We start from the raw sequence: 142,257 nt of genomic DNA on the forward strand, positions 1-142,257 counted from the left end.
AGTTGTTTTGAGTTATAATTTTTTTTCTTTTTGGACCAAAATACCCATGATAAAATATAATAATTACAGAAATAATCATATTAATATATAATGATAATAATTATAATATTTTATATCTTTATTATTATATTATACTATAAAGATAATATTATATTACATTATATCATAATATATTGATATATTATGTTATATAGTATTAAAATATGTTATATTATTATGCTATAGTATATAATATTATATTACTATATTATAATAATATTATATTACATTACCATAATATTATACCATATATTTATGTATTAATACATATTGGTGCGGACACCAGTGCCAGATCAGCCATCATCGAGTCTACGGTCACCACAGGGTCCAGCCAGTTTGATTTTATTTTGGATTGATTTATTTTAGTTGGGTTTATATTATGTTGATTGGGTTTATTTGCATAGGATTGTTTTATTTGTAAGGGTCTATTTGTTATTTTGTGACCCTATATTAGGGTCCATGCACTTGTTTAGAATTTGATGAATAGTTTAATGAAATTGATCTTCCTTTCTTCTGATGCCCTGGCGTGAAGCCACGGCCAGAGCCAGATGAGAAGCCTGGTTCTTCTTCCTCCCCTCCTGTTCTTCTCTTCTCTTCTTTCTCTCCTCTCCTTCTTCTCTCTTTCTCCCTCTTTTCTCCTCTACCTTGCATCACATATTATATTTTATTATATTCTATTGTATAATATAATACAATATTTTTTATGATCATTTTGTCATACTAAAAGTATTTTTTCAGTTTGTTTACCAAACAAATATTAAAGTCTCACGGCACTTTAGAAATATAGTTACCAAACAGTAAATAACTTTTAATAAAAATTGTACTTCAAAAAATTCTACTTTCAAAAGTTCTGCACCCCCCCCCCCCCCCCCCCCCCCCCCCCGCGCGACAAAATCATCATTGAAACCCCTTTTTTTCCTCTATCTTCTTCTCTCTTTTTCTTCTTCTTCTTCTTCTTCTTCTTCTTCTTCTTTTTTTTTTTTTTTTTTTTTTTGCGTGCAGCAGCTCACCTAATAAGGCGTTATAGGTACATGTTCAATGACGAGGATCGACAAGAACAGTTGGATGCCTCTATCAGCTGCTACATGATCATTTAAGGTTTGTACTAGAAGTGCATTATTTCTTCTTGCAAGAATGTTGATTGTTTCAGCAATCATAGTCATTCAAACTTGTGGTCCAACATAGCCATTTTGTGACTAATAGCCTGTTTTTCATTGCACCTGCGCAATCCAATCATCTAACCTTGGCCATTAATGGTTGCAGTCCGAAAATCACATCATGCTAAATCATCGGTTCAAGTTCGGGTAGGAAAGGTCATCTCAGTTTATGCTGGCGACAGAAGTCGATGACTTGCATGAACAGCAGTGAAATTTAAGGTTAATCGATCAAAGCTTTCGCGTGTTTTTTTTTCTTTTCAAAGTGTTTTATTGATTATGTTTAGTTATTGTTATTGTACACACCACTTATGGGATTTCATGAATAAGATGCAGAGAATTCCATTCATAGTGATGGACCTATTTCAAATGTTGAACTGCATCTCATTCTAAGCTGTCAGCACCGATTTGCTTCGAAGATTAATTCCAGTACAAGAAAATTTAGAAGCAATGAAATTTTTTTGTGGTTGTGTCAGAGAAAAGGTCGAGTTGGTGTCATCATGCGTTGAGGAATTTTCCTGAAGGCGCCCAAATTACGTCGTGTGCTGCTCTGTCCAGGAAACACCGCGTTCGGCGCCTGGCTACGTCCCGGTGCCTCGGGGCTCTGTTACGCCGGAAGCAAATGGAGCACTTGCACTGGAATTCCTAGGGACAGCTTGTTTGAATGCTCCAGCAAGCTATCTCTACGCGAGGGCCCTATCTGCTCTCTGTGCGGCCTTAATCATGGGTTATAGCAAATTATTTTTGCTCCTTTGTTCCCTCCCATTGGTTCCACTTTTCCGTTTACTGGAGGTAGAATGCTTTCTTTTCCCTTTTTTCGAGCAGAGTTTACTGAAGGTAGATTCCAGTTTGTTATGGGGAGATAAGATGAATAAATACACCTAAACCGTTGTTTTCCCAGTAAAAGCATAACGGTGAAACTAGCGGTGCAGGAAATGAAGAGAATCGATCAGCTCTCGATCTTCTTCAGCGGAGCGATGCAGAGCAGAGACCGCTTGGCTCCGGGAGCGCTCACTTTCAGCTGAGACCCGATGGAATGGAACATATCCAATTAGAGTGAGAGGCTAATTATAAGGCAGAAAGGTCTGCCCTGCCGATCAGCTTGACGTACGATCGATACATTTGTATGCATTCGGAGCAGGAGGGAGGCAAAATATATAAAGCCTAGAATTCTGCAACTCTTTATTTCCTTTTTTTTTTTTTTTTAAGTGGGGGCGTACGGGGACATACACCACAAGCTTTCACGGGTTGAGGGTGGGGGGACTGTTCGGTGAGCTTGATTGCGAAAACACGCAAATAAAAACTATATAATATCGGCAGGCATCCAGATGTATGCAGGATATATATATAGGCTTCCATATACAAAAACCACACCAACCAACCAACCAAGCTACCTACCTACCAAGAAAGGCTTACCAAATCCGTCCGCTGTGATGGGGATTACATGGAAAAGCTGCCTTCTTCATGTGAAGGGGACCCTGGGCAGTTGTTCCTGTTGAGGAGCTCCTCTATCATCTGCAATGCGATCCTGTCCTCCTCATCCATCCCCTGCGTCGACGTCCCCTCCATCGCTGGCGACGGTGGCTGTGGCCCCGCCTCCCCCTCAACGTTCCTCCTCGACTCCTGCTGCTCATCCGCCTTCCCGAGCTGGACGGTCATGACCCAGTTGGAGTCCGCACGGGCGCCGGCCCGCTTCTGCCACACCCCGATGTGGGAGTTTTCTGTGTCCAGCCGGAGGCAGGTGAGGGACGGGGACGGAGTCTTGCAGCACCGGCGGAGCTTTGCACTGAGGACCTCCGACAAGCCTGTGGAGGTGGCGCGATCATTCTCATTATTCGGCGGGGCATTCCCGGCCGGGATTTTGGAAACCGGGAAGTTGGTCTTGGCGTTACGGCCGCTCATCAGCACTGCAGCCTCGTCGTAGGCCCGCGCAGCCTCCTCAGCCGTCTCGAACGTGCCAAGCCACACCCTTCTCTTCCTATATGTGTATATACATATGCATATATGACATGGAACAGACAGAGAGAAGGAAAAAGGTTGGTGTTTTCGCACCAGTAGTGGCTCATAGCTAGTGGTTCGGCTACCTGCAATGGTTGCCAATTGGAAGGCTTAGAAATATAGCAAAGTGTGGTAGAGAGTGCTTACAGGAGAGGGTGGCGTATCTCCGAGACCCAGGAGCCCCAGTTGCGCTGCCTGACTCCTCTGAACTTCTTCGACTGCACCATGTTGCAGCATATATGGGACCTCCGGTACCCGGACAGAGGGCAGAGAGTCAGAAAGAAGAGAAGGAAAGATGGCTCCTTGGTTCTAGTGAATATAAAGTACGCATCAGGAGAGGGAAGGCAGAAGTGGTTGAGAGAGAGAGAGAGAGAATTAAAGGAGAGAATGTGCAGGGGTGCTCGCATAAGTTTGCCTGGTGAGATGTCGATCGGTGAGGCGTGGCCGTACGTAACCACCAAAATACAGTGTTAATAAACCCGGCCACCTACGCTCTTGGAGGAACAATAATGGGGGCCTTGATGCCTATGAGAATGGGCTGCTGACATGGTAAATGGTGAACCTAAGCAGGTCGGTCGGCATTTCACCTTTCGCGCGAAAGAAGGATTCACCTGCCTCGGCGTGAATCACGGTTAGATCATCCACACCCCAACCCAACAACCTAAACGGGGGTAGAAGAAAAGAAAGCCTTCTAAAGCTTTCTTTTTCTTTCCCCCCTTGAGAGAGAGAAGCTGCGAGTTTTCCTGGCGACCCATGCCGAAGTAATGGCTTGCATGTGTTCTCTTAATGGTACAAATCATTGGAGTAAAGTTCGAGCCTTTTGCGGTGTAACTTGTACGTACGTACGTACCAGTATATGTAGGAAGAGTATTGAGGGAAAGTACATGGTCGATCGTGGAGAGAGGGAGAGTAGCCGATGTCCTAAATTCACATGAATCTGCATGTATCCCTCTATCCGTGGCCTTGACCGTGCAACAACAGAGCCAACGAGGGCATGCAGGCATGCAATTAGCTAGGGTCTGGTGAAGGAGCGTGGGCGCGTCCTGTGCCTCCCGTCGATCCTTTCTACATATTGCTCCGCATGGTGATCCAGTGGCATGCATTGAGGAGCCATGCAGGACTCCTATTTTTTAAAGAAGTGTATCAAATTCGTCCCTTGGCCTCTGCAGGGGAACAGATAGAAAACCACGGATCCAAACCACATCATGACCCAGACTAAAATTCTTCCACCATTCACCGTCCTTGAGCCGTTGCTGGTTCAAAATATTGCCATCTATCCATCTCTAGTGCTTCTGTATCTAACAAAAATAATATTGATGCTTATATTCACGCCTGCTTCCTCCTCTGCATGCAACATATATATATATATATATGCCCAACAGAAGCATATGTTGCTAGATGTAAGGCCCTGATAGGAAGATAGATTTTTGTTCTGCTATTTTGGTATCTTTCTTCAAGCTGACCCATCGGGCTTGCGCTCAGTCCCATTCGAAATTAAATCTAAATTGAATTTAAAATAACGATAAACAAATCATGCTTATGCAACTTTCAAACTTTAAATTAATTTCAAGACAAGCCGGATGAGATCCCGGCTCAATCAAGCTTGGCTTGATTACAAAGACAGATATCTATCTACCAGGATACTTTATCAGGGGATGCTTGCCCTAGTTTAATGGTAGATGCATGGGATCCAGCGAACCGCCCTCGTGGCCGTTCCCCTTCCGAGCGTAATTTACGCATGGGCACGCGGCAGCCGTGCATGTACTTTTTTCCATTGGGTGGGTCGGACCGGACCCGGCCAGACCTCAAACAGGACAGGGCTTACCATTCTCGCGAACGAAGCCACCTCATTGGCTGCACGAAAAAGCGAGAACCGTTGCGGGGTTTGGTTGGCCTTGAATATGCGATCCGGTCACCGGCCTCGGTGTCGCAGCCGTAACTCCGCCCCGCCGAACCTCCCGCTGGCCCATGGCCTGCGAAACCTGAGTCCTGGTAATAAACAGCGACCGGCCTCCCTGCCGTCTCTCAACCGTGGTGCCATTCTCCATCTTCTGCCGCGTTATTTTAATTCAAACCGCACCCTTTCATTATCTCTAGTATTTTAATTATGAGCTTTTTCTTTCTTCTCCTTTTTTTTTTTAACTCTAATCTCCCTGGCCCCAAATATTTTAGTTAAAAAAAGGGGAAAAAGTGTTGAGAATCATTGAGCAAAAGTGGTATCGGCTGCAAAAGTGTTGAGAAATGGAAGTAGTTGCAACCACATCAATTTCCTTAAATTCTTCTTGGTTGTCGCTACCAATTTATTCATGATCTGTGACAAAAATAAATCATTGAGCAAGCATCATTTATCAAATGTTTCAGACGGTTTCGTGTGTATAAGATTCATGCGCGGAGCTTTCGCTATCAACCATTGCTCATTGCACCAAAAACCTGGACAAAGAATGCAGCATCAATCAAATCCCTTTGTTTTTTACTTTTTTTTTTGTTTTCCCCTTTTTTTTCTTATTTTCTCTTTTTATTTTTTGAACCCTGCAGCGGTTCCTTCCTAGTCGGGTCTGTATTCTGTAATGATTTGAGGAGAATCATAGAGATTAACTCCATCCGTGCTGTCTAATGTGGATCTCAAGTTGGTGGTCGCTCTTCTTTTTTCATCTCGGTAGCTGCTGACCATTAATTCATGATCTAACGTGTGCACGTCAACAGTAATTATTAAAGAGAATTAATGCAACAAGAAAGGATTTGGCTAAAAAAAATTTTACATGGAGTGCAAATCCTCCACAATCCTAGCCATGGTAGGTGGCATAATTTTATCATAAATCGAAGCAGAATAAAAATATATTTCTAGCCGATCTGCTTCATGGTCCGATAATATGGATATTAAAAGACGACATTCTGCGTTACAAAATGCTAAACTATTAGACTCGTCCTGAATGAAAAGGTTAGTAGAAATAGCTATGAAGCCATGGAATATGATTTGTGAATTAATCGTAACAATACAAGACGATGAAAGAGGTTGAACTCTGCTGGTGGATCATCAAACATGCCCAGTTATTGGCAAGAGATTTTGTCTCAGCTAACACTGAGTCAAAATGGCTCAGGACATAATGTCATTTGTGATATAAAGCAAAAAAAAATATCGAACCCTCTCAATTAAGTTTAAATTTAAAATTGTCATGCATGATTTATTTATGCCCCTTCGGTAAGTTTAGCTCCTAATATCTGGAGGTGTTCATTCATGCCCCTTATGATTCATGTGTGCCCCTCCGATTCTCACGTTGCGGGGAGTTGCGTGGTAGGGAAGGGGTGAATAATAGCCTTGTTAGATTTGTTAGGGACGGACAGAGATCAAGATCAATGTCCCTCCCACTTAGAAAATCGCGATCGCTAATAGTTGTTTCCAAGTAATATTACAATTAGTCCTAGTTTGCTTTCCTTGCACACAATGGGAGATAAAAGCATGTGTCTCGCTCGAGAACAAAAACCATATAGTATAGGCACCAGAGAAAGAAATATGGGACAAACATTCTATTTTACCATATTTCCTCTAATATTTATATTAAACAAAAACACCTAAAAGTCAAACACTCTTTTGGCTAACTAGTTTTATAATATATATTCGGCCAACATTATATTTTGAAAATTGTGTATCAATTTATCTAGAGATTTGTATTAATATGATAGATAATTAATTTGCTTGGTATGTATCAACTAGATATATAATATGTACAAATAAAAAAATGCTCTAAAAATAAGAAAAAAAAAAGAGGATGCTGCGATTTTTTTGTGATCATAAAACTGACGGCTATGTTAATAAAAAAAGTTTTTTAGATGGGCACTAGGAAAAAAAATGATAAAATAGGAAGGCCGTTCTGTGTACCTTTCTCTGGGCCGCTCTATAACATTTTATGCCTCGATGGCCCTGCTAAGCCGGCAGGAGTGAAGCAGTCTCCTGGGCCATTCCCCTACCGTATCTCCGTGCCGTCTCCTGGCGACGGCCCTGTGATTGGCCCAGCGGATTCTTAAGCAACAGCCAACAGGTACAGCGCCCTTAGGATCTCGCTTCACCGTCACTCGGAAGTCTACCTCTACCTTTCAAACCTGCCGTTCTCTCTCTCTCTCCCTCCCTCGTTTCCCATCTGCGTCATCTCCGACTCCGACTTTTTTCTTTCCTTTTAACTTCATGGGGATCAAAACCAAAACCCTCTCCTCTCATCCTCGCCGACGCCCACCATGCTTCTTCGAAGAGGCAAGCCCCATCTCAAGCTCCCCGAGAAGGAGGAGGAGGAGGAGCTCGAGATGTTTCAAGTCGCCGGTAGAGGGCCGGCTGTCCAACGCCACGAGGAGTCGTCGGGACCAATGACCCGCTTCAGAAGAATCGGTAGGGGCATGGGCAGGCTAAGGGAAGTCTCGGACGACGACACGACGACGACGGAGTTGGAATTCGAGGTGCCGAATAAGAAAAGAATTTCTTTGATGATTGTATATCCTTGCTGTTGCAGATGTTTTTTTTTTCTTTTTTTTGGAAAAGGTTTCCTTTTTTTTTTTCTTCCAATTTCTCTATCTTCTTCTTTTCCTTTTCCTTCCTTTCGTTGCGTTTTGATACATTTTTTCTTTTCTTTTATTCTATCTTTTGCAAAGAACATTTGGAATCTCATTGCTTTTCTCGTGTTGTTTGGTTTCTGAGGACCATTGCGATCGTTTAGGATCTCACGAAGACTTTTTCTTTTGGGTGGCTTCTCTCGAATATGTACTTTTCTTTTGGAAAAAAAAAAAAGAAAGTTTGAAAGATGCAGTTATTGTTGCGTTTCTTGGAACCACTGGAACAGTTTCAAGATTTTCTCTTACAAGAGAAATTAAAAGATTCTTTCTTGTTTGGTTTCTTGGATCCATCGGAATCGTTTTAATGAATCTCTTAAAAGGAAACAAAAATGAAGGGATGTTTTTCTTGTTTGGATTCTATATTATCTACCTTCTCTTTTTTTCCGCTGATATCTATACCATTAGAACTTAAATATTATTTTCTAGTTTAAATTTTCTTTACAGCTTTCTTGCAAGGTTATAAATTTGGAGGCATTGCAACAAATCGCTTGCTGTGGTCATCTTGATGGAGAGTCGCGTGCCACTGTGTGGAAGGTTGGCTTCTTTCATTTTCTGTTGTAGATAGATCATGCGAAATGTCTTTCTTGTTCTTAATAAATAATTCCGTACATGTTAAAAATAACAGCTTCTGAAACATTGGAATAGCATTTGATTGCTCTCATTGTTTTGATAACTTTCTGACGCACGTTCAATGGATTGCCAGATTTTCAAATTCAATGTTCTAATTCAGACTGTACTAGAAACATGAAAATTCATATATTTTGTTAAAAAGAATCTCATTAGTACTACAGGATGGGAGGATCACCTAAATTAGCATTCAAGCAATACACTTTGCCTGCCTCTCTTTTTATCCAGAAGCACATAAGTTGAGTTAGAAAAATTTACTTCTCTGAGAACTTTTACATCTCCAATTCACACATAGGAAATGACTGGAAGTCACAGAGCAAAATTTACCAAATCTTTTCCTTGCTGCAAGTACTTATATCACAAATTGCCACTCGGGTGTCCTCGGTAGCCACTCATTTGTAAAGCACATTGGCTAGAAAACAAAGATTTTTTGGCTGTCTAAACAAGCAATTTCGTGTACTCCCACTAAACCAGAGTCACTTATCATGTTTAATGCCTAGTTAAGGTCAAAATTAATTGTGCCATGCCTGCTTGCTTAGAGATGCTACTTGTGGCTATAGAAAGTTGATGAAGTCTAGCATTTTGTTGACTGAATTTCCTTTTGATTTTTGCGAGGAATCAGCTCTTACTGGGTTATCTACCTGCTGAGAGAGATGCATGGGAGGGAGAGTTGGCTAACAACAGATTAAGATATGCTGAACTGAAAGAAGAGCTGCTCGTTAATCCTGTATGTACCTAAAATCCACCAATTCTTGCAGTTTGTTGCTTTTCTTTTTAAAGTCCATTCCTGTTGGAGCTTAACTACATTATCTCTAATATTCTGAGGGCAATCAGATCCTTGGCTATCATCTGATTAATTTAAAATTAAATTTAGGCAGTCAGAATTCTTGAGAAAGGAGGATGAAACGTTTTCAGTGAGCAAGCAGGGTAGGATAATGGGTGTTGATGGGCTACTAAGTCGGCAAAAGGTTTTTAATGGTGACCATCCTTTAAGTCTTGGTAATGATAGCATTTGGTATCGATATTTCAAGGTGAAATTGAAAACTATAGATTCCTATGGTGGACTCATGATTTAGACATCTGGACTGCTAATAGAATCAAACATTTCTCTTTCCTAGGATGCAGAGATTGTGGGGCAGATTGATCGCGATCTTGAGCGCACACATCCAGATATTGAATTTTTCTCTGGGGATATCTCACAGAGCAAAAGAAACCGGGTAGGTTATGGTAAACTGCTTCTTGTTCCATTTGCAGGCTTGTTGGTCTATTAGATATTGATTAAGTTATACAGAGTTACATTATAATGACAGGGAGCAATGAGGAATATTCTTCTTCTGTTTACAAAACTGAACCCAGCAATTGGTTATGTACAAGGAATGAATGAGGTGTTAGCTCCATTGTACTATGTATTGAACACAGATCCCAATGAGCAAAATGCTGTAAGATAACTTTGCACTTGCTTTCTTTGAGCATTATGTTTTTTGTTAAAAAAAAAAAGTTGAGATCATTGTGTGCTCACATGAATCCTTTTGTATAAATTCATTGAAGTTCTTGTTTTTTGTTCTCGTCTAAAATATTTGAAGGTTGCAAATCTGTTGGTAACTCCAACAGCTTAAGGGCAGGAAATTGGTGTATGTGGTCACAGATAAGTGAAGATAAGATACTACCTCTTGGTAGATGAATTGCGTGTAAGTAGATGGAAGACATCCTATCTCCTTGCCAGCTAAGGTGATGGGGATTTGGTATCATGTCATGATGCTTCATAGAGGAGAGCTACCGGACTTAGAGATTTCCCCTAGATGAGTTTTAGTCGTGAATTCTGTATTTTACTTTTATTTTAATTTGCCTATAGCTGTTAACAGGTCATTTATAATCAGGGGCTGAGATTAAAAAAATCTTGTATTTTAATTTGATAGCTTGATGAGCAAGTTGTTGTAGCATTGTTACCACATGTAGTGAGAGGTATTTTAGGGAGTCTAAAAGATCTTCGGGTTTTCTATTTCTGTAAATACGGGAGTCAAGCTATGTAATGGGACTTTATACAGAATATGGATGGATGATTGAATTTTGTTTTGGTTCTTTTTTGTTAATTCCATAATGGAGGTGTGAGGCCTTCAAATCCTAGGCATGATTCCCAGGTCTTGGGTTGAGTCCATCAAATCTGAATTTACGCTTATCGGTCCTTAACTGTTTGTTCCATTAAACCATAATTTCAATTGCATAGATATGCTATAAAACACTTGCCCAAATTTCTAATTGTATAATCCATGACAGTTGATCTCTAAACCCTAAATACTAAAACTTCATGATTGATTCTTTTTAATCGATTTCTCTTTCTTGTAGAAATCTTAGCTTGGTAGTTCAATTGATATGAAAAATTCAGGTCTGATTTCTGAATGGGCAGCAAGCTATTAGATCTATTCCTAAGCACCTCCTAACTATCTTGCTTCTTATTTGACCCTTAGTTTCAAATTCTTTATATTTGTTACTGTATCCTTTATCAATTTTGCATTAAAATTTCTGCTTTTGCAGTTCCATTTTGATCAAAACTCAAAATGTAAGTCCAAAGTTCCAACAATATATAGGTTTTAGCCTTTCTTCCTTACACCTTATAGACCACTGATATAGACTGTCAGGTCTGAGCTGAAATTCCAGCAAGTCCTTGTAATCATGGTTTGCCGTACTGGTTCGTACCGGTACTGAATAGATACGTGGTTCAATGGCATATCAAGTATCCGTATGTTGAACCAACCTCCCGTGCCGGGGTACCAATGTTGTACCAAGATGGTACCAGTACGGAATCCAGTATCGAGATTGTGAACCTTGCCTGTAATAGCTATTTCATCCTAGACCCTAAAAGGTCCATCACCTTGACTGTCCTGCATCATAAGGTGGATGTTCAGTGAACAAGATTGGATATACCTTTTCTTGTCTTTATCTTGCCCTGCCTAAGATGATGCTTTGGAGGCTGTATGTGCCTTTGGTGGAATGGAGATGGAGAGACCATAGGCTACTAAGTAGTGATGTTAGGTACATATGGAAGGTGAGGGGATAGGATAGGACAATCCAATAATGCATGTGATAGCAGGCTGGCTAGTAACATTGCAATCAAATCATGCATGCTAGGTATATATGGTGCTGACAAACTGATGGAAGACTAGGAATGATGTGAATTTTGAACTTTTCTTAATACAATTCATATTGATGACACCAGTTAAAATTGCTTAGGTCCAGGCAAAGCATGCAATTCATGGATCCACCTTTCTGCTGAAATTTAGATGTCAAGTGGAAAAATTGTTTGCAGCTGGCATACTCATTAATTGTTCTGCTAAAGTTACTAGTTAGCAAGAGCTATTAATAATTGACTCCTTTTGGAAATTCCAATGATATCTGTGCTTGCAAACTGGTTATGCCAATTGACAATTTCCCAAGAAACCTAGAAAGTCGCTGTAGAACTTTTCTTTAACCTTATATTGCATTTAAGGCCCGTAAGTGGATTTTACTGTTTGCTATTTTTCTCTATTTTCCAGTCAAATGCAGAAGCAGATAGCTTTTTCTGTTTTGTTAGAGTGATGAGTGATTCTGTGGACCATTTCTGTCAACAATTAGATAATAGCTCTGTGGGAATTCACTCTACGCTTTCACGTTTATCTGAACTCTTAAAAGGTAATGATGAAGAGCTATGGCGACATCTTGAGAACTTGAAGGTTAGTTGATGGAACTACATTCATGAATTTTCATATGCTGACACATTTAACAGCTGTGTGCGCGTGTGCGTGTGTGCATGTGTCTATATATACAATCATCTCTTGTCCTTTTGATTCTTTAGCTCATTGTTTATTTTCCTTTTTTTCTTTATTAATTGACATTTTTCCTTGTACTTTTCTGCTTGCATGGGGGCCTGTTACACACACACACACACACAGAGGATTCGCCTGAATATGTATTTTGTCAAAGTCCATGGATTCATATTTCTGTTATATCATGTCAAGACAACTGCAGAGATTGTAGAGAATAAAGTTAGGATCTTCTGAAGATGCATTGAAACCAAAATAGGTATTTGACTTGTTTCTATGTGGTCAACTTCATCTTTTTTATGTTTAGCATTTCCAATGTCTGTTAAAGATACCCTGCTTTTCATTAAGGATCCAGTTTCATGCTTGTTAATGGACTCTTCTTTAATTCTCTTTTTTCCCGGGTGGTAACTGCATGAATTAATAAGTTGTGGGCATATTGCTACAAGCCTATTGTTTGCTTTTACTGAGACCTCGTGTTTGTTTATTTCCATCTGTTCTCTCATGCTTCTCCCTTGGTAGGGAAACTGGAGAAACATGGTCACATTTATCTGCAATTAGAGTATACAGAATTAATGTTAAAATCTATCAATCAGTCAAACTGAAGTACAAATCACAAATATTTCTAACTCTCTTGTTGGCCACATACGTTTTTAACTCCCTTTTATGCTACTCTCTTGTTAAGAATTTTGGGAAAATCATGGTTGCTTTCAGTTGCCATCATAGTACACACCATAGAGGATAAATGTCGATGTTGGTCACTCTTTATTGACGTCAATTGGTTTTACTTATACAATACTCACCCTCAGTAGTAAAAATGATGCTTCTTTATTTGTGGTTGTTTACAAGAATTATTTTATCACGATGCTAGCCATATGGTGTTTTATATTTTGTTGGTTTTGTTATGTTTTAAGTGTAGATGACAAAAGTAATTCCCTGCTATTATTTAATACTTGGATGGTTCATTTATTATTACTTTATGTATTTTTTTTTATTTTACATTTTGTAATATAACACTTCTTTATCCTTGATTTTAATTGAAGACAGTGTAATATTTTTTGTTTTCCTAAATAATATATGGATATTTGTTGTCTGATACCCCCCCCCCCCCTCCTCCTCCTCCCTACCCGTGCTCCACAAAAAAGAAAGAGTCATTTCTGATGTTCATACCTTGACTAATGGAGAATATGAACATGTTCTTATAGATGCTACTGGTGGATGTTTTTTGCATCAACATACCCGCAGAGATGGTTCCTTGACTGCTCCATTGTCCTCAAGGGGAATGGTTCTTTGATTGCTACATATATAGGCATCTCAGTATCCGCTCACATACACTATTAGCTACTAATAGTCCCTCTGTCCTTGTTAATCTAGTAAATAGTTTTTGATTATAGGGCATTGGACCATGCTGGCGTGGCTTAATAAAGCCGACTGACTGTAGGTTTGCTTTATTTCTTATTAATTTTTCTGAAGTACCTGCAAATTTATAATATCATCATTTCCCAATAAATCATTTGATTCTGAAGTACACGGCAGAAGCACCAAAAAATAAATTGACGTGTCCTTCAGAATCAAATGATTTAATATTTGTTCCAAATCTATGCATGGTATAGCATAGGACAATCAATAAACTTCATGGTAGCATGCAGGACTAGTATCGTAAACTGATGGACTAAAAGCAAACTGATGTTTCCATTTGTCCTCCCATAGATATCTTACAATCTCTTACAGAGCCAGGTGTAATTCACTCCATTATACAGGTGAACCCACAGTTCTATGCATTCAGGTGGATCACCTTGCTATTAACTCAGGAATTTGAGTTTCATTGTATCATGAGGATATGGGATTGCCTCCTCAGCAATCCCTTGGGTGTGCAGGTAGCTTTATCTGGCCTTTCACCTGATGTGTTTTCTATGACATTGTTGGTGCTCTTAAAAATATTTACCCTGCACTGCTGTATAATGCATAATGCAGATCTATGAAGCAATATTTTGATAGGTGCAATTTTGAGTGGTGCAGGAGATGCTGCTGAGAGTCTGCTGTGCCATGCTGGTCTGTGCGAGGCATGAGCTTTTGAAAGGCGACTTCACATCAAATTTGAAACTTCTCCAACATTACCCTGAAATCGACCTAGATTATCTACTAGATACAGCTCATCATCTGACTCCCATTTCATAATCTCATTCACTTGACTGCTTTTTGATGACAGATGGACCATAAAATGGTCAAAAGATTTGCGTAAATAGTTGGACCACTCAAGAACTATATTGTGGGATGTGGGTACTGTGCATGCATGAGTACTTTGTACTTATGCTGGTTGGTTTGGATGTTCCAATAATTATAATGCCTTTAGCAGATTCTGTGAATGATGATTAGCTAAAAAAAAAAAGGTTAAGAACTAGTATAAATAGAGATTCTATAGCTCAGTTTTATGATTCATTCATGAAAAAATGGATCTAGTTCTTACTTTCATCAATTTCTTTATTTTTCTATTTTTTTTCTATTTTTTTTCTAAGAATCAAGTTGAAGGAGTTGAAGGAAAAAGTAGCACCAATTATTAGATGAATCAAGGCTATATAATTAATGAACGGAATTCTATTTCTATTTTCTTTTCTTTTCTGTTTTGCTTTTATTTTTTACTATTTCGTCGTCGTCGTCATCATTATCGTTTTTGCAACTGTGGTGGATCAACCGGAGCAGCCCAAAGGCTCGGAGTTGCAACAAATTTCAGCACCAAGTACCTTTGAGAGGAGCTAAACAAGATAGAGTGGGAAGCCTTGGCCAGCTATTCTTCTTTTTCTAAGCAAGGCTTTTGTGTTCGACGCACGCTGCTTAAAACTCAAGACCAAGCAAGCATGCGCATCAATAACTCCCGTATGTTTGAACTATGGTCCCAACCATGTACCAAGAAAAGTTTGACGGCGTGTGGCATGAAGGCATTGGTCCAATTCAGGGTTTTGGCATGTGGAGTACTGATTCCTGCATGGTACGTGGCAGTGGAGATTGCCCCCTTCTGGTACCGGGTTCGGCAGGCCTCCATAGCTAAATTTTTTTCTTAAACTATTGAAGAATTCAGGGACACTTCAGCCCACGCTATGACACTAATGTTAAAGGAAGAATTTTTGATAGGTTAACACAAGCTGGCGAAAAGAATTAAAGAATTCCTTGATAACTGGCGATGACTACTGGGATCTACTAATGGCAAATGGACCATCCTTCCTTACATCCATGCATTAATGCATACTTTATGCCATCTAAAATAGACCTCCAACCTAATCTTGAGCATTTAATGGCCTCAATCTTCCGAGCTACCAATTCCAAGTAGAATGTCCTCAGATGGGTACATAATTCTTTTCTCTAATCTTTCAAAGTTGAATCTGGCATCAAGATCCTTTATATATAATGGAATTATTGATGTAGATACGTTGGATAACTGATTCGATTAATTAGCGATATATTTCACTATCTACAAATATATCAACGTCTAGAAAGTAGTTTTTGTCCGTTTTAAACTTTCTACCCATATTTTTATTGATAAAATTTATATATATAAAATATTTATATTTTTTATTTGATAATTAGCAATTCTATCTAATCGGTTACCAGAAAGATTGGTGAATCAAATAATAATATCTGTGTGCAGAAGCAAGATAGGTTTTGAGGACCAACCAAGTATAATGAAAGGGACACACGCTCACGCTACCTGTCCTATCCTATGTGCCCCCACATCACGATCGAGAGAAGGGATAAGAGAGGGAGAAGAGAAATGAAAATCCATATTCGGGAGAAAGGGGTACGTCGTTGTGAAGAAATCCAAATCGGCGTTTTTGCTCAGGCGTCTCCTGACGCTAATACGAATACATAAAAAATTATTAGCTTACTCCTCAAGGTACATCAAGCGAATCGGGTTTCCCGGCAGGGCATTGGCCTACTTGCTCCTAAGATGATCGTAAAGACCGTCACGTCCGATTGCCCTGACAGTATTTATTATTTTCTTATTAATTCGTTATATATAGCGCGTGCGAGAGAGCGTGTGGGGGTGTGCTCCGATAGAAACGAGCGCGGACCGGGGCCTGCCAGGGTCGCGCTTCCCGCAGTCTAGAAGCAAACAAACATTGAATAATATGTACAGATTTTTATTTATGAGATTGATTTGATTTGATCAGCATTCAGAAAAGTAAAGGAAGAAAGGAAGCATGGAATGACTTTTGGTTTGGCGGTGCCGATTGTCCGATTGCTATATATATTTATATATATATTTAGATTTCATTCTAATCATACGTATTTCACTTCACCCTGCCCCTTCCCATCATTTCATATACATGTTCCCTTCCCCGCTCTCTCCGGGCTTTTGAGCTCCTCTTTCGGATCTCTCCTCCGGTCTCCCTTTCTCTGTGCGACGGTGGGTGGGTGCGTGCAGAGACCTCTCCCTTCTCTCTCAAACCACCAGAGAGCGCGCGAGTGATTCCGTCGGTACATCAATCCTCCGAATCTCCCGATCCATCAGTAAGTCTCTGGCCAGATGATCGCCTGCTTCTGTTTTCGTTTCTCAGTTCGCTGGTAGATCAAGATTCGCTCGCACATTCGATTTTTCTCGCTAGTCCAAGATACATAGGCAAAATGTTAAATCTATGGCTCGTTTTCCGAGTTTGGATCTATTACTTCTTTTTTTTTTAAATAAAAAAATATTCTTAAAGTCGGCCGTTTCTTTGTCCGAGTCCGGATCTCGAGTTCCGCGTTGCAACTCCTACAAATTAAAAACAGGCTTTGGGACTTGCTTTGCTATGTGATCTAGCTTTTTTCGGCTCTTCTTCCAGATCGAGTGCCAGCTTGTGAATTTTTGTGTTTTTTTTTTAAAAAAAAAGGTTATACGCTCTTCTTTGCATCAAGCTGTTCTGCTTGGTAAGTTAATCCCATCAACTTCGATTTGGCTTAGATCCATGTCGGTCTCATCAGAATTTCTTTTCTTCTTCTCTTATTTCCTATTTAGCAGCATACAGGTGAGGAATGGCCCAGATTTTACTCCACGGAACGTTGCATGCTACCATCTTTGAGGCAGACTCGCTCTCCAATCCAAACAGATCTTCTGGCGGTGCTCCCAAATTTTTCCGCCAGGTAGATTGTCCTTCTCACCGTTAATTGTCCTTCAATCTGTTTTGCATCATCCATGTTTGCTTTTGCGACATATCTCTAATATTTCCTTCTCATCTGTTGAGTGTGGACATCTACTTCAATGAATGTTGTGCTGTGGGGATTGCATTTCTTTTACAGAATCAGAGCGGTTATATGAGTAGATTTTACGACCTTGTTTTAATAGGCAAGTCTAAAGCAAACCAGCCTCAGAAGGTTGAATTTTTATAGAAAATCCTATCAATGTTGTAGAAATTTCTTCTAACAGCTTACTGTGAGACAAGCGTTTAGGGTATGATTGAGCTTCCTCTTGCTGAAGATTTTCGAGTGGCCATCGTATTTTGCAGTTTGGGTGTTCATTAATCATCTTCAAAAGTCTGTCATGGGTGTTATATGATGAGAAAAAGTGGATATTCACAGGAGCAAATGAAGAAACTAGCCAACTAACCAAACAGAACCATCCATATCACAGATCAAAGGCTTTGTAATCTTATCAAGATCAGGGAAAGTAACATAGCTCATTTTTTTTTTCATTCTTTTTGTGATCCCAAATGTTGGTGTGCTTGCTTTATCCTGTCCATGATGCTATAGAGGTAAGGACCTCTCTTTTCCATTTTAACTTTATAATTGCATAATAAAAGGAGATGAGAGATTGATGGTTTGTCTCTGCATTATGTTGTGGATGAATATATGAGAGTTGAAGTTTCTTATGCCTTTTGTATAACTTGCAGTTGATTTATGTTTTCAGTATTGGAAGACGTTGAAGTTGAAAGGAAAAAACTGTTGCAAACACCTTTTGTTACTCATTGAAATGGTTGAATTTCTATATGCTTTTCCTTAACAGGGAGGGGAAAAAATTATTTTCTCATCTTGGAGGCTGAATCTCTTGTATTTATGTATATGCACCAAAATATAAAGAAAATTCTTATAATTGCTTTCTTTTTTGATTGAAGCCGCTGGTTTATTTGCCGATGCTTTTTTCATACCAAAGTACTTTCATGAAACTTCATCTCATTTTGGAAGATAGTCATCGAATGCTCTAAGTATCACTTTTCATGCTTGGAAATCATCATCTGCAAGTTTCTTGTTTCATTACCAATACACGTCAGCCCCTACTATCCTACAATCTTCAGCTGATGGTTTAGTTTCATTTATCTGTTTATTATGTTTTCTTCCACTATGCTTTTGACTTGTGTTTACATTACTGGGTCCTTGTTTGTAGCTTGTTGAAGGAATTGAAGACACCATTGGTCTTGGCAAGGGGTCTTCCAAACTCTATGCAACTATTGATTTAGGGAAGGCTCGAGTTGGGCGAACCAGATTGATAACCAAGGAACCTGTCAATCCACGTTGGTATGAGTCTTTTCACATCTACTGCGCCCACATGGCTGCCAATGTCATCTTCACTGTCAAGTTTGACAACCCCATTGGGGCATCACTGATAGGAAGGGCTTACTTGCCTGTCACTGAGATCCTATATGGTCAGGAAGTGGATAAATGGATTGAAATTTGTGATGAAGACCGGAATCCTCTTGATGGAGGAGCCAAGATCCATGTGAAAGTTCAATATTTTGATATTTCAAAAGATCGCAACTGGGCAAGGGGTATCCGGAGTGCAAAATACCCTGGTGTTCCGTATACCTTTTTCTCTCAAAGACAGGGTTGCAAAGTAACGCTTTACCAAGATGCACATGTCCCTGACAACTTCATTCCCAAAATTCCTCTTGCTGATGGGAAATACTATGAACCGCACAGATGCTGGGAGGACATCTTTGATGCAATCAGCAATGCCCAACATCTGATTTACATCACTGGATGGTCGGTATACACTGAAATCACCTTGGTGAGGGACTCCAAGAGGCAAAAGCCAGGTGGAGATGTTACCCTTGGAGAGCTACTCAAGAGGAAGGCCAGTGAAGGTGTTCGAGTCCTTATGCTTGTTTGGGATGATAGGACCTCAGTGGGGTTGCTAAAGAAAGATGGTCTGATGGCCACCCATGATGAGGAAACTGCTAACTATTTTCAGGACACGGATGTGCAGTGCGTTTTGTGCCCCCGGAATCCTGATGATGGAGGGAGCTTTGTTCAGGACCTGCAGATTTCTACCATGTTCACTCATCATCAGAAGATTGTTGTTGTAGACCATGAGATGCCTAATAAGAGTTCTCAACAGCGGAGGATTGTGAGCTTTGTTGGAGGCATTGACCTTTGTGACGGAAGATATGATACACAGTTTCATTCTCTTTTCAGGATCTTGGACACAGCTCATCATGATGATTTCCATCAGCCAAATTTTGCAGATGCGTCGATCAAGAAAGGTGGACCTAGAGAACCTTGGCATGACATTCATGCACGGCTAGAAGGACCTATTGCTTGGGATGTGTTGTACAATTTTGAGCAGAGATGGAGAAAGCAAGGGGGTAAAGATCTTCTGGTGCAGCTTAGGGATCTGGCTGACATTATCATTCCACCTTCTCCTGTCATGTTCCCGGAGGATAGAGAGACATGGAATGTTCAGCTGTTCAGATCCATCGATGGTGGTGCTGCCTTTGGCTTTCCTGAGACTCCAGAGGATGCTGCTAGAGCTGGGCTTGTCAGCGGAAAGGATAACATCATTGACAGAAGCATTCAGGATGCTTACGTAAATGCCATCCGCAGGGCAAAGAACTTCATCTATATTGAAAACCAGTACTTTCTTGGCAGCTGTTTTGGGTGGAGAGCAGATGATATCAAGCCTGAGGATATTGGGGCATTACACCTGATTCCCAAGGAGCTGTCACTGAAGATTGTGAGCAAGATTGAAGCTGGGGAGCGGTTTACTGTTTATGTTGTTGTGCCTATGTGGCCTGAGGGTGTTCCAGAAAGTGGATCAGTCCAGGCAATCTTGGATTGGCAACGAAGGACAATGGAAATGATGTATACTGACATCATTCAAGCCCTCCAGGCGAAAGGTATTGAAGCAAACCCTAAGGACTATCTCACCTTCTTTTGCTTAGGTAATCGGGAGGTAAAGAAGAGTGGAGAATACGAACCTGAGGAGCAACCTGAACCAGACACTGACTATAGCAGGGCTCAGCAGGCCAGGCGGTTCATGATCTATGTTCATACGAAGATGATGATTGGTACTTATTTGTCCGCAAATGCTCAAAATTTGTTTTAAATTTTTATTCTGCTTTTGAATTAATTTTTTAATTTTACTGTTATTCTGACTTGCTATTTAAAACTCTTACGACTTCAATGGAATGGCCATTTATTTTCGAACGAGATGAGGCATGCATAGCTTGGGCCGTGCACCAGCTGGAAGTCTGAACTTGAAATCCGTTAATGCTAGGAACTGCAGTATCTAGTTTTTGTAGGGACAATGCAAACCAAACTAAGGAGTTAGTTGGAAGTATTGTAGGGCTGCGTCTGGAGATATTTAACTTACAAGATAAGGATTTGTCTTTCCCATAGCTCCGAACAAATTAAAAGCTATTTTTTTTTTTAAAGTTATCTTTTTAAGGAAGAGATTTTTGTTGTTAAATAGGTGAAAAATTAAGAAGGCAGGATATAAACTGGGAGGAAGGGTGTGAACTGTGAACCCATGAATATTTGCAATTCCATGTCTCGAGGGGTTTACCATAACTTGGAGAATATAAAAGACATGCTAAATCGTAAATTATCTTCTGCACTGTCCAAAATGTATTCTAATCTGAGTTCAAGTTGTGATAATGTAATAACTGGGAATTTCCAGTTATGAGCTGTCTATTAGTCCTTACATGATAATTTGAGCTTTTTTTTCTTTCTCTATGCTCATTAAAACTTAAGCTTTTCCTGTGATTTTTATTTAAAGTCTATGCTGATATATTAGCATGGGGAGTAACTATAGAATAGCCTGAAAGACATGTTCTTTGAGTAATTCATATAGAACTAGCAAGTTCATTTGCTGACATCAAGTTACAGAAAATCAGAGAAGAAGAATGTTTCTTAACGCAGATTCATCTCTTCCAGCAAGCAGTAGAAACTGTGTTGCATAATTTTAGTCATATCTACAAGTTACTACGGTGCTAACTCTTTTCAGAAGGTTTATTGCATGGCATACAGGTATTTTTGATTCAGAATCATTTCATCTTTTAGTACGAGTGCAATTTTCTTTTTGTCATGTCACGCACCTCGCCACCTTGCCTAATATCGCTGGGGGCATTGCTGAATTCATGTTCGAGCATTTCTTCTTCAAGCCCTGGGGCTTCCATTTTTAATCTGATCTGGTTCTTTGTGGATACTGATGGAATATGAGTTCATCACCATTTACTCATTCTTGAGTTGCTGATTATTTTAAACTCGTTGTTTCAGTTGATGATGAGTATATTATCATCGGGTCGGCCAACATCAATCAGAGGTCCATGGATGGAGCCCGGGACTCTGAGATTGCCATGGGCGCTTACCAGCCTTGCTATCTGTCCACCAGGGAACCAGCGAGGGGACGGATCCACGGTTTCCGGCTGGCTCTTTGGTACGAGCACCTTGGGATGCTTGATGACGTCTTCCGCCACCCGGAGAGCGTGGAGTGCGTGCAGAAGGTGAACAGGACTGCTGATAAGTACTGGGACCTCTACTCAAGTGATAATCTTGACCGTGACCTCCCGGGACATCTGCTCAGCTACCCAATCGGAGTCAGCAGCGATGGCGCCATCACAGAGCTGCCAGGAATGGAGTATTTCCCCGATACTCGGGCCCGTGTCCTCGGCACCAAGACGGACTACCTTCCTCCCATCCTCACCACATAAAAATAGCGGTCCAGTGCCCTTTAGCCCGTCTTCTTGCTTGCCTACCTTCTTTCTTTTTTGTTACAATAACAGCAGTCATGGTCTCGGTGAAGGACTAATGTGATGTACTTGAATTGGTGACTGGTTTTCAGTTGATGCTTTTGCGAGATCGCGTATGCGGTGTTTGTTGATTATCCGTTCCGGATGCTTGTTACCGCTCTTGTGTGTTTATTTACAAGCTTTCCATCTTGCCGCAGGTACGTGCATCACGAGTATTGTTCCGCTTAAATTGCTTTCTTGCATCATTACAAAAACCCAGCGACTGTGGCCTCTTCACCCTTGCTTTTGGCAGGTGGATGATCTTTAGGAAGATGGGTATTATTGTCGGTTAAGCAGCTTCTTTTTTTTTTTTTTCTTTTGTCTGAAATAGAAAAGCAAAAAATATCAGTCGCCGATTTTTATCCATGAATATTAAATAATGTGCTGTAATTAGCCGCATGGCAGGCTCGGGAGGACTGCCAATTGTTCCTAGGAGCTCCAGATTGCATCGGCCTGGCCTTAGAAATGGTGTTGGTTGATCCCTGGGGCTGATCAATATTATTTATTTACTTTAAGCCCAAATAAATGGATTGTTATTATTGGAAGAAAGATTGCACGGGGACTGGCTGTTTGCACCTAAATTAATAGAACCTGCCCATACTATTGTACTCCTAACTTAATTAGTGTCTGCCACATGCTTTCGTGTATTGCTGCCAGTATATGAGCATCGTCTAGGATTGAATTTTGTCATCTTTCTACTGGCTTCATTGGTATACGAAGATCGTGCACGGATCTATCGAGAGCTTCAGCCCAAGGAAGAGGGATTCCTGATCTCACATGTGAGAAATGTGTCTCCCCGTACTGATCTGAGCTTCAGCCAAAGGAAGGGGGATTCCTGATCTCACACGTGAGAAATGTTTCTCCCCGAACTCATCTGTGCTTCAGCCCAAGGAAGAGGGATTCCTGATCTCACATGTGAGAAATGTGTCTCCCCGAACTGATCTGAATTCAACAGGAGATGAAAGCCTTCAGGATTTCTGTTGTGAGAGAACTAGAGAGGTGGGAAGTTGATGCTTGTGGAAGATCCCGTAGGACCAAATTTGTGTAAAGAAGACATTTTATATCGGGAATTAGAGCTACATGTTAGATGTCGATCATAGAGAGAACAAGTAAAAAAAAGGTGAATTAGTATAATTAGAAAACACATATTTGAAAAGACTAAGCAAGAGATTTCCAAGTCTTTGGTTGAAACGTGTGTTCAATGCTTCGCGGTCTACCATTTGAACCTTTGAAATTGTTCAAAGTTATAGAGATGATGGTAAGCGGACGCTTGATTCTTGTTGACAAAAGGATCTAATTGCAAAAGCAAAAAGTGGGAAAGGCGGGTTTTTAATTATGTATTTATGTTTTAATTAGAGAGAGAGAGAGTAACGACAGATGCCTCATCAGAAACAATTCATTGACAAATAAAGTGCTTCCATTCGATGAATTACAGCATCATGGCATTAAGATGGTTCTTAGCTCACGCTTGCTGGTTGCCTCCAACCACTTCAAATAACCTTAATGCACCAGTAACATTCCCGTGTCTTCAAGAGACCCACAAATTCTGAACAAACACAGCTCAGTTTGGATGTAAATTAAATTCAGTAAAATCAGTTCAAGAGCTTTTATTTATTTTATTTAATTTTATTCTGTTTTTCCAGAAGAACGTGGTGGCGACCAGCTTTTTTTCTCCAAAAACTCACGCTACATCAGATATCTCGGAGGAATATGCCGTTGCCCGACCCTTTTGTTTAATTTTTTTCGTGTCAAGGCCCTCATCGTCTCATCCCCCTCTTTTCACGGTTCTCCCTCACCACGGCCGTCCTGCACCCCCATCACTACCCCCACCCTCAAACCAAAAAATCTCCTCTATATGTATATTTTCTTGGAGTGGGGGAAAAGGATATGAGCCCAGGAATGCGCTCCTTCGACGACGACCGGGGTCTCCCCCTCCTTTGACCTCCGGCCGATTCCGCCGTCGGATCTCCGCATCCAGCCCTTCCGCTTTCTGTCCTGTCTCGCTTTCTCCCCAGATTCCTCCGAAATTCCTCTGCTTGAAGCTTCTTGGTTAGGTCTAAGGAAGAAGGACGACAAGAAGGAGAACCCCCTCCTCCTCATCGTCCTCGCGAGGAATAGAATTCCGATTCATCGCTACCCCCCTAAATTGGTGGTTGTTTGCTTTGTCTCGATCTCCAGGTCTCGTCCCCCCTAAATCTGGTGAATCGGGGGATGGTGGTGTTCGCCATCCGTTTCGGATCGGCCTGAGGAGAAGGATGTCGGGCGCGGGCCAGGCGGCGGTGGAGCAGCACGTCGGCTTCCCCGCGAAGATGGCCGCCGAGGGCGAGCAGCAGCAGCGGCGGTCGGTCGGCGGGTGCAACCCGGTGCGGAAGCCGGGCCCCGTCTCCATGGACCACGTCCTCCTCGCCCTGCACGAGACCAAGGAAGAGCGGGAGGTCCGGATCCGGAGCCTCTTCAACTTCTTCGACGCGGCGGGCCTCGGCCACCTCGACTACGCCCAAATCGAGGCCGGCCTGTTGGCGCTCCGCATCCCCGCCGAGTACAAGTACGCCAGGGATCTCCTCAAGGTCTGCGACGCCAATCGGGACGGCCGGGTCGACTACCAGGAGTTCCGCCGCTACATGGACGACAAGGAGCTCGAGCTCTATCGCATCTTCCAGGCCATCGATGTCGAGCACAACGGATGCATCTTGCCCGAGGAGCTCTGGGACGCGCTCGTCCAGGCAGGTAAGACATCTCTTCTCTTTCTGCGATTAAGCCAGAAACACACACAAAAGCTAAATAAAATAAATAAATAAATAAATAAAAGGGAATGATTGTCGATGTTGAATCTTGAGGACCAACCATGGATGCCTGGACACCTGAAATTTCATGGCAGTCGACTGATTAATACCTTTCACAAAAAGAGGAGCGGTTCGCATTCACTAATTTTCAGGGATCTTTTGAAACCACGAGCTAAGGTAATGTTAGGGAGTAACAAATGTAAATGCTGGAGACTAAAACTCATGAAGCTCTTCGGCCTTCAACTCAACTGCGAAGATTTTAAGCCATGTTGCTCTTCCTTGTGCTCCTCCTAAATTGCAGAGAACACTTATTTTCTTCCCCTTAATGTAGTCTTATGCAATTGGAAGCACCTGTTGAATCCACTGAGTCAAATTAGAATGCAGTAATATAAAAGCATGAAATGTTGATATGGAAAATGCTGTAAAATGATATACAAATCATCGGGCACTTTTACGTTAAATACTTTGTAATATGACTTTTTTCTATACTCTAAATTGTTATTCATTGTTTCCATAAAGTAATGTTATGAACATGTTGCAATGCAAGCATGAGGAGCCAAACACAAATTATAACTTTCATAGCAGATTGTGAAGAGTTATTGTTACACCTCAAACCCATCACCTGGGTCGGCCCTGTGACACGACCATATGAACCTTAGAGGAGCGATGCCTTAGAGATTATGCAAGACCTAAGATAAGCAATTTCCAAATAATTTTAGAAATTTAAATCAACAACGAATAGCCGAATAATCTAACTAAATAAATTCGCTACAATCAAATAATCAACTTTTCAATTACAAACTTACAAACATTCATCAGTATCAGAAAATAAACTAAGTAACTCATAACTCTAATGCTCGAACTCCACACCCAACCCATCCGAAGCTATACATCCTGAAACTCTGGAAGAAAAAGAAAAGAGGTGGTGTGAGCTTTACAGCTCAGTAAGAACCTCCCATACTCACACCAATATAGACGAAATAAATATAAAATAAAGATTAACTATAAACCACATAAAAATACGGTAAAATTTATAAAATATCATACCTATTATTCAATATAGCTTGATAAAACCCAAATAAATATGCATCCATAAATATATGTTATCAAACATATAACTCATTCTAGAAAACATGTAAGATATTATCATATTGTGGTTTTATAATTTTAATCTTTCATTTTTATCTAAATTTTCAATCAACCATTATCTTTTTGACTTGGACTATTCATGGTCACGCTTCGGCCTGTGACTAGCAAACCATAATTCCACGTTTCAGTCCGTGGTGGAAAATCAAAATATTCGTATTTCGGCCCGCGATGGTAAACTAAGATAACTGCGCTTCGACTCACGGTGTTAAACTAGAATATCCGCACTTCAACTTGCGATGGCAAACCAAAAATATCTGTGCTTTGGCCCACGGCGGCAAACCAATGTGTGACGATTCGACCCATGACTAACAATCCATGATATGTTTAGTCCAAAACCTTTTGTTCAGCAAACAAATCATTCAATTTCATTCATACCAGAGAAAATATAATTTTTTATTATGTTTCATACCCAAATTTCAAAATTATCAGCATCATATTCCAAACAATTAAAACCATAATTACCGATATTTGATATGTCTATAATATATATATATACACACACACACACTAATGTTAGAAATCAACAAGCAATCACACAGCAATGATGCAAATCCCAAAGGCATCGATATATGTTACTAAATACATATTATCCATATAAATGATTATGTATCAAACTTTTTATCTCTACCGATGACAGACTCAAACACTGGGTACACCGATCCTTTTCTCGATCTATGAACTCGAGGACAAAATAGTCTGCCCAACACCTTCTTACCCAGATGATTGTCCCACTACAAGATTGGGCCTAATTATCAGAGTGACCATAACAACCATGATCAATGGTATGATATTATAGAAAGAATGGTATTAAATTTTAACTTTGCTTGCCTAAAGCTTTGGTCGTGCAATGCCAGCTTGAGCCCCCTTCTAGGGTCTATCTGGTTAACCTGGGTTTACCTAGATATCTGAACCCTTCATTGGTCTATAAAATATCTAGAGAGAGTGATAAAGAGAAAGAAACAGAGGAGAGAGAGAGGGCAAGAGAGAGAAAGAGGGAGAAGGCAAGAGAGAAGAGAGAGAGGGAGAGAGAGAAGATCCATGGTCGTCCACCCCCCTATGGCGGCGACCTCAACAACAGTGGCAGCGACAACAGCAACGGCCACGACTCTTGGCGGTGGTGGTCGATCGGAAAGGAAGAAGGAGAAGAAAAGAATAGGGGAGGTGAACACGAATCCGGCGACTGCCGAAGACAGCCAGGCTGTCGGCGATGGTTGAGGGACTCGGAAATCTTCATAGTAGTTTCATTACTTAATTGCATGAAACAGGAGAGGCAACGAAGTAGGAACATTCTTTTCATTCAAGTGTTTTAGCACTGAAGAAATGTTAATTCATCATATTCAAATTCACTTGTGCACTTATGCATATGAAACTTGGTAGTTGGGTCAGTCATGGTGGTTTATAAGTGAATTTAATAATTGGATTCGTAGAAGGATCCATGGTGAATGATATCATGACTTATTTCAACTTAGATGGTGTAAGTTTAGATTATGTTGTCAGAATGCATTTGTGGAGAAAGATTATGTGATCATGTATCTTAAATCCTGTGCTGGATTCAGATATCAAGTGTCATCAGAAATGTGTTATTCGTGATTAATGTTCTGAGACAGCTTTCTCAACATATCTTGCCTGAACGAAGAGAAACTTCTAAAAGAACTCGTTCAGGTAAATAGGATTTTTATTTTTTTATCATTCAAACCTTACTGAAGGATAATCCTCCAGTGATATGACGTTGGCTGGATTTATATGTTTGAATTTTGCTAGAGTGGTCAATGAAGCTAGAGAATTAGCAATCTTTTAGCTGCTATCTTATTGTTCCTAGCTGCAAATTATCGAGATGATTACCAGTAAATATAGGGCTTCAGGAACCATGGATGTTTTCTTTATTGTCCTCCCTTTACTTTTGGTATAGTTGATTGTTTATTTCTTTTAGCCATAACTAGTATTAATGGAATAACCACGTTTGCAGAGCTAAATTTATAGGAAAGTGAAGTGTGAAAGTGCAAGAGATGAGGTGATTGAAGACCATGCTAAATATTATACATGTTTAATTGTTTAGTACCAGGCATGGGTGATGCACGTGGTTGGTTCAGGAGCAAGGATCATATTATGGATCTATGTTATCCCCTCAGTCATGATTATTTAGAATTCTGATTTGCTAAATATACCTTATCTAGATTATCTACTTCTTTTGCTTTCTTGGTTATTTTATCAGAGAGCAAAAATGGATGAGTTTTTATACTCAAAGAAGAGTTATTTTTAGATGGGAAGCCAGCAGTCACACATGCAAATTATTTAGCTACACTAGGCTTTTGCATTTTATGCAGTAAAGATCTCTTTTACAGTTTCTGTAAACAAGTTCATCCTTTGTTTCACTTTTACACATATGGAGAGAAAAAAGAAAGGATCCCTATTTTGACGTTTCTTCTTGTTTGTGGATTTCATCTCATAAGCCAAACCAGTTTTCCTTTTGCAGGAATTGAAATTGATGATGAGGAGCTTGCTCGTTTCGTAGAGCATGTTGATAAGGATAACAATGGGATTATAACTTTTGAAGAATGGAGAGATTTCCTTTTACTTTATCCCCATGAAGCAACCATCGAGAACATTTATCAGTACTGGGAGAGAGTATGCCTTGTTGATATAGGTGAACAGGCTGTTATTCCTGAAGGTATAAGTAAGCATGTGAATGCAAGCAAGTACTTGATTGCAGGAGGAGTAGCTGGAGCAGCTTCTCGTACAGCTACTGCTCCTCTTGATCGTCTTAAAGTGGTTATGCAAGTGCAGACAAACCGTGCACACATTAGTTCAGCAATAAAGGACATATGGAGAGAGGGCCATTTCTTGGGATTTTTTAGGGGGAATGCCTTAAATGTGATGAAGGTTGCACCTGAAAGTGCAATAAAATTTTACACATATGAGATGCTAAAAGATTTGATTGTCAAAGCCAAAGGAGAAGATGAGAGTGGCATTGGTGCTTCTGGGCGTCTTATTGCTGGTGGTTTAGCAGGTGCGGTGGCACAAACGGCAATTTATCCCATGGATCTTGTGAAAACACGACTGCAGACTTATGCATGTGAAGGTGGAAAAGTTCCTAATCTTGGTACACTGTCAAAAGATATATGGGTGCATGAAGGGCCCCGAGCTTTCTATAGGGGCATCATCCCATCTCTTCTTGGAATTATCCCATATGCTGGCATAGATCTTGCAGCATATGAGACCTTGAAAGATATGTCTAAAACATATATTCTTAAAGATAGTGGTAAGTTTGTCCATATATTACTATTCATAATGCTTTTATTACTCATCATTTCTCTTTCATAATGCCTTTCCTCTATTAGATGATATGTCATATTCTGAAAGTTTTGCATTTCATGTAGAACCTGGCCCACTAGTGCAACTGGGTTGTGGTACTATTTCAGGAGCTCTTGGAGCAACGTGCGTTTATCCCTTGCAGGTTATAAGAACAAGGTAAGTCATGTTAAAGTTATGCATTTTGATTGCAGATTTGGCATCTTGTGTTTATAGTTAATACTATGGCATTCCTCTCTGAACTTTTGTAATGGTTTACTGTATTGTCAATGTGCAGAATGCAAGCCCAGCGTTCTAACTCAACCACTGCATATCAAGGAATGTCTGATGTGTTTTGGAGAACCCTTCAGCATGAAGGTTTTTCAGGATTCTATAAAGGAATTTTTCCAAATCTGCTCAAAGTGGTTCCATCTGCAAGTATTACTTATCTTGTTTATGAGACCATGAAAAAAAACCTCTTTCTTGATTAAAGGAATCTATAATTTTGGCTAGTAGCCACCATTATTGACATGGCTGACTATAGAGTTTATGATGACGATTACGAGGATAAGGTTACTGATTAAGTAGGTGATATGATTGTTTCAGTTATGTGATGGTATTTTTCCTTCAGAGTATGATGTAAAGGTCATTTTAGCAACCCTCTTGGCAAAGCTATTTGGAAATAACATTAGGGTTATCTTCAAGGCCTGACATTGGACTTTGAGGTAATGTCCCCCTTCTTTTAGGTTGCACTCCCACATATTAATAACTATAAATTTTTCTTAAATTTTTCTCTGCATATAAGCTCTAAGTGTATCTATATCTTTGACCAGATACATGAAGTTTTATTTATTTCTAGAATCATTGTTCTTCAGGTCATGCTTTGTTAGTAATGTGCGTCGCAATTAGAACTTCTGCAGAAGGAAAAGAGGGAGGAGACAAAAAATATTACAGCTTTAGAAGCAATTCATATATAGCCTTGCTTTGTAGATCAAAAATATATGTTCAGGGCATAGCTATTCCTTAATATTGGTGTGTGCTTTAGATTTTCCCCCTTTCCTGCACATTAATTAGCTTTTCAGCATCACAATAATCTGATTTCATGCATGGAAACATGTTACTATAGGCCATATGCCATGTCATTGTGGACAGAGGTCTTCATTAGCTTTTCTTGCAAACAAACGTATTTGAAGGTTTTGGGTGCAACTTGAGTCTCCCATTTAGGGTATTCTTAATATAAATATGGGTGTTGATGTTCGAAAATAGTGCAAGGTGTGATTCTCTACTTCCAAATTATGTGCATGCATGTATTTATATGTGTATGCGGAACTTTATTTTCTATTAATTTCTAAAAGCCAAAATGGAAAATACTTGGGCTAAACAAAGAAGGATTCAAAAGGAGAAAGGAAAATCTCTATTCAAAAATCAAAACACTCGAATGCATATGATCTGGAGGATGAAGACATGTATGTTATATAACCATGTCTCTGGAGTTCCTGAAGCATTTCTCAGTGTTTCTTTGTAAGCTTTATTAATATACTGTTAGAGATTGGAACTAAGTAGAATTCTTGAAAGTTCTGCATTCTAAAATTCTAACTTTCTTCTATATAAATCCAAGACGTTTTGTTTAGAAAGATCTAGAATATTATAAAGTATAAATTTCGATGCATGTGCCAATGCGTTGCCAACACCATGTAGCCAGGTAGAATCCGGGCAGTATGTTCATCACGTCCATATAATATTCATGATTAGGCTTATGATGTGAAAAAACTTGATGCTTGATTTAATGGTTGGAAGATTGGAAGGCAAAACTTAGTATTATTCTTAGGAGAAAGGTATCTCTACAAAAATTTCATGCATATCTTTCATGATTCTAGTTCTTCTTTTGTTTGGCTCCAATTGGATGGAGAATGAGAGATTTGTGCTTTGCTCTCCAAAGAATCTTCATTGTTGATAGATTTGGGAAAACCATATCTATAAGCTCTGTAGTGATTGTTAATGTGATCCTTTTCGTAGAGCACAAGAGGCACTAGAAGTGAAGTTCCAAGGGCAACTTCAATGCTCTCTGTTGCAAAGAAGTCACTTTGATGGTAGGGATTGAGTGAATCAGCATACTTGACCTCTATTATACTCCATGGGAAAGTGCATACGGAGGGAGGGCAAGCTCTTAGAGTGTGTTGGTTTGCATTTGGTCCGGAATTTATGATTCCGCAAAATGTATTAGTGTGAGGACTGGGTTCCCTAACTGTTTACAGGAACTTTTCAGATTAAGAAATTAAGGAACTTGGATTCTTGATCTCTTTGACTATTATATGTTCTCTTTTATGGGACTGAAGATTTGAATGATGAAAATGCAAGGATAGGTTCTTGGAGAAATCTATCCATATCATATTTGCTTGATGGTGGGCATGAATTTGAATTATACAATTTATCTGAAGATTTTGTCTATAAAAGAATCAAGCTTTAGTTTTATTTAAATTGGATTAGACACTTACATGGGACAATCTTCCAAAGAGGGGTTGAGATATTTATTGGAGACAACAAAATATGTTGGGAGACGAAAATGAAAGTAAACCTTGTTTGGTTCAAATTTTCTGAAGACATTTGGGTTGGCATTTTTTGTTTTTAGAAATTCTTAGTCTGATTTTGATTCCATACCCATGCTGATGGCGAAGTGGAATTGTATCCAGTTTGTTGGCCATCCAAAAATGTTGGCCTTCTTTTTGTTTGTTGTGCTACATCATAGCACATGTATGCATGCATGTGCAGACACACCCGCACCCATACCCACATACACACAGATAGAGAGAGTGCTTAAATAATTTGTCACAGTTCTTATTTTGTCAGATATCAGAGAGATTAGTGGAGCCAAAAGAATAGCATTCATATTTCATTCCTTGGTTGTATTCTTGCAAGCATATGCTTATGCTGATTTTTATTTCTGCAATTGCTGCATGTTAAATTTATTGAGTTTTCAAACTCCAATTCATTCTCCGGAGTCTTCAGGAGCTGACATTCCTTGATCCAATTTTTGGAATTTAATAAAAAAAGTGATGCTAGGCAAATCTTGATTAAGAATTCGAGATGCTAACATAAATGATATGCATGAATTCATTCCTTTACTGCTTGTAGCATCTAAATATTGCTCCTTGTAGACATGAAATAATTAAAAGCACTTTGTATGGAACAAGAATGTTATTTTAATATTAAAAATCTGTTACAGATTTGTCATTTCAGTCATGGACCACTTTAGTTTTTATCTTTGAGATTATAACTGCAATTCTCCAATTGCCTGCCTTGGAGATTTTTGAAAGGATGCGCGCACTGTCAGTAGCTGGTGACAGCAAGAAATGTTGGCTGGTTAGCCTTGTCAGGAGTCTCTATAAGATTGTTATGGATATTTTCATGGATTCATCTTCAGCTACAATCGTCTTCCTGTTCCAATTAGCTTTCTTTGTTTATCATAGTTTTTTGAGAGCTTTATTATTGGCTTTTAAACACTAGTTCTTGATGTCTGAATAATAAGCTTGACTTGCAATATTTATTTTGATAGGCATATGATGGTATTGATAAAATTTTCTTGCTTCCATTATGAGGAAAATGGTTCATGGCTTTAAACACTAGTTCTTGACGTCTGAAGAATAAGCTTGACATGTAATACTGAAATTTTTCTTGCTTCCATCATGTGGAAAATGGTTTCGGAGTGAACTGATAGGGTTGATACCAAACCATGTCTCCCTTATTTGTTAATTGATGATCAGTTCTGTATGGTAATGTTTACCGTCCATGCAAGACAACTGCAGGTTGCTATAGGTTACCAAGTCACAATCCCCTCCCCCACGGCTACGTGATGCGGCTCTTTTAGCTTGAACTGATGGCACTTGGAACAATTTTGAACAAGGAGGGTCAACCTTGCCCATTGGTGCCACTACGAGTAATACAGCAGCAGCTGACTATACTTGTGTATTATTTTGAATTCAAAAAAAAAAAAAAAGTTCCTGCTGTATAATTTGAATATGGAGAGCTTATCATGTTTCAGAGAATACTTCCCACTGGATTCTATTTGTTTGAATTTAACTATTTCTGATTCACAAGTTTAAACATTGAAGCTTCCATCTTTGATTTTCGTTCTTACGGTGAATGGCCTTGCTAGAATTGTTGAGTTCAATCAGATCATCCACGACGATTTGGCTTCCAAGAGCATATTTAATAATACTACCGTAGGATGCGTGCATAGAGGCTATTTTGACTTACATTTCAAGTTGCAATATTCTACGTCCGCAACTTAGTTAGGGGCCAGCCGGCTCCATGCATAACATGCATGTTTTTCTCGGGAACAAATGCTTATGGGCTGGTATTTGGATGTCCGAGGGGTTAATTCGGATTATTGTTTTTCCCTTTGTAGTTTGTACATAACAATAAAGCCATCGTTTTTAAGAAGTTTTGCCCAAGACAATTTAGCTGAATCTGATTACATTAATTAATATCAGCTGAATCTAATTTCATTATTTAATATCAATTGGTTTTTTTTTTTTTTTTTGCTTAAGATATCAATTGGTTCTATTATGAAAATATACAAGACTAACTCAAAACTGCTAGGTTTTGGCAATTTTGATGGATAGGAAGGAGTAAGTTGGATATGTGAGTAAAACTTTTGCCAACTAACGACAGCTATGATTACCGTTCACTGAAAAGCTTGTCAAGTCTCCCCTTAACATGTTCCAGGTTTATCTTTGGAGACTGACCTGTGAGTTCGAAGGATGCTTACAAACAGTGAGCGATGACGATTTTCTTTATTGTTTATTTGTTTAGTTACTATGTGGGTGGGGCTGCGTTTCTTCTTTCTTGTAACTTTTTTTTACGCAGATAAAGACACTGCGAAAGCACAATTAAGGAAATGGCAGAAAAGAATTATCGATCTTTGTTAAGAGCGTCTCTCTCTCTCTCTTACCGAGTTACCGTCTCTCCACCATTTTCATGGATCCGGTTGGTCACCTTCCTTCGACGCGAATCCACCGTTGGATTATCCCTTGTCGCTTTGAGAGCTGTGCAATTGGATGATAGAGTTTGAAGAGCAGCACGTGGGGGGTGCACCGATGGTGGATCGGTGTGAAAGTGCATCCTTCCTTTTTCTTTTTCTTTGGTACATCAACGGCTCACATCCATTGGTGTGGATACAACCAACAAAATCAGAGAAAAAAATACTGTGCAAAGGTATTGGCACAGTCCTGTAATTTGTCCAGAAGCAATCTACAAAGTGATGAGCCGCGAAGAAAGCAACTTAGTCTACAGCATCGTTTGCCTCTTGATATACGTGTGTAGTCTGGTAGGAATCAGCCTCTTCCAGTGCTCTGTGAATGTCGTGGAGCAGCGGCCGATCCTCGACTGAGCATCCCTGTCCCCAGATCCACTCAATCACTGTGATCGAATTTCCCTCGAGAAGAAGGCGACCAATGCCTAGTATCTGCCTTGCGTAGAAAACACCCTCCCAGGCCGCCCTAAACTCCACACACACTACTGACGAGTCGAAGATCTGCCGTCCTCCCGCTGCCATTAGTCTGGCGTCATAGTCCTTGATGATGAATCCCACACTTCCGCATCTCCCGTCCTCTGCTACGCTCCCATCAAAGTTCACCTTGAGGAAGCCAGGGGTAGGATCACCCAGAACCTGTCTGGGCCTAAAATGTTCTATCGGGCCTGAATGTGCTTCATGGTTGGACCAAGCCTAGCCCAAGCTCGGCCCATGGCCCATTAGTCCCTTGAAAATCAAACTCATTACTCGCCGATCCCTTCCCTTCTTCGAGTCATGGAACCACCAGACGACGACATGGCGATGGTGGTGGGTGGTGGGGGCTGGCTTCCTAAGAAAAATATAGGGCTAGGGTCAGGATTCTTAGTGAGTTGAGATGGGTTGGGCTAGGGTTAGGTTTCTTCGTCATGATGCTTTCCTCTATGACTTTTGCCTTACAGGGCTCGTTTGGTTCGCAGGAAAAGAAGAGGGAAAAGTGTGGTCAACGGGAAAGTAATGAGATGCCTCTTGTTTGGTTGGAGTTTTCAAAGGAGAGAGAAGGGAAAGTTATATTCCCATGGGAATGTGATTCCCACATTTCATGGAAAAGTCTTTCCCATGAGAAACATGGGAAAGTTACTTTCCCATGAGGCGGGAATCACTCCATTTTTACTTTTTCCCAAAAAGTCCTTTCAGCATTAAAGAAGCATTAAAGAGGCATTAAAAACCTAATTTTTATTAAGGGCATAATAGAAATTATATATAACTTTCCTAGGAAAGTGGATGGCCAACCAAACATAAGCACCTTGGAAATTTGTCACTTTTCCATGGTCAACCAAACATGCCAAAAGTACTTTCCTAGGCATCCTCTTTCTAGGAATTTGTTTCTCAGGAATCATATTCCTAGAAAGGAAAATGCTTTCCGCGAACCAAACGAGCCTACAGTGACGGAAAGATCATGTACACCTTTTGCTCAGTCCGTGATTGGAGGCTGCGCCTAGCCGTTATAATGATTCTGAACGGGCCTGGTCCTGGGCTGTGCCGCTTCATTGTTTGGCCGGGCCTGAGTTTGTGGTGGGGTGGCCCAAGCCTGTTTCATTAACAACTCCAGTTCGATGCCCGCATATTTTTCCCTCCTCCTCTCTCATATTGTTTCATACATCATCCGAGCGAGCGTTTCTATTCTCAACAAGTTTCCAGAAAGGAATTAGAAAGCCCAGTCCTATCGTCAATGACAATGCCAGAAAGATAGCATATGTAGATTGCGTGCAAATAACAAGAAATGGCCCCGATGACGAGAGTGCTTGTTCTTTATAATCCTATATTCCTACAATCGACGCGTGTGATATATTTCTATTTACAATGATATTTGGGACTGCATCCAACTTACTGGAGTCGTTGACGAAATGCAACTAAAGGTTTTGTAGGGTCTCTCCGAGCCTAGCTGATAGGAGTCCGTATGACCACATTTAGTTCCATTATAAATGCGTCACTCGTGCGAAAATAGGGATCGGAAAGGATCCATTGCACGGGGGCGATATTTTGCAAGGAAACCAGCGATTCCCTGGGCAGCTTCTGGATTGCCAACTCTAGCGACACTAAGGTTTACCACTTGGACGTTGCCAATGGACGACAAGTGTCCAAAGAGCGACGCCTATTTCCCATTATTGAAAGACCTCGGCGCCAACCCCTCCGCAACAAGTCCAACATCTTTGCCTTTATTAAAAGGTTAAAACCCTTGAATTGTCAGCGATCCACATATATTATATTATGCCATGCGCGGAAAGGACGACACAAAAAGCCGTATTAGGTGAGAGGGAGAGGGAGAGGGAGAGGGGGCCACTTGCTTTAAGCATAAAGAGAGCCACCCCTGCCCTGTCATTCTATAATAAAAATAATCTCTATCTTTGTAATTTGTATGCATATATTATCTAAAGAGGGGGTGAAGGCCTTCGGACCAGGCAACCAATGATACCGCATTGATCACCTCATCAAGCTCCTCTTACTTCAATCTTCTCCTTTCCCATCTTGTACCGAATGCTGAAGGATAACTGTCATTTGTTTTTCTTTTTCTTTTCGTATGGGCAGATAAGTCCGGTCCTATCTGGAAATTCCCAGAATATTCTTCGCCAGATTCTTCGCAATGATCAATGTCGGGTACCCTGCTCTGATTTGTCCAGGAATGGGGATGCCAATCGCCATCCTTGCTTGGCAGCATTCATTCAGCTATATTATCATATCACCTTCTCGAAGAGTCTCGGTCGCTTTACTCACTTATTAAACGTCTTAACCTACCTTCACCACAAACTAAAACCAACCTCGTTTGTGTTATTTATATTGTTGTTGGTAAGGTTAGTCTTTGGCTCATATGTTAGATACAAGTTGTGACAAATGTGTACTAGATTATTATTTTTTTTTTTTTTGGCTAAGAGTTTCCACTATCATAATTATAATTTTAAACCTAGAGGCTATGATGAATTATTTTTAAATCATTTCGAACTTTCTTCCAACATAGAACTGCTTTTAAGACGATAGTACGATAGCTGAGCCATACCAAATACAAATGGTATGCTATCTTGCTGAAGCATGCTGTTGTGGTGAATTATTACCGTCCCAATCATTTTTCTACTGTGCCATGTCCTGCATAAGATGAAGACGGGCACCCCCTTCTGCAAGTTCCAAAACTAAATTGGTGAAAGAAGCTATGCCTGGCTAGCTAGCTGATAGAAAAATTATTATGTAGATTTAGAATGGCATAAAATTATATAATAATCTCATCCGAGAAATAAAGCTATCTAGATTCACAATCTAATGGTTTTATTGTATGGTTGAATGAATCTATTTAGATTCACAATGGATATGATCCATCTAATAATTATTTTGAAAGAAGATGAATTCTTTTGAAATTGGGATGGTGGCGTCTCTTTCTCCCCCTTTTCTCTAATAAGAGGCTGACCGCACCCAACCCTCCACTGCCCAATCTCTCCCTTTTCTGTAACAAGAGGCTGGCCGCACCCAAACCTCACTGCCGTGCCAAACCCAAACCCCAGATGCTGACGCCAATAAATTCACAGACGTAATCCCTCGCCCTACATCCATCCAATGGAAATAGTTCATGCTGACGCCCCTCCATTTATAAATATGTGCTCTTGACATCATCACATGCCATCCATCCATCCATCCATCCTTCCTCCACCTGCAACAAGTAGAAGGGAAGGAAGGGACGCAAAATGAGGTCTTCTCTGATGGGGTCTCACGGGGTGGCCTTGGCCACCGCCATGGCGGTCTCCGGCACCGTAATTCTCCTCGCCCTCTGCCGGCAATGGTCCTTCCCGGCCCGGCAGTGCAATCTTCGCTCCTGCATCTCCTCTGGTTCTTTCCCTTCTCAGAGTCTTCCCTGATTTTCTTCTTTCCTTTCAATTCGCTCTCAAAACCAACAGAAAACCCAGATTCCTCCTCCCTTCTATTGTATCGATTATTCGTTATTAACTATTAATTATGACGACGATGTGCTGCAGAGGAGAGGAAAAGGGACAGAGCGAGCAGCAAGAAGAAGAAGAGGGTCCACTTCGCGGCGCAGGTGGAGGAGCTCCTTGGGGAGACCAGCGGCAGCAGCGACGAGGAGGAGGAGGAGGAGGAGGAGGAGGATATGGCCACCCTGCCACCGGCGTCGGCGCGGTCGGAGGAGGAGGTCCGACGGGTCCGGGGAATGCCGGCGAACCGGGTGGCCCTGTACAACGGAATTCTCCAAGATCGCTTGCACCGAATGACCTGTTCCTATTGATTCCTTCTCTTCCTTCCTTTCTTTAGCGTACCAAAAGTTTAACCCCCAATTCTTTGTATAGAGAGAGAGAGAGAGTGTGTGTGTGTGTGTGTGTGTGTGAGAGAGAGAGAGAGAGAGAGAGAGATTGGAGAATCTGCTGACCGTGCTCGGACTGGATGCAGGGAGAAGCACATGTGTGCCTAAGCTGCTTGCCATTTACCGAACGAACGCTTCCTTTGTACCGTGAATTTCTGTTTCACAAAACCAAGTTGGGCGGTCGAGTATGATGATGATGAGGCATGTGGATATGTTGTGGCTGCTTTTGCGGTGACCGACAAATTGTTGGAGTCGAACAGCCTTTGGAAATTTGGAGGGGGCAAGGCGGGGACCGAGGAGGGCCCGGTAGTTTGACCGAGCATCGTTAGGCCAAGAGATTCCCACACCGATCTTTTTTCTGATAAAGCAGCCCTCCATCTTGAACAGTTCTAGTACACATACGTCCACTGAAATCACAATATATGACATTGGAACCGAGGAGATGGAGTCCCAGAGTACATGGCTCGCATGATTAGCCCCATAAAAAAGCTATCTTATCCACAGCATCATTAGTCTCTCTGTGGATCTGGACAGCTTCGGATAGGACAAGGGTGAAACTGATCCTCTAAATTTCGGAAGATGATAATCACCTTCAATCCGGGTTGCTGGTTTCATTATCCAATTGATCAGCATCCTTTAAGTCCCCTTCCAGCACAATGTTAGCTCCTCCAAGCATAGTAGCGGCACCGATAACTCCCTCCCCTGCCAACGGGACGTGACATGACATTAATCTTCGGAATGCAACGCGCGCGCGCGCACAAAAACCAAAAACAAAAAAAAGGGCCACCCCATGTCGCATGATGCAACTCCCTGCCGTTCCTGTGCGCGAGTGTGTGGATCACGCTCGCTCGTGGCCGTCCCTATCCATCGTAATGGCTGGCGTCAGGCTGAGGGTCAGCCCATGGCAGGGGGCCAAGTGCTCGCCCACTCCCTCGGTCTGGGGCAAGCAGTAGTGTTTCTGCTCATCGATGGGCGACGATTGGCCCTCCCACCGGATGGAGAAGCCATAGAATACAGGCAATATTTGGTCTCCGGCCCCACCTGCTGCTGGAAGCCTGATTTTGAAAATATCGCGCTTTTTTTTTTTTAATGATTTGGCTGGTTGCACTTATGCTAGAGTAATTTAAATTACCATTTATACCATGAAAATTATCGAGCCAGGATTTTGTCCGTACCGCTGTTTCATGTTATAAGCAAGCCGTGGGTCGTCTGCCGGTGGGACAGGACCGGATCTTGCTGGTTTTTCCGACAGAAGAGGGATCGAACTTATTGGATGGCGGAGCTAGCGCATCTCTACTGATGGATCCGGAGCAGGAGAGCGTCAAGGGACTTTCAACAAAAGGCCAAAGACCGTCCGTGATTGCATTGGTTAATTAATTTCCTGCTCTTCTATTACGTCCGATATGCGCTCCTCTCGACAATTCTAGAATGCATCGTGGACAAAATTTGGATGATAGCGTAGCACAAGACATTTCACTACACTTGTTTAGATGACTTTGTGTACATAAAACCGCTTCATGGAATAAAAATACAAACCAAAGCATCACAGGAGCCCTGCCTTATCAGAAGTCGCTCCTTTAGTTCCCCAACATTAGTGCTAGGGTGGCAAAAAAGAAAAGCAGAATTTCTATCATGTTAATTAAGAAAAAAAACGAGAAGTCTCTGGTCCGAGTCTGGATGTAATATCATCCCTCAAAACTTTTGGAACCTCACCCTCCAATTTTTTTGTGTAGCCAACAAAAAAGAGAAAGAAAAAACATTAAAAAATGAAAAAAATTCTCGGACCAGGATTGTGGAAAGAAGGATTCGCCTACCTTCGCGCCCATCCACGTTGCAATAATCCACTGCTTGCTTCGAGATATATGCATGTCGGGATGAATGAGGGAGTTCGGATCGCTTCGAGATATGTGACTTGGGTGATTCAACGATGGACGGGCGCAAATAAAGGTTCAAATGGGTCATGTTAGATCGGGGTCACTCATGATCCAATCTAACTTGATTTTTTGTTCGGGTTCTAATTTTGGACTCAGACCTGATCCGATAAAAGATCGAGTCGGGTCGGCTCCATATATAACTCAGATCCAATCCAAAAAATTCGAATCCGATTTCAGTTTGATTTGGGTCCGAGTTGGATCCGATGCAGATCGATCCATCCATGACTTTAGAATTTGTGTTTGCACCTCCGCGGGCTGCAGCCCACATGTCTAAATAATTTTACAGATTCAGATCGGATCGGATATAAATTTAGTAAATCTAGATCCAATCCGAAAATAGAACAGGTTCAATTTTAGAATCCGATCCGGCTCTACAAGACCTCTAAAATGGACTGGGTTGAATCAAATCATGAGTCAACGCACGAGCCAACAATGAATTCCGTCGGAATTCATTTACGTGGGACACACACCCGCCGGATCATCCTTTGGTGCCGGCATACCAAAACTCAAGCTGGCTGTCCTCTCCACCTCTTTCAACCCTTGATGAGGAGGCGGAATGATCAAATCTGTCTCCCGGTCAATGAGGAAGTTGTACACGGAACCATTGATCAAATACGCGAACACGTCAAAGTGGTTCTCATCGTCCGTCCGAACTTTTCTGCAGCATGGTAATCGTAAGCGCGCTGGTCAGGCAACCATCTCGATGCCGCTGAGCATGACCCATACCAAAATCCAGCAGGATAAGCATTTTTCATGGATGGATAGATGCATGCATTTCAATCTCACATACCGCCGTACTTCATTCGCTGAAGCCATGAGCTGACAGAGAATCGGAAGACGTCTGCTTTCCCTGGCCCGTAGTGCCGACCAGCAGGACTGCCCCAATCATCAGCTCCTTCCATGCATCAAAGATTCCTCTCGATCAGGAAGACAGCAAAATCCTGAGATGACGATGATGCGGTCTGTGCCACGGCTCTGACCTGGTCCGGGGGACCTACAGGTCTCTCTCATAGACCACGGAAGCCAATTCGAGGAGCGCCAGGGAAGAGTGCGTGCAAAGAGGCAGATGCCCGCGTGAGACGCAACCACTTTTCTTTCTATTCGCATTTGCCCATTTCCCCAATGTGAAGGCAATGGTGCCGTACGACGAATAAAGTTCCCAGCGTACACCATTTTATATTGCTGCACAGAGCAAAAAAAAGAAGAAAAAAAAAAAAGCGCGAAGAAAAGAAAAACGACGCATGCAGAGAGGAAAGTCAGCGACCTACATCATCAGAGTATGTAGGTTGCATATCCTGAGGTCGATAGATTTGATAAATGTCATACCCAAAAATGAACAATCCTGATTCGAGACTTATAGAAAATGAGGTTCTAATATCAAATAACCTACAGTGTCGGGAAAGTAAATGGGAATGCTATTTCCACAGACTTACATCCTAATTACATCAGCAGCCAGCAGGGTTGATGAATAAACAGACGCAAATAGAATTTGGCGAGAGGATGATCGAGTGACTAGGGAAGCAAATCAGGGGTCAGTTTTGAGCTTCCGTCCCCTGGAACTGGCAAGATTTGCTGCTCGATTTGAAAAAGAAATTCCTTTGTGCTCCTCGGTCGCAGATCATGCAGCGATGACCAGACTAGTTCATGAACAGCTGATTTCTTTGCAACTAAGGGGCGTCCAGTCCCGAGGAATGTTCAAATTAATCTCAACCAAACTAATCCTTGGAATTCAATTTTAGTGGCTATAATTGGAGATGAGGCTCCGGTACAATGATCTTCCATGCAGTTGCTATATATGACTTTTCTGTGGATGAAGAAGATGACATGGCTTAGGGTGCTATATCTGACGAGTTTAAGAGCAGGGACAGCCAAACTGTATGGATTGACATGCAGTGCAATTAGTGAAGCCGCATGAAAAGGTTGACAAGGATGCTTGAAGTATGACTAGCAAGTGATGCGCAAATACTTGAACTCTGTTTAAAGATGGTAAATGATTTCTATAGGCTGAACAAACTTCTTGAAATTTCTGAAGGAAGGAAGGACAAAACTGAAAAGAAGATTCTGCTTCCAGGACAAAGAGGTGCAGCAAATAGCATGAAATATGGATTGCTGCACTGACTTCGGTATCGAGTTTAGTCCTGAAATAGCTGTTTTGTCCCAAATTCTATGGCAGATGGCTCAACTAACTACAAATGCAGCTCAAGAAACATTGCTAAACAAGACGTATCACTTATTTAGTGGTGTTTCTCGAGCCGCATCCCTGTGGTTATATACGATGTATCATTAACTTGCTAACAACTATTAGCTCATTTGAGCGGCACCTTCCAGGGTTCAGCTCCTCGGTGTTGCATTTGAAAAATTTTATAATGAAAAGAAGAAGAAGACAATCTTTATTAAGATGGCATGCTGCTTCAAGTACAACAATATTTGTTAGAAAGTGTGAACAAAGGAAAGAAAAAAAAAAAGCTTTCGCTATGTCATGATTGATAGCAATCCAAAAAAGTTATTAAAAATATGAACCGCTCACCAAGCAACAAGGCGAACAAAGTCCAAGAGATTCCCATACCCATCCCTTTTCTGATAAAGCAGCCCTCCATCTTAAACAGTTCTAGTACACAAACATCCACTGAAATCACAATTAGAACATCCATATATTTTATGTAAACCATCTGTTTCTTCCAAAGTCTCCAAACTAAAACCATCAAGTTTATGAATTATTAAAGCTAGACCATGTCCAATAAGATAATCAATGACGGAGACTGAAACTTTAATACATTAGAAAAAATGGAGAATAGATTTCCTAATCCTAATAGAACAAACCAGGTTCGCTCCAAACTCAGAAAGTTTTGTGAACAAAAAACAATATGTATACAATCAATATAAATCAAGTATTAACCACAATGCTAATTTATACATGCACATTATCAGAAGAATCAGAACATTAGCAAGGCAGAGCATGCTTTGAGCAGCCAAAGCAGTCCTTAGTTCATTCTTGCTTCAGATTAAAGCTAGGAGTCTGATGCAAATAGCAGCGTTGACATGGAGCTAATCCTTGTTTCTATCAGAACCACCTAGAGATTGGAATCCAGGATATGACCATTACACCACTCACTCCAGCTACTCATCTTTTGCTCCAGCAACTCAACTAAAAGGATCTTGATGTGTTTGCTACTATAAGTATAGAGACAAAGTAGTAATTCAATTGGCATGTTTTAGCATTTTCAGTCCAACTAAGCATCAATCAAGATCTCACAAAGATAACTCCAGCAAAATTAAAATATAGCACACAACATATGTATAATTTAGTGGTACAATAATCCATTTTACACCATTAATTAAACATTCTGGCAAAAATTTCAAGATGGATAATCTGAGCTTTGCAGCATGACCTATCGCTGATACATCTGCATCAAGTATGCCACTTAGTTGCCAGAATCAAGAGTAGGTGCGGAAGCAGGTACAGGTGCAGTGAAGCGGATATTATAAAAATGCTTGAAGGAAGCACTTAGGAGCAGGTACAGGTCTGAGTTTCAGGAGAGTTTCAAAGCTGGTAGATTGCCTCAGCTAGAAGTTCTATGCTACTAGGCATATGCCATGAGTATAGCGTGCAGAATACACCTATCAATAATCTAATATGTGTGTATGTGTCGGTCAGAAAAAGGCAATGGAGTGCATCAATGTGACACAGAACAGACACCAGCAACAAATGTTGTTAACCATAGAAAAATGAAGGTTTTATTGATAGAAAACTAAGACAAGACCTGGAGATATCTGCTTTCAATCCATGTTCAACGATTCCTTGATACACCTCTGTCTTAATAGTGTCCATATTAAGTTGCAACGGCTTTAGTTCTTCCTTTTCAAGGATTATTTAGGAACTGTCAAATAAACCACAATTCCCTATACTGATCAGGTATAAGGTTGTCACTATGTCATGTTATTTTTTGGTCTCAATCTCAGTTGAGAGATTCAAAGAAAAGGCAACTTATCATTCAGCTTGGTCCATGTATATACATAGCAATCCTGTGAAGAACTTTGAACAATAATAATGAACTCATATGTTATACATGTGAAAGATATTCAATTGTAATTCATAAAACTAATAGAGCAAGTCAGAATGGAACAAGAAACTCAGGAATAAGATTCTCTCGCTCACACGAAATGGTTAACTTAGAAGGAACTTCTTGACAATGCAATTTTTTTTGAAGACTGCAACAGAACGAAGCAATAATAGAATATGGTATGCTAAAAAGAATGCATCAAATGAGAGAAAGCAAGATGTGAAGCTCAAACTGCCAGGAGACATAATCTCAAATAGGAATACAAGAAGTTTAAATGATCCTACAGCTCATCTAGCACACGAGAACAATGCAACTTTCTGTTCATGGAACATGTCCCACCTAACCCATGATATGAATACTAAACAAGAAAACTGAACTAAAATGAGTGTAGCAAGAGGAATATGCCAAGAAAGCTTTGTTAATAACTGATTAGGTTAGAGATAGTAAGAAGTACTCTCCGAGGAAATGGAGAAGTAGCGAAGATAAAAACATTGAACTAAATCAAATGAGACGGAATCAATCATGAGCAACACCAAACAAAATAGGAAAGAAACATTTCCTACTTGGATTTATGCTGAAAAGTTTGACACGGGTAAATGTACTTTAAAAATCCTTGATGAAAGTGGTGACTTGACTTTGTTTACTATTTAATTGTAGCATCATGATGGCCATTAGGTATGAGAAATTTATAAGATTCATTCTTCTTGTTTTTTCCAACAAGGTAAGGAAAAACATATGAATGAAGGAGCTCTCCTATAACTTCAGAATATGATTGGCAAATTTCATATTCCAGCTGGTTACCAATGGATCAGAACACTGTACAGCTCAATCCCAAGATAATCATATGGAAGATTTTTCCGTTAAATGTGTTATAATGTTCGATGTCTACAATGCATACGGCAGTTGCGGATGCAATACACATCCACAATCCATATAGATATTCGAACAAAAGGAATGCAATTTCCGTAATCAGGGATCCCTCTCATCCCTATGACGCTCGGACAAACTTTGCGATACCTTTAAGCTCTCTTCCGTATGTAAGTGGCATATGACAGTCTTATCTATTCGACGTCGGGAAGTTTAAGAAAAACAAAAACGAGCCTTTTAAGTAGAGGGAGCCTTATAAGGCGTTTTGATTAGGGATGAAGAGCGAGCATCACATGATAGCTGGAAGCCTGGAATAAAATGGATAAATCAAAGCATGTAGAAGATCAATTCGACTATGAAATTAACAGAGATAAAGTAGTTAAAATGGATTCCTGCCGTGTAATAAAGAAAGTGAATCGCACCAGTCTCAGGGCGCGCAGAGGCGTGCGGTTGCTGAGGCTGCAGAAAGAATGAACTGGGCATGGGCATTGCAAGCCCTTCAGGGTGCCGATATTTGAAGCAACAAGTAATCGTGGCATGCAGCACTCCGGAATGTGCACCGATCGAAAGAGGAAAAGAAAAGACGTTAGAGAAGACGAGGGAGATGAGGCCTAACCCGCGGCCAATCAAATATATCGATATTAATATACGGTGATAAGTGAGTGCAAAAAATGAAATCGAAGAAGAAGCGAGCGAACGGAACGGCAGAAACCCTTTACCTGGAGCACGAGGGAAGTTCCTTTCGAGCTGCCCTGAGAGGGCGAAGAGGAGTACGAAGGCCCAGTCTATTGATCGGCCCGCACTTGCTTTGGGCCTGTGGGCCGATCCGAAAAAACTAGGCCCAGGACCATTGTGGACCTGATCCAATCCGATTTTTTATTAGGTTGAACCTAGGTCCAAAAGTAGAACCCGAACATGAAACCGGATTTGGTTGGGCCACTCATGACCCGGTCCAACCCAATCTATTTGCACGCCTACTGAAACTTCCATTGTTAAACTATGTTGATTAACCTCAGCTCTGATTGAGTCCTTGCCCTATAATTTATTGATTGAATAGCTTAGGCCTGACCCATCCGGAACCGCCAAACACTGTCACTCGACCAACCGTCTCCTTCCTTATTATTTAAATTCGAATAAAAATTAATCTCGCTTTTAATGTCTTAAAATAGGTCTAGCGAAGTCGCCTAGCGAAGTCTGATAGTCTAAAATAAAAGAGATAAGTAAATCTTATACTCTTTACTAGTTTTCGAACTTGTAAGTAGATCATGCACTCTTTATGATCATATTTTTCGTGCATAAAATTTGCTTGTGGGGGAATGTCATGCTTTTTCTTAAAACTATAGATCAACATATGCAGTATAAAAATCATGCTTTATTATGAAAAATAGTTCTCCAAATTTTTTAATAAAAATAACTTTGTTATGAAATATAAATTTGATCGTGTCATTTAGTATTTTTCATCTATTTATATGTATATTTTATGAAAAAAATATAAGCTTTCTAAAGGCTCACATATAGGTATATATGAACCATTGAATTAGGAAAATCGGTACCCGGAGCTAGTATTCAACGAAAATAGCTCTCTGCCAATGGGTAAAAGTTGGAAACGAATACGAACTATAATATCATATCGATTATGAACACAAGCCCTGTTACGGGTATAAAGTGACCATAGCACGAATATTTATGAGTAATATTTTGAACTATAATATGGCTAGATGGCAAAAAAATTATTTATGCATTTATTTGCAAAATAAATTTAGAGCTATGTTTATCAAATATGAATGATTTATGCACCCATGATTAGCTATATGACTTGTTTTATATACTATAGTATGAAATGTTTATTTTGAAATATATATATATTATTTTTTTAAATGATGCATTAAAATAAAAAATTTATCCTTGATCCGGTAAAGTATTAAAAAGTTTAGTTACTGAGCTGTGTCGAGCGAGAAGCCGCCGGCCGGGACGAAGAGGGAGCAACTTCCAGTGCACAGGTGTACCTGCACAAAGCTTTGGCCAGGGATTCCGGCGAAGGCCCTCCGATGGCTAGGTTAAAGTTGATTCAGAGTTTTGGGAAAGATTTCTGAGTGTTTTCTTATGGCTTTTTATGGTTTATTGAGGGCCTTTCCCTATCCCTTTTTATAGGGCGAGGGTCTCGGTCATTACCTGAAATCTTGGGCCGAGCTATGATCAGCTGGCTATTAGCCGTTACCTGAAATCTCGGGCCGAGCTGTGATCAGCTGGCCATTAGCTGGAGGCGACGCGAATCACGGAGATCAATCTCGCAGGCAGAGGATTCAAGAGATATTTTTCCAGATTTGTTTGAATATGGATTCTGAAGATCCGCGGGATCTTCAACGGGATCAAGGTTGACAGGACCGAGGTCGGCTCGGCCTTCGGCAGGGTCCAAGGTCAGCCTGGTTCTTAGCATGATCGAGGTCTGGCCTGCTCAGCTCTGAGGTTTGCTCGGTCGAAATTGGGTTGCTCCACGCTGGAGTAGGACAATCCATTTTGCCTCCCATCAATTCTATTTTTATTTTTTTCTCTTTCCAGACAAATAAGATTCATAGGAATGAAGGATGGTCCAAACTTGGAGTTTGTGCTAGTAAGTTTGGCGATTTATATAGCAGAGTACAACTTTAATTCTTCAGTTGATTATAACGTTGTAGTTAGTGAGTTTCTGAATAATAAAGATTATGGGTTTAGTTTTTATTTTTGAATATAGACACTCTGAAATAATATTGATTTTATTTAATGGATGATGGCATTGGATTCCTATTTATTTATTATATTCATGATTGATTTGAAAGCCAAATATAACGCTGGCTTCATGTATTATTATGGGTTGTATCCCTCCATATCATGCTTTAGATCTGAGGTGTGACGAATTATGCTCTAAATTTGGGGCGTGATAAGAAAAAAAATCCCTCGCTCGGATAGGATATATCGGATGCCGGCCGCAACCTGAAGACATGAGAGACAGAGGCGACGGCCGGCCACCAAGGTGGTAGCCCAGTTGGAACGGGGCGTTTACTTCCAACCAAGTGGTTTCAGGTTCGAAACGCGCAGGCGTCGATTAAATTTGGGGACCGGATGCCCCACGCCTGGATACGGGGTCTGGAAGCGCTATTGGTCGGCTGGTAGCTTGGGTGGTGCCAGGTGTGACGTACTCACACGGAGGGTCGGGTAATCGAGCCGGCCCACGGGTGGGGAGGATATGAGTAAAATAGGTCGGGGTGCCCAACACACGACTCGGTCTACCCGCATCGAACATTCTCCTGGCGGGGTGAGGGCCCAGTGGTCGGGGCTGCTATGCGGGGGTGGGCTTGTCCCTTCCTCCCTCTTTTTCCTTTTTTAGCGAAAAAAAAGGCGATGGCCGCCGGCACAGAGAAATAATAGAATATAAAGAAATAAAATAAAGCCGCCCATTGAAGTCTGGCTAGGTTTGAGTCGGGTACAGCCGGACAGAAACGCGCCTCAGCTGGACTGACCTGGGACCTGGGTTGAGATAGGGTGCTGTGCCTATCGAAGTTTTGTAAATTTCATAGAGAGGAAGATACAACCATTAATATTTAAAAAAGAAAAACTTCAATTAAACAACCATTGCATGCATGCGAAAAGTTTGTCGGATCCACAAATAAACTTATCCACAATTCGTAGTCAACTCTCGCGGGTGCGGATTTGATAACCTACGCGATATGCAGTGCGTCAAAAGCCTTAAATTATTGGATGCCCTTTTTTTTAAAAAAAAAAAACCGACAGGTGAAGACTCCATCCGCTAGCTCCATCAATGAATGAACCCTACGGCACAAAAGCGCTTAAGAGACAAGTCCTGAAATTATGACAGGAGTGTAGAGATTACGTACGAGCATAAGGTAATAAAAAAAAGGGAAAATTAATCACCCACCCTCTTTTAGACCACGCTATAACAAAAAGTCCCCGTTGACCCGGTCTTAAAATTTTTCGTCCATTATCTCTTTTAAGTTTAATTCCCGGTCCTTCAGCCCCTTTTGTTTTTTCAAAAAATACCGAAAATGCCCCTACCCCTTTTGATCTCCCATTCCCAGAAGAAGAAGAAGAAACAGGGACAGCCGCCACCGACCACGGCCCATCCCCGCCCGAGCTCCCTCCCGTGGCTGCCATTGGCGCCGTCTCGCTTCCTACCGAGCCCCATCCCGCGGCACCGCCACCTCCCGTGCTCCTTCCCCTCCTAATCTTTCGATCTCAGCAGAAAAAGAAGAAGAAGAAGGCCCGGCCGCCGCCGACCATGGCGCGCCTCCGCCCGAGCTCCCTCCTGTGGCCACGGCCGGCCCCTGCTCGCCCCCTCCCTAGCCCCCTCCTGCGGCCTCGCCCCCTCCCACGGCCCCCGCCCGAGCTCCCTCCCGCGGCCGCCGTCGGCCCCGGCTCGCCGTCGACGGCGGCCCCGCCCCCTCCAACGGCCGCCACGGCCCGGCCCCCTCCGGCGCCGCCGGCTCGCAGGAGGAGAAGAAAGAAGAAAGAAGAAGAAGGGAAGAAGAGAAGAAAAAGAAAAAAAAAAAGAAAAGGAAAGAAAAAGAAAGAAAAAAAGAAAAAAAATAAATAATTAAATAAATGCATAAATAAATAAATCAATAAATATAAATAAACAAATAAATAAAATAAATAAATAAATAATATATTCTAATAAAATAAAATAATTATAAATAAATAAATAAATAAAGAAAAAGGAAGAAAAGGAAAGAAAAAGAAAAAAGAAGAAAAGGAAAGGAAAAGAAAAAAGAAAAGAAGAAAAAAAAGAAAAGAAAAGAAAAAAAAACAGAAGAAAAGGAAAGAAAAAGAAGAGAGGGAAAGAAAAAGAAAAAAAGGAAAGAAAAAGAAGAAAAGGAAAGAAGAAGAAAAAAAGAAAGAAAAAGAAGAAAAAGAAAGAAAAGAAAAAAAAGAAAAGAAAAAGGAAGAAAATGAAAGAAAAAGAAGAAAAAGGAAAGAAAGAAGAAAAAGAAAAGAAAAAGAAGAAAAGGATTATTTCTACAAAAAGCAGAAAACTCAGTTAAGTTCAGCATTCTGCTCTATGCACACAATTTATTGTTTATTGCACACAGATATGTGTCATTTGCACACACTTATTGTTGTAAGCCTAGAGCATGGCACAAACTCAGTTAACCTGGAAACATACTTAATTAACGTTGGCACACACTAAATTTACCCCCGAACATACTTAATTAACGTTGGCACACACTAAATTTACCCCCGAACACAGTTTTGTGCTTTTTGCACACAGTTTTCTGCTTTTTGCACACAGTTAATCGACTACTGCACACAGATATGTGCCATGTGCACACAGTTAAGCATTCTGCTCTGTGCACACAATTACCCGAACACAGTTTTATGCTTTTTGCACAGTTTTCTGCTTTTTGCACACAGTTTATCGATTACTGCACACAGATATGTGCCATGTGCACACAGTTAAGTTCAGCATTCTGCTCTGTGCACACAATTTATTGTTTACTGCACACAGATATGTGTCATTTGTACACACTTATTGTTGTAAGCCTAGAGCATGGCACAAACTCAATTAACCTGGAAACATACTTAATTAACGTTGGCACGCACTAAATTTACCCCCGAACACAGTTTTGTGCTTTTTGCACACAGTTTTCTGCTTTTTGCACACAGTTAATCGACTACTGCACACAGATATGTGCCATGTGCACACAGTTAAGTTAAGCATTCTGCTCCATGCACACAATTTCCCGAACACAGTTTTATGCTTTTTGCACACAGTTTTCTGCTTTTTGCACACAGTTTATCGATTACTGCACACAGATATGTGCCATGTGCACACAGTTAAGTTCAGCATTCTGCTCTGTGCACACAATTTATTGTTTACTGCACACAGATATGTGTCATTTGCACACACTTATTGTTGTAAGCCTAGAGCATGTAACCTGGAAACATACTTAATTAACGTTGGCACACACTAAATTTACCCCCGAACACAGTTTTGTGCTTTTTGCACACAGTTTTCTGCTTTTTGCACACAGTTAATCGACAATTTTTTTTCTTTTCTTTTCTTTTTTTCTTTTTTCCTTTTCTTCTTTTTCTTTCCTTTTTCCTCTTTTTCTTTCCTTTTTCTTCTTTTTCTTTCCTTTTTCTTCTTTTTTTCTTTTTCTTTCCTTCTTTTTTTTCTTTTATTTTTCTTTTTCTTTCCTTCTCTACACACAATTAAGTCTTCTGTGCACACACTTAAATCTTCTCTCAACACAGTTAAGTATTCTATACATCACACAGTTAAGTTAAATATTCTCTATACACAATTAAGTCTTATATGCACACATTTAAATTTTCTCTGCACACAGTTAAGTGTTCTACGCATCACACAGTTAAGTGTGTGCAGAGAAGACTTAATTGTGTACAGAGAACACTTAACTGTGTGATGCACACAGTTAAATGTTCTCTGTACACAATTAAGTATTCTCTGCACATACATGAATCTTCTTTTTCTTTCTTTTCTTCTATTTTTTTCTTTTCTTTTCTTTTCTTTTTTCTTTTTTTCTTTTTTCTTTTTCTTTTTCTTTCCTTCTCTTCTTTTTCTTTCCTTTTTCTTCTTCTTTTTTTCTTTTCTTTTTTTCTTTTTTTCCTTTTCTTCTTTTCTTTTCTTTTTCTTCTTTTTCTTTTCTTTCTTTCCTTTTCTTCTTTTTCTTTCCTTTTCTTCCTTTTTCTTTTCTTTTTTTCTTTTTTTCCTTTTCTTCTTTTTCTTTCCTTTTTTTCTTCTTCTTTCCTTTTCTTCTTTTTCTTTCCTTTTTTCTTTTTCTTTCCCTCTCTTCTTTCTCTTTCCTTTTTTCCCTTCTTTTTCCTTTTTTTCTCTTCTTCCTTTCTTCTTCTTTCTTCTCCTCCCGCAGGCCGGCGCCACCGGAGGCCGGGGGAGAGGGCCCGGCCATGGCGGCCGCAGAAGGGGGCCGCAGGAGAGGGCCCGGCCGTGGCGGCTTTATTTATTTATTTATAATTATTTTATTTTATTATAGAATATATTATTTATTTATTTATTTATTTATTTTATTTATTTTATTTGTTCATTTATATTTATTGATTTATTTATTTATGCATTTATTTATTTATTTATTTTTTTTCCTTCTTTTTCTTTTCTTTTCCTTTTTTTTCTTTTCTTTTTCTTCTCTTCTTCCCTTCTTCTTCTTTCTTCTTTCTTCTCCTCCTGCGAGCCGGCGGCGCCGGAGGGGGCCGGGCCGTGGCGGCCGTTGGAGGGGGCGGGGCCGCCGTCGACGGCGAGCCGGGGCCGACGGCGGCCGCGGGAGGGAGCTCGGGCGGGGGCCGTGAGAGGGAGCTCGGACGGGGGCGGGCCATGGGAGGGGGCTCGGGAGGGAAGAGGCCGCGAGAGGGGGCGAGCAGGGGCCGGGGACGGCCGCAGGAGGGAGCTCGGGCAGAGGCGAGCTGTGGTCGGCGGCGGCCGGGCCTTCTTCTTCTTCTTTTTCTTCTGAGAACGGGAGATTAGGAAGGGAAGGGGCACGGGAGGTGGCGGGGCCGCGGGATGGGGCTCGGTAGGGAGCGAGACGGCGCCGGTGGCGACCGCGGGAGGGAGCTCGGGCGGGGACGGGCCGTGGTCGGTGGCGGCTGCCCCTGTTTCTTCTTCTTCTTTTGGGAATGGGAGATCAAAAGGGGCAGGGGCATTTTAATATTCTTAGGGGGCGTTTTCGTCTCATAATAAAGTATTGAAATATGGCTGGACTGATCGTTAAACAACCAGTCAACAGGGATTAAACGTTAAAGACCGGTCAATAAATGTACCGGTGATTAATTTCCCCTAAAAAAAAAAGCTGAAAAAAATATTTTTCTGAAAATTGTAGTTACCTTCATATATTTTAGATTATCATACTACCAAAACTACATATTGCACATATTTTTCGACCAAACATAGCTGCGAGCAAGTGAGCCGCCGCTAACTCCCAACTAGTAGTGCTCTACAATCAACAACCTTTTTGTGGGCACTTGCTAATTGCTACCATAGTTGATTATTGGATCTGCACTACGTAGCATTTAAGTATGGAGCAATTAGAGTCGGCCACTAGCGGGGCCCTCATCATCCACATTGTAGCCTCCAAGGCTATCTATTACAAACCCTCCGACTTGACTCTCTGGCCTTTATCCTTCCTAACTGGATCCCACATGCTTTCTCCTCCCTCATCAACTATACTAGATGATTGTTGCTATCGCTGCTGGCACCGACACTCGAAGAAAGAGGAAAAGGCTTCCACCATCCAATTAATTCATCATCTCATTAGCTGCACCAATGCTATCCCGCACCACCTCCATCACTAGATCTATAAATATAATTTTTCTATAAATTTATTTTTTAAAATTTTATCATTTTTTGACAATATAAATTATATAAAAAATAACCAAACAACCATTATGATAAAATATATTCGATTTAAATTTAGAGTAAATTTGTCACTAAATAAAATATGACAACTACAGTCTCTTGACATTACCGCCCTCATTTATTTCTCTGGTAAACATCCTCGCCTACCTCCCCCCCGCCGCGACGCCGTCCCCTTCTCACCCCAACCGCAATCGCAGCCCACTCCCCATCTCCCGCCGGGGTCCCCTCCCCATTTTAAAGAAAGAGAAGACAGCTAGGATGTCAAGCGTGTCGGTTGGCAATGACGTCCGTGGAATCCATTTGCCTGCCTGGTGATCTAGTCCTGGCTATACTCATCTTCAACGGTGGCCAAAAGCCCAAGCCATGCAACAACTTGTATAAGGCGGTGGTGTTGGTATCGTTAGTTGTGGCCGCGGCGGCGGCTGTGGTGGTTACGGTAATTGCAGCGGCGGTGGCTAATTTCATCTTCTAAACACCGAGTTATCACCTACTTGCCTGTAAATATTTTTTTATGGTGCCACTTCATTCCCTATTCAGCACACCAAAGCCGGCCATGGATTTTATACCGGAACAAATTTATAGATGAGCGATTGAATGAATAAAGGTTTTTTCTTTAGATATAAAAAAAGTTATAACATTAAGCTACAAAAGCTAAAGCCGTTAAAGATGGGGTTGAGAAATTTGGTAACCCAAGCTGACATTATTTAACGACAGGTTTTATCAACTCATTTTGCGACAGAAATCAATGTTTCTAAAATTAATAATTATTATATTTTTACAAATATATATATATATATATATATATATATATATATATATATTATTTCAAAAATTTTATGTCGTCCCCCCGAAAAAATTCCCTGTACTGGAGCAACGGCGGGTCTGGAAAGGGTGGTTCTATATACACCCCCCCCTATTGCTCAGGACACCCCCCAAAAATTAAAAAAAAATTAAATACTCTCTACACCCCCCCATTTGCTAAGGACACCCCTAAAAAATTAAAAATTTCTAAATTACCCCCCACCCTCCCCACCCCCTCACCTAAATTGCTCTCTACACCCCCCAAACCCCCCCACCCCGCTCTTCCCCTCCAAAACACCTCGCCAACGCCCAAAACCCCCCCGTTCCCCCTTCTCCCTCTCGTCGCCGGCATTCTCCCGATCTCCGACCACCTCGCCGGCTTCTCTCGGAACCACCTCGCCGGCTTCTCCCGAAATTTTTTTTTTCACGGTTCGTGCTCCGTTCGGCACTGGATCGCCGAACAAAAGGTTTCTGTTCGGCTGAACAGTGCCGGACAGAAGCCTTCTGTTCGGCACTGTGCAGCCGAACAGATCTGTTCGGCACTGTGCAGCCGAACAGATCTGTTCGGCACTGTGCAGCCGAACAGATCTGTTCGGTTGAGGGTTGCCGAACAGAAGGCTTCTGTTCGGCACTGTTCAGCCGAACAGAAGCCTTTTGTTCGGCGATCCAGTGCCGAACGGAGCACGAACCGTGAAAAAAAAAAATTTCGGGAGAAGCCGGCGAGGTGGTTCCGGGAGAAGCCGGCGAGGTGGTCGGAGATCGGGAGAATGCCGGCGACGAGAGGGAGAAGGGGGAACGGGGGAGGAGGGGTTTAAGGGTGGTTTGAGGGGTGTTTTTTTTTTTTTCTTTTCAAAACGAAACGGAGGAGGAGGAAGGGGGGGTGTATGAGAAAATTTTAAGGGCAATATGGTAATTACACTAAAGGTTAGATTGGGTATTTTTTTTTTGGTTTTTGGGGGGTGTCCTGAGCAATAGGGGGGGTGTATATAGAACTACCCGTCTGGAAAGGGTCCTGCGCTCCGCGGGCCAACCTAACAACCAATAGTTGGTTCACACGTCAACTGAGCCGCTAAAAATATTTTTTCTATTTCAAAAATATTTGCTCTAAAAAAAGGAAAATATTTGTGGCGACAACGATTTGGAAAAAAAGAAAACAGACAAATAAATAGGGCAGGGCCAAGCCCAAATCGAAGAACTAGCGCGGGCAAAGGGAAGGAAGGCGGGAGCAATTATCCTCTTTGTTCGTTTCCCTTCCTTCGTTACTTTGGAATTATCTGAGTTTTTTTTTTTAATTAAAGCTCTGGATACCGGGGTTCAGTTACCGCCGACATATTCCCCCTTGCCCTAAATGTAGATCTAAATCCTTTCCTGGATCCGATCGCAGGACCAACCAATCTTCCCCTGCCGGACCTGGAATGATGGGCGGAGATCCGGCGGTGGTCGTGGACGGTGGGTCTCGGGCCGGATGCTAGATGCTTCTCAGCAGATCCGTCTGTTCTTGGGTCGCCCAGCTTCTCGCCTGCATGGGGTAAGTAGGATCGTCTCCTCTTCTCTCTCACCCGATCTCTTCCGTTTTCTTCTTCTTCTTCTTCTTCTTTCCTTTGCCTCTGGATCTCGGCTTTCTTGGCTTCGAAGCGAAACGCCAAGAATCTTCGTAGTTTCCGTGCCTTCCTTTTTCACGAAAAGATAAACCAAAAAATAAATTCTGTGCTTTTGTTGAAACCTTCTTCAGTAGAACTTGGTTTATCTTCCTGGACGATTGTGGCATATATGCTGACGGGGAGGAGGACTTGGTCTGGAATGAAGTCGATTTCCTCGTTTTTTGGGGTGCGGGTTTTCATGGAGAGTCTCGGGGCAAGATGGGTCTCTGTTCTCAGTTTAAGATGGATCGATAGGTTCTTCGTTGCAACTCTTTTAAGCTCGGTCATGAAATTAGTGAAATCCTATATTAAACATGTAACGAGAAGCAGTTACAGATTGCTATCAAAGGTTGCGTCGTGCATCCTATAATATATATCTTGTACCAGATCAGATCATCTTTGATGATTTCAGTATTCATTTAGACGTAGAAGCATACTCCGAGATAGTATTTTTTTCATAGCATATGCCACGTTTCATCCACTTGACTATGATCATGCACGCCAGATGAAAAAGAGCATCATCACAATATTCTGGACGGATTTAATCAAATCCCGTTCTGGGTTCAGGAAATTAGGTTTTTTCTGTTCCTGGCGCTTGTTTAGATGTTAGTAAAATATATGTTCTAATTTCATGTTCATGGGAGGTGTTTGGTTTTAAATCGATACTGAGGACTCCAAGTAGAGGTTTTATAGTTAATGCATGCTATTGGTAATCTCTATGCAACTTCTCCCAGTGTACCAATGATTTTCTTTCAACATTTTTTTACAGATCATTTTGTTTGTGTTATTGTTCATACCATTGCTTTGAATAGTATCTCAGGAGTTCATAATACCTTATATAATGTCATTAATGATTCTTTATACTTGTACCCATGGCAACATACTTTCTATTATCAACAAAAAATTGTACTCACAACATCCTTTGGGGGGATATGGGGAGAATAGAAAACTCTCGTTCAATGATTTTCTATCATCTATCATCATAGTCATATGCAATCACATAAAAATTGATTGGAGGGTCAGGTATTCTATGCCATATGCTTCGACATGCTGGCAATATGCAATTTTCTGAGCAATTAAAGTCTTTGTGGTGGCCCATGCGAAACATTGGAATGTGTCATGATGAAAATCTCACATAAATTTGACAAGCTTTCTTAGGCTTGCTTAATACCTTACAACCTTTCAGAATGGCTCATATTATTCCTTTATTATTTGCATTTTGCAAAAATCAGTTCGGTCTCCAGAATATTGTGTTAGGGATGTTGGAACAGTTTGATATATTTTGGACTCCGGTCTTTTAAGGTGAACAAGTGATGGGTGGTGCTTGCTTGATTTCAAATTTCCATATCATGGGATTTCATAAGGTGCCACTTCTTGTTTGCCTTCTAGGATAAAGATAGTGTGATACTCCATGAGCGAATTACATTCTTTATATTCTCATTTTTTTGAAATTAAGGGCAACTAAGTTTTTTTTCCCACTGATTTGAGTAAGAGTTTGAGGTGTAGAGGCAGGCCGCTTGGCACAGGAAAACTCAGACCAGGATTTTCTTATTTCTTTAATCTTGACACTTCTTCTATGATATGAGTCATATAAAGATAGTTAAGGACTATGTAAAAAATGCTTATTTTAGAAACTCAGGAAGAAAATGCCTCTATGATGTTTCTTTCCTTTCTGTTATATATTTTATCTCTATGAATTTTGTTTCTTGAAACTGATTCTAATTGTTTACATGGTTAAACCTGATTTGTAACAGAGCAGAGGTTGTCTTGGATGCTGTGCTAAGCCCACTCCAATTATTGCAGTGGATGAGCCCTCAAAGGGTTTGAAAATCCAAGGCCGGACTATTAAAAAAACCAGCGTGTCTGAGGATTTTTGGAGTACGAGCACACATGAGATGGAAAACAGTGGAGTGCAGTCTCAGAGGAGCATATCTTCAATTAGCACATCAGTGCAAAACCTTGATCACCATGGAGCAGGAAGCGCCAGCAACGCTTCTGAATTTGTGAATCATGGTAAATGAAAATTTAATCTTTAGATCTTGTATTGCTAATTTTACTTGGTGTAGCAGGCTGTGCTACCTAGGCACTCGTGTTCAGCTCTAAAAACCCATGCTCGGATGCTTATAAAGTTCTATGATTGCCACTTTTAAAGAGACTTGAACTCTTCCAACGATAAATTTGACCCTCCATTTTCATGCTATAAGTGAGTATTTTTTTTTGGGTCATTGGTCAAGGATCATTTTTCTTATATTCTTAGGTTAATTGGAAAGTCCGAATGAGAAACATGTATATTGAAAGACCTTAACAAATAATATCTTCTTAATATTTACTTTTGATGTTTGAGTAAAGAAGATTAAAAATATAATTTAGTTAACATTATAATTTATCCTATATATCCCTATCTCCTTTTTTTTTTCCCTTCTTGCCAAGTCAGATACTTGGATATGTGCCCGAATCTGATTCTCGTATCCGTATCTATGCAACATTTGTAGCAAGGGTACTTAGTCATTACCTGTTCGCTTTGCTCTTCGCATCCTTTTTCTGTCCTAGAATTTTGAAGTTATTGGCATGTTGAATGGAATTAATGTGAAGAGTAATCAAGGGAAAGGTTAATCATGGTAAATAAATAAAGAATACCAATAGAAATTCCTCTAAGAGGAATTGGTGCTTGTCATTCATTCTAAATTCTGTGTTGTTGGTATCTTGATGACCAATATAAAATAAATATCAGCGGAAAGCTAGAGTCCTTTTTATCTGACTAGAAAAGATTACAATCTGTTATCACTGAAAAACATGGTCATGTTCTTTAAAGTTTCTTGTAGTTTTTGTGTTTACATGCTTCGCCTCCTCATTTTATAGTCTATGAACTGTCATTGTATATCTTTCCCTCAGCATTATTGAATTAAATGTTTGCAGATGGAGAGGGAAGCATCAAAGTGTAAGGTAACCAAATGAGATGTGTTACATGAACTTCTCTGGCAAATTTTAGGCTAAATTTGTTGCCGAAATAATGTTAGTTTGGGTTAAAAATCGCGCAAGCAAATGGCATGATTTTTTGTTATAAATGCTACTCAAGAAGCAGGGAAGATATTATGTGCTTGCTGACACTATGGAAATAGATGTATCTATGCTTTGTATGTTTAGCATTTGGAACATGTATATTGCAGGTCTTCTTCTCTGGAATCAAACCAGACAGCAATGGACTGGAAATAGAAGGCCTGAGACCCGGCCGCAACAGGTCCGGGAACCCAGATTAAGGTATGTGTCAATACTCTATATTCATGCTAGATTAAGTACTTTTGTACGATTATCTGCATCATATTATTTCTTGCTCAGCAGATCTAGAGTAAATAAGCTGGCAGCCACAATAGTTTTCTGAAATTTATTCATATCCCTGCATATCTTTACTTGTAGTACCCTAGAGCCAATACTGATTTGAGACTGCTTTGGCGATGTTCGCTATAATTTTTTAACTTATATTACTTAAGCCAGAAACAATTATCGGAGGTTTTTCCGGTAAAAACAAAATTTATTGCTAGTGAACTTGCTGATATCACTTGACGTGTGTTTATTTTTTGCTCTTTTCGGGTTTTTAATGCGCTCTCCCTGAGGAGACATAAGCATGCTAATTTGTTCAAGGATTTTATTTGGTCCTTTTGTTGATGATCACTAATGAAGGTTAAGGAGGCTTTGCCAAATTAGTTGCATGCTGCTCTTTACTGCAGTGATTACCCCAGAGCACCTATGCCTGTAATAAACGCTTATCAATCCCTTGCATGTTATATAAGAGAGTTGAAGCCAGCAAAGTACACTCAATTCACACGTCATTTTTTCAATCATTCCACCATATGTTTATTCCTCCCATCAGCATCACATATTGACCTGTTCAGCGAATGCTGTCTTCAGTTACATGTTAACAAAAAATAATTGTAAAAATTGTTGTTCTCATGCTAGCTTAACATGAAAACCAAAATGCAATGTCTTTTATGCGTTTATAGTTGACCTACGATCTGGGCAATAAGGCCTGCTCTGAGAGATCTAAGAAAGCTATTTTGTTGTTGTGTATCAGCTAGGTGACGCCATTAGTACCCTGTAGTTTGATTTGGTAATATTATTGGTGGTCGCCAACTTCCTTGGTGTATAGTGCCCTGCCAACTTTAGACAATCTGGAAGAGCTCCTTGATTCCTGTCTAAGCAAGACTACATCTGTAAAATTGGCTGCATTTTACTGATCCTATATCATACAGATCATTTGATCATTAGCTGTTGTCTTGAATTATGATCACGAGCTGCTAAAGATCAGGAAGATTTCCTGGAACCGGAAAAAAAGAGAGAGAGTATACTGCCAATTTCTCAGCTCCATTTTAGATTTCTTATACTTGTACCAAATTCTTCAACATCTGTGACTGCAGTTGGGATGCGACATATGACAATTTGCTGGGGACCAACAAGCCATTTCCACAGCCCATCCCTCTATCTGTAAGACGTTCAATTTGCGATGCATTAGGTTGTAGAACTGGATAGCATTTCCAGAGTCTGATTTTTTTTTTTTTTGGGGGGGGGTGGGGGGGGGGGCTTGCTTCTTGTGGTGGCAGGAGATGGTAGATTTCCTTGTGGACGTCTGGGAGCAGGAGGGTATGTATGATTAGGCAAAACAAGTTTCTTTAGATGTTGTGTGGACCGTCAAGCAGATGGGGACTCCTGGAGATGGACTTCGATAGTGCTACGGACGAAGGGTATCCCTTCCACATCAATTGTTATATGTATGCTACCGCTGATATCTTTATAGTTATTCTCTTCTTAATGTCCTCCATCCTCTTGTAGCAAGTTATCTCTTCAGCATTGTCGTGAGCCTTAGAGCAGGGCTTCGCCCTGCTTAGCCTTATTGTATGTTTCACCGATTGACAAGTTGCTAGACTGGTGTCATCACCTTCTGCTCGGCACAAAGCTATTTCATGGCATGCACGTAGAAATCACTTTGCTGATGCTGAATCTATGATCCACGTTGCCGTCCAACCAGTGATGTGTGCCCCAGTATTGTCGTGCCAGAGTGTCGGAAGGAGATTTGGCTTCTGCTAGAAATTCTGATGCGGGTGTCCATAGTTTTCCACTATGGTCGACGATGTTGGACTCAGAATCCTGTGATGGCATACCCAGCTTTTTGCCAGGTCGGGTCGGGTTAATGTTGGTTCAATTGGAGAATGCGATATACTGGAGAATGCCTGCTGCCATTGGCAGGCCTGTTTGGATGGAATGCAATAGGGAGAGGGAAGCTGGAATGGGCAAGAGAAAAGTTCATTCTCTCTTGTTTGGTCAGAAATTGAATAGAAGATAAAAAAAAAAGGGGCTAATATCGTTGGCAAGTCAAGAGAGAGAAAAAGGTACGGGAGATGAAGGGATTTCTCTCCAAACTTTTTTTTTTCTACCCATCTCTCTAAAGATAGGGAAATTTTTCTTTTTTATTCTTTTCGAGAATTTTTTTTTCTTCCTCTTCGGCATTCTTGGATGGAAGGGATTCTTCCTTTCTCTTATCTTCGCATTTCTTTTCTTTTTCTCCTATCCCTTATTCTACCTGCCGGGATAGAGTGTGTTGGTGTTAATTGGTGCGATGTATCAAAGTTTGGTCTGATTTGTCTACAACCGTTATTCTTGGATGGAAGGGATTCTTCCTTTCTCTTATCTTCGCATTCCTTTTCTTTTTCTCCTATCCCTTGTCCTAACTGTCGGGATAGAGTGTGTTGGCGTTAATTGGTGCGATGTATCAAAGTTTGGTCTGATTTATCTACAACCGTTATTCTTGGATGGAAGGGATTCTTCCTTTCTCTTATCTTCGCATTCCTTTTCTTTTTCTCCTATCCCTTGTCCTAACTGTCGGGATAGAGTGTGTTGGCGTTAATTGGTGCGATGTATGAAAGGTTGGTCTGATTTGTCTACAACCACGAGAGAGAGAAAATTAAGGAAGTATTTATTTATTGAATCAGTCGGGTCAAGGCGAACCGGCAGCGCTAATCTAAAAACCGTCGAAACGGATGAGCTTATCAAGACGATGCGATACGAGACGCTTGCTGCGGGCATGATGCCTATTCTGGTTCGTTCCAGAACGCTCTGCATGTAGCTCCCGTTGTGCTGGACCTTTTTGCTCTCTTAAGTTCTCAATAATTGATGATGACGATGATTGAGGGGTCCTCCATCATCTTCAATGCTGAGAAAGTTCCGGGCCCTTCTCTTCTCTTCTCTTCCCTTCTGGATCCCTCTCTTACTCTCTACTCCATGCTTCCCCCAACCCTTTTCCTGCTGCGTTATATATTTGGGCGGCTCTCAGCCTCACCTCGCAACAAGCAGCAGCAAAGCATCAGGAATCGCTTGTGTCCGTCCCCTCCTCCCTTCTCATCTTGTTCTGCCGCCGAGGGAGTCCGAGCGAGCTACAGCTTCTTCGGCTTGAAACTTCTTGGTGCTGTTGTGTTGCACGAATGGCTCTGGCTCGTATGTGTCTGAGTAGCACCCCTCTCCTCCGCGGCCGGCGCTCCTTCCCATTGTCTGCGGTTAGTACCGCTCGGGGAGGCAGCATGGATATTGATTTCGGAGCGCCTTCCTCGTATTCTGCTGTCCCCGATCATCCCTCTTCTCCAAAACGGGAAGACGAGAAGAAAGGCGGGGAGGTCGCGCCGGCGGAGTCATCATCGGCTCCTGCTCGTCGCAGAAGTGGGCTGCTCTCGAGCCAGCCCTGGGACCTCATTCCCTTCCGTTTCCACAACATTGGTATATCTTCTGTATGCATGTCTGCTTACACCTCGCTTTTTGTGCTTTGGTAATTTTAGCGGCATATCCATATAGCATCACTACTGCATTGACATCCTGGGAGCGTGTTACGAGAGTTTCAGAACTAACCCAACGGTCTCAGATCCATCGTTACTATGAGGATTAGGTCTTGGCAGCATCATTTTGTCCGGCCTTGGTTGGTGTTGCGCTGTTGCTCTAGTGTTTCTGCGTCGTATCGGACAAATTTGGACTGAGAATATAAAAATCAGAAGAACGGAGAACGAAGACCACCATAAAACTCCGTAATTGTTAAAATTATGTCTCGTACGATGCTTTGTCGACTGTGCTTCTATCAAACGAATGAATTAAAACACTTTATTACTAGGTGTAGATTGGTTTGTGTGTTGCAGCTGAGGGATGCGAAGATATGTATTTGTTTGTTTGTTTTTCTAATCTATCCTCCTCTCTTATACATTTTAAGGCAAAATCTCACACACAAAAAAATCCTGAATCCTCAACGAAATATTTGAAAAGGAACTAGAAAAAGAAAAACCCTTGCGACCCTTTTTCCAATTTTTTTTAGTTGATGGCTGAAAAAGGAAATCAGTCTTGAACCCATGACATGGACATCGTAAAGTATTAAGGCACATGCCACTATAGAAGGTTGAAAACCAATCGCTATGCTGTAATTGTTATACAATTGAATGCGCGCATACGAAATTTCTTTTAAGTTTTTTGTTTTTTTGTGAAATCTATTCTCTGTCCGGTAGGGTTGGGGAACGCACTATGGCAAGTGTCCGAGAATTTGAATAGATTATTGGAGAACTGGGCACCCTCTCGTTTCCTTGGTCGTATGAAGGAAGTCAAAGACTGCTACAAACTACGTTATGAGGTGCCGGGGCTAAGGAAGGAAGACATGAGGATCACAGTGGAAGATAGATTTCTGGTGATCACAGGAGAGCGCAAGGAGGAAGAGGATGACTCTGACGAGGAGGGTGGTTGGTACTCCAAAAGATACGGATACTACAATACTAGCTTACTGTTGCCGGATGATGCCAAAGTGGAAGAGATCAAGGCGGAGGTTAAAGATGGGATTCTCTGCATTACTATACCTAGGAACGAAGAGAAGAAACGAAATGTTAGAGAGGTCAAAATCCAGTAGCATCTTGTATTTGTCGCAGCAGTTCTGCGGTTGCGACATGTTACAGTACATGTTCCTCATTCCAGGCTACGTAGCAACGCTTATGTGAGAAAGTACCAACGTTTTGGGTGTTTTTGTCTTTTAAGCTGTTTCTGGCTGATGTTCTTGATAAATGAAGTGTTCGTGCTGGAGGTTCAACTGTGTCCTTATTTCGTTTCTCATAATTTTCCTTTTATAGCGTTTCCCTGGAAATAATGCCCTGTTTTGCTCCACGGAACATCTCCTTTGTCTTCTAGTAGGGATTTGTGGCCAATAAATTGTCTGGCGACGCGAGGAAGGTGTAGGTTTTTTATTTCTCATTTTTTAAAAGTTTATTTTTTCATTCCTATTTTTTTTTCTCTATAGATCCGGAGAGCTAATTCTACCTTTTATTCTGTACCACCTCGCCTCTTGAGGGTTGATTTTGACCCGGCCCGAACCTCCGTCTACATTCGGGCAAATTTTAAATAGTCCATTGGATTCCAGGAGAGAGAGGGATCATCAATGATTTCGGATTTGAATCTTGGCTGTTCATCCCTAGATACTGGGATCCAAATAATTATAGCGCATGCGGGTTTCCCTCTCTTTGCCTCAGAAAGAAGGCAGGCAGGCAGGCAGGCGTGCATGAATGGAAATAATGTTTTGAGTTAGGGCTCTCTCTAAATCTGGGAGATTCCAATCTTGCAATCATAACCGTCCAAAGATAAATGTATCGCACGTATGTATGGGGTTTTCATGATCATGGACGCAATGGTTGTGCGGACGGTTGTGATTACAATAATGGACCGCTCTGCTTGGTCCTCAAATGTTGGCTCCATTGATTGGAGGACCTAGATAATTCTCATTCAGAAGGAGAATTCTGCAAAGATATTTTGCAACCTTGGATGCGCGGCCAGTTTTGGTTTACCAGCGCGCATGGGTATATGGTCGATCCCATAACTAAACGAGCTTAGTTTACCTCCATAAGACAAATTCATGTGTGACAAATAAAGGTTGCTACAAAAATCATTACCCACGTCCTTATTCTGAATACACAAAAAAGGAGAAAATTCTTATCCCATTTACAAGCGTCACAATGCAGGATTTGATCAGGCGGAACGTATGCAAGGCTATGTTAGTTAATCGAGTCGCTTCTTGTTCAGTGAGAGAGGTGAGATTGATGAAATTGAACAATTTCGAGCTGGAAGATGGATATCGGCACCAGAAGCAATGCAATGCAGAGAATACATAGGTTTTGCTCGAGTAGTGAAATCTATCCATCCATGATAACATTAGGGTTTCCATTTGCCTAGCACGCAGATGGTGGGATTCCTCGAAGATCAAGATTTACGAGGCGTTCTCACAAATGACAATGCCTCGAGTAGTCAGATTGACGATGAGGCAAGGCAGCATCTATAAGAGAACTTCCTGAGCACCGTGTGCGGCATGACAAGGATGGATTTTGGATTTGGAGAAAGTCGAAGGATGCAATTGGATGAATTATTGTTGCAAAATCTCTGTCATGGTGAAAGATATTATTTGCCGGCATTGCTCGATTACTGGCACTAGATATCCAAGTTTTCGCCATTCTGCTCGACAATGCGTGATCTCTTGGAACTCGATGATAGCATTTTAGAATGTCTAGAAGAGGCATCATTATATCGAATAATGGCGCACGCATTAAGGCGACACGGTGCTACACTACTGGTGTATTGTGAACCAACAACTGCAGGCTATTGCAGGAGCAATATTATGATGCTATGGCTGAAGATTTCCAGCAAGCAGAATGTAAAGACAACAAAGAGGCGTTCATAAATGTCTTGCTAAGTATTGCTTCTTTTGCACCAAAAAAAAGTGCTGCTTCTTTCTTCCAAGCAATGGAGCCTATGCAATTTAGATCCTTCCTCTGGATTATCTATCGAATACGTCTACTTCGTAGGGATCTCCAAAACAGCATATTTGATGCTGAAGTAGCAGCTGGACTGCATAAAGGAAAAAAGGGTATTTCTTCCATGTATACTATTGCTGCCTGCGGAGAATAAAAATTTCCAATCCACTTTTAAAAAGAAAACAAGTCCCTGTCCAGTGACACACTGACACCTAACCATGCACAAGGGCAGACCCTTTACTCACATAAACCAGTATTTTCTCATGGGCAATTATATTGTTGCGCTGTCAAGAGGAACTAGCAGAGCATCAACAAGAGTTCTAATAAAACCTATATATTGGCAGAGAAACTACTTACAAATCTATTACACGAAATGTTATCGATAAACAGTTACCATAGAAATCTGCTTATTACTAATAATTTCCAAGATAGGTGCTTTTCATATATATATATATATATATATATATATATATATATTATATGAAATGAAAAAAAAAATCTTTTTCTTGAATTTTGTCATCCGATACTAATTTCTTTTATTTTCTATGATTATCTTGCAGGCAGATGGAAATGAAAAGGCATCAAGAACTTTCTGAGATCAAACCAGGAGGAAGTTATACCTTAAAACTAAGATTGTTATATGAAGCTCGCCAAATTTATCTGAAGATGGTCTATGCAAATTACAAGACTGATTTTTGGTGATGAACATGCAGGCGTTGAAATTACAAATTTTCTTTATGGTTTAATTAGCAAAAATTAGCAGTGTTTCACCTGATACGGCATAGGGAAAGCAAATTCAGGAAACAATTTTAGGCAAAGATATATATATATAGTCGATCATTGCGCAGGGTTCCTTTTTTACTATATGTCAAATGCAGCCGTTACTCTTATTCCACCAACATTTCAGATAGTTGAAAATAAATATCCAATGACATCAATTTGGAAAAAAGAAAAAGATTGGAGAAATATCAGACAAACACGAGCATTATGCAATAGCCCACAGCATACAACCAGAATTTTGTAGAGCTAGCAAGCCAACAGCATACAATCAGAATAATATGACCTTAGGTAATTTTTGATATCTTCCACCTTGTTTCAAATTTATTAATTTCATCAAAATTTATTAATTTCTTTGAGTAACATATCTATACTCTCAACCATGTATGCTTGTCAATATTGAACAGTTTTGTTCGAAACTAAAGAAGTTCTACCAAAAATTTCAGATGAAAATCTTGATCAATAAAATGACTGAAGCACTTCAGTTCAAGCAGAGGGAGCGAGAATAAAGTTCATTTTGAACAAATTACAAGACGATGCAGATCTTAGGAAAGTTTACGTACTATTTTACTACTTTCTATAAATTAATAACTTACATATAACCTTGTCTATAAGCAGAATATAGCATCAGATAGAGATTCCTTTATCATAAATGAATCCAAGACGGTACATGGCATGCAATTCTTACACCAAAAAAAAAAAGAAGAAAAAATCCAGTGGAGATTATGATAGCTTTTTCACTTGAAACCATTGTGATTCCCAAAGGGCTCGAGCAATTCCAAGGTAGTTGATCAAAATACTAACTCCTAAATTTATTTTTCGTTGCTAACAATAAATATCATTGAAGTTTTGATAGAGATAATATTGGACACCTCAACCTCGGATCGGACCAACCTCGTTGACTTTTGTATAAACTGAGGTAAACAACTTCGGCCCCAGCTGAGGAGCAGCCAGCCGAGGTGCTGATTAGCCAAGGAGCCAATTAACAAGTGCCGACAAGGACTAACAATTCCAGCAACCAGTAGTTTTGGCAGCTCTGCATTTGATGCGCAATTAGTACCGTACGCCGCTCACACGAAATAATACCTATATCGTAAATGTATGATTGGTCGTTGTCTGGCTACTGGCGCACGTTACATCAACTCAAGTAACGACATAATATACTACCCTATATAGAAGGAAAGTCCGGGGGATCTCATGTAAGCAATATGAGATAGGTTGTTTGTTTACTTATAGAAAACTCTATTTTGATGAAACACTCTCCTTTCCATACTATTGCTTCTCTATCCCAATTTAGGCATCAGAGAATTTCCGCTGGAAACTATCTGGCAAACAAACTTCTTGCAGGCCGTTCTCGAAGGAGACTAACTTTCTCTCACCTCAGCTAGCTAGTTCAATTCGGTTTCTGCTGATCTTAGGGTCATCCAAGCTGCGCTCCAACTGCGATCCGAAATTCAGTCGAATAGGTTTGCTATCAAAATTGGCCAAGCGGATGAAATAAGAATGGTACCTCTTACCATATTCGGATAAGTAGAAGAACAAAATCTTGATGCGTACAACAAAAGATTTCATGTCATTAAGTTTGAAGGTCAGATCTGTTTTTAATCATTTATGCTCGTTCGACAATCCTTGACGAGTATGCACACAAATATATGCCATAATAAGGAAACATAACGAGCATTTAATACTATCTCAAGAAGCTACGAAGCACTGAGTACTATTTTTATATGAAATTATTTGACAGGCGTGTAAATCTGACTGCAGTTCAAACTCTTCCAGCAGAACGGTAGAAGCCAAGAGGCAAGAGCTGAATTATGCGATATGAGCATGTACATATTTAATGTCAATACATTTCTAATGCCAAGAGTAATGTGATATGAACTTCTACTATTTTGATACATAATTAAAAGGCAACTTAAGTGTTTTATATAATTTAAGGCGTAAACCTAACACCCCCAATGTAAGGATTACCATATGTTTTCATTCTACCTTTTGATGAATGAAAACCAGAAGTCTTGATACATTTTACTGGAGTAGTAATTCTAGTATACCAGCAGTTTGTAGTTGCCTCAAAAGAAAAAAAGATATTGCAATTTGTGTTCAGAACATGAAAAAAAAAAAGAGAAAAATTCGGATCCTTCAAAGTGAAGCCAGAACTCTTTTCTGCATGGCCAATAGAATTAGAGGTTTGTATGATTTTTATGTTACTACCAAAACCTGGTCTGCCTATTTGGAGATGTGGAGGGTATTGATCAATCTGCTACAATGAAAAAAGAAGAGCTGATCTGCACACAAAGTGAAGGAGGCTTGATGATATGACGATGTTGAGGGTGTCGATCGATTTGTTGTGATGGAAGACAAAGCACCAATTTGCACACAAAGAGGAGAATAAGGAGGTCATCAGAGATAATCCGGCCAGGGATCCACCGATACTTAAGTCAGATGGAAAATACAAGATATGGAAAAGACAAAGGAGGAGAGAAAGTGGAGAGCTTGCTGTTTATGTTCGTACCTATAGTTTTGAGCCTTTTTTTATAGCTGAGGAGCTCTGATCTGCTCGAGTTGGGCTCTTTAGAAATTAGAATCTCAAGTTAAGTGGAGAACTGTCTCTTGGCTTTCCTTATATAGAGTTTTTAAGTGCTAACTTGTGATCGGCATGTTGGATTTAGACCATATCATTTAGGTTACATTTTTCCACCATGTCATGAGGACTTCAAATTTATCGTCCGGTGTTTTTATTGTTCTATACAAAATATTCTTGGTATAAATTAGTAGGCATGCTGGAGTTGGCGGCTTTCCCCTCCATTTACTTTTTGTTTGGTACATAAGCAGCGACCAGTTGAAACTAAAAGAAAGCGAAAAAAGCTACTACATCGCATCAGAGTACACTAGTCCCTTAACCCCCTCCATATACATCAGCAATGAGGCCAGAGATGGCCACAGATAGTCGATCTCCTTGTTTGAGCAGAAAGTCAGCACGAATTGTATTGCCTAGCAAGCCATTTTGCAGGCTGATTCCCTGTGAGAGGAATACGAGCACAGCTACCAAAACTGTTGCCGGTAGCATCTCTCTCTCATCATAAGGTGCAAATTATGCTATCGTTACTAGTGGACTGTATATATATAAACATATAAAAAGGAGTCATCTGTGCTTACGTAGACGCATGGACGTGCCAGTATCATAGACGAGAAGAAAGAAAAAAAAAACACGAGGTCCATCGCCATTCAAATACCCCCCAGATGATACATTAAACTAAACTAAAAGCTTGGTCCAGCAACGCAACGCAGCGCAACAAACCGCGTGTAGAGGAAGACCCGGGTGCTCGCTCTCCAATTGCTCCAGTTTTCCACCATGTGGAGGGAGTCGTCGTCTCGCAGTCTTATATGGCAAAACGAAATGGTGATTTGAAGGCTATCACCTTCCATCCTCCCTGCCAACTTTGAATTCTTTGAACCTGGAAGCCAGTTGGGAGCCCAGATTCCTCCCCCCGCGGGCGCTCTGGCCATAGAAAAATAAAATGGATAGAGAGAGGGGAAAAAGAAATCTCGCCCCTGTTTCACTCTCTTTTTTTCATCGGATGACTCCGCAGAGACTTTCGCCGCTGCGCGAGTTCTGCGACCGACCAGTAGGAGTCCTGGGATCCACCTGCTCCACGAGGGGAAAGAGGCCACGTCAATCATTTTGGGACACCGAGGACCAAAACGGGGGACGAGGCAGCTGGGAGAGAAACAACGAGGAGAGCGGGGGCCAGAAAGGAACGGAATGGAATTAAAAAAAAAAAGAAAAGGGAAAAACGGAATATCGAATGGCTCAGCATGGGGGGGACGAACCAACCGGATGAGGGGGAATAGAAAGAGCGCTGGTTAGGTGGTGCGTGAGAGAGAGAGAGAGAGAGAGAGAGAAGGAGGAGGAAACGGTGGTTTCGGAACGGATGCGATGCACCTGGGCGATTACGTGGTGACTATCATTTGTGCCCATCTCTCTCTCTCTCGTCGGGCGGGCGGCCACTTGTACACAACATCACTCTCTCTTTCTCTCTCCTGTACTCTCTACTGTACTCTTCTACGCCCTAGAAATCGAATCCGTCCGTTCCTCGTCCCTTCCTGTCGCCATCTCAATCTCATCTCATCCTATCAATCCATCCCCCCTCAACCCTCCCCGCTTTTGATAAAAAGAAAAATAAAGCAGCAAGGGGAGAGCCGGTAGACCATCAAACCTCTTCCTCCTCCTCGGATCGTGATTTTTTTTTTTTCCGATTTTTGCCCTGTCTATCCTATCGGACTAGGGTTTCTTCGATGAGAGCGGGGATTCTTGCCGTGTGATGCATTCAGCGGCCGAAGGATTGGCGGATCCTGTGGTGGCGGTGTCCTTCCTCCTGATCTTCCTCTTTCTTCTTGATCTTTTCTTGTTTTCGTCGGTGGTTGGTTCCGGCTCCTCCTCGGGGGTGCAGCGATGCCGGCGCTCGTCAACTATGGAGGTATTCCCCGGATGTTCCCTTCCTCCTCTCGCTTCCTTGTTGATGGGGCTTTGGATCCAGAACTAGATCTGTTTCTTTGCTTGACCTGAGGCCTTCAAAGGAGTTTCTGCCTGCTTATCGGACGAGCTTACATCCGATTTTCAAGTTCTTGCTCGAATATTTGTTCTGACAATATCTATCCCTCTTTTCTTTCCCTTTTTCCGCGCTCTCAGTTTCATTTATCTTATTTTATTTTAGATTTTTCGTTTTTTCGCCCTCTCTCTCTCCATATGTTTCTTTTGTTTTTTTGTTTTTTTTGTTTTGAAATTCAAGATGGATGGGCCGATCTGTCGATTTGTTCTCCTCTACGACTTCGTTGTTTTTCTCTTTGCACTTGGTTTAGGCTGTATACCTCTGGATTGATATTAGGGTTCTGATTTAAGATTGTTCTTCACCTTCTGATGATTTAATTGTTTCTCTACGCCTTTGGTGCGGACCGGCTTGGGATTCTCGTAATTTTTGACGTTTCTGGTTTTGATTGAAGTTTGTTCTTCTGATGATTTAGTTGTTTTGTTGCCTGCGCTTGCTTTTGGTGCAGATCGGCTTGGCATTTTCGAGATTGTTTGACGATTCTGGACCGTAGATCGATACTTGTTTTCTTTATGCGGTTTTGCAGATCTGGAATTTGTAGGTCTAGTATTCGTGGCTTTTGATTATTAGCTTTCAAACATGCCGATCTCTTCTTCTCCAGGAGTTGTTTTATCAAGTAGAGAATCACCTAAAATTGTAGGTCAAGGTCCTTCTTCCTCTGTGATGGATCTATAGTTTTTGTGTGTGTGTGTGTTTTTTTTTTCTTTGTTGGGAGGAAGGGGAGGGGCGGGGGGATTGGGAGGGAGTTACGGTTTTCATCATCATCTTCCTCCTTCCTGTTGTTCTGTTATTTAAAGCCCGGTAGCAAACGTTAGAGGTACACGGATATTCATGGAACTCACCGTTCTTTTTCCTTTTTCTTATTCTCAGGAACCGATGATCTCTGCTCTGAGGGACCTCTCATCTCGAACCTCATGGATTCGAGCTGCCTCTTGTCTATCGCTTCTAACGTTGATGTCTTCTTCCCGCCTCGCAAGAGGTCACGGATCACGGCTCCTTTCATCTTTAAAGGAGGAGAGAAGGGCGCTGAGAAGCAAAAGCAGCAGCCCTGCTCCATCGATGTTCTTCCTGACGAGTGCCTCTTCGAGATCCTCCGGCGGTTGCCAGGAAATAAGGAGAGGAGCAACTCTGCTTGTGTATCCAAGCGTTGGCTTATGCTCCTGAGCAGCATCCGGGCTTCTGAGATGGCTGCTCACAAGAAAAATGGCGCCAGCAGTGGTGAAACTCTGAAGAAACCTTTGCCTGATCTGAACACTTCTGCGAGTACGGACGAGGAAAAGGAATTCGAGAGCACTGGCTATCTTGCCCGGAAGTTAAAAGCAAAGGATGCCACAGATGTTAGACTTGCGGCTATGGCTGTTGGCACCTGTGGCCATGGTGGGCTGGGTAAGCTTTACATTGAAGGAAGCAATGCAACTCGTCCGGTCACCGATATTGGACTATCTGCTGTAGCCCGTGGTTGCCCTTCCCTACGGGTTCTGTCGATGTGGAATGTTCCCTTCATCAGTGACATCGGCCTATCTGAGATTGGGAGTGGATGTCCTATGCTGGAAAAGCTTGACCTCTGCCGGTGTCCTTTAATCTCAGATAAGGGTTTGATAGCTGTTGCTCAGAAGTGTCCCAACTTGACATCTCTAATGATAGAATCTTGCTTGAGCATAGGGAATGAGTGCCTGCAGGCTATGGGCCGCTGCTGCCCAAAGCTGAAGTCCATTGTTATCAAGGACTGCCCACTTGTTGGTGACCAAGGAGTTGCAAGCCTGGTCTCTGCAGCTTCATCTTTCCTGGCCAGGATAAGGCTTGAGAATGTGAATATCACTGATGTGTCTCTTGCTGTCATTGGGCACTATGGGAAGGCTGTTGCTGATCTAGCACTTACGGGTCTCCAGTGCGTGAGCGAGAGGGGTTTCTGGGTCATGGGCAATGCTTTTGGCTTGGAGAACATGAAGTCCATCTTGATCAACTCTTGCCGTGGGGTTACTGATCTGGGCCTTGAGGCCATTGCAAAGAGTTGCCCGAATCTGAAGCAGCTGTGTCTCCGCAGGTGCTGCCATCTGTCAGATGCTGGCCTGAAAGCTTTTGCCATGACAGCTAGGGCACTGGAGAATCTGCATGTGGAGGAGTGTAACCGGATCAGTCTAATTGGTGTTCTTGGCTGTCTTCTGAACTGCAATGAAAAGTTAAGGGCACTATCCTTGGTGAAATGCTTGGGGGTTAAGGATATAAGTTTTTGCACAGCTCCACTCCCCTCATGCATGTCTCTTCGATCCTTGACCATCCGTGACTGCCCCGGTTTCACTGGTGCTAGCTTAGCAGTGGTTGGGAAGATCTGCCCCCAGTTGCAGCATGTAGATTTGAGCGGCCTAGTTGGTGCCACTGATGCAGGCCTTTTGCCTCTGATTGAGAGTTCAGAGGCGGGATTAGTTACAGTCAATTTGAGTGGCTGTGTTGATCTGACGGATGCTGTTGTTACTGCACTAGTGAAGGCACATGGAACTACTCTCCAGATGCTTAATCTTGAAGGCTGTAAGAAGGTTACTGATAAGAGCCTCTTGGTGATTGCTGACAGTTGTTCTTTGCTCGATGATCTTGATATGTCAAGGTGCATGATTGGGGATTATGGTGTTGCAATCTTGGCATCTGCAAGTCAGCTTAAGCTGCGAGTCCTCTCTCTGGCCGGCTGTTCTAAGCTGACCCAAAAGAGTCTGCCGCTCTTGGGAAACATGGGCAGATCCTTGGTCGGGCTGAACCTCCAAAACTGTAAGCTGATCAGTACTCAAGGGATTGGAGCGCTGGAGGAGAAACTCTGGTGGTGCGATATCCTTTACTAGTACAAAGGAGAGATGGGTTGCAGGAGATTCTTTGGTCAGTCGGTTGATGGGGGTCTCCAGCACCAGATGACAGATAAAAGCAGCGGTAGTATCAGCAGTTTTAAAATTCCGGTTGGTTCTTGGCTCGTGTCATAGGCAGTGGGCTTTCTTCTGTCACAGGACTAGGTTGTTTTCCAGGGACCTTTGGCCAGTATTGATTTTTTGCAGGGTCTCCTCTTTTACAGGGGAAGCCTGTTTCAGAGGTGTTTGGCTGCCACTGATTGGCTACAGCTTTCCTCTAGCCTGGTCTCGGTTCTTGAGATTACAACTTTGCCTAGCCCTGGTTCATAGTGCTTGGAATCTCTGCTTGTTTTTGCCATTTCTAGGTGCCCCTTTTTAGAGGGTCCTGGTTATGTATCGCTGGGGCAGTGGCATCTGTGGCTGCTCTGTCTGGTGTTTTAGCCGGTCCTCATTGGTAGTACACGCTCGTGTCTGAAGTTTCAATCAGGTCTTCTAGGTGTTGTTCCAGGTTGGGCTCATGTCCTCTGGGTAGGATCTGTTTGGTTCTGTTAGTGTTGGACTTGTCTGGTTGCTTTTGCACAGTTCTTTTTGGTTGCCTGAGGTTTATGGGGCTTCGGTTATTTGGCAGCACATACTTGGAGCGTGCCATGACAGCCTTGTTTGGTTGTTTTTTTCCCGGAGCTCTACTTTTGCAGGCTGATGGTTGAGGACTGTAATCTTTGCAATCTTTCTTAAAGTGAGTAATTCTTATGTTGTATGTCCAGTGTTTAGTGTTTTCAGAGACTGGTTCGGAAGTTTATGTTTTCTGGTCCTGCTTTTTATGAATGTGAAGTTCTGCTCTTGCATCCGGTTTGGAATACCTTACAGTGCGACTTGGGGATTTTTGCACCGTTATTCTGGTTTACATTGGGAGACATTCAAAGAATGATCGGAATGTTGTTCAGTGATACTTGCTGCTCGCGGTGGCAGGAAACTGTGATAAAATTCTGGTTCTTTTATGTGACATAAGTATGGTATTTTTTATGAACTAAAGCAACTTAAGTTGCAGTCCGGTGTATGATTTTGGGTTCTCTCTTCTTTCCAACGTCCGGAGGGCAGTCTACGGTATGTTGTGACTCGCTGGTTATCTCATGTTTTTAATGACAGCAAGGATTCTCTTATGTTTTGGACGGAACGAGTATTGAGTAGATACTAGAACCCAACTTGTTAGGCTTTTTAGCTACTCTTCATTAGAGGTTATGCAAAGAAGGGAATTAGTTTCTTTTGTTGATGGTGCGACTGTTATGGACACCGAGCCATGTTTCCTCTCATTTTCAATTTTCAGTTGTAAATGTGTTCGCCAGCGGAAACTGACGTTGTATTTGGCTAACGCTTAAATCTTGCTGTATCCGCATTATGCTAGGTATTCCATCTGGTCCTTGCGAAGGTGATCGCTCTGACTCGAAGGTTTGCTTTTACGCCAAAGTCGCGCATCTTTTGAACAATGGGTACAAGGCCTCCTTGCCCTGCTTGTTTGTTGGATGCCAGATCTTTACAGGGTCAAGAGTTCAGACCTCGAAAAGCACACCCTCAGCTCAATTGCATCAGCCCATTCTGATTATGCACCCATCAAACTCATATATCCACAGCAAGCATCAAAACGGCAATTGTTCGTCAGAACAAAATACATGACAAACAAGATGCTCAGGCAGACGGCAAGCCTTGGCAAGAATCTCAAATCATGTGCTGCTCAACATTAACGTGTTCGTCAAAAGATAATAAAAGGGACCAACAAACTTCGCTACCAGTGATTTCATGGATTATCATATACCTACACATCTTGCGACTCCATACAGAATCTATTTAATAATGGCCAACAACAGTTGCACGTCATTTCGAGGAAGGCCTTTGACTTTGAGCGGTGCTCCACAGATAAATACACTGAAATACCTCAAACCGGTTTGATATACCGGTAACGGTGGCAACCATAGCTGGCCCCTTTCATGTTAATCCTCCTCGAATGCACATGGGTTGAGCTTTACCAACAATGATTACATTTGCAACAAACCTCAGAGTTGATCGGCATGCTGTCTCTCAAAAGTAAATCAGCAATTTGCTGTCCTAAGAAGTGAAAGATCTAGCCAGCTGCATCTGTCGGTCTCCAGATGATATGCTCCAGCTTACCACATAAAATGTTGTAGAACTGCATGAACAATAGCCTTACTTTTAGTATGTGATGGTTGCATTATCTTCTATTTTAGCAAGCTGCTATTAGTAAATAGAAGTTAACCAATCAAGAATGAGTTAGATATGAAGCACAGATCTGGTCAAAAAGTTCCATAAAAGGATGTAACAGGGTCTTGCCAACAATTACTAACCCTTTTTACTTCAAGGGAGGGAGACCCCCACCCATTATTTTAGCTTATCCACGTTCAAACCGGGAACCTCAGCTTGTTAGTTGGAAGGTTATCTGTGACAACTAGGGAAAACAAGTTGACAGCCAGTTTAAATTCTAATTTTCTGGCCACCACCCACAAATAGTTACAATATTCCTAGCTTAAGATAGTTTGTAGGTACACCAAAAAAGGTTTTTCTGCTCCTTTTTCTTTTATTGCATACAACATCTCCCATTTATTGTATTTGCAACCCAATACAAATAACAATCAACATTTCCCCAGCAGCCCCCTGGGTTAAGTATCTCTTAACTGGAAAATAAATAGTTGTTATTTAAGGTAGAACCATCGCATACATTACCTAAAGACTTCCATTCTTGAAAGTTGTGTAATACTCTGACAATTTTTCTTAGTTTAGATATCTTCTCTACAGTCTATGTAGAAGATCATTAACGTAGATGAGATAAGACCAGCAAATTGCTACTACAGCAGGGCTCCAAAAAGAAACAGAATTTGTAAGCCCAAGAAACATATACTAACCTTGTGATATTCTAGTGTATCACCAGCAACCTTCCGAACATCCACCATGAAAAGGGAAGAGGCAACTTCAAAAACCTGGCAATAACCAATTCTGAGCAAAGGAAAATGCTTGCATGGTTGTAGTAGATTCACATGGCTGGACAAGTTGAACAATAAAAAAAACAAAATTACCTCCAGGACAACAATAAACTGGCCCATCTTATTCGAGGACACTCCTTCAAGCCTCATCTGCAACCACCAAAAAAAAAGGCCTTGATGAGCAACAGAGAATCTAGCTACCATATGGTTAAATAAGAATATATTACTTGAAACACTCATCTAGCACTGAAGCTAGATGATATATACAAGTTGATTAAACTTGATTATAAATTTGTAAAACAATTAAGCTTTTGTTAAAGAATATGATTGATTTGCTGATAAAGTGCTTCTTATCGTACAAGGATGGTTTATTGGTTGATCAAGATTCTAAAGGTTTTTCCAAGATATAAACACAAATGGTCTTGGGAATATCTCAGCAGATGTAAAGCATTATTCTTAGATCTTGAAAGACTAACATAATATAATGTGTTTCCATGCCGTATACACCTTTCACTTAAGATCTTGCAGAAAGAAAGTAGAATCTTTAGTTTAAAAATCAACATATACAGTAATGCTTGTGTTTTGCATGAATGCAAACATCACAGATCAAAATATGGGACCTTTTGACAACATGCAGCATTATTGGTTTGAGATGTCCCCATTAAGGAGCAGGTCCTGGATGCAAGTTGTAGCCTTGTAGGTGCAAAAAGGAGAGAGAAGACAATGGGAAGGTTTGCATGAAAGTAGTAAAAAGGCATTTCAGCAATCTTATAAAACTTTTGGGAATTGGGCATGGGCAGGATTCTTAGGCATTTTAGGACAATAAAACAAATCTCTAGACCAAACAATCCAAGGAATTGATGTAGGACGATAGCAGCTAGGGTTGCTTATATGCGACCTGAAAGATGGTAGATCATGAGTCGACCCTAAGCAAACCCGAGTCAACCTGAAAGATAGACGAGTTGAACTTTGAAGTGTCTGTTATTTTCTTTTTCAAAGGATAATAATGGATGGCAATTATTCTAGTGGTCTTAAGGGAACGAATAAGAGCAAAATAAACTGCTTATAAATTAATCAGATCAAAGATTGGTTATCAACTGTATAACATAAGTAGTTAGAATATGGAATAATAGGAAAAATAGGATAGCAATAGAATAAAGATAGAAGAATCAAAGGAAAGATGAAAATGATGAAATAAAGTGAGAATAACAGAAGGGGAGGGAATACAGCCTAATCTTGGTTTCTTTTCTTTCTTCCAATCAAATCCATCTCTCATAAGAGAGGATTACAACCTTTATACAGACTCACCTCTAACAACATTAAATCTTGACCCTTGAACTCAAAATAAAATCTAGCCATCAATTAAAATATAAGGAGACAAAAATCTAAAAGAAACAAAAGCCCCTAAGAAGTTGCTTCTACAATACCATGAATAGTTCCTACTACAGTACCATGAATAGTACATGGTACAGTTATGCTGCAACAACTTGGCATTAAGACTCTTTAGACATTTTACAAAATAACGACCGATTGGATATTTTAAACTACTACTGAATCATTCACTTCCACTGCATGTGTCTCGTCCTCAAGATGATATATATGTCTTTCAAAGTTTGATCCACCATTGGATCCCCAAAATTTGATTGTGAAGAACCATACAAAATTTTCTCAGAACCAATTGATTGTTCTAACGCCCATCAATTGACAACTAAGAAGCTATAAATCCTTCATTTGTTTGTGATGTTTGACATATACAGCAAATCATCAAGGAATGGATTATCATATTGCTGGAGCTCGGACATAGACCCTTGGAGTGATGACATGATTTTGCCACAAGTTCTTTGTATTTTGATTTTCTATTGCCAAAACATTAAACGAATCATTAACTGCAGGATTCTCATTGACAAATCATTGATTACAAGTTCTTGATAAGGATTGCAAGTTAAGCACAGTTATTAAACCTAGACTAGAGATTGACCCAGCCAATAGAGAAAGGGAGAGATAGAAAGAAATAGAGAGAGAGATCTAAGCACAATAAAATAAAGAAGTCAACATTTTTCATTTTTGAAATACCTCAAAGCTTGCTTACAAAGGACTTCACTCCTAAGACATATGAGTCACTCACACTATCTTCACAAGTCTCACTTCAACCTCTCACCAACCTCCACTTCTCCTCTCATGGGCGACTTTTTATATAGACTTAGAGAGCCTTCATGGAGGTGACAAGTGTCATTCAATTGGATACATACAAGGACTCACAAGACTGACATCTAGACACATGGCAACTGACTTGGGAACTAAGGCAACCCTTGCCCTTGCCTACTTAGAAACTTATCTATATAGGAGGACACATGTCTCATTCCTTGGGACACAAGTCTCTATATGGTAGTCAAACTTGGTCAATATAGTCCAAACAAGAGAATACTTTTTCTCTTAAGTGGTGACTCATCAACCTTGGTCATCAAGGTCTCATGCAAGGAGACACATGTCCACTCACATGAGGGAATCCAAGTGGCCTTCTTCTTTTATTCACTCACATGACCGTTATAATAATAATAATTTGATAGGCATAACATGCACTCAAATTCTATTGAAATGAAAAGGAACATTCCAAGAATCTATACTTTCTAGCCTATGACCCTCGTCACTCAAAACTTTGACAAGACTGCCCTTATAACTGGGCTTATATTTTTCTTTTTTTTTTCCCTTTTGCCCTGGTCACTCTAGTCCAACCACCAGGTCAATTAGTCGAACCGGGCTTTGATTTAAAATAAAGTAAATCACAAAATCCCATTGAGGTTTACATTTATTACATCTACACCCAATAGTTTGTAAAACCTATACTTACACCCGGTTAAATTAACGGCGTTAATGAAACTATTTACTTCACGTAAAAAGTCAAAATTGCCCTTGGGTGGAAAGGAGAACGTACATATTTTCTCATGCCGTTAGGTGGCTATTATGTCACTTAAGGTTATTTTGATTATTTTTGAACTTTTTCTGACAATGTATTTGGGTCCTATTTAAGGCTAAAGGTTTGGCTAACGTTCTTTTAAGCTATGAGTTAAAGTGTTGGATAAAAATAAACCTCAAGAGGGTAAGCGTAAGTTTTCAAATTATTGGGTATAAGTGGAATTTTCCCCTAATCCCAGAGGGATTTTTGTAATTTACTCTAAAATATTAAAAATAAAAAGCATAATATACGAAAGTGTATAACAATTGATAAATAATTTTTTTATTTTACATACTGCTCTTTCACACCACATGGATAAAAAGAGTAAGAAAAATTATATATGATTAAAAAATATATAGAATTTATTGATATTTTTAATTTTTTAAATAATATAATTTTGAAAATATCCAAATGAATAAAATGAAGTATATCTGTTTTTCTTTCATTTTCTACTAATGACGTTTTGAAATATCCAAATGAAAAAATGAAGTATATTTGTTTTTCTTTAATTTTCTTCCAAAAGGAAAAGAATTGACAATTTTCTTTTTTTGTTAAAAACTAATTAAATTACTAAGACATTAAAATTAGTGGTCGAGGTTCTATATCAAAAAGGTGGTCGAGGTTCTATATCAAACAGGTGGTCAAAAGTTCAAATCTCCACTTGACCACTATTTGTACAAAAAAAATTTCGAAAACAAGAGAACCTGATTTACCTGGTTTTGAATCGCCCAAGTCACAGCTTTTCTCAAACCGTCACATTTCATTCAAGTTTCACCAGGCCAGATTCAACTCCAATCCAATTAGGAAGTCGAATCAGAGAAGGGGCTAGTCCACCAATCCAATAAGCCGGTCCAACCCCGGTCTAATAACAATGCTTCTAAGATTCCATGGTACAAATCTTCAACCACAAGATTCCTATCAGATGGGTCTTTACCTACAATAGTTATTCGTTGACCACCTTGAATTTAGCATATATTTTGCAATGAAACTTTGGTTGATGCTAAGTTGTTCTTGGTCGATGTCATATCATCATATATCTGCACAAAAACGTTATTCTCATACTTGAGATGTTGATGGAAGGCATCAATCTTGAAACCTAGCTCCTTGTTTGATAACATGATGATAAGAGGAAAGGAATAAAGATTGAGAAAAAGATCAATGAAAAGGAAGAAAGAACAAGATAGAATCCCTTATCTCTGATACCAAATTTGACATAGGACAATAGGGGCTAGGGTGTTCATGTGTGATGATGGACCTAGAAGCAATGGATTTGGGTTTTGGCAAAAGGATTTAGGATTTTATGATAGGGATAAAAGTTTTGAAGTATTTTAATATTTTCAAGCATTAATAACAAACGGCAGGATTCTAGTTAATGCTCTTAAGGGATCAAAGTAGAGCAAAATAAACTGATTATAGATCCAACATAGATCCAAGTATAATCAGATCTAAGATCAATTATCAACTGTATAAAATAAATAGCAAGAATATGAAATAATAGCGAAAATAGAAGAGCAATAGATAAAAGATATAAGAATTGGAGGAAAGAAGAGGATAAAATATAAGAGGGAGTAAGAGGAGGGAAGGGAAGGTAGCCAAATTCTGGCTTCTTTTCTTTCTTCAAATCAAATCATCTCTCAAGAAATGGATTATAATCTTTATATAGACTCAAAACTTCAACAACATTAAATCTTGACCCTTGAACTCAAAACAGATCCTAGCCATCAATCAAAGCATAAGGAAAGAAGAAAAAGAGACAAAAGCCCCTAACAAGTTGCTGCCACAGTACTGTGAATAGTACTCATGAACAGTACCTGGTAAAGTAATGCTACATCAACTTGACATTAAAGACTTTTAAACATTAACAAAACTATTTGATAAAACATGGACTGCTTGGATCTTTTAAATTGGTAATCTCCTGCATCAGTAACTAGCTGAACTAAATTCAGAAACGGTTGATCAACCTACACATTGAGATGTAAATTTCATAATTCACATTAATCTTAGTAATAATAATAGTGAACCCTAGAAGTGTATCGCATGATAAAATTCAAAAAAGAAAAATCCATATGAGCCAATGTGCACTCTAAATGCCAAAAGCACATAGTCAATCATGGAACCAAGTAACTATGTATGCTTTTCAAACTAATGTTTGCATTAACAAATAAAAAAGTTTAAACTTCTGATTCAACAGAACACTTATTTAGCAATAACATGGTTGTATTATACAGTCTTCTCCAAATTTCTATTACCAACACTGAACAAATACTAATCAGACAAAATAAAATGATTCATCCTCTAACATCTAGGCATGATACTGTTTTAAATATGCTCATAAAAAAAAATTTCTGCCACTTTGCCCCGCAAGAAAAGAGTGGTAGACACAAGAAAATTTAGACAAAACTAATAAAGAAGTTGAAAGCACTTTCCATTTCAATATCAAAGTAGTAAATCCAAATGAATAGCTTCATCCCAGTAGTTTGTGGATGAGTATCAAAAGTAAGAAAGCTATCCTCGACAAGGTTGGCTGTACCGGTACCGGAGCCTATATCGGTTGCTCTGTGGTATGGTAATGTACGTACCAGTATCATGTCATTTCAGTCCATTTTGGGCCCCTTTTTATTTTCAAATTTTAAATTGAAGTAGGCATTCTCGCTGGCTATTCAAACAGTTCGGAACTCACTCTCGACTCGCCCCTTCCCCCCTCATGATGAATTCCACATCTCCCCCTCCTCATCGGCTTTTCAAATTGTCTGAATAGCCACAACTATGCCGGTCCGGTTTAGTATTCCCCGAACCAACTGGTTCAGCACAATTTGGCATACCTTGATCCTCGATATGAATAACTGGCAAATATGTACCCAAAAAGTCTAACTCAAAATAAAAAGGACTAGGCTTAAAATGCAAGGTTTGCACAAAATTGGCATCGAGTGCTGTAGTAGTCAAAGAACTAGGTCGATAGAATATGGTACTATACCTACACATGATATATAGTCTAGTGTTGATCTGGTACTAGTCCACTAAATCTAGAAGACTAAGAACGAGAAGGGGGGAAGGAGACATGCTACAATGACCGAGCCATGGGACTTGGTAACTAACATGCGATGAGGGAGAGGCCCAGGGCCACTAAGCCATCGCTGTCGAAAGATGTGAACAAGTAGAAAGATTAGACAGGGGAGAGAGAGAGGATGGCATTGTCGTTGGTCGTCACACCAAAAGGGAGAGAGAAGGGCATCGTCGTTGCTGGAAGGAAAAGAGGAGGGTGTCATTGTCGCTAGAAGACAAGGGACATAGGAGGAGGGTGAGGCGGAGGGATCAGGGAGGAGAGGGGGCAAGAGAGAGGGTGAGGGCTAGGGATTGGGATCGGGATGAAAGTTGCAAGGATCAAGGGCTTGGGAGCAGGAGGAAGCATCAGAGAGCCGAATGAGATGAATAGGGTGACTAGGGTTTTGAAGAGGAGAGAAGAGAGATCAATTGATTGAATTATGAACTAACAATTTAGAACGATTCATTTTGAATCATTCCTAAAAGTGCATAGGATCTTCCGTGAACTATGTAAGATTTTCTTGTGGATGGTATCAAATTGTTACCACTACCTGGAAAAAATGGAGGCTTTTATCCATATACAAATTACTTAAACTTTGGAACAAGGATCCATATTTCCATGCAATCAGATATTCTTTTGTGGAAGAGTCTTCCTGTAGGTCTAGAGTAATATCATATTTTAGATTTTGGCCTTTTAACTTCTTCTAAGGTCAAGCTTCTTAAAGTTTGTCAAAGAAATAATGACTTCCCTTGGCCTGGTTTATCTTGTTAATGCTGATGCCAGAGGAACTATTTTCCCATGTTTGTAATTGTGCTCTACCCCTGTTGTTACACCCACCCCCCCACCTCCCCACCCACCCCCCAAAAAAATGAAAATTGTGGCTAACATTTCCTCAACAAAGAATACACTATACCAACAGAGATTATCCTAGGGTTAAGTTTAACTATGATGGTTGCTTCACATTTCATTATTTTAAAGATGCAAACAAAGAGAATTGCCTTTGGTCAGAAACAGCACACTGAATAAATCAGAGGCTTGTGTATTGAAATTAGGACTTAATTTGGTCATATCTCGCACTGATGAAGCATGGTTCTTCAAAAAAACATTTAATATAACAGATGTTCAATGATGAATGTACCACTAGAATTATCATATATACTATACTAAGTGATATCCTCAACTCAAGCTGACTGTCTATAACCCAGTCAGGCATGGTTAAGTGCTCATGATGTAGCAGACCCAACTAAGGATGGGCTTGGGGAGTTCTCTTTGCGTGCGTATTGGAATTTCTCCTTTTATTCTATCTTTATTCTCTTGTAACTTATTGATGCCGGACAGCAGGGAAGAGGAAGGAGAAAGAGAGAAGAGGGAGAGAGGAGGAGAAGAGAAGAAGAGAACTAGGCTTCACGCCTAGCTCTTGCTCAGGGTTTCACACCAGAGCTAAACGAAAGGAATCAAACTTTTATTCATAGCATACCCCATACAAACGTATGGTCCAATAAATATATCAGACCCAGAATGCAAAAAGACCCCTACAAGAAAACTAATCTTACACAGACCCTCAAAGATAACAAAATACCTAAATAAGCCTAAAGGCTATCAAATAAAATAAAATCACTCTAACCACAATGAAATTGGCTAACCCATCCTCCTGCGGCGACTGTAGAAATGAATGACAGGTGATCTGGCACTGGTGTCCACACCAGCTCCTCCTGGGTGGGAAGAAGTCAACCTCAACGAGCACGGCTCGGTGTAGCTCTGGTAATACTCCAACAAGTCCAGATCAATCTGCTAAAGTTCATACCGCATGATCCAAGTGGAGTCGGACTCTGTTGTCCTCGCCAACGAACCAAGAAGCACTGGATGCTTCCATCACTGGTAAAAACTGTCTAATCGTCTAAAATAGCATCAATGTGCTCTTTTTGCGCTTATTGGAGGGGTAAAAGAATCGAAGCTGGTATGGGATCAAAAATAGGAAAATCATTGGGCTCAGGAGAGGGCTCAGCAAAAGGGTCATCGGAGATTGTTGGTGAGCCCTTGTAAGCAACCGAATCTTCAACATTAAAAGTTGGGCTAATACCAAAATCAGATAGAAGGTTAATGACATAGGCATTAGTGCCAACCCTGTGTAACACCCTGAATGGCCCAGCACTACGAGCCTGCAATTTCTTAACGGTTCCAAGAAAAAACCGCTCAGGCCGAATACGGATCATTACATAATCCCCAGTTTGAAATTTCTTAGCACGCCTATGGAAATCAGCTTGTAGTTTATAGTGAGCATTACTTACATGAATACGCTTATGGATTTCTTGATGCAACTCATGAATGTGTTGTGCAAATACATGTGCAGACTCAGAAATCCTAACATGAGGTGACATGAGTAAGAGATCTAGAGGTTTTCTAGCTTTGTAACCATGCACTACCTCAAATGGACTCATGCCTATGGACCTGTTGACTGAATTATCGTATGCAAATTGTGCTATAGGAAGGATTGAATCCCAATTGCGGTTGTGTTCGCCCACAAGACACCTCAAGAGATAAGCAGTAAAAAATTTGAGCTTTGTACCAACCATGTGCCACAAGGTTTTCCAGAAGTAACTCATGAATCAGACATCTCTATCGGACACGATGGTTTTTGGAAGATCATATAGTTTGACAATCTCATCGAAGAAGAGTTTGGCCACTTTGGAAGCATCAAAAGTTTTTGAACAAGAGATAAAGTGGGCCATTTTAGAAAAACGGTCCACAACAACAAGAATGGAATCGTGTTTTCTGAAGGTACGGAGAAGATCAAGCACGAAGTCTAAACTGATGTCGTGCCAAGGACGATCTGGTACAGGCAAAGAGGTATATAGGCCACTGTTCTGTTTTCTGTGTTTGGCTAATTGGCAAATTCGATATTGGCCAATGATTTTAGCAACGTCCCTTTTTAGGCTAGACTAGAAGAATTGATGTTCTACCTCTTTATCGGACTTGTCTCGGCCAAAATACCCTGCAAGACCACCCGCATGCACTTCCCACACTAAAAAATCTCGTACGGAAGTTCGTGGCATACAGAGCTTGGTTTGCTTAAACAAATAACCATTTTGAAGATGAAAACTATCAATCAAGGGTTCTTGTCCGTCAGCGAGGGCCTTGTAAAGTTCTCCAAAATCAGGGCAAGACAAGTAATCCTCTTTGAGTTTGTCAAAACCCGTGATATTGACTGACATGGCCGAAAGTAAGGCTACCCGACGACTCAACGCATCAACAGCCTTGTTCGTGGCACCTGATACGTGCTTCAAGACAAAAGTGTATTCCTGTAGAAACTCAACCCACTTGGCATGTTGGAAATTCAACTTTTTTAAGAATTGAGGTAGTGAAGAGCTTCATGATCAGAGTAGAGGACGAATTCATTGGGTAGTAGGTAATGGCGCCAATATCGTAGGACTTGGACTACGACATAGAATTTCTTATCATAGGTGGAATACTTCTGCTTAGCCTCATTTAGTTTTTTACTAAAATATGCTACGGGGTGGCGTTCTTGGCTGAGCACTCCATCGATACCGAGGCTAGATGCATCACACTCCACTTCAAATGCCTTGCTGAAGTTAGGGAGTCGCATGATGGGCGCCTCAGTCATCCTCTTCTTGATGTCGCAAAATACTTTAGCAACAGCGCTAGTCCAATGGAAGTTGTCTTTCTTGAGGCAATCAGTGATTGGGGATATAATCGTGCTAAACCCTCTAATGAAACGATGGTAGAAAGTAGTAAGCCCATGAAAACTGCGAACGCCACTGATGGTTTTGGGCTCTGGCCACTTTACTATCGCTGTGACTTTTTTAGGATCAGCAAAAAAGTTCTCTAAGGAAACAATGTAACCAAGAAGTTGACATGAGAAGTGAAGAATGAACACTTCTTGAGGTTGGCATACAGATTCTCATTCCTCAGGGTTGTGCATACTTGTCTCACATGAGCCAAGTGTTGCTCCTTTGATTGGCTATAAATGAGGATACCATCAAAGTTCACGACCAAAAATTTGCCAATGAAAGGTCGTCGTACTTGAGTCATCACCCGCATAAAAATACTAGAAGCATTTGAGAGGCCAAAATGCATGACCAACCATTCATACAGGTCATCTTTCATCTTGAAAGCAATTTTTTATTCATCCCCTGGGCGAATGCGGATTTGATGGTAGCCACTTTTCAAATCAATCATGGAAAAGATCGTGGCATCTACCATCATGTCCAACATATCGAGTCGAAGAATGAAAAACGATACTTGACCGTGATTCCATTGATGGCCCGACTATCAACGCACATTCTCCACGAGCCATCTTTTTTTGGGGTGAGGAGTGCGGGTACAGCACAAGGACCTAAGCTCTCACAAATAAACCCTTTGCGTGCGAGCTCATTGACTTGCCATTGTAGTTCAGCATGCGCAGAAGGATTCATTCCATCATGGGGCAAGTAAGGAAGAGTTGCTCCCGAAACCAAATTGATGGCGTGTTGAATGTCACGCAGGGGTGACAAATGATTTGGGAGATCTTCTGGGAATACTTCTTGAAACTCCTCAAGAAAAGAGAGGACATCGGCTGGTGGTTCGCTCTGATTGTGGAGGTGAACTTTTTTGACAAGTAAAGCGAACTCCAGAGATTTGTGGAACACTTTCCGCTCAAATTCAGCGGAGACGCAAGATGTAGAGATACTTGTCCTTTGACACTTCTCTTTTCTTGTTCTTGTTAGGTGCCTTGGGCCGCAAGAATTGAGTTTAATCTTTTTGCCCTCGAACACGAAAGAACAAGAGTTGGATTGACCATAGATGGTGACATCAAGATCAAACAACCAAGGTTTCCCCAAAATTAGGTGTCCTACATCCATCGAAATTATGTCACACCATATGGTGTCTTTGTAAGAAAGGATGTGAACAAGCACAAGACATCTTTTTTTTGATGTGAATAGAAGATGTGTCAATCCAAGAGATCTTATAAGATTGTGGTTAAGGAACAGAAGTCAAACCTAAGCGGAAGACGATGCTGGAGGATATTGCGTTAATACAACTCTCGCTATTGATGATGACCTTACAATCTCTCTCCGCACTTCATATAAGTATGAAAATCGAAGTTTTTCTCCGGTCATCAATTTCTTTGGGTTGTGCGAGAGCACATCTGACTACACTCATGGTGGACTAGTCAGACTCTCTATCTGAAGGTGCAAATGATATAGGTACAGTGTGGATGCATCCTAGGGTATCAGGTCCATCAAACTCTTCCTAAATGTCCTAAATGTCATCAAGGTTTGGTTCATAGACTTGCTCCTCCAAGTCATCTGCATCACCTCCCTGCTCTTGCTGATCAATAAAGAGAAATTTATTAGCACATTGGGAGGCAACGTGACCGAAACCCTGGCATTTGTAGCACTGAATTCTGAAATTTGGTTTGGGAGGCTCACCAAGGACTCCCTTACCTTTGGTGTCTTGACTTGGGGTAGGGGCGGTAGAAGGGGGTTTAGGGGCAGAAGACCCCACAGAAGGTCTGCGCTTCGAAGAATTAAGACTCGTGGAAGTGCCCCGAGTGTCAGAGCGCCTCACAAATATGGACTTTGAGACCTATACTCATAATTCTACACGAATGTATAAGCCTGGTCTAAAGTGGACACCTCTCGGAGGACAAGTTTCTTTCTGAGTTCATCATTGAGACTTCTTTGGAATCAACTCAGGACCATCTTTTCGTCCTCAATCACATTACATTGCATCATGTATTCAACAAATTAGGTAATGTAATCAATAGCTGATCGGATGCCTTGTCTCAAGTTGTTCCATCGGTCGAGGAGATCATCTTGGTAGCTAAGGAAAAAGTATTTTAGTTTTAGTTTTTTTCTTTCATTTCTATCCAGTCAGTTATGGCAGGTTGATGTCTCCTAGTCAGAAGCTGTTCGGTGCTTTGCCAGAAAAGCTTAGCTCGATCAATGAGTTTCATTCTGGCAAATCGAACCTTTTTTTTCTTTAGACAAATTATACCACTCAAAGAAGTAGTCCATTTTGTGCAACCAGTCTGAAAAGACCTTTGGGTCAAGACGACCATCAAAAGTGGGAGCTTCAACCCAAATGCCTTTCATCACATCTTCATCATGGTCATGAGGCTCTCTGGATTCTACATTGTGCCGATAACCCCTATCAGCATTAGAAAATGGACCCGATCCTCTGTGACGAGGGTAGGCTGAAAGGCAGCCTGGGAAAGGATTAGCATCAAGGTGGCCCTGTCGAATAGATCTTAGATAGTCTAAGGTTTCATCCTCGACCTCTGAGCCTTCCAAATGGAAGGCACTACCTTCTTTGGATCCCATAATCCTCTGAAGGGAAGCCTCAACTGAGTCTAATTGGGTGTTGACCTGGGTGGACATTGTGGTCAAGTCTTGGATAGCCCTTAGCAAAGCTTCGATGTTGGGATCCATGGCAAGTTGAGATTCTAACTGAAAGCCAACATGACTACTACGAAGGTGCATGTAATGAGTGTGCAAAGTTGTGCGTGGCCCTGCAATGCTAAGACAGTGGTGGTTCCTAGGCAGATCTAATGCATGAAAAAGATGCCTAGAGCTCACTATATATGCTCAACATAAATGGAAAGCTAATCCTTAGTAAATGAAGTCAAGCAGAGGATCACGTAATAAGTGCAAGCAAGTAATTGCAGTCAAATAGTGTCAGTATTCTGTGTTGCAGGGTATCGCGGAACCTTGAAAAACTTTCAAAGATTATGCAGCCCTACAATTAATGGCAAAGATGGACCACTACAAGGGTTTCTCAAATTGTTTGGGTGTATGTGTTGAATTCACAGTAAGATAAGTCAACAGAGCACACAAAAGTTCATAGATGCTAAATTTTAGATAAACAAATAGATTTTTCAGAAAGAGAAGGGTTTTGACCTGAGCTGGGAACAACAACCAGAAACGCGGTCGCAGCAAGCGGACTCTTCAAATGGCTCAATTAGAGCCTAATCACAGCAGCTTGGTGGGCCTGATCACAGCAACTCGGTGGACCTGATATCAACAACTCGTTGGGCCTGATCAAAGCAGTTTGGTGGGCCTGATGACAACGGCCCGTTTGATTAGAAGCGGGGGTGGGTGTGGGTGGTATGCAATGCAGGCCTGATGGGCCCGCGGATTAGAAGGGGGGTGGGAGGGGAAGCTAGCAGTGTGGGCCTTATGGGCCGCGAACTAGGAGGGGTGGAAGGGGGAGATGGTGGTATGCGATGGGTTCGTTGCCGAACCCCTGAGGGACGACAGGAGAGGGAGAGGGTTATAAGGAGCCATAAGGTTTGGGGCGGCGAGCGAAGAGGGGCAGAGAGCGGCGAGAGGGAGGGGTGACAAAGACCAAGGTGCAAGCCGAACCTTGGTGTGAAGACCCCTTAGGTTTTGGGGCAGTGGAGCTCGGGCGACTGTGTCTTGCCGTCCAACACCAGAGATGGGGAGAATCGACATCGGCCACACGGATCATGGCATTGGTGAAGGTGGCAAAGGCGAAAGCGGCACTGCGGTGGAGATCTCAGGGAAGAAGGCGAGCAGTAGCCCTTTTTTTAAACTCATATCCGTTAGGATTCAGGTTAAAGGGCACGGCCCACTCCGGTATCCCGTTGCATGCCCGATACAGATTTTTTTTAAAAATCAAACCCAAAAGAATTCAGGCTAACGGGCACAACCCGACCCGACAACCCGTTATTGTTTATCTTCTTTGTAGGTTGTTGTAGGTGGTTACGCCAGCTTCCGTGGTGACCGGCGCGTGGGGTGCAGCAGCGGTTGAGGACGATGAGGCGCTCGGAGAGGGATGACGGTGCTCCTCTTCCCGAATCCGAATGACGGACGCCGCTAGGGGAAGGGTTTTCCCCTTCCTTTCCTCAAGAGCCACCGCAAGAACCCGGGAGCACAGGAGGCATCACATCCAGTCACCAACCATCTCAGGGGTTCCTCTTTCCTTCTCGTGCACCGCCGGAAGGAGAGGACACACACGGGTTTTGGGGACTTTGGCTCGGAAGAACCGGGACCCTTTCTCGGCTGGGGAAGAAGACACCCAATGCTTTCCTCGCATGAAGTCTGAGCCCACGGGAAAGCCAAGGCCCACAGCAGCCCAAGAAAATCTCTTTTTTTTGGTTGTCGAGCTTTGATACCAATGCTGACGTTGGACAACAGGGAAGAGGAAGGAGAAAGAGAGAATAGGAAGAGAGGAGGAGAAGAGAAGAAGAGAACTAGGCTTCACGCCTAGCCCTTGCTCAGGGTTTCACACCAGAGCCAAATGAAAGGAATCAAACTTTTATTCATAGCATACCCCATACAAACGTATGGTCCAATATATATATAAGATCCATAATGCAAAAAGACTCCTACAAGGAAACTAATCTCACACAGACCCTCAAAGATAACAAAATACCTAAATAAGCCCAAAGGCTATCAAATAAAATAAAATCACTCTAACCACAATGAAACTGGTTGAACCATCCTCCTACGGCGACTGTAGACCTAAGTAACGAGTGATCTGGCACTGGTGTTTGCACCACTTATTATTAATCAAAAACATATCATGAAAGACGCCATTAAGAATTTTACCTTGTAGTTTTGGGAATGAACCTTGAGACCAATTGACTGAGCAACAGCTTCAATGGTTGCTATGATGGTCCTTGCTGAGTGGCGTGACACAAAACGAGTTTGGCGTTTCACAAAATCCTGCAAGGCAAAATACGTTCAATATTATGTTGCATTATTTGCAGTCATGAAAGGCTAATAACAGACAACTTATATTAAACTAATAATAAGTGAAGTCAAGATCCAGTAACCACCAATTGTAGCTCGACCTATGAAAATAATGTAGGCCAAAATCCTTAGTTATCATGTACGTATAGAATATCAGAAAACATGTTATACATGAAGACGTCTTACAAGACATAATTCACTTCATATTTGGAAGGCATCTAGTAATTGTAAAAAGCAATGGCCATCCCATTCAAATATTATATAATTAAGTTGACGCCAAAATCCATGATTATCAAGATAATAAGAGATTAAACAACTAAAACAAGGTAAGTGGCAACTACCAGACAGATTCTGATTAGGTAAAAGAAGAAATTATTTTGAGCTGGTAAACTATATCAATGTCCACAATCTTATTGAACTGCTCCAGCATGCTGAATACAGATTTTGAATTGTAAGGCATGCTTTTATTGTTCATCAAATTTACAAGGTAATGAACAGCTATAAATAGATTTCTAAAAAAGAAAAAAAATGCAGTAGAGCTTGTTGAGCTGCTTGAAATGAAATTTCCTGGCTAATGATAAAACAACTGGATGGTTCTAAATTCCATTGAACAAGCCAAAACAAAGGAAAGTGAAAAGAGAAATGGAGCAATTGCAGAGCATTCAAAGCAATAGAAAGAATGAATTAGAAAGAAGGAACAAATTCCCCATGTTTATCTACAAGAACAACTAACAAGCCCCTTTCCAGATACTTGCACCTTGTTTTTGGTTTGTTCCATAACAAAAATGTCAAGATCCCTCCATAATCTCAAGTGGCAAGTGTCAAGTCTAGATTGCATTGGCTAAAAATTAGGAATATTCCGTGACTGTTTATGCAAGCCAATCTCAATCCATATACTTATGAAGAAGCGCATGATGCTTCATAGTTCCTACTACTAACATAGAAGGGTGTGTGCAAGTGGAACATGTGTCAAATTTGTGATGCATTGAGCATAGCATTGGGAGTCCAGTGGTTGAGTCATGTTCTGTTGGGCCATGATCAAAAGCCATATGTGGATCACCCCTGGTCCAATAACCATTATCAATTTGTGGTGTGCCTCCTGCGTCTTGGTATTGCAAAACTGATGTCCAAAAACATTTAAGGCTAAAGTTCTCTAATTGAAAAACAACTTACTGATGAAACCATGTCATAATGCTACGCAAAGCAGAAACTATCATAGGGAGCCATAATAGCCAGTAAATTTACACAGTCCATGTTCAAATTAATGTGCACAAGAATAAATTTACCATTAACAAGGAGTGTAAGGTAGGTGACAGATGTTGAATAAATTAGCAGATCTGGCTCCATAAACCAGTTTGCAAAGTTGATTGAGTGGTCATAATTTAGTCATGATATTACTGAATGTACTCTGTTGGGAAGGAGTTGATCAAGCTTGTAGAAACTTGCAAATTTACAAACATGAATGGGTGAAACCATGATTTAATAATAACTTATTTATTAAATGCTTGTATTGAAAGAAGTTGACATTAGAGTGCCTTTAGCAGGAGGAATTGTAAATGAATGATGATTCACAAAGCCAATATGATTTTGGTTTTGATAAGGATGTATTTATTTCATGACATTCTGAACAAGATTAAAACATATTAACTTTTATGCCTGAAAAACAAAAACAAGACGACGAAACAGGTATGTACCTGTTTTGGCTTAGTTTCAAGTAAGATAGCTTAGGTCAGTGGAGAAGACGTGGTTCGTAACAACAGTATCTTCTATGTCAATAATTAAGCATAGCATCTCAACATTTTTTTATGTTAAGAAAACATGAATCACTAATGCAAGTATATTAGATCAGATAGTAAATAACATGCATGACTAATACAATTTGCATTAGGAAATGCCTTAAAAATTTCGTTTTCTTTTGAATTTCTTGTATACTCTCTGATCCATCATGTTTTGCTGTTCACAAACAAAGGGACACATTGAAACGTTTCAACCCAAGGCTTGTCTTAAATGTGCTTCAGAACTTTATTTCTATAGCATGGCTACAGGTCCTGGAGAGGCTGGAGACTTCTGTCACAAGAATAAGAGTAAAATAATGAGTGAACTCAACCAAAATATATTCATATTTGAAAGACCATTTTAGTGCAAAGTGGAATTGCACAGGCTTAATTTCCATCTTCTTGCTATTTTTGATAATTAATAACCAGAAAACCACTCCAAGTATTTCCAAGGTTAAAGCCTTTTCTACTTCCAATTATTTCCCAAGATTAAAGCCTTTTTCTATTTCCAATTGGTTGTAATTACACAGGACCATACTCATTTGAAGTAATTCATGGCAGTGAACACCTGTTGAACAGGCATTCACAGTGGCAGCACAAACTCAGGTCAACAGTACATAGTGTAATAGATAGGTGAAGCTTCACTTTGAATTGACTTTTCTAATCCAGTCAAACAAAGAAACTAGAAACAATATAGGTGGCGTAATTACCCTAATCTTAATCGAAGGGATTTTTCCATGTTTCCGTGCTTCTTGCTCACTTATATTTTAAATAACTTCAAGCATATTTTCAATAGATCTCACAAGATTTACATGAGCTATAGTGTTTGGAGATTGAGGAATCAAAGAAATTTATTTTGTGTATTTCAACAATGATGAATAAGCTTAAACTATCTAATATATGTATGATGAATTGATCAAATGAAAAGAATAATAAAGCATAGCAAAAAGACAGTATACAAGAAAAAATCAACAACATGGCAGATCAAGTAGCAACCTACTAATGAAGTTAAATAGAATATAAAGGGGAAAAAAAACGGAGTAACTTCTCTTCAGCAACACAAAAAAAAGGCTCTACAACTTAGTTGTTTGCAGAGAAGACAGCATATTTGATAAATCGAACAAGCACATTTTAAATTTACAGGTGAGGTTAATCCTCAACCAACAAGTTGAAACATTTAGAAAGTACCTGCCTTCTGTCGAATAATGCTGAAAGATCCAGCCCCTGAGACAGAGTAATCATCTCAAAAGCATTCATTATAAGAGGACCTCCATCTTTAGTTTCTACCTGCTCAGTAACATAATGATCCTGAAAAAAAAAAAGAAAAAAAAAAAAGATGTTGAGGTACAAAGACTAAGGCTTATCAGTGTTATAAGAATATTATATGAAAGCAAAAACATGAGGCAATGTCCTTTGGTAGTACATAAATGAAGCCATTAAGTAAAACAGAAAGCATCATCGAAATTTGATTCTAAAGCTAAAATGAGCACTTCTCAAATGCTTACCAACCTCAATGTCATTGAAAACAGCCTGAACATCATCCAAATTAACTTCTTCCTCTTCACCATGTCTAACAGGAACATAATTTATCCTGAACCATGGATCATTTTTTATTCCTTCAACATGAATGCGCTGCATTAACAGAAAATGGGTCATCCGAGAAAATAGGACAAAAATTTAGCAAATTGAAGAGGAACACTTCACTGTAGATAATTTAACAATATATATATAGAGAGAGAGAAAATGAATGTCAGAAACAGAAATATAGAACCAAGAGAGCAAAGGAGAAAATTAATCAAGAGATAATGTGGAGGCTCCAAAAATTTCGATCTTTCATCACTGCTTGTCCCCAAATAACCACAAGACTTAATAAAATCCTGTCCCTAACCAAAGCCCTGAGTCAACTTTATTTTGAAATGTTAAGACAACACCCCCAACCCCCAAAAAGGCACGGTTATTGTTCACAGTTACTGTAAGCATGAACAGTACTATGAACAATATGCTTTGATATTAATGGATCTGATTGAGGTTGTCAATGTGCTGTCCATCAGCTTGCAAGCACACGTCTTCAGATTTGTCAATCTGATAGACCCTTGAGCCCCTTTTATCAATTTGAATCTAACTCCTAAGAAAAGATTTCTTTCAGAAAAGGATAAAGATTACTCATGCCACACATGGCTTTAGATTTTATTCATGTCATGAATCAACTATACAGCAGAGACCATCCATATTATCAGTGTTAAATAGAAAATGAAATTGTTAATAATGAAAGAGAAGATAAAGACAGACTCATATAACTTTATCCGATCAACAGTGAATACAGCTGGCAGGTGTTTAAATAGGTATGGAGGTTAAGTTTAGTTAACCCTCAGGATTTCTTAGTTTAGCATATAGATATTATTGTGCTGGAGAAAATCAAAATGATCACCTTACAATTCAAGCTCAAACAATGTCGAGATAAAATTATGCTGTCAATATCGTAGAAATAGGGTATCCAAAAATTCTCTTCATAAGCCAACAATCTTATAGCAAGCATGATGATAAAGGACTCCAGAGCACCCAAGAACAAATCTCCATCCTCATTCATTTAGATAATGACAAATCAAGAGATAATTTTTAGCAGGACTGGCATTACAATACTCACAGTGTTTGGATTAGGATCAAGTATTTTATGTATCAACAAGATAGCTCCTGAAGAGAACCAAGGTGGGCAGGAAAATTCTGCTGTGTTGATCTGCAAAGTCATCAGATATCCTTAGTGCCAACAACATTCTAGTATAACATATTAAAGGTAAAGGATCTAAGGTATAGGAACAACCATACAGCAGTTAGGGGATACAGAGATCATGTCAACTTATAAAATCATTTTATACAAGTCAAAAACATTGTTTGGATTAGATAGAAGAATGGAAACATTGGATGCTTCTAATGATTCCATGGAATGAAAGGGGATAAACATGACCTTTGAAAATTGATACTGAACTCAATCAGCATTTCCTCCTATTCACATTGTCAAGATTATTAAATAATATAAATTTTGATTGTACATTCACAAGTGCTCCCACTTCTACTCCTATTCTCACACCTTGATTCCAAATTCTATTAAATTACCTAAGCAGAGAGACAAAGCATGTGATGTATATAAGGATTGGAGAACTGAATTTCTTAATGTGACTAACTCTGTCGTGACATAATTCTCCAAAATAATGAAAGTCCTCAAATCGATATAATTTATAATCAAAAGACCTCTTTTTCCCAATCTTATTATGGCTGTTTCTGAACATCAAAATACTTTGTCTAAGTACCTGGCCACAATATCAAAACTTTGGTTGAAATCAGTTCCCAGCTTTCCAGCTCAAGTATTTTAGTTTTAGGAATACTTTAGGCACTCGTGAAAGTGCATGGTCCAACACCCTCGCATTGAAGTGCCGACATGTCTCTACAATATGTATCAATAACATGCCATAAAACAAAACCGGCAAAAGCCAGTAACCAGAAGCCAAAACCTATCAAATTGAAAAAGAAATCTTATCTTTTCCTTCTCTCTTTCCCCTTTCTAAGACAATTCTTTGACTTCCTTTTCTCTCTCTCTTTTCCGCCATTACCAACGAGCTGCTGCACAATCTAGCTCAGCATTCCAACGTCATTCACATAACGAGCATGGACCAGCTGCTTACCCTCTTCGAGCTCACTTCCTCCCTCCCAATTGCCTCAACCTATTCTCCTTCCCTCCGCTACCTTATGCACATTGTAATTGGTAATGGGCTACACAATGTGGAAATTGGAGGAGGGCCAAGGTGGCCCATCCAAGACCGAGAGCTACAACAACTGGCTGAAGGACATCGCCTTCTTCCAGGCTCCACAACGAGTTCTTCCACCTAATAGTCCCAGATGCTCCATGACCATGGCAACTGCATCTTCTCTGCCGCCATTTCTGTAACAATCCAAAACCTCACCCAAAATGGCTAGCCGGAAGTTATTGTTTGGGTTCCTTGATCCTGTATAAGTACCCAAGATCTACCCAGCGAATAACCGATGTGGGACTAAACACACGCCCGCATGGATCCTCACATACTCCCCCCGTTCAAGCCCTGACGTCCTCGTCAGGCTAAGGGTTCAAATCCATTTAAATCTAATCACAAACGCCACGATCGGTCCATGGTCAACCCCAATAGATCCATGCTGCAGTGTCCCCTAGTCCACATAAGTTATGGGCCGAGTCCGCTCTGATACCAAATGTCACGCCCCCGCCTGCGCAGAGCACATGAGGCACCCAGTGCCCACGTGGGGGCCATATGAGGAGGGACCGCGGGGCTCCCCTGCCAGATATTGTCCGGTTCTGAGGCTTCACGCAAGCGTCCCAGTGCCCATGTGGGGGCCATATGAGGAGGGACCGCGGGGCTCCCCTGCCAGATATTGTCCGGTTCCGAGGCTTCACGCAAGCGTCCTTCATCCCTTCCCGGTTTTATTTTCCACCCAAAACGCGTCTGCAGGATTTGGAGACACCCGCCTCATATGCCCAGGCTCTGGAACGAATCTTTTCGATGTGGGACTATTGGGCCTCACACCCTTCCCACCATCGGACAAGAGCCGTCCTCGGCTCTGATACCATTTGTAACAACCCAAAATCTCATCCAAAATGGCTAGCCGGAAGTTATTGTTTGGGTTCCTTGATCCTGTATAAGTACCCAAGATCTACCCAGCGAATAACCGATGTGGGACTAAACACACGCCCGCATGGATCCTCACAACTTCCATCTTCCACAACATCGGCATCACATCTCTGCCATGGTTGCCCACATTCCCTAGCACTATGGCACCTGTTCATCGCATGGATGCTGGGCTGACACGAGATGGTGTTCAACTTTGTGTAGATTGAGATGTGGAGCAAGGAGCAGCCAAGGAGGTGTGTTGCCGGTTGAAGGAACTGGTCGGGCAAGTGGCGATGGAAACAAGCAACTAAAATGGGGCTTGACGGAGAGAATGTCCACTGCTGAGGTTCCATAAGACAAAACACAACAAGATTGTATGAACAGCCATTGGAGGCATTCACGTTCATGCATCCTCCTAAGAAATAGGTATAGAGCGCAAGAGTGCATAAAGAACTACTCTTTTAGTTTTACTGATCTCCACCAGATTTAGTTTTGATTCTACGGCCAAAATTGTCCACCCAATCAAAACATCTAAAATAGTTAATCTTAAATAAAGAAGATTTTAGAAAGCATTGATTTTTTGATGTTACATTAGAATTTTGTCATCCTGCATTACATTCCTCTTTTGCTATAAGATGCCCTATAACATTCTGCAGCCAAGACCGTAACGCCCAATATCCTTGGTATAATTATGAAACCACTTCAGAATATCCTAATCCTAGAATATTACATGTAGTTTATATACTTAGTAAACACCATAGAAATGTGCAATTCAACAACGCATGTGTAGCATTAGAATAATTTCTAACGCCATAATGCAACTAGCCAAGTTAAAGGCCATAATTTCCCTGCCCATAAGGAATTGGAAGTAGCAATCTCATGTATGGAAAAACGATAAAAAACATGTTATATGCAGATTTAATGAGAGTATGTTCGCTGTTTGAAAATATGTATTCCCTGAAATCATACTTATAAGAAAGTTGACAAGAATTACAGGGATCTTCTGTCAAGCATAAGATACAAACTAAGGATACATGATGCAGGCCCCTGATGAAGTGATTTTGGGGTAAGCGGAACTTACTTTTCTAGACAAGGTTGGAAGATCAGTCTCATCAAAAGGAAGGTATCCAGCCATTAAAACATATAGGATAACTCCACATGACCATATATCTGCTGCAGCACCATCATAACCTTCATGGCGGAGTACCTAGATGCCCAGCTGCTTATATTCATTACCAGTTTATGGCAAATAACATGGTAAAATTACTTCAAAAGTAATAGTAAATTTTTCTTGATTTAATAGTTAAAATAGAGACAAATACCAAGACTCAGAAAATCAAAGGAAACCTGACAAGAATTTGATGGAAGGTTCTAATGTATATGGCAATGAATATTATCAACTGATTGCTTAGTATATGCAAAATTACAACTGTAATCTAATCAGGTTATATTTTTGGAATCTGTTTATGTAGTCTCATATTTCATCATGTATCATTCACAGGTTAGAGGATACCTCCAGTAAGATCTAAGCTAGACAATAACTGGAGATATGGCTCCGAGTTATAATGCAATAGGCACTGAGACCAAATGAACGAACAATAAACATAACAATCAAGCCTTTCTCCAACCATGCGGGGTTGGCTTTGTACATTCTAATTCACCAAGCATGCATATCTAGGGATACCTGTGATGTTATTTCAAGCCACTGAGACTAAAAGGATGATTTCAGATAACAGTCAGAAAAACAGATTTATGGTATGATTTAAGATATCGGATAGTAAGACGCACCCATGATCATAAAACCAGCATAGCCGATGAGGTTTTCAAGGGGACTTGGTAGAATTAAGAGGGGAAAAGTTAAAAGTGAAGATATTAAATAAAGTTCAGAGGGGCAGTATCAGAGATTAAGTGAGACAGTAGAATTTAGAATGGTTTCTCCATGTACATGATAAGTCAAAGACAGGAACTCAAATACAAGTTGATGGGTCAAAAAGCTGCCTGAATAGCTCACAAGTCCTTTAATGGAAGTAGTGACAAATGATTGAGATCTATAAAAAAGACACTAACTTGTTAGGACAATGCTTGTTTTTTATTTTCACATCATGTAGTAACCTACTAAACACATACATATGAGCATAAATAAATGCATATTACGTACATGGATTTCATTACATGCTCAGACTAATGGATAAGTCGGTTGTGAGTTTAAGGCGGGCTGGATATGGGTATTAAAAAAGTTAACATGTTAATTGTGCAATAATTATGCTATTAGGTATTAGTAGGAAGCACTGATTTTTGTTTGTTATTAATGTTGCTACAAGACATTATTATCAGTATTATGTTTTATTATATTCAATATATTTTATTTATTTTTAATATTAAAAAGATACTAACCACATATGCTCTAAACACTGGTTTCAATAATACAAGAGAACAAGTCAAAATTAATTTTAGAATATTACAGAATCTGTTACGTATTGTTTAAAAAAATGAGTCATTTAGTTTTCCCAGAATAACATACTTTTTTTAAGAATCATATTGCCATGAAATAAACTATGCTACCCTTAATATCTGACAAATGAATGGTTGCTCAAGTTAAATAAGACATCCTGACACCGCTATATGTAGACTATCGAGGAACAATAAAGCTCTATATAGTCAACGAAGTCAATCTAACTAACCGGTTTGAAAGAACAAGAACTAGAAAATACCTCAGGAGCAACATAATTCGGGGTCCCACATGTTGTGTGAAGAAGTCCAACTCCCTGGAACCAACAGAATTACCATTAAATACAGAACGTGATTATCTCAAAGAAGCTGTTTCAGGCAAACAGGGAAAGCATTCAAGCTTACTTGCTGTGGAAGTGCACTAAGACCAAAATCTGAAACTTTTAAGTTTCCTCGAGAATCAAGAAGAAGATTTTCGGGCTACACATGTAAACATACATCAAGAGCCGAAAATGACAAATTTTAAAGAAAGCACTTCCAAAAGGATCTAATACAACAGACCTTCAAATCTCTATGGTAGACACCCTTACTATGGCAGTAATCAACTGCATCAATAAGTTGTTGGAAGTACCGCCTGGATTCATTCTCATGAAGCTTTCCTTGATGAACCTGCACATGTTTATATGTATATGAAGATAACAGAACAAATAAACATGTTGAGATTTAATATGAGCTAGCTGATTGATCAACGAGATGATAAGAAAGGGTATTTGTCATTCAATTGTGAGTTCAATCATTATGTTCATACATATTAAAGGCAATGGAACAATTTGAGGAAAAAACACATTTTTGTGAATGAAGATAATCAAACAAGCATTCACATTTATACTTAACAGTTACTCTGTTGCTAATCTATGAATAGGAGGACAAATAAAGCTGCAAAGGTTACCATAGGATCAAATTAAAATAACAGTTCACATTAGGAAACTATAGAAGAAGCCAGTTGTACAAATAAAAGTATTTAAGATGATAGGAATGTGCATTGTGTTGATATATATCAAAGACACAAGAGAACAATTTGAGGAACAAACACAATTTTGCGCATGAAGATACATAAAGTAAACAGGCGCTCATATTTGTATGTAACTTTTATTACATAGTCAATCTGCAGAAAAAAGGGGGACCAACATAATTGCAGAGGTTATCGCAGGATCAAATTTGGTTGAGGATTCATATTAGGAAGCTAAAGAAGTCAATTGCACTAGGAAAAATATTTAAGAAAATAATTTACAAAGGGTTTCTTCATGCCAAGAAGGTCAAAAATTCAAGTGAGGGCAAAACTAAGAAAGAGTAAGATTCTATGAATGCCTAGATATATAAAAACACATGCTAGAAGACCTAAGTGGTTACTTGGTGAGTGACAAAAATGCATATTAAATGCAGATATTCACATTATACAAGACAATGACAAATCTAGGAATTGCATTAGGAGAGAGGGAAGGAGGGAAAAGTATCGACATTATCACATCTTCCATTTCATGATTGTCTATGGTGCCTCACCCAATAGCAAAGGAAGGGTATTATATAAGAATGATTAACATACTCCCATGTCATGATCTTGAGCATTATAGACCTATATATTAAATACAAATACAAGAATACAAAACATGTCCCTATTTTATTCAAAGCCTTACTATTCTATCAAAGAGTTCGCCTCCTCTGATAAGTTCTAGAATGATGTATATCTTTGTCCTGCTAGCCAAAACCTGATAAATCCAAGCAACAAACTGTTATAAGGAAGGAGGTGGGGCGAGGAGGGTTGACATCACAAAGCATTTTAAGCCAGAAAGGTGTATATATATATATATAGTGCATGGTATACAATATTTTTTTGACATTGTAAATTGACCGTATGTAATTCATATGATAATTAATACAAAATTACATACCTCATGCAGCCTGACTATGCCGGGGTGCCTGACAATCTTCATTATAGATATTTCTCTCTTGATCTAGGAACCCAAATGTGAGATGTGAGCAGATCTATGACAATAATAGGAAGAAGGACAAGCACACACCAATTTTGATCCAAACTGCTTTTGAGGATTGTGGTAGAAAATAACAGTTTGCAGGTAAACAATCAGTAGAATGTGGAGATATTATTAGAATCTACTGGAAGCTAACCTCATGCTTTGTTTGCAATTCCATGTGCGATTGTTTTATACAAACCCGTTAAATATAAGCAATCTTGATACTATTCACATAACACAGTTGTTGACATGTAGCCACAGCAACTAATAATTTGAGGCCCTTCAGCCCTAACCCATGCACAGGATTACCAGTATTGACCATAAAAGAATAATACTAGAAATAAAATAGATTTCCCTAAAAACTGTATTATCATAACAGGGTATAGACTATTAGAAAGATGTTTGACTGAGCAAAATTATAGCTCCTAAATACGGGTGACTATGAAACGACCAAATTAAATCAACTCGACTTGGGATTTACATACAGGTTCATTAATTTGTAAACATGCTTATTAGTTTTTTGAAGCAAAGCAAGCAGATCTTTTTGAGGAAAACAGTGCAATTGCACCACCTTTTCATGAAAAAAAAAAAAAATTATGAACAACAGAGAAGAAAAGAAGAGGGTAAGAGAAAGAGAGAAAAGAGGGATGACACCGGGGTCGGGCCCCAGCCCAATGAAGTTTATTAGCTCCTTGAAGGTCCCACCATCACAACTCTAGGAGCACTTGACATCCACGCCTCTCACGAAGTAGAACCTCCAAAACACAACAAAAGAAAAGCCCACCCAAAACACTCCAGATATAGAAGATGATTCAGAGATTACCTGCCTCACCCAATCATCAAACCCGGGAACCCATTCACGGTGGTCTTCTTCCTCTACTTGCAAGCCCCAGGGAGATCGGCAGCCTCCTCTGCTACTTCAGTGGAGCTGCCTTCCCAGCATGGATGCACATAGCATCCAGCACCTCTGCTGCCGACTTCACTTTCTTGGAGAAGACCTTCACATTTCTCTCATGCTATATCACCAAACAAAAGCCTCATTGATGCAGTCCCATTCGGTCTATGATCTCTTTGGCATCCTCCTTCGCTGCCACTCCATCCACCATGATTTCACAGACCCTAATTTGCCTCGGATGTGGAGCAGGCTTTTGATTGTGCTCCAAAGGTGTTCAACAAAATGACACGTGAAAAATGTGCTCCACTGACTCCAGCCGGACACCATACAGCATGCAAAGGTATCCCCCCACCAAATTTCGCTTCCTCAAATTGTCCATTATGAGAATTTTGTTTTTGAGCATTAGGCAAGATCTTAACTTTCAATGGTGCCATGCCCCTCCACAGATAGGTGGCCATGCGACATAATATCCCCCCATTATTAAGAAAACGATAGAAAGCTTTCACCAAGAAGACCCTACTATTTTCCCATCTCCAATCTCGCAGATAAGGTTATAGATTACTTGGATTGGGCAAACTCTGAACTAGTTGCAGAAAATCTTCCATCTCACTATCCGACAGCAGTCTATTGAACTTAATATCCCATCTCCCTAGATCCATCTCTCTACTAATTTGGTCGAACAAATGTGGGGACCAATCAATTAGAGGTGCTTGATCCACCCCAATGGTCAGTCCAAAATTGAGCTCATAGCAGTAGATTCAGCTCACATTACAAAAGCTAGTGCAACTTTGACGATCCCCTACCAAAAAAGGTGTTAGTCATTTCAATAATTGAAGCTTGAATTTAATGGGCTCAAAAAGGGTATGGTATACTGGCTCAAACCGTACAGTACGGAGCGTACCGTACCATACCAATTCGATACTGGTATCCGGTATAGATGGCATACCGACACTCGGTACGTCCAAAAAAAACTCCGTACCATACCGTACCAACACTGTGCTAGCGTGGCACTGGTACGGAATCCAGTACCGAGACGATGAACCTTGGGCTCGGATTTAGCATGGTAGGCACTCCTCACCACCCGTTGCCAACCAGAAGTGGTGTGGTCCAAAATTCACCATAGCCATCGACCTAGCAAAAACATGTTCCCCTAGGATCAAGTATCCATAATTCACACCATTCCTTGGTTTTGCACAATCCCCATTTAGCTAGGGCAAAGCTTTGTTTGCCATCATACTTAAAAAGAAAACCCTTGGTGAACGCCATCAATTCTCTGAATCACCTACTCTGATAACTAGAAGAAAAAAGTATGCAAAAAGATGAAAGCATGGAGAGAACGAAGTTCACTAATATCCGGAACCCCCATAAGACAGCAAGCTGCTCTACCAACCTGATAGTCGACTCTCCACTTATTCGATGACCAAAGCCCAATCTTTGCTTTGGAGCCTTCAGTCAAACAACGGCAAGCTCAAGAATTTTATGAGCAGAGATCCCACCTTACAATTCAACATTCTATCCAAAATCTCCCTTTCTCTATCCACATTTCCAAAATGCACCAATACAATTATGATAATTAATCTTTTATCCCGACAGACCCTGCAATAGATATAAAATATCTTGAGATGTCTATTTTGTCTCTCCTTGGCGCCACAAAAAATCACCATCTCATCGCCATATTGCAACTTTAAAATGCTCCTAGTGTCAACTGAACACCCAACTCAATCAAGAGCTTATGTCGAACAACATTTGATGACATCCAATGGAGGACACTACCGCAAGGACAAAGATGAGCAGCAAGGGGAGGACCACCCCTGTCAGCACACGACTGTTCAGCCCACCTTGCCATTCATAAGTGGTGAAATCTTGCCCAAGCATACCACAACCTCCATCCAGGTAATCCATTTATGACCAATTACCCTTGCTCACAGTGTTTCATATAAAAAGTTCCAATCTAACATATCATATGCCTTCTCAAAATTTGACTTCACTAATGCTCCCTCTTGTGTCAATGGCAAGTGACGGCCACCTCAATGCAAGCAAAGCTATTAAGAATGAATCCCCTTGGCAAGCACTATGTGAGTTGGCAACCAACTCTCCGACGACAACCTGAAGCCTCATAGCAAGCACTTTGGTCACAATCTTGAAAGCCCCATTCAACAGGCTGATTGCCCTAAACTGTTGCAACTGACAAACCCTCTCCACTTTGGGAATCAAAAAATGGGCATAATTTAGACGATTTCTTTCCTCCGACTGGTTGTAGAACTCCGAACACATTGCTAGCAAGTCACCTTTTATAGTATTCCGATTTCCATTACCTAGTTATAGTCCTAGCAATCCGAGGTCCTTGGAGGGGCAAACTAGGGACATACCTAATTTTTGGTTTTTTTTATGCAAAGTGGTTGGTCCGAGATAGACTCGTGCCATTATGCTTGTCAACCCAAGTCTTTTACTATTGCACCAAGCAATTGGCCCCTTTTACCGTATTTCAATAACTTTGGAAGAATAGAAGAAGAAACCTATTCGGTCCTAGAACCTTCTCCACACCAAGGTCCAAGGCAACTGCTCGAACCTCTGCATGAAATCATCCTCCAACAGATCCAGATTCAAGAGTCTATCCCCCAAACTATATAGAGCCGACCAATGAGCACGCAATCTCCGTTGACTCACCATATAGAACACGACTAAAGAGCTCATGGATTGCCTCAAGGATTATTGGCTGATCAGCAATTCCCTTTGACTCTAGTTAAAGGGAGATGATGAAATTCCTCGGGCACTATCCCAAGGCTGTGATGGAAGAAGGCAGTGTTTGAATCACCCTCCTTTAGCCAAAGTGCCCATGATTGTTGCCTCCACATGATTTCCTCATGCTTTAGCATCTCTTGCAGTTCGTAGCTTGCCTCGGCACTCAAGAATCTCTCTACTTCAAATAAAGGCCTACGCTCCTCTGCATGCAACCAAGTGATTAATTCAAGTTCTGCTTCTGAGCCTGCACGCTACCAAAATTTTCATGACAACACCCTCAAAGCAGCCTCTAAATCTTTTAACTTGGCCCCACCACAATACCACTCGCTCAAGTCGGGGTATTGCCCTTCCCACTCCAGTGAAACTAGAACCAGTCTAACCAAGCCAAAATCAAGGATGATTAGAGATTCAACTAAGTGAATCACCTATCCAACATGTAGAGATCCTCCATCTATAGGATAGCCAAAGCATCTCTAAACAACTCCATCTCCCATTGAGCTCCCTATCTTCCGCTGCACTCCATTGAAATCCTCATGGCATTAAAGTCTCCGACTATCACCCAAGGTAAGCGAACTTGTCCCTTCGCCTGAATTAACTACTCCCCAAACTTAGTCTTCAAGTGATGATCAACTAGTTCATACACCCTAGTCACCACCTAATTAAAACCATCCACTATATTCACCCACAAATAGGCTAAATCTCCAATGGCACTCTAAAAGCCCAATACACGGATATGGGTTCGACCCAATCCAAACATGTTCCGAGTAAATAGCTTTATCTACTTGTCATCAGCTCCACCCAGTCTGCTCAACTTAAGCCCTCCCCAACAACCCTAGCGCTTGCACCCTCTCTTCTCCGAGCTTCCTGAGTTCATCTATTGCTTGGCCCATAGACCCATTCTCATTCAAATTAAACTTCACATTTAGCTGCTAGAGTCCCAATTTGATCATTTGATAAAGAATTCAAGACCAATGCAATATTATCCATTATGTTAAGAACTGTCGTATTACTTGCTGCAGGACATTTGAGAGATCTGTCCTCAAATCACAACCCATTAGCATTCAATAGATCTAGAATTCGAATTCTTCTTTAAGGTCCATCCTGCGATCAGGTACCAACAGCATCCTCCATAGGCTGGGATGCCTCCTCTAAGCCCCTTACCAGTTCTCCTCTGTCTCTCCTACAGACTTCCTCCCCTATTGGGTGTCCACTACTAATGATGACCCTGCATTCAAAGTCAAGCCCAGCTTTGGGGACAAGATCTAGAGAATGCGCTTAAGCCATCCAAACCAGTGGGTACATAGCCAGCAACATTTGCACTTGTACCAGTATGGGCCACGCATTCACCTCTTGTTTAGGCCCATGCTTACCACTAAGCCCACCAAAGCTACCCATTACCTACAATGGAGGATTGGTGAGCAGCACCCATGTGGCCTACCCCTCTGTCCATCACTCATCCCCACCTCCAATTGCTTCCATGTGTCTTCCACCAGTCAAATACCCTCCTCGCACATATCTGCAGAGGAGAGAGGGAGAGCAAGATGAATGGCACCCTCGTGCCTGATCTATAGCCCTACTAATCACCGCCCCCATTGCACCATTCTCTAATGGAAGACAGGGGCCTAATTGGCATTGTGACCACCACCTGCTCCCCATGCCTTGTCACCCTAGCAGCCAATCTGGACATCTCACAAGGACAGGGTTTCTATTTCCGCACTTGTCCTTCGTTGACCGTATGGGGGGATGAGAAAGCTCCTACTCCTACCTACAGAGGCTTCGATTAGTATTCCTTTGACATTTATTTTTCCCATAAACAACACTAGAAAACATGACATATTGTAAAAATGAGGTTTGCAGAACAATCTGACATGGTGATTCTAAAAAAAGAACCAAACACAGTGACATATTTATAGATTTGTGCATGTAATGTAACAAATAATCCATAGGGCCAGATTTACATAAAATCAGTAAGGGTGTTGCTTGATGCAACATTACCTGACACCTTTTGTACAGAAGTCCAACACATTTGCATCAAGTAATGATGCCACCACAGTTTGATGATTAAAGGTGTCACACAAAGTCCTGCAATGCTCAAGTGTTCAAGGTGTCCAACATGTATAAAAAGCTGAACTTTGAAATATCCATGCCATTTTGTTTGTGATTGTAGAGGTGTTTTGTTTCCTAGAGCACCTACAATGGCACAACGTTCTCACTGTACTTTGCAACAACTCATCTTTGTTTATAAACATATCTCAAAAGAAGACCTTACCATGGGAAGCTTAAAGGCTCTGTCCAAATGTGGGGGAAGTAAAGTAAGGGCCACAAAAATGAGAAACTAGGGACAGATTCTGCCTAAAATTGAGAGATGAACATGTCTAACATGAAATTTACCTGCTACACTTGTTCCTAATTGCTGCATAGTTTTTAAGATCTCTCCATTATTTCTAGACTCTGCTGGAATACCCTTCCTGGTACACAAAGTCATTAGGTCATCATCACTTCGAAGAAGTGTTTTTCTTGATGCAGGTTTAGCTGAAAGTTCTGTGCGGTGTTGTCTGCTAGCAGTTTAGGTTGTGCTCTCAGAGGCTTTTGGTCTAATACATTGGATGCATGTGAAGACATCAATATTGGAAAAACTCTAGAATAAGAAAAGGGAGCCAAAATTCAGCAAACAAAAATAATGGGAAGTATTTCTAAAATAGAAAAGAAAAAAAGAAACTATACAAAAGGAAGTGCCAGGACCAAGCTGAAGAGAATGTCAGCGTTCCCCCAAAACATTCAAGGGACTTCTTCTTTTTCTCTTTTAACTCACTGTCAAATTAATGTCGTTCATCCACCAATATGGAATCCTGCACTGAGTCACTGAAAAATGATATTAAAAGGAAAGCAGCTGATTTTGAACAAGCAACTGCTCCCAATATTAGCATCTGCCTCTAAATTTCCAAAACGTTCGCTTGAAAGAACTCAGCGGCGTGATGATTCTGAGTACCATGGCATGCCTCGGATTGCATATCTTCAACTCGGTCCCGCCCCTATTGTATCTCACTCTTTCTCTCTCTCAGAGTTTAAGACTATTTGGAAATTTAATGAACAAGCAACTGTAATGAAATCAGGATGTTTAGGGCTTAACGTGAGAACTGTATTAACTGAATTAAAAAAAACATTTTGACCGTTTTCATCAAACCCTGTTCCCAACAACATCACGGAACATCCTATACTGAAGAAACGGGCAACAAATGCTGATGTTTTCTCCATGCAACGTAAAGATCTTCCCCGTTCTATAACTATTTGTCAAGAGAAGGCAGAGAGCAGGGCAAAAAGGAAGCGGAAGCAATAGATCAAGGGGGTGGGAGTAGAATAGCGAGCAAGAAACAATGAAGACGAAGGAGAAGGAGAAGGAGAGAAAGCAGACCTGATGGACCATCTTATGCTTGAGGATGGTGGTCTTGGCGAGGACCTTCATGGCGACGCTCTCTCCGGTCTCGGTGTTGATGGCGAATTTGACCTTGGCGAAGGTGCCCTCCCCGATGGTCCGGCCGACCTCGTACTTGCCGACCTTTCTGCGCCCCATTTGTCGCCCTGCGCTTATTATCCCTCGACGCTCGTTGGAGGCCTCCCCGCCCCCCTCTTCTCGCTGGTCCGGAGCGGACCCAAGTCCCCGCAAGAATTTCTTCTTCCTTTTTTCCCTTTCTTTATTTTCTCCAAGAAACAGAACAAGAGAATGAGCGTATCCCGCCCTTCCCCCTAAAACAAAACAAAGCACCAGAAAAAGAAAAACGAACAGAAGGAAGGGGGAAAAGGAACGAGGAACGAAGAGACGGGGGCTGAGAAGACCGGTGGCGGGAGGACTTTCTCCTATGTTCTCCTCTTTCTGACGAAAGAAAGAAAGAAAGAAAGAAATGGCCACCTCTGACCGGAAGAAACCCAAGGCCGAGGGTATCGATCTATTTATCCCACACTCGCTCCCTTCTCCGGTCCTCCTCGTTGGTTCGGCTCGATAAAGATTAGTAAAGGTTGATCTGCCGTCGAGGAGAGAGAGACGCGGGAGGAAAATAAATACAAGGGAGGGACCGTTGGATTACTTTTTAATTTGTTAATATTGTTGACCCGGGGAAGGAGGCCATTTCGTAATGTAATAATTGGTATAATAGCGAGAACTAATAACAATTCTCTTACCAAAAAAATTAATAACAATTCTTGCTTATACGGAAGGAGATTAGTGATGAGTAATCGCGATTAAGATATTTCTAGAAATATAAATTTCTCGAGAGTTTTGGTGCGTATGTGCATGAGCCATGACATTATCAAGTGATTTAGTAACCTTATTCTTTATTGAGTTATGTTCCTTTCCTTCTCCATTTTCTTTGATCTCTTAAAGTGAATATAAGAGAAAAAAAGATTATAAATTATGTTAGGATCAGGCAAATGCACCCAAAATCAGCTCATTAATTTTATGAAAAGCAAATACACAAACATAGAAATAACTGAAATAAAATAGTGGAGATGCAGGATCTCAAACTCAAAAAGGATGTACTAGGTTAGTGATTTGCTGCATCAAACAAGATCCCGTCAATGATGATATCATAAGCATGAGATGTTTTGGGAAGGAGATAGATCCTAGAAAAATGAATGAGAAATTATGTGGTACATAAGATTGCATGGGACGTACCCTTTTGCGCCAAGTACCCTTTCCACATATCTTGAAGAGAACTAAAGAGGCAAGATGGGAGAGAACTTATCTTCCATCTATCCTGTCATTTCCCCAAAAAAAAAATATTGGTGTCAGTATCATCTATATATATATATATATATATATATATATATATATATATGGCTGTAAATGTATGTAGGATCGTTGGATAGCTAATTTATTATGTATGTATCTGGTGGCCATGGACTGTATATAGGTGAATACTATATTCTAAAAACTTTGTATTAATTTGCTTTTAAGTATATATTAGATTATTGGATAACTAATTTGCCAACTGTGCATGAGCTGGTTATGGATTATTTACTGGCAAATACCGTGTTTTGAAAACTATTTATTAATTTACTCGGAGGTGTATATTTAATCATTATTGGGTATCTAATTTTTTAGGTATATATCTAATTTTCTAAGTGTGTATTAGTTAGCCATATGTATATTAGTTAGCCATGAACTACGTTCTAATGATAGAATAAGAAAGAAACCAGGATGGATCCAAAAGAGAAAAAAGATTGATACAATAGAGTAAAGAAATGGAATAGATGTTAATAATTCTTTTTTTATAAATAATGAGATGGACATATTTCTTTAGCACAATGAGCCCTCTCCTGCCTTACCTCTCCAGTTGCCTCTTCAAGATAAATGCAAGAGGATATGTGGCACAAAAAAAAGTCCTCTGGTGCTCCTAGAAAAATATCATGATTGAGTATGAATATGCCCATTGATGCGGATGAAAAGTGAGCAACGTTTTAAGCAATGAAAAGTCAAAAGTTAGGTATCAACACGAAAAATATAACCATTAGTCAGTCTACTTCTATAAATTAAATACACACACACATATATTCAACAATTTTTCATTTCTAGGGACACTTTTTGAATGGACTTTGATTTTCTAAAAATATAAATAGCATATAATATGCGCTAAGACAGCAAAAGACACAACCATCCCAAAGTTTGCTCCGAAAGGTGAACACCATTGGATGCGGTTTAGTTTGAATCAACAAAAATACGTGCCATGTCGCGTACGCTATAGATCTGTCAATCCAAAGGTAATCTCCTTTTGCTCATTATTGAGTAGGCTGTCAATATATTACTCCCATCATGCATAGCTGTCCATCCACCCATATATACATAAATAAATAAATAAATAGCACATCATACAATAGGCGTTTATTTATTTACAAGAATATGGTTCAGCCATGCGATTGAAAGGGATGATAAAGGTATGTACCAAAAAAAAAAAAAGGGATGATTAAGGTTTCAAGTCATACCAAATCTAATAATTATTAAATTATGAGAAAATTATGTGGACAACTCCAGCGCTACGCACCTCCTTAAAAAAAACTAATGGTCAGAAAATGATCAAGCCCCTCCATACCAAATGGCACCATATGGGTAAGGCCGCAAATAGGTCAGTCTTGGGGGGAAAAATGGACCACCCCACAAGTATAATTAAAGCACCCAAATCCGACAGCAAGCCTGTCCTCATGCAGACCGAGCTCATGCAGGCCGAGCTGAGCTCATGCAGACCGAGCTCAGAAGACCGAGCTAGTGCAGGCCGAGCTTAGAAGACCAAGCTCGTCGTCCACATGCTGCGGTCACGCCCTGCAGCAGTCTCACCGTACCATGCTTTGCTTACCGGCCACGCCACGACACATCAACCAGGGACCATACCCAGCTACGACTGTCAACAATTAATACGCATGGTCTCCACGGATCTCCAGATTATTCAAAATCTCAGGCCATCCACGGCAACACATCGACTTACTCAACTACGTCCGGTCACCCACAACAACTTATTGGCTCCAGTCCCGTCCTCTACGGCAATGCATTAATTCAGATGACCACACTCAATCATGACGGTAACTCATTTAATTCGCCCGGTCACATCACATGTAACCCTGTATCCTTCCTATAAAAGGGGAACTTCTTCCTCTTTAAAGAGGGATTCTTCTTCTTGATCCGGAAACTCAGACTCCGATATACAGTCCATCTCCTTCTCCAAATTAAGCCCCCCTTTGACTTAAGCATCGGAGGGCTGGCGCCGGAAGCCCCGGCCACCGGTTTTTTGCAGGTCCCCCGGAGGACGCAGCCCACCGACGTACCGCCCGCCACTTTTGCCGGAGCTCCTCCTTCTCAGCCAAGCGGCCACCCCCGGGTCCAATTTCCAGCAACAGTTGGCGCTAGAGGAAGGGCTCGAGTCGTGGCTATGAAGCTAAGGAGTAAGGGAGCCTCTAACGCCTCCCGACATTGCGTACCAACTCCTAGACACTTAATCCAAAACCCACTACCAAGGCCTCCGGCGGATCCAGTCCTCCAAGTTCAACCAGAGCAGTTCAACCTGCTTGTTCAACAAGTCCAAGCACTCACTGCGGCCGTTCAAGGCCTACATCAAGTAGAAGACCAACCTCTACTCCCTCCTCACGAGCATGAGTCCTCAGGACACCGCTCGCGACGTCATTTCTCTTTAGAGCGTCGCCACCACCGAAGCTCCCACCGAGCTCGACCCCCAAGCCGGGAGGGCTTGTCATGCATCCATTATCCTGAGAGCTCGCGCCGAAGCCTGACGCCTCGAGTACGGGAGCACCCATCTAAGGCGGGGTCTGCCCTATGCCAAGCTGCAACAGGAGCCCTACCCGAGCTCGACAGAAAAGTCGAGAATTTGGAGCGGCAGATACAGATGCTTCAAGACCGAGGCCCAAAGCGAGACGCCGACCTTGACTTTACAACAAAGTCTCCATTCTTTCAATGGATCATGGATGAGTCAATCCCCCAGAGGTTCAAGATGCCACAGATTGAGCCATATGATGGCTCATCCGATCCTCTGGATCATTTGGAGAGCTACAAGGCTCTTATGACACTCCAAGAAGCCACAGACGCTCTACTCTGCAAAGTCTTCTCAGCGACTCTCTGCAAGGCAGCTCGTCTTTGGTTCTCCGGACTAAAGCCCAGCTTGATTCTCTCCTTTGAACAGCTGGACAGGCAGCTCGCCACCCATTTTGTCACTAGCCGGCGTTAGCGCCGGACCTCAGACTTCCTCTTCGCCATCAAGCAGAAGGAGAGAGAATCCTTAAAAGACTACACCAGTCGCTTTACCTCGGCTACATGGGAGGTTCGCGATCTCGACCAGTCAATCGCTATGTCAGCATTGAAGACTGGAGCTCGGTCCTACAAATTTCTCTTCTCCATCGAGAAGAACTTTCTCGTCGACTTTGTTGAAATGTTAGCCCGAGCTCGCAAGTACGCCAAGGCTGAGGAAGCCATGGCCTCTCGGCGGGAGGCAGCCGAACGACCTGCCAAGATGCAGAAGATGCATCATGAGGAGCGCTCCCAACCAAGCAGCAGATCCCCCTGGTATGAGAAAGAGCCTCCTTGGCTCAAGAGCCTAGCTCACTTGAGGTCTCCCCTCCAAAACTTTCAGACATACACTCTCCTCACATCCACCCGAGCAGAGATCCTCATGGAGATTGAGGGTCAGGGCTACCTCCGACCTCCATTGAGGATGCGACCGACAGAGTCGTGGAAGCACTCGAAAAACTACTGCCACTTCCACCGAGATCGCGACCATGATACGGAGGATTGCTACGAGCTCCGTGATGAGATCGAGGCACTTATCCGCCGAGGTTGGTTGAGTTGTTTTGTCCGTGATCATGCCTACAGGAGAGAGCCTGAGGAACAAAACCCAGTGCCGCATGAGGAGCGGGACGACAACTGACCTCTCGCGGGCATCAACAATATCATCAGAGGGCGGGCGAGTAGAAGCGCCTGAAGCATCGAGCTCGGAAGAAGGAGCTTCCTCAAAGCATCCGTGCATTGCGAAAGTCATCTCCTTTTTCGATGAAGACCAAAAGGGTGTTGAGCTCTCTTTATGACGACGCTGTAGCTATTTTCTTCATCATTGCAAGGCTTTAAAAAGGATTTTAGTACATAATGAAAGCTCGGCCGATGCCTTATTTTGCAATGCCTTCCAAACGATGAGCGCTCCTCTGGCTAGATTCACGAGAGATTCCACCCCAAGAAAGTACTATGAAGTTAAATCCTTTCATGGTCCAGAAGGCCGAGCTCCACAGACCGAGCTCATGCAGCCGAGCTCAGAAAACCGAGCTCATGCAGGCCGAGCTCACGCAGGCCGAGCTCATGCAGACCGAGCTCAAAAGGCCGAGCTCATGCAGGCCGAGCTCACGCAGGCTGAGCTCATGCAGACCGAGCTAAGAAGAACGAGCTCCAAAGGCCAACCTCAGAAGGCCGGTGCTGAGCCAAGTCCTGAGGAACTTCGAAGCTCGAGAGCCATCAAAATATCTCCAAAAGGTACAAGACGCCACTTTGGCTTCAAATAATTTCAATATCTTATCTATTTCCAGGTCGGAGAATTCAAAAAACAACCTACAGGTTTCTCTATCTCCAACGTCGCCCCGCTCCGAATAAGGGCGCACGATCGCTAACGGACGAAGTCCGTCTCCTGTATGTGTCTCCAATGATGCCCCGACCAAGCTCGGGACGCCATTTCGATATCCTTCGACGACATTCGACGCCATTCGACGCCACTTTGACGACATTCGATGCCACTTCGACGACATCCGACGCCATTTCAATGTCATTCGACGCCTTTCAACGTCATTCGACGCCTCCTACGACTACATGCCCCGTTCTGAGTGGGGGCACCCTGCTAAGTCGACCGCAAGCCAAAGAAGGCTGCTGAAGTCGATCTCAGAGCAAAGTCGCTTAGCTCCGCTTGGACAGCTCGGCTTAAGGCCGTTAGCTCCGACTGCACGAGAGGTACACCCTACTTAGCACATACGTCTCCATAGACATTTGACTATATTACAGGACGATCGACGACTGGACTACTTCCTTCGCCCGAGCCAAAAAGCAGCTCGAACTCGAAAGTCGGGGGATAGTGTTGGGGGAAAAATGGACTATCCCACAAGTACAATTAAAGCACCCAAATCCGACAGCAAGCTTGACCTCATGCAGGCCGAGCCGAGCTCATGCAGGCCGAGCTCACGCAGGCCGAGCCGAGATCATGCAGACCGAGCTCAGAAGACCGAGCTAGTGCAGGCCGAGCCGAGCTCATGCAGACCAAGCTCAGAAGACCGAGCTAGTGCAGGCTGAGCTCATGCAGGCCGAGCCGAGCTCTTGCAGACTGAGCTCATAAGACCGAGCTCGTCGTCCACATGCTGTGGCCACGCCCTGCAGCAGTCTCACCGTACCATGTTTTGCTTGCCGGCCACGCCACGACACATCAACCAGGGACCATACTCAGCTACGACTATCAACAATTAATGCGCATGGTCTCCACGGATCTCCGGATTACTCAAAATCTCAGGCCATCCACGGCAACACATCGACTACTCAACTACGTCCGGTCACCCACAACAACTCATTGGCTCCAGTCCCGTCCTCCACGGCAATGCATTAATTCAGATGACCACACTCAATCATGACGGTAACTCATTTAATTCGTCCGGTCACATCACAGGTAACCCTGTATCCTTCCTATAAAAGGAGAACTTCTTCCTCTTTAAAAGGGGATTCTTCTTCTTGATCCGAAAACTCAGACTTCGATATACAGTCCATCTCCTTCTCCAAATTAAGCCCCCTTCTGACTTAAACATCGGAGGGTCGGCGCCGGAAGCCCCGGCCACCAGCTTTTTGCAGGTCCCCCGGAGGACGCAGCCCACCGACGTACCGCCACCCGCCACTTTTGCCGGAGCTCCTCCTTCTCAGCCAAGTGGCCACCCCCGGATCCAATTTCCAGCAACAGGTCGGGTTAACCGTAATTCGACCTGACCCACTTAGATCTGATCCGACCTATTTTGGAGGACTATAGAGTCGGATCGAATCGTAAAATTGGACCAATTCCTTTTTTTAGGTCGGGCCTGGGTTTACTAAATTCAGATCCGACCCATTTGAAATTTGAGTAATTTTGAATTTTCAATCCTACGATCCACTTCGATTCTATCTGAATCTATAAAATTATTTGGGTCCGCAGCCGCTCATAGGGATACAGACCAGACAAGTCAGCTGAAAGCATGGAACTGGCCTAGACCACAACTCGCCGCGCCCTCCCTTGGTTTTGCCCAGATGGGCCAGACGGCCCAATTCATGACCACAGACTCACCTCCTGCGATTATCCTCGCATCAATTCATGCATCATAGGTTGAGTTCCAGTGCACCCCCAAACAATCTGATATTAACCGACTCCTCCAAGAAGAATGGAGTTCCCGGCGGACTACTTCATGTCCCATTCCAAAAGCTCCATTTTAATTGGCAATGTTCGAGGAATGCAAAGGTCCTAAAAATGTTCAGCCTACAATAGAACTAGATCCCTGTGTAAGGTACAAAACCCACCTTCCCACTTGCTCCGGTTCGTGCCACCTGGAAAAAGATAATTCTGAGAAGCGGCTCCACAATAAAATAAAGAAGAGAAGTTCTCTCTTCTCGGTCTCAAGATGGCATCAGATTCTCTCACATTCCAATATTCTTTCGTAGCATAATCGATCCATTCAAATCTTTAGTTCCAAGCTTCTTCGATATCTTTGATTAATTATGTGCTCTCTGGTCCAAATAGCAAAAAGTCGTGCTGAAGAATTATGATGTGAAAATTTAACTATTCAGTATATAAAAAGAAGCACTGGCTGAGATCCGATCCGACCTAGATTTGAACTAGATCTGAATTTTTTTGGATGGGCTCCAAATTATATTAGACCCAATCTAAATGACCTATTGGATCAAAAATTGTAGCAGTAGATCCGACCCGATCTTCTATTGGGTTGGATCTGAATCCAAAATTAGAATCCGAAGAAAAAAACTAAATTGAGTTGGAGTCACTCTTGATCCGATCCAACCCATTTGCACCCTTGGATGGAATCGATGGGTGCAGATTCTGTGGTCGCATGCCCTAGGAGATGGATCGGCAATAAACACTGAAACAGTCCAAAAGTCTCTGCTAAAAGGTAACAGCAGCTACAAAAATATCGCTGCGGGGCGCTGCCAAAGGCTCTACTGTGGAAAGTTTTCCCAGCAACATTCCAAAAGTCTGAAAAGTCTGGTCGTCGCAGTGAAATTCCTGCAACTTTCCTAGCTATGTAATTCTTGCAACTTTCCACAATGACATTTTGGCAGAGACAAGTTAGTCGCTGCAAAATGTATCTGCTTTTGTTAAAAACATAAGCTGTTAAATTTCCTGCTTATAATCTTAAAGCAAAATCTGCAACAGAGATGGGTAACGCAAAGAAGTATAAGAAGGTAATTTCTATTTTTATATCTGCAAAATGAGCAAACAGAGAGACAACCGTTACATTTGATGAAACCACAGGTGGCCAGTCAAATAGAGAACCAGCGAGATCAAGTTTTGCAGCTAAGCACCTTTCCATAAAGCACCAGAATCCACAAGTTTGATGTAGGCATTTCTGAAATCATCATAAAAATTCACTTGATCACCTGCATATACCTTGATCCACCTGCACAAAGAGTAGCTTGTGCATCAAACATACTGTAGGAATAAAAACCACTTCTATGCAACATCAGAATCATAAACAAAATCAACAATTTTATGTTGTATAGAAGCTGGTCTAGTGCAGAAAGACCTTAAACACTCATCATCCTCGACAAGTGCCCGATCTGATGGCAGCCCTATCATGCTTGACATACCAGCTGTATGAAATAAGAAATACACATTAAAAACTGATGGATGAAGAGAAACATTACATAAAATTATAAAGAAAAAATAGCAAAGCTGCTAGAGCTAGGCACTGATCAGGTATTAGACTATATCATGGCATGCAATAAAACAGAAAATGAGAAAGATAATGTATATTACAGCGAAAATCCTTCTTCTAATGAAGAAAATTATGACATAGGAAAAGGTGCTAACAAAGGAAAGTCTTGTAGTTTTATGCAAGGTTTTAATACCAGTTTCAACACCCATATGGTAACCTGCTGGGGTAGTGTTAGTACATACTGACTAGCATAGTACATACTGAAAACCAATTTATGTATCTACTTCTTAAGATCAGAAACAAGTTAGGAAATGACTTCAGTCAATAGGTTGCTGTCTACAGTTTACCTAACTCTGAGGTTAATAAACAACCATGACCATTTTCAAAAAGAAACAAGTAACTCATGGTGGGAATTCATCTGTTGTGTTCAGCATTTCATACCCAAACCATGTGCAAATTGATACACATCTATACTTTATATAAGCAAGTAATATGAACATCACAAACAAGAATTTGAATCATCACCTGAAGATGTCCATGGTTTCTCAAGCAGTATTTTGTAGTAGCCATTGTCAAAACATTAGGATCTCCAAAGCCCTTACTTCCAATCGTATGTGCTCCTAATAATGCAACAAGCTCTTGGGTGCTGCAAACACAAATCAATCATCATGCATTTGGTTATTGTTTTGGAGTTTAAGAGAGGCTAGTCCCCACCACCTACCCCATACCCACTCCACTCCTCGAGAGCTGAGTCCAACCAAAATCAAACCCCCACCCCCTTGCCCAAGTGGCATGGGGTGACATCAGTTAAGCAAGTGCTTGGTGGTATGCATTTAGTTATTGTAAAAGGGAAAGCATGAATATAATAAGAAAAAAATTTTGCAAGAGATGTGATACCCTATGCAGAGAGTCCATATACTGCAACATTTGGGCCATATGAGACTATTTGCTTCATAACATCTCCTGACTTAGAGAAATTTAATGGATATGATATCTAATATTACTTGGATTTGTCATGGAGTGATATGTTGCTACCCAAGCTCATCATCAGTGTTAGCTTAGCCAAGCTTGCTTTTGAGCTACTATTAGAGAACCAGTTGTGTTAGCTATAAACATTGGCTTTCAAGAAGACACCAAGATGCAGAGGAAATCAGAAGCATATGGTCTTTAATATGTTCATAAGTGAAGGATGTTTCTTTGTTCTATGGATGAGGTGGTATTCCTGTTCACTTTGTTTGGGGAATTCCTGTTTTTGCATTTTATTTCTCTCTCTTCTCCCTTCATCTCTTGGGCCGCCACTACTCATCCACTTTATGGGGAAAAACATTGTTATCTAATTATATTTAAAGTCGTCTTAAAAATTCCAACTATAGAAAGTTAACTAGTTAAGCTCTGAAGACAAATGATTATTGAAGCTCAGAAAAATCAAGTAACAATGAATTATGATTTTATACACAACTAGAAAATAATATGGAAATCTGAAGTTCAGACTGTGCAAATACTTTCTGAAGGCCATGTTCAGATGTTCAAAAAAAGAACAATGATGACTCCACAGAATGAAAGCATCAATCCCAGCAACCCAGCAATGACTTTCAGCAAAAGAGGTCCAACTTTGGGAAGGCCAGCAGATAAGTCAGGCTATACGCCAATCAGAACAATAAACATCGATTTCTTATAGGTCGTTGGTCAATGGCTGATTCGACACATCTAACCTAAAAACACATCATAGAGAATTTATAAATAAAAAAGGTGATTGGAGGCAAGCAGTTATACCTAGTCTATACTTGTACAAGACTAGTTCCAAGTGCTGGAACAGAAAAGAACCAGTCCTTCGAAAAGAAAGAAAAGTGCTCATAAAAAGTAGCTGCATTAGATACTTATAAAATTCAAAAAATCAAAAAAGGAAACTTATCTTTTATGCGACAAGATTTTTGAAATGTATATATGAAACCCAGAAAAAAATCTAGATTAAATGTATTTAAGAAAGCAATTTTACAGTCGTATGCAAAAGATCCCAGATCTGCAGAGGATGTGATGCCTAGGATGAACGCCCACTGCAACTAAGTGCTAGCTAGCACCAAGCATGAAGAGAAGAAAGCCTTTCACTGTGTAAGTCTCTCTTTTTTTTTTTAAAAAAAAAGTTTGTTTTCATGCTAAATGTTTACATTACTGTAATCATATATGAAATGCCAACTTAGTCCATCCAAAACCAATCTGTTTGTGATCTAAATATTATATTAAAGAACAGTTAATTATTAGAATTTTCTTTTGTCACACGAGTACAGACTGTAGTGTTGCATTGTGGAGAATTACACACTAATCATCATTATTTGTGAATTTCACATCTGCATTTTCTTCTTTTCTTACCTTAGTATTTGCAATATTTCCAACAACATTTGCTCATCACAGAAAAACTGCTGTATTGGTTCGGTGCCGGAAGCCCGTTATCAAATTTAGCCACCATAAAATAGGTTATCTTACTAACAGATTTATAATTAGAACCAATAAACTTGCACAACAAGGGATGACATAACATGCTTACCAGGCTTTTAAAATCTCAGTACCGGACCCTGTATCGTAACCAACTAATATGGGAGAAAGCATATGAACCATGTGGCAGTACAATATTGTATCAAGCCTTTGTACCTTACTTATACCCTATCAAGTCAATACAGCATACAAGTACCAGGTGGGATAGGTTGGTACAGAAAACCCTGATGCTTACCGAGTTGGGCACATGTGATGCATGTGAGAGTATAGATGGCTGTTTGAGAAGGGTAATTTGGAAACAAGCAAAAGCGGAGTCATGCTCAAGGGTGAAGCCAGATCACAAAATTATCAATCAATTCAAAGTTCTAATGATCTCAATAAAAAATAAAAGAAATTTTAAGTAGACCTGACATGAAAGTGCAGAACTCACGAGAAGCCTTTCTCTAAAAAGCATCTCTTTAAACCAGAAGCATCCAACGATTCTTGAGGAAGTTTCCCTTGAGGATCAGGCATCCTACAGGGTAATACTTTCATTGTCAATGTGAAGATTGAGTTGTGGACAAGCCTACTAAAGTTTAAATCAAACCTTGAGAATCTTGCCAAGTCAACTTGGGTGGAGATCTCATAAAACACTTCACCAAGAAAAAGCCGAAAACTTGTTATAAAGTTAAAAGATACTTCTGTAAGACCAAAATAACTTGGTTCACTTGACTTTTAAACATACCCATGTTGGATTTACTTTTGGTGTTAAAGAGCATACTTATGTTATATTTGACTTTTAGTATTGAAAATGGCCTAAATAGTTAACTTGGGATTAAGATATGAAGTTGAACCTTGCATCTAGTCGGCCTAATCGAACAGGAATCTCAGGTCCTCCACACAACAAAACGGCTACAGCACCAGCCACAGCAATTAGGTCCGCCCAAGACACTAACAAATTAAAAAGAAAGTGCAGGATTTAGAAGAGGTGCAAAATTCCATTAATAGAAGAAACCTTGCATTATGCAAATCATATACCCTGTTGAATTTGGTCAACTTCCTTTTTCACTTTCTGTAATATCTACAGGTAATCAGCAAGTTGAAACAAATTAGATATCGGACAACACCCATACAAACATGATGTTCTTGCAGAAATTTGGTATAAGAATGGTATCACAGATGGACACATGACCACAGATGACATAAATATTTGTACATGTTTGCACGTGTACACACATGTGCATCTGTTTGCATGCAACGTATATGTGTTGCAGAGGGACTGAAAGATAGACCTTTAAGGATTTACCAAGACCAGCATTTTCAGGTCTATCAAGCTCATAAATTATAGACCCGTTCATACCACCTGCAACAAATTGTGCTAAGATAAATAATTTACAGAGTATAGAAAAATAGAATGCAACCTTTTGTTTTCAAATGCCATAAAGTCAAGAAAGAACTAAATATGGTAAGTAAACCATCAGTCACAAAATTTAAATTGCATCCTTCCATTTTAGGAACATCAATTTCACAACTTCTTCAAGTTATGAACAGTTGCATCATACCAAAATTTCATCAATCGTAATTTACTACAAGAACCTGAGTTCTCATTTATATCAAATGTTCCCGCATCATGGAAAACCATGCGAAGGACACCAGCAGCCTTGGTCTTGGACAAAACATTCCTCACCCCAGTTTGGATAACTGATAGTTCACCTGAATCAACCCTGAAAAATTAGAAATAACAAAATAATCAAAGTTGAGTATTTTTATTGGAAGTCCTAGATGCATTTAGCTGCACTTTTGGACCTCTAAAAAAGGTCAAAATAGGATGAGGAAGATCACGTCAAAAAACAACACCATGAAAAATGGAAGACATTGATTCAATAAGGAGGTGGACATATGTTACCGTATTAAGTGGCATTCAGAAATCAGGAGTAAATCAACTTGGGCGGTATCTTGGTGTGGTGTCTACTTGTTTCACTTCTCAGGTAAGCCTGTCTAGTTGGATCTGGCACAAACATACAGAACTACAGCCGGTTTCTGGTAGAACTACAGCCCATTTCAGGTTTTGTATTTTGATGCTGGATGGATGCGATCAAATTTCTTGTTTTCAGAATGTCTGTATTTTTCCAGCCATAATGGACCATTCTAACTATTTTCTGCCTTCAGATCAGAATAGGTTTGTCCTTGTCATTTTAGTTTTGCTAGATAAATACCAAGCCTAGTTGATAGGTCAATTCTCTAGCCGATAGAACTTTATATTGGGTATGAATCTACAGAACCTACTTGAATGCCAAACTTCTCTAGATGTATAAATTGTCCATCTCGGCTGTCCTTTAAGATGGCTATGCCTCTCACATGGAGAGTTAGGGTGTGCCTCTGACATGGAGAGATACTGGGTGTTAGGACAAAGTGCCATTTTATTTTTCTGGCTCTAAAGGAAGGGCCTGAGTCATGATCATGAGGCTAAGGAGTCACGGAGCTTCAAATACATCGAGGAGCTGGGCACCAACTCCTGGCAACTCGCTTCAAAGTCCACCCCCTGCAGCACCGGCGGACCAAACTCCTCAGGTCCAGCCAGAGCAGTTTAATCTGTTCATTCAGCAAGTCCAAATACTCACTACAGTCATTCAAGGCCTGCAGCAGGCGGTAGCCCAGTCTACACCTCCTCTTTGCGGGCGCGAGCCCTCAAGACGGCGCTCGCAATATCACTCCCTTGCCACGCGGCATATGATGGCCGACGAAAGGGAGTACGATTAACCAAGGAGTAGATCTCCCCGACTTGAGAGAAATCTTCCTCGGCCCAAGAGCCTGGCTCGCCCGAGGTCTCTCCTCCAGAAGAGCCAAGATCCTCATGGAGATTGAGGGTCAGGCTTACCTCCGATCACCACCGAGGATGCAACCGTCAGAGTCACGGAAGTGCTCAGGCAAATACTGCCGCTTCCACAAGGATCACGGCCATGATACGGAAGACTGCTACCAGCTCTGTGATGAAATCGAGGCACTTATTCATCAAGGTCTGTTGGGTCGGTTTGTTCGTGCTCAAGCCGACCAGAGGGATCCCGAGGAACAAAGCCCAGAGCCGCGCGAGGGGTAGAATGACAACCGCCCCATCGCGGGCACCATCAATGCCGTAGCCACGTATCCCACATGTTGGCAGCTTTTTGACCTCGGGGGGCAGTGGCAAAGGCCTCATCCCCACCAGCTTGGGTCTAGCGGCCTGGGGCTCACAAGCTGCCACCCCTGGACAGAACTTTAGCTCCTCCAGGTTGGAACTCTGATCTCAAAAATATATTATCAATGAAAATTGTCTTTTGGGACTTTTTTAAAATGTCTCCGAAATACCTTAATGGATTCGACACGATTCGGTTGTTTCTACAGCACGAGCCCACAACTGCAACATAACGACACCAAATATTACCGACGACACACCCTAACCCGAGCTCGGGGCGCTAAATATCTTCGTCGACGTACCCCGACCCGACTCGAGCTCGGGGTGCCAAATATTATCGACGACACGCCCTGACCCGCTCGGGGCGCCAAATATCTTCGACGATGCGCCCCGACCCGAGCTCGAGGTGCCCTGCGTTGTGTCGATCGCGAGCCAAAGAGCTTCCGCGACCGCAGGAGTATTCGACGCCATTTCGACGACATTCGACGGCATTCAACACCATCGATCCCAACTAAGAGCCGAAAAGGCCCATCAACCGTAGGCGCCCTGATCTGAGTGGGGGCGCCCTGCAGATTCCACTAAGAGCCGAAGAGGCCCATCAACCGCAGGCACCCTGATCTGAGTGGGGATGCCCTGCAGAGTCAACTAAGAGCCGAAGAGGCCCTCTACAACGCCAAGTATTTTTCGACGACGCGCCCGATCCAAGTTTGGGGTGCCCTGTGTTGTGTCGATTGCGAGCAAAAGAGCTTCCGCGACCGCAGGCATTGAGAGCTGAAGAGGCCCATCTACGACGATGCGCTCCGGCCAAGTTTGGGGCGCTCTCTACGACGACGCGCCCCGATCCGAGTTCGGGGCGCCCTGCGTTGTGTCGATCGCGAGCCAAAAAGAGCTTCCGCGACCGCATGCATTAAGAGTCGAAGAGACCCATAGACCGCAGGCGCCCTGATCTGAGTGGGGGCACCCCACAGTCTCGACTAAGAGCCGAAGAGGCCCATTGACGACGACACGCCCTGGCCAAGTTCGGAGCACCCTCTACGACGACGCGCCTCGACCGAGCTCGAGGCACCAAGTATTCTTCGACGACGTGCGCGACCCAAGCTCGGGGTGCCCTGCGGTGTATCGATCGCGAGTCAAAGAGCTCCCGCGACCGCAGAAGTATGCGACAACATACGACGACGCTATCGACTGCAGGCGCCCCGATCTGAGTGGGGGCGCCCTGCAGTCTCAACTAAGAGCCGAAGAGGCCCATTGACGATGATGCGCCCCGGCCAAGTTCGGGGCACCTTCTATGATGACGCGCCCTGACCCGAGCTCGGGGCGCCTTGCGCTGTGTCAATCGCGAGCCAAAGAGCTCCCGCGACCGCAGGAGTATGCGACAACATACGACAGCACAATCGACCGCAGGTGCCTCGATCTAAGTGGGGGCGCCCTGCAGTCTCAACTAAGAGCTTAGGAGGCCCCATCGACCGCAGGGAAGGACGTTTCGAGCCCAAACTCGGGCGTCCTGCTGCAATGACTACGAGTCAATAAGACTCCCTCGACCTTAGAAAAAATATTTGAGGGCGATCCGACCTTGGTTCGAGTGCCCAAGATAAAGTCTACAGAAATTTATGAAGCCGAAAAACATTAAATCTTACAATGACCTTCTATTTAAAAGACGCTCTAGCAAGCTACAGTCCGAAAGCTAAAGCGGGGCTCCGAGCTCAATCTTTGTGCAAAGGTCTGAAGCAGGTCTGCTGCTCGACCTAGGCGCTTAGAGAGTGCCAGCAAATGAGCTCAGAAGCAGTGAGCTCTTCACCAACTTAGCAAGCTTGTCTAAGTTGGGAGTGAAAGGCCGAGCACAATGACTTGGCCAAAAGTTACCTGGCAGCATAAAAGCCAAGCCAGCACCAGTGACGTGCAGTTCGGACTCTATTAGCCGAACATAGAGACTCAACGCAAGGCATAAAGCAAAAAGTTCAAATTTCAAAGATACAAAGTGCCAAAAAGGTACATTTCATTAATAATAAAAGGCCAAAGGCCGAGTACAAAAAAAGCCGACCCTAAGGTCAGACTGAATACAGAAATAGTCAATTACAAAAAAGGCCTGACTGGCTGACCTTACAAAAATAAAAAGAAGAAAATGAGTACAAGGGCAAAGCTCAGGTGACTTGGGCAGCCTCGGGCCCGACTTCGAGAGCGGCTTCAGCCCCGACAGCGACTTCAGGAACGGCTTCAGTACCGACCTCAGCAGCAGCCCCCACGACATCCTCATCCGCCACATCGGTGACGAGCTCGCGCGCCTCAACGGGCTCGCTCACTTCAGTCGCAACCGCCGCCTCTGTAGCTCCAGACAGACATGGGCGAAGATCGCCTGAAGTCGACCTCGGGGTAAAGCCTCTGAGCCTAATCGTGATAGTTTTTAAAGCCCTGAATTATGGCATCGATAGCCCCCTCTGCCTGCTCGTCCATTAATTCTTCAAACTGGCAAAAGTTCCGGAGCGCCTCCCGGGCCTGCTCCTCTGACCATCTCTCAAGCTGTTCGGCCTTTAGTTTCAAAACTTCGGCTTCGTGCCTTTGGCCACCCATCTTCAAGCTCGGAGATGCGGCTTTCGGCGACCGAATGAGTTCGGGCGAGCTCGACCTCCATCTTCCGGATTTGGGCAAGTCCGACTTCGATTAGAGCTTCGGCCGCCCTTGTCTTCTGCTCGGCAGCCGCCGCTTTCTGCTCGGCCTTCGCTGCTACTGCTTGGCAGCCACAGCTCGGACCTTGGCTTTCTTCCGTCGTCGCTCTGCGACCTTCACCTTCGACCGAAGCTCCCTTACCCGCTCCCGGAAGTTGGACGCGGCGTTCGCCAACATGTCAACTAAGTGGAGGGACTGGCACAAGAAATAAAAGATCGTCGATGGCCCCTCGAAATCCCAGCTGCTCCAATTGAGCTCGGTCGCCCGGAAGCATGGCGCAGCGAACGAGCTCACGAGCAACCTCGCTAGACTCGAGGGCTCTGTCATCTTCAAAAAGTCGGCACACGAGTTGGAATGGCTTCCTCCCGGGCTCGGAGGGAGCAGGATCGACCCCAGAAGGGGTCAGAACCTCAGATGAAGACGGGACCTCGAGCTCGCTCCCCGGCTCGGAACCTGATTGGCGCTACTGGTCGACCTTGCGGGCCTTCCGAGCTCCGCCGGCTGGCGTTGCAGTCGCATGTTCAATCAAGCCCCATTCTGCAGTTGGTGGGGGCAGTTCGGCTTCGGCCGGTGGGCCCGAGCAGGCTCAGCGACAACAACTTTAGCGGGCTCGTCCCGCGTGTCGTCGGAGGATGAGGCAGTCCTTGGCTTCTTCGGCCCCCCCTCAGGCCGAGCTCCATCCGGGGCGGCCGCTCTTTTATGGTACGTGGCCATCAAGATCTCAACATCGAAAATTATTTCTGTAATTTTTGACAACAGAAGACTTAGTCAAGATCTAGCATGAAAAAGAAAGAAAAAGAAAAAGAAAATGATTGCACCGCCCTTACCCCCGGGATGAGCCAAGCTCAGGCCGACATTCAGTAAAGCTTCCTTGCCGAGCAAATTAGGAAGCTCTAGGGCCCCTCCGAGTCCGAGCAACTTATCTAAAATCTCCTGCTCGAACCGCGATAACTTGGGCAGTTTGTTATTTATTGTGGCCCGCGGCGAGTCCTAAGTCGGGTTAAACCCCCACGATTGCTCGGAGGAAAGAAAAAAATTTTTTTCCTTCCACCCGTGAATGGAGAAAGGAGTACCTCGGAAAAGAGTGCGGCCTTTCCGAGGAGAGAAGTACTACCACCCTTTGTTTGCGGGATTGTCTTTCAAGACAAAGCAACCCCAAAAGACATTCACCGAAGTGGAAAGATCGTGAGCAAGACAGAGGGCGAGGAAGTCAACGATCATTCTCCACGAGTTCGGAGCGAGCTGCGCAGGGACTAGGCGATAAGTTGCCATGAGCTCGTTTACGAACCCATGAAGAGGGAATCTCAGCCCCGCTCGGAGTGTCTCTATGTACACCCCAATCCGACCTCTAGGAGGGTCGGTGACTCGAGCCCCGGGCTTTGGGAACTTAAGGATGAAATAAAAAATAAAAATCGAGCCCAAACCCGGCCCAGCTTCTCTTCACTCATGCTCGAGTCGGTCCCTTACGGACCTTGATTCATCTCGAGCTCGGCGTCCTCCACAACCGAAGAAGCTCGGACTCGGGATGAACCTGCGCCAAGCACACGGGCTCTTGTGGGCGACCCCATTGCCTCGCTTACAGAATATTCAAAAAAAAAAGAGAAAAGGAGAACAACTCTCCGAGCGACCGAGGAGGAAAAGAGCACCTATCCGAGATTTTGCCGGAGAAAATAACTGAGAAAAGGAGGATCGTCGGAAAACTCCGAGAACACTCGAGAAGAAGCTCAAGGACAACAAAAATGGCGGCCAGGAGACAAAGGCGAGGACGACGGGGCTCAAATGGGGACCCTAGGGCCTCCTCAAGGCCTTATAGCCTGGCCCAACGGCTTTGATCGGCCTCCCCGAATGGCTGAAGCGGCCAGATCCTGCGAGGTGGCAGACTCAAACACTCCCCTAACGGCTCCCTCAGCATATCCTCTCGAATCGTGGCATTAAATGCCAAAATTATCGTGGCAATTGCTTCGGAGGGGGCATTAATGATTGGCCCCTCGCATTCCGCAAGGCAACGCGCTTTGAATATGGGGCATTAATGATTTGCCCCTCGCATTCCATCCAGTGACGCCTCGAAAAGAAGCGCGAACGCAACATATTAAAGAGCTCCCGTGGCCGCTCCCGCTTGAAATGACGTGACAGCCTGAGCTACTCAAGCTCGGCTTGCAGAACTCGGCCTGAAGTAATTAGCCCCCAATAATGCGAAGTGTACCCAGCTCGGTGCGCATATCTTTGTAAGCACTTGGCTATGACGCAGGATGACCAATAGTCCAGCTACTTTCTTCGCTCGAGCCAAAGAGCGACTCGACCTCGAAAGTCGGAGGACAGATGATGGGGGTAGAATGGATCGTCTTGCTTAGGATAGGGGATCACCCATTCTGGCCAAGCAGACCTCAATGCCAACCAGGCTAGACCTCGGTCCCGCTGAGAGCCAGTCCTACCGCGGACCTCGCCGAAGGCCAAGCCGACCTTGGCCAGATCTCTCCACTGCTACGATCTGCAGTAATCTCCTATGGAGTCTACAATGACGACTCGCCTCGGCCAAGTTCGGGGTGCCCTATACGACGACACGCCCCGGCCGAGCTCGGGGCGCCCCATACGGCGACGCATCCTGGCCGAGCTCGGGGCTCCAAGTTTGGGGCGCCCTATGCTACAACGCGCCCTGACCCAAGCTTGGAGCGCCCTGCTGAGCAAACTTCAAAGTCAACGAGGCTAGGCCGATCTCAGAACCTGCCAAGCCGACCTCACCGAATATTTATCGTGGCCCCCATGTCAGCCCGACCTCAGCTCTGCCAAGCGGGCAAGGCCGACCTCAGTCCCCGCCAAAGGCCGAGCTAATCTCACCCAGTACGCGTCGTGGCCATGCCCAGCGACAACCTCACTGTACCATGCTTCGCTTGATGGCCACGCCAAGACACGTCAACAAAGGACTACGCCTTACTGCCTCAGCTATGCCTGCTGACAAGAGCCATACCCTGCAGCACGCGCCAGCGCCATCTTCTTCCATGATGAGGACGGGCCATGTCTCCGCCATTTGGGCACCTATGCGGAGACTATAAATAGTTCCATCAGGTAATGCCTAAGGATTTTTTTGGTCAATATAAACTCCACGCTAACTTAAGCATCGGAGGTCCCTCATTGGAAACACCAGTGAGGCTTTGTGCAGGTATGTCGGCGCACGGGAGGTGGCGTCCTTTCTCCATCTTGACCGGCAGCTCCCCCGACTCTTCCGGCGTGGTCGCCCTCGGGCCAAATTTGAACCACAACAGTTTTATACGTTTTTTCTTCAAACAAATGGATGGAAACACCACTGCCTATATGCTGTAATAGGCAGGTGCAATAAAAGATTTAAGTTAGATTTAGTTTCAGAGTGGAGTTAGGAGTATGTAAGAAAATTTTCTTTGGAACTTAAGTTGCTTGGTTGTAATCTTGTTCACTACTATACAGTAATTGGTGAAACTTGTGGTTTATGAGAGATCTTCACCTTACCTGATTCCTTGGACGACAAAGGGGTGCATGGACTGCTACAGAAGGTACTTTCATTTGCTAGCGAATCATCTATCATATATGGTACGAAGGCATTCTGAGAAAATGGCTAGGTTGGTCGAAGAAAAGTTGTTGGTCTCATCATGCTTTTAAGACCGTTACAATAGTCTAACTTACAAAAAAATTAACAATTTAATATACCTCCATCTGGGATAGGTCAACAACTAAAGCTTGCAAGATAAAGCCAAACCTTGTTTCTAAACACCTAATACTGTTATTGAAATGAAAGTTCAGTGAAATGCCAGCAAAACGATCACATTAGCAGCAACTGAGGCTACTAGATTTTTTTTTTCTTTTTTCGATTTGGCTTTTGTATACCTTGGTTGGCATACCTTATATGGTTATACCTTTTAACTTCTATCAATGCACAGGTAGCCTTACGGCCCTTACCTATTCCAAGGAAGCTCCTTACCTTAATAACACTGATGGAAACTTTTGTTTTTCTTTTTTTTTTTCCTGTGAGCATTATAGGCAGTAGAATTTGGCACATGCAAATGCACGCGATAGTCTAATTTAACATGAACATCTCACACCATCTAATGGTGATATGATGAAAGGTTTGTAATAGGCTCCTTTATTTATTAAATATACACCTTTTTAGACAGATCCGATTATTTCATTTGATCCATCTCTCTCTCTCTCTCTCGCTCTCTCTCAATAGCTTCTAAGACCAGAGGAGTTGAACCAAAAAAGGGGGTTTCTATCAACTTATTAGTGAAAGGAGTGAAGACAGTGAAATGTCATGCTTGAGATGGTCACTCAGATTCCATCTTAGCATTAATATTACAATAGCAGAAAGATAGATATAAACTATCGAAATCGCGCTAATCATGATTTATCATTTTTTCCTCAGAAAGATATATCCAATCATTTAGAAATATCATGATGAAGTTTTTATTCATAGTATTTGAAGATGATACAGCCTTGGAAAAATAAATATTAACATTATGAAAAGCAGGACAGTATAAGTAAGATATTCGAGCTTACGCTTCTGCCATCTGATGCAATGGAAGTATAAATGGAACCATGGCCATCAAAGTGACACTTCTTCTTCCATAAGCAGAAGAAAAGTTGCCCTTGCCTGCAGCCAAAAATTGGATGTTTTGATCAGAGAGCCAAAAGAGTTCAGAAAGAACTGAAGGAAATGTTTTTTAAAGGGGGGAAAGGGCTTGCTGATTATTCTTTTAATTCCACAATTCTTGATACTTGAAATGAGAACACCTACCCAAGACCACTTCAAGATTAGTGGTGGAAGAAAGCATTACCTTGATACCGTCTAATTCATTGGTAGATCATGTCCATTGATTAAACTTCTGCATAAAAAGCTTTCTGAGTTAAACTTTCTAATGTTGTTAGACAAGCCAATATTAGTGCAATTGTAGGATGCTTATCGGTAAAGATTGAACAGAGATATACGGCCGAAGTGGCAGAGCATCACCTCCCTCCTTGTGAGGAAGAGTAGGAGCCAGAGGCAGGCTTTCTTCTTCCATATCTCTCCTTTTCTACTTTCTTTTTTCTTGAAAAAGGGAAAAAAAGAAAGAGATCCAAAGCTCTTTCCTTTCCTCTTCCATCTCCCTTCATCTCTCTCTTAGGGCTTCTTGGAAAGAAGAAACCAAGACCAAGATCTCTGTGTTTCTTAGTATCTTTCTTTCCTGAAATCGAATGTTTCCTTCAAATCTATAACTGAAGCCCGGGAATAAAGGAAATCCAAATCTTGCGCACTCCTGAGGAAACTACTAGGCATTCGAATTGAACCCATTATTCTTCTTTAGTATCCAGACAGCATCGCCTACGAGGGGCGCGTGCGGGCGTGCGTGCGATGCAAGAAGGTAATGAACCGAAGCTAATGAGGATTTCTAGATTCATGGTTTTACCTTTATTACGGATTGTCCTTTTATTGGATTTGAATTACTAGGGTTCTTGACTGTCGAGGGTCAACAAAAAAAGAAAAGAAAAGAATGGATCGAGTTCGGAGGTGCTCACTCACAAGAACCGATCGTGCTCTTTCTGCCGCCTGAATTCTGGCGAGGCTCGGTCTCCAAACTCTCCACCCCAGGGCATTGGCATCTCAACGACAAAGAGAAGGGACGTGGGGAGGGGGGCTCATGCTCAGGGTTCCACCTCCTCCATCTTCCTCCACTGATGGCTCTTCTTCTTATCCTTCTTGTGCCGTCGCTCCAGGACAAAGACGTTGGATCACAACAGACCGCGCTGAGTCCGAGCGACTGCAGCAATGCCGTCGCCGTCGCCATCTTCTTAAAACGAGAGAGCACGGCAACGAGCGATGAAAAACGAAGAAGTGCGTGGATAAAGAAGATGCGGAAGGAGGCGGGACCGCTCGCAACCGCTCGCAAAAACCAAGTGCTACAACACGTGCATTATCTCTACCTCTTCTTCTTTTTTAATCTATTATTTTTTCTAAGGCACGTGCATTATTTATCCAAGTATCTCAATTTTCAGTACATCCTGCATTACCTCAATTTTCAGTACATCCCGCCAAATCGAAAGAAAAAAAAAACAGTATAACAGACGTCGAACATCTGCATTATCTCTTCCTTCGAAAGGATATCAAAATAGTCAAATCACGCCACATATTTTCCTCGCGGACTCGGATACAAGTTCTTCAACTATAGCCTTTTCTGTACTTGTAAAGCGGCATGGAAGGTTCTGTATCGGGGAAAAAAAATATTTCTTTTGCTGACTTTAGATAATAGACTATATATATATATATATATATATATATATATATATATATATATATATATATATATATATATATATATATATATATATATATATATCTAATGAAGATCTTGCAGGGAAGTGTTGGATAGTAAACTCAAGATGTCTACTGTGCGGTTCAAAGTTGAAATTAGTAAGAATTATTCATTAGATGCTTGTTCATAAGAAGTATTCAGTCGACATTGAAACTTTATCTTTCAATGTCAAAGGCTTGACATTTCAAAATTCATAATTTCTGAACAATCAAGAGGCACAAGAAGATAGTAGTATCTCGGAGAAGAGATTGAGATCGAGGGCACTCAGTTGGCAATTCTGCTAAGAAAGGAAAGTGAGAATTTTTATTAAAAAAAACTTCAATCAATATTGTTTTTCAAAAAATACTTAAAACTTTGCAATATTAGGAAAAATTATGTTCATATGAGATTGTTGGTGATGGAAAAAATACAGAACACCTCGACCTTAGGCTAGATCGACCCTTCTGATCTTGGACATAAACCGAAGTGAACGACTTTAGCTCCAATCGAGGAGTCGCCAGCTGAGAAGAACCATCAATACGCTGACAATCCACAGTTGTGGCATCCCACATCCTGCGTCACGTCTGTGCCATATTCTGGCCACGCGGACTGACTCCTGCACCGCGGCCGCACCACCGGCCGCTGCTTGGCATTATTTACGTCACGTCGGCTCAAGTAACAACAAGACTGACTCTCCAATATAAAGGGGCAACCTAGAGGACTTAAAGTATGCACATAATAAGCACTCACTATAACTCACAGAGACCACCCTCTGCTGAAATCTCTTCCTTCTATATTATTGTCTCGTTATTATGACTTAGACATCGGAGGGTCTAAGTCTACCCACTAACAACTATAATTTATACTATACCAACAATTATAATAACTAACATTATATCATTAATTGGTTCAAGTACAATTTTTTCGATGTCTATCGGTATCAGCAAAATAAAAAAATAACTAACTAATTAATGTGGTGCGGACACGAATACTGGACTGATTATTTTGCGGGATTATGGTCGTCGCAGGAAGACGGTCCAGCCACTTTCATTGTGGCTGGATTGATTGATGTTTTTCTTTTATTATTATTTATTTTGATAGGATTAGTTTGCATATTGTCTTGTGAGGACCTCTTTCGAATTGTTTTTTTTTATTGGAACTTATTTGTTATTTGGTGGCCCTATATATATATAGGGCATGCATTTGTTATTTTTTTTTAATGAATTATTGCATGAAAATTAATCTTCTTCTTCCTCCTCTCCTCTCCTCTTTCTCTTCTTCTTCCCCTCTTTCTCTCCTCTTTCTCTCTGCATTCCAATCCCTATATCCGTCCTGCGTCAGCTTTGGTATCAGAGCAGGGCTGACTTTGCCTCTGTTGCTGAAGTCGAAGGATCCAGTTTATGGACGGACCCCCGCCGATTCCTTTTCGGCCTTTTCCTCACCTGTATTTTGCTAGATCATTTGCACCGCAAACGCCGGAACGCACGGAAGGTCGTCGCACGGCACGCGTCCCGAAGAAGAAGGGTCACTCCATTTCTTCATTATTTTCTTCCCTGTTCATCACCTCACCCACCGAGAAAAAAGAAAAAGCAAAACCCTCCCGTCGGTCGACTGTCTTCCGGCGTCAATCCACAGATCGCCTTCGCCCCCCCACCGCCGCCGCCTCCACCACCGTCTCCTTTCCCTCTCCCTTCCCTCTCGGTCCCTGCACAGAAGGGGAAGACCCCGTCGCCGGCTACCCCCACAGTGGCCCGAGCGGCGAATAAGCCGCTTTCTCCCTCTTTTTTTCCTCCCCCCCCCTCTCGCCGTTTTCCCTTCCGGCCGCCGCTACACAGGCGCCAACCACCGCCTTCACCTTGCAGCGCCGCCGAATCACCATTGGAAGCCACCGCCCGTGACCGAAGCTCGGAGAAGGACGCCACCCCGTTCACTGCCGCACCAGCACCCCGCTCCACCGGCGCAACGTCTTCCCGCACCCACCGCCGCAAAATCAGGCGAGATCCGGCGGAAGCGGACGGACGGTCGAAGGTGGAAGACGATCCACAGTACGGGTACGATTTCGACCCGTTAACCCTTAACCCATTAGCCCGAACCAATTCAAAAAAAAAAAAATTCAAAATTCAAATTTCAATATTGCGGATCGGACTACCTTAACGGGTTGGGTCTGTTAACCCGATAACCCGAATCCATTTGGGTTATCAAAAAAAAAAAAAAAAAGCGCTGCACGTGACGCGTAAGTCACGCACGTGCCGCGGTTTATTTCTCTTTTCCCCTCTTCTTTATTTCCCGATCTTCTTCTTCATCTCCGATCACCGCCTCCCGCCGCCTCCCGCCGCCTCACACCGTCCGACCACCAACATTCCCGCGGCCTTCCACTGCTCTCTGCGCCACCGCCCTTGTCCCACCGCCGCTGCCATCCTCGCTGCTCGCACCACCGCGCCGCACGCCGCTCACGCCTCCTCTGTACCGCTGCTTGCCGCTGCTAATTACTGCCGCACCGCCGCGCCGTCGGGTTGCTCCCACCGCCGCGCCGCCGCGTTGCCGTCGCCGCCGTCGACTGCTGCACCGCCACTGTCAGTTCTGACAGCCATCACCGCAGACCGCCACTGTCGCTTCCCCTGCCAACAGTTGCTCCCACCTCCACCACCGTATCCCGCCCTCCCACCACCGCAACTTTCTGCCTTCCACTGCTGACAGCGCTCCCCGCTCGCTCCCCACCGCCGCTGCCACGCCTGCTGCTGCACCACCGCGCTGCGCGCCGCCCCTGCCCTTCTTTACTGCCGCTCGCCGCTGCTAAGTCGCCGCCGCGCCGCTGCTACAACTCGCCATCGCCGGTCCCCGCGCCATCAGCCATCACGAACTGTCCCGACCAAAGCCGCCATCAGTTTCTCTGATCACCTTTCAGGGAGGTCTCAGTGATCCCTTCTCTGCCACCGGTCGTCATCGAGCTTCTGTTCTACATCTCTGTAGACCACGTCTCTTCTGCGCGCACGAGTCTCTCTCCAGACCAGGTCAGCGCTGTTCTCCCATTTCCTGCAGATTCAATTTGCTCAATTAAGTTGGCATTAATTTTCTTAATTTGTGCGTGGTACTGCGTCTACAATTCCAAAATACACGCGTTCACACACGTTCACAAGACAAACAGAAACCCTAGTAGCAGCACTTTTAATATTAACTGTGGAGCTAGCTCAATTCGGGGAAACATACGTGGCTCCGTACCATCTTGCATAGTCCGAAAACTTAGTACTACTGGACTGCATTACTTGTTGGCCTGCGCTTCATAGTAATTTACAGTTTGCTATGACTATTTGCTAGGGAGTAGTTTTAGTTTATATTGAGCATCTACTTTGCAATTGTGAATTCATTTCATGCATTAGGTCTCCTTAGGAACCTTTATAGTTGGTTGGCTACTACATTTTGTCATTCATTTTATGCATCTACGTAGTGGTCGTGTCGCATCTAATCTTGAGTTCCCCCTAGACATGGATTCCAAAATTGAAGCCCTATTAAAAGCTATCCATGACACTAATATTCAAGTCCAAAATACGAATGCCCAAGTCCAAGCAAACAACGCCCAAATTCATGACCTAACCACAATGTCCACCCAGGTTAATGCTCGACTCGATTCAATTGAGGCTTCAATTCAAAGGGTTATTGAATCCCAAAAGGTTAGTACTCCCCATTTACCGGGTCTTGATGAGGATGATACCCTAGAACAAATCCTAGAACAACAAGGTTCGGTTCGGCAGGGCAACTTTGATCATAGGTCTGTTCCAGGTCACCATTATGCCTACCCTCGCCCTAGAGGACCTGGTCCCATTCCTCCTGTTGATAGAGGTCACCGACATACCGTAGAATCTAGAGAGCCTCGTGACCCTGATGAAGATGTAATGCGAGGCATTAGGGTTGAAGCCCCCACTTTCGATGGTCGTCTTGATCCGAAGGTCTTCTCCGTTTGGCTACACGAAATGGATCACTTCTTTGAGTGGTACAATCTGTCGGAGGAGAAAAAGGTCCGATTCGCTAGAATGAAACTCCTTGGTCGAGCCAAGTTGTTTTGGCAAAACACCGAACAACTGTTAGCCAGGAGACATCAACCTGCTATTACCGATTGGGTAGAGATGAAAGAAAAATTAAAAGAAAAATACCTTCCATTAAGTTATCAATCTGACCTCTTAGATCGATGGAACAATTTAAGACAAGGTAGTCGCACAGCTACTGAATACATCGCCCAATTTGATGAATTTATGATGCGTAGTAATGTAGCTGAAGATGAACGTATGATCTTGAGCCGATTTCGACGAGACCTAAATGATGAGCTTAGGAAAGAACTTGTCCTTCGTGAAGTGTCCACCTTAGACCAAGCCTATACATTTGTGCAAAATTATGAACAATTCTCCAAATCTATGTTTGCTAGGCGCCCTGACACCAGGCGGGTCCCCACTAGTGCCCAACCATCTGGACCCAGACCCCCAGTCGGTTCTGTCCCTCCTAAACCCTTTTCTTCTCCACCTATCCAAAACCGAGATATTAAAGGCAAAGAAATTTTAGGTGAACCTCCAAAACCAAGCTCACGAATTCAGTGCTTTAAATGCCAAGGGTTTGGTCATGTTGCCTACCAATGTGCAAATCCGACCCTAGTTATTGACACACATGAACAGAAGGATGACATAGATAATTTGGAGGAACAAATTTATGAGCCTAATTTAGATGATATTCACGATGTCGAAGACGAAACTGAGGAAGAATCACACACTTTAGGTTGTATCCGACCTACTCCCCAGATAATTGCCCACGAACATGACCGATCCACTGTGAATGTAGTACGGTGTGCAATTACCCAGCCTAAAGAGACTGATGACTGGAGACGAACCTCAATTTTCCACACTTACATTAAATGCGGCGAAAAAGACTGTAAAGTTATCATTGATAGCGGGAGCTGCATTAATGCGATATCTTCCAGCATTGTCGCCCGCTTGGGTCTGACTCCTGTGTCCCAACCTCACCCTTATAAGGTCTCCTGGATCGACACGTCGTCCATTCACATTAAGGAACGGTGTCTTGTACCTATTCAAATCCTCTCTTATAAAGACACTGTCTGGTGTGACGTACTCCCAATGGACGTAGGTCATCTGATATTAGGTAGGCCTTGGTTGTTCGATCTCGATGTCACCATCTACGGTCGAACTAACTCTTGCTCCTTTGTATTCCAGGGTAAAAAGATTAAGCTTAATCCTTTACGGCCCAAAACGTTAAATAAGAGTACAGACAAGAGTAAATCAAAGGGGAAGGAACTGCATATCCTTAACCCCACGGAATTTGAGAGGAACGTCTTTAAGGACTCTCCGGTGTTTGCCCTGCTAGTTACAGAACTTCAGCCACATCTTAAAAGCACATTATCGGCTGAATCCCTCGCTATTCTCGAGGAGTTCAAAGAAGTTTTTCCGGAAGACCTTCCAGATCATTTACCCCCTTTGCGTGATATTCAGCACGCCATTGACCTAGTCCCGGGAGCTACCCTTCCTAACCTGCCCCATTATCGGATGAACCCTTCTGATCATGCAGAGCTCCTAAAGCAAATTAACGAGCTTCTACAAAAGGGATTTATTCGAGAGAGTCTAAGTCCTTGTGCCGTACCTGCCCTTCTTACTCCAAAAAAAGATGGGACTTGGCGAATGTGTGTAGACAGTCGGGCTATTAATAGAATCACGGTCAAATACCGTTTTCCTATTCCCCGGCTCGACGATATGCTGGATATGATGGCAGGTGCCTCGATTTTCTCCAAGATTGACTTAAAAAGTGGCTACCATCAAATCCGGATTCGTCCAGGAGATGAATGGAAGACAGCCTTCAAAACAAAAGATGGCCTCTATGAGTGGCTGGTAATGCCTTTCGGCCTCTCAAACGCTCCAAGTACATTTATGCGAGTGATGACTCAAGTACTCCGACCTTTTATGGGCAAATTTTTAGTCGTGTACTTTGACGATATCCTTATTTATAGTCAAACTAAGGAGCAACATTTAGGCCATTTAAGGCAAGTTTGTATGACTTTACGCAATGAGAGCCTCTATGCTAACCTTAAGAAGTGTTCATTTTTCACTACTCACGTAAACTTCTTAGGGTATATAGTCTCCTCTGAAGGTTTATCTGCTGATCCTGCGAAAATCACCGCAATTGTTGAATGGCCTGAACCTAAGAATATTACTGACATCCGTAGTTTTCACGGCCTGGCCACATTTTACCGTCGTTTCATTAAGGGCTTCAGTACACTTATGTCACCTATCACTGATTGTCTTAAACGAGGTGATTTTCAGTGGACACGCGCAGCCGCTAACGCATTTAATAACATTAAGAAAAAAATGACGGAAGCGCCAGTTATGCGACTCCCGATTTTAACAAAGTTTTTGAGGTGGAATGTGATGCGTCTGGCTTAGGAATAGGTGGTGTGCTTAGTCAAGAACGTCATCCTATAGCCTATTTTAGTGAAAAAAGCTGAATGAGGCTAGACAAAGATATTCCACCTATGACAAGGAATTTTATGCCATAGTCCAGGCCCTACGGTATTGGCGACATTATCTCCTTCCTAATGAATTTGTTCTCTATTCTGACCATGAAGCACTTCGTTTTCTTAATTCCCAGAAAAAACTTAATCATCGACATGCCAAGTGGGTTTAGTTCCTCCAGGATTACACTTTTGTCCTCAAGCATATGTCCGGTGCTGCGAACAAAGCTGCTGATGCGTTAAGTCGTCGAGTAACTCTGTTGTCCGCCATGTCTGTTTCCATCACCGGTTTTGATAGACTTAAGCTCGATTACTTGTCTTGCCCAGATTTTGGCCAACTCTATAATGCCCTTGCTGATGGACAAGGACCTTTGATTGATGGTGTTTATCTACAAGACGGGTACTTGTTCAAAGCTTCCAAGCTCTGCATTCCACGCACTTCCGTGCGCGATTTCTTGATATGGGAAGTACATGGCGGTGGTCTCTCTGGACATTTTGGTCGTGATAAGACCATAGAAGAAGTTGAACGTCAATTTTTTTGGCCAAGTTTGAAACGGGATGTTGCTAAAATTGTGGGACAGTGTCGCACGTGTCAACTAGCTAAGCACAAAAAATAAAATACTGGCCTATACACTCCGTTACCTGTCCCAGATCGCCCTTGGCTTGACCTTAGTATCGACTTCGTACTCGGCCTTCCTCGCACATTTCGGAAACATGACTCCATTTTTGTGGTTGTGGATCGTTTTTCTAAAATGGCCCACTTTCTTCCTTGTTCCAAAACTTCTGATGCCTCTCGAGTAGCCAAGATATTTTTTGATGAGATTGTTAAGTTATACGGTTTACCAAAAACCATTGTCTCCGATAGGGATGTCCGTTTCATGAGCTATTTTTGGAAAACCTTGTGGCATCTGGTTGGCACCAAACTTAAATTTTCTACGGCTTATCATCCTCAAACCGATGGCCAAACCGAATTCGTCAACCGAAGTCTAGGTAACCTTCTGCGTCGTCTAGTCGGGGATCACAATCGTAACTGGGATTCTATTTTGCCTGTCGCCCAATTTGCATATAATTCATCAGTCAATAGATCTATCGGGATGAGTCCATTCGAAGTGGTCCATGGTTATAAAGCTCGCAAACCTGTAGATCTCCTACCTATGTCCCCCCATATTCGCATTTCTGAGTCTGCACATGCATTTGCACAGCACATTCATAATCTGCATCAGGAAATTAGCAAGCGCATTCATATGAGTAATGCTCAATATAAGCTACAAGCTGATTCTCATAAGCGAGATAAATCATTTCAAACTGGGAATTATGTGATGATACGTATTCGGCCTGAGCGGTTTCCATCTGGAACCGTCAAGAAACTGCAGGCTCGTAGTGCTGGGCCCTTTCGGGTATTGCAACGCGTGGGTACTAATGCTTACGTTCTTGATCTTCCCTCTGATTTTGGTATTAGCTCCACTTTTAATATTGAGGATTTGGTTGCTTACAAGGGCCCCCTTTCTATTCATACTGACCCTTTCGCTCCGCCATCACTTGAGCTTGAGGATACTCCTCTTCTTGATTCCATCCCATCCCCGACCAATCTAGCTTTACCACCAGCACAAAAAGAACATATTGATGCCATTTTAGATGAGCAGACTGTTTCTACCAGTGATGGGGGTGTTCAGCGTTTTCTGGTTCGTTGGCGAGGACGCCCGGAGTCTGATACTACATGGATTACCCGTGCGGAGTTACAGCGCATTGACCCAGATCTTTTGGAGTACTACCAGAGTCATTCGTCGGGGTCGACTTCTTCTTACCCGGGGGGAGTTGGTGCGAACACGAATACTGGACTGATTATTTTGCGGGATTATGGTCGTCGCAGGAAGACGGTCCAGCCACTTTCATTGTGGCTGGATTGATTGATGTTTTTCTTTTATTATTATTTATTTTGATAGGATTAGTTTGCATATTGTCTTGTGAGGACCTCTTTCGAATTGTTTTTTTTTATTGGGACTTATTTG

At 41.9% G+C, this 142,257-nt stretch overlaps 10 protein-coding genes and 1 long non-coding RNA gene across 28 annotated transcripts; 7 read left to right on the forward strand and 4 right to left on the reverse strand.

Moving 5' to 3' along the window:
- Nucleotides 1–2,378: 2,378 nt before the first annotated feature.
- On the reverse strand, nt 2,379–3,884 carry LOC103708748 (ethylene-responsive transcription factor WIN1-like). The gene is made up of 2 exons (XM_008793819.4): nt 3,339–3,884; nt 2,379–3,171 (listed from the first exon to the last, which is right to left on the reverse strand). The coding sequence occupies exons 1-2, from the start codon at nt 3,596–3,598 to the stop codon at nt 2,634–2,636; spliced, it is 798 nt and encodes a 265-aa protein (XP_008792041.2). The 5' UTR covers nt 3,599–3,884; the 3' UTR covers nt 2,379–2,633.
- Nucleotides 3,885–7,270: 3,386 nt separating this feature from the next.
- LOC103708747 (TBC1 domain family member 13-like) lies at nt 7,271–14,650 on the forward strand. 6 transcript variants are annotated; one of them, XR_005512740.1, is made up of 9 exons: nt 7,271–7,637; nt 8,235–8,324; nt 9,040–9,144; nt 9,296–9,448; nt 9,536–9,634; nt 9,728–9,856; nt 11,948–12,124; nt 12,346–14,088; nt 14,231–14,650. XR_005512740.1 is itself a non-coding variant. In XM_039128752.1 (9 exons), the coding sequence occupies exons 1-8, from the start codon at nt 7,422–7,424 to the stop codon at nt 12,433–12,435; spliced, it is 1,059 nt and encodes a 352-aa protein (XP_038984680.1). In that variant the 5' UTR covers nt 7,271–7,421; the 3' UTR covers nt 12,436–12,473; nt 13,972–14,088. The 6 variants fall into 6 exon arrangements, 5 of the variants coding, with proteins under 5 accessions (XP_038984680.1, XP_026661087.1, XP_026661088.1 ...); XM_039128752.1 differs by lacking the exon at nt 14,231–14,650 and having other exon boundaries at nt 12,346–12,473; nt 13,972–14,088; XM_026805286.2 differs by having other exon boundaries at nt 7,272–7,637; nt 13,972–14,088; nt 14,186–14,315.
- Nucleotides 14,651–16,236: 1,586 nt separating this feature from the next.
- LOC103708746 (phospholipase D alpha 1) lies at nt 16,237–22,280 on the forward strand. Of its 3 annotated transcripts, none has more exons than XM_008793814.4 (4): nt 16,237–16,717; nt 17,205–17,326; nt 18,564–20,463; nt 21,674–22,280. In XM_008793814.4, exons 2-4 carry the CDS (start codon nt 17,219–17,221, stop codon nt 22,105–22,107), a joined length of 2,442 nt encoding a protein of 813 aa, XP_008792036.2. In that variant the 5' UTR covers nt 16,237–16,717; nt 17,205–17,218; the 3' UTR covers nt 22,108–22,280. The 3 variants fall into 3 exon arrangements, with proteins under 3 accessions (XP_008792036.2, XP_008792037.2, XP_017698735.2); XM_008793815.4 differs by having other exon boundaries at nt 16,439–16,717; nt 17,202–17,326; XM_017843246.3 differs by lacking the exon at nt 16,237–16,717 and adding an exon at nt 16,974–17,113.
- A 1,666-nt stretch (nt 22,281–23,946) lies between these two features.
- LOC103708745 (calcium-dependent mitochondrial ATP-magnesium/phosphate carrier protein 2-like) lies at nt 23,947–33,525 on the forward strand. Of its 8 annotated transcripts, none has more exons than XM_017843247.3 (6): nt 23,952–24,912; nt 28,591–29,376; nt 29,495–29,585; nt 29,704–30,130; nt 32,629–33,121; nt 33,199–33,525. In XM_017843247.3, the coding sequence occupies exons 1-4, from the start codon at nt 24,441–24,443 to the stop codon at nt 29,894–29,896; spliced, it is 1,542 nt and encodes a 513-aa protein (XP_017698736.1). In that variant the 5' UTR covers nt 23,952–24,440; the 3' UTR covers nt 29,897–30,130; nt 32,629–33,121; nt 33,199–33,525. The 8 variants fall into 8 exon arrangements, with proteins under 8 accessions (XP_026661085.1, XP_017698736.1, XP_017698737.1 ...); XM_017843248.3 differs by having other exon boundaries at nt 33,209–33,525; XM_008793812.4 differs by having other exon boundaries at nt 32,959–33,121; nt 33,209–33,525.
- A 3,427-nt stretch (nt 33,526–36,952) lies between these two features.
- LOC103708744 lies at nt 36,953–38,961 on the forward strand. The gene is made up of 2 exons (XM_008793806.4): nt 36,953–38,286; nt 38,433–38,961. The coding sequence occupies exons 1-2, from the start codon at nt 38,145–38,147 to the stop codon at nt 38,696–38,698; spliced, it is 408 nt and encodes a 135-aa protein (XP_008792028.2). The 5' UTR covers nt 36,953–38,144; the 3' UTR covers nt 38,699–38,961.
- LOC120111532 lies at nt 38,774–46,344 on the reverse strand. Its single transcript, XR_005512742.1, has 2 exons — nt 46,058–46,344; nt 38,774–45,943 (listed from the first exon to the last, which is right to left on the reverse strand). It is a non-coding gene; the product is annotated as an uncharacterized LOC120111532 (long non-coding RNA).
- Nucleotides 46,345–55,947: 9,603 nt separating this feature from the next.
- On the forward strand, nt 55,948–61,417 carry LOC103708743. 4 transcript variants are annotated; one of them, XM_039128753.1, is made up of 6 exons: nt 55,948–56,056; nt 56,201–56,344; nt 58,211–58,469; nt 59,624–59,714; nt 60,869–60,935; nt 61,017–61,417. In XM_039128753.1, exons 2-6 carry the CDS (start codon nt 56,282–56,284, stop codon nt 61,059–61,061), a joined length of 525 nt encoding a protein of 174 aa, XP_038984681.1. In that variant the 5' UTR covers nt 55,948–56,056; nt 56,201–56,281; the 3' UTR covers nt 61,062–61,417. The 4 variants fall into 4 exon arrangements, with proteins under 4 accessions (XP_038984681.1, XP_008792026.1, XP_038984682.1 ...); XM_008793804.3 differs by having other exon boundaries at nt 61,052–61,417; XM_039128754.1 differs by having other exon boundaries at nt 58,216–58,469.
- A 1,322-nt stretch (nt 61,418–62,739) lies between these two features.
- On the forward strand, nt 62,740–64,565 carry LOC103708742 (26.5 kDa heat shock protein, mitochondrial). Its single transcript, XM_008793803.4, has 2 exons — nt 62,740–63,215; nt 63,986–64,565. The coding sequence occupies exons 1-2, from the start codon at nt 62,927–62,929 to the stop codon at nt 64,375–64,377; spliced, it is 681 nt and encodes a 226-aa protein (XP_008792025.2). The 5' UTR covers nt 62,740–62,926; the 3' UTR covers nt 64,378–64,565.
- A 6,395-nt stretch (nt 64,566–70,960) lies between these two features.
- On the forward strand, nt 70,961–75,240 carry LOC103708741 (EIN3-binding F-box protein 1-like). The gene is made up of 2 exons (XM_039128755.1): nt 70,961–71,517; nt 72,517–75,240. The coding sequence occupies exons 1-2, from the start codon at nt 71,493–71,495 to the stop codon at nt 74,475–74,477; spliced, it is 1,986 nt and encodes a 661-aa protein (XP_038984683.1). The 5' UTR covers nt 70,961–71,492; the 3' UTR covers nt 74,478–75,240.
- Nucleotides 75,241–76,163: 923 nt separating this feature from the next.
- On the reverse strand, nt 76,164–110,778 carry LOC103708740 (CBL-interacting protein kinase 24-like). Its single transcript, XM_008793799.4, has 14 exons — nt 110,135–110,778; nt 103,005–103,067; nt 102,750–102,821; nt 101,617–101,724; nt 101,461–101,535; nt 101,319–101,372; nt 99,689–99,814; nt 96,600–96,689; nt 95,465–95,587; nt 95,144–95,263; nt 92,037–92,153; nt 77,561–77,617; nt 77,390–77,464; nt 76,164–76,659 (listed from the first exon to the last, which is right to left on the reverse strand). The coding sequence occupies exons 1-14, from the start codon at nt 110,291–110,293 to the stop codon at nt 76,594–76,596; spliced, it is 1,305 nt and encodes a 434-aa protein (XP_008792021.1). The 5' UTR covers nt 110,294–110,778; the 3' UTR covers nt 76,164–76,593.
- A 7,781-nt stretch (nt 110,779–118,559) lies between these two features.
- On the reverse strand, nt 118,560–133,364 carry LOC103708739 (putative L-ascorbate peroxidase 6). The gene is given in 12 exon segments (XM_026805281.2): nt 118,560–118,694; nt 118,796–118,890; nt 119,017–119,083; nt 119,674–119,727; nt 119,730–119,794; nt 122,069–122,152; nt 122,472–122,568; nt 122,656–122,698; nt 122,910–122,980; nt 123,214–123,341; nt 131,978–132,071; nt 132,978–133,364. Coding segments are annotated over 12 exon segments (1,140 nt in total). The 5' UTR covers nt 133,243–133,364; the 3' UTR covers nt 118,560–118,617.
- Between the last annotated feature and the right edge of the window lie 8,893 nt (nt 133,365–142,257).

The sequence above is a fragment of the Phoenix dactylifera genome, chromosome 8 (genome assembly GCF_009389715.1).
Source record: "Phoenix dactylifera cultivar Barhee BC4 chromosome 8, palm_55x_up_171113_PBpolish2nd_filt_p, whole genome shotgun sequence".
Classification (NCBI taxonomy): Eukaryota; Viridiplantae; Streptophyta; class Magnoliopsida; order Arecales; family Arecaceae; genus Phoenix; species Phoenix dactylifera.

Bases quoted from the DNA above. Each gene is read 5' to 3' on its own strand.
- LOC103708748 (XM_008793819.4), bottom strand. From the start codon at position 3,598: ATGCGAGCACCCCTGCACATTCTCTCCTTTAATTCTCTCTCTCTCTCT. The intron at 3,172-3,338 runs GTAAGCACTCTC...ATACACATATAG, and splicing joins GAGATACGCCACCCTCTCCT to GAAGAGAAGGGTGTGGCTTG.
- LOC103708747 (XM_008793816.3), top strand. From the start codon at position 7,422: ATGCTTCTTCGAAGAGGCAAGCCCCATCTCAAGCTCCCCGAGAAGGAG. The intron at 7,638-8,234 runs GTGCCGAATAAG...TTTTCTTTACAG, and splicing joins CGACGGAGTTGGAATTCGAG to CTTTCTTGCAAGGTTATAAA. The intron at 12,125-13,971 runs GTTAGTTGATGG...TCCATTATACAG, and splicing joins GACATCTTGAGAACTTGAAG to GTGAACCCACAGTTCTATGC.
- LOC103708746 (XM_008793814.4), top strand. From the start codon at position 17,219: ATGGCCCAGATTTTACTCCACGGAACGTTGCATGCTACCATCTTTGAG. The intron at 17,327-18,563 runs GTAGATTGTCCT...CCTTGTTTGTAG, and splicing joins CTCCCAAATTTTTCCGCCAG to CTTGTTGAAGGAATTGAAGA. The intron at 20,464-21,673 runs GTACTTATTTGT...TCGTTGTTTCAG, and splicing joins TCATACGAAGATGATGATTG to TTGATGATGAGTATATTATC.
- LOC103708745 (XM_008793813.4), top strand. From the start codon at position 24,441: ATGTCGGGCGCGGGCCAGGCGGCGGTGGAGCAGCACGTCGGCTTCCCC. The intron at 29,377-29,494 runs GTAAGTTTGTCC...CATTTCATGTAG, and splicing joins ATATATTCTTAAAGATAGTG to AACCTGGCCCACTAGTGCAA. The intron at 29,586-29,703 runs GTAAGTCATGTT...GTCAATGTGCAG, and splicing joins TTGCAGGTTATAAGAACAAG to AATGCAAGCCCAGCGTTCTA.
- LOC103708744 (XM_008793806.4), top strand. From the start codon at position 38,145: ATGAGGTCTTCTCTGATGGGGTCTCACGGGGTGGCCTTGGCCACCGCC. The intron at 38,287-38,432 runs GTTCTTTCCCTT...GATGTGCTGCAG, and splicing joins TCGCTCCTGCATCTCCTCTG to AGGAGAGGAAAAGGGACAGA.
- LOC103708743 (XM_008793804.3), top strand. From the start codon at position 56,282: ATGCTAGATGCTTCTCAGCAGATCCGTCTGTTCTTGGGTCGCCCAGCT. The intron at 56,345-58,210 runs GTAAGTAGGATC...GATTTGTAACAG, and splicing joins CAGCTTCTCGCCTGCATGGG to AGCAGAGGTTGTCTTGGATG. The intron at 60,936-61,051 runs GTAAGACGTTCA...TTGTGGTGGCAG, and splicing joins CACAGCCCATCCCTCTATCT to GAGATGGTAGATTTCCTTGT.
- LOC103708742 (XM_008793803.4), top strand. From the start codon at position 62,927: ATGGCTCTGGCTCGTATGTGTCTGAGTAGCACCCCTCTCCTCCGCGGC. The intron at 63,216-63,985 runs GTATATCTTCTG...TCTGTCCGGTAG, and splicing joins CTTCCGTTTCCACAACATTG to GGTTGGGGAACGCACTATGG.
- LOC103708741 (XM_039128755.1), top strand. From the start codon at position 71,493: ATGCCGGCGCTCGTCAACTATGGAG. The intron at 71,518-72,516 runs GTATTCCCCGGA...TCTTATTCTCAG, and splicing joins GGCGCTCGTCAACTATGGAG to GAACCGATGATCTCTGCTCT.
- LOC103708740 (XM_008793799.4), bottom strand. From the start codon at position 110,293: ATGGGGCGCAGAAAGGTCGGCAAGTACGAGGTCGGCCGGACCATCGGG. The intron at 101,536-101,616 runs GTCTGTTGTATT...TTACATGTGTAG, and splicing joins TCTACCATAGAGATTTGAAG to CCCGAAAATCTTCTTCTTGA. The intron at 101,373-101,460 runs GTAAGCTTGAAT...TGTTGGTTCCAG, and splicing joins TTAGTGCACTTCCACAGCAA to GGAGTTGGACTTCTTCACAC.